The following is a 140,197-nucleotide window of genomic DNA, read 5'->3' as shown; positions in this document are numbered from 1 at the left end:
GGCCGAGGATGTACACTGTGCATGGTGCTCCCCACGGCTGCTGTTGTCAGATGAAGGGGACTGTGCACACCACAGGCTCTCGACGAGCCCAGACTCAGACCAAGGCCGTTGTACCGCAGGCGTGCGGTACCTGCACAGCTGCAAGGGTGCTGCCTTGGTCACTGTGGGCATCAACAGGGCGACCATTTCTGTTAAGTACATGTAGCTTAATCTTCATACCATGGAGATGTCGTCTACCCTTCATTTGCATTGAAATTACTTTTACTTCCTCCTCATACCAGGAACCACGTAATGTTCCTGCAAAATGTGTGTCCCCCGTGTTTCAGGGTGGCCCCTACCGTGGGGTTCCTGGGGCCATGGGGTTTGGTGCAGTGCAGTATGTGCCTGTGTAGACCAGTGCCTGGCACCTAGCAAGCATTTATCGTGTTCTCTTGGGGGTTTCATTGAAAATACCTCTAAATCTGCTGGATGGAACCACCTCTTTGCGGGTTCTTGCACATTCCCATGGACTAATGTTCTTGCACATTCCACACCAACTTGCTCCTGCTCTTGTTGACTTAGATTCTCAGCTCTGAGAGAACTTCTCACAGATGGGACTGGAAGGAGCTTTGTGGGGATGTCAGGGCTGTCTGCTCTTGGAGCTGCCCGCCAGAGGTTACAGGGTTCTGACACCCACGTTATTTTTAGTGATCAGCAGCAACTTGACTGGGTGGTCCTTCTGGTTTGCTGAGTGTGGGGCCGGGGCTGTTGGGCTCGGGAGGACTCAGGCTGTTCTGGGTGGTGGCCACACCTTGGCTGGGCTCCCTGTGGCTGTCATGAAGGCTGTGCGTATGGCAAGGTGAGTAAGGGGAAGAGGTGGATGCCTGGCAGTTCCCAGGCAGACGGCACAGATGGATGTTTCAGATTTAAAAATCAGTTTTGCCCATAGCTGCTCCCACCAGGGCTGCCCCCCCACCGCCCGGGAGGTCTGTGTGTCCGAGGGTTGAGGGCACCGGTTTTGGAGGCCGCAGCGTCAGTTTGGGTCCCTCAGGCCCCTTCCTGCCCTTCCCCACGCGCTCACCTGCCACACTGGAGCCTCTTCTGTGCACATGTCTCACGCGACACTCACTGTTCACCAGGAGCTGCGTCTTTCTTATTTGGACCTAGCATCTGCCTCCCAGGTATACAGTCTTGAATTGAAATAAATTGTGTGAATTGGTGCCTAAGATGTATTTTCAGGTTTGAATACCTGAGTGAAGTATCAGAAATCACTGCGCAGCTGGTTTGTAGCATGTGTAGATGTGGGGTGCGACTTTAATCCCTCTGAAAGCAAATACTGTTGAGCCCAGGTGGTGACACGCATTTGTAGCTGGTGTCTTGCTGGGCACATAGAGACGCTGGGTGAGAGCCCTCGGGGGTTGCCCTATGCATGTCACCCACGTGTCCTTAGAAACTGGATGGCGGCTTGTGTGTGTGACTGGTGACGGCTCCATCCTGACGCTGACGCCAGACCCTCTCTGTCCACCCACAGGTATATGGTGCAGTGGCCCGGAGCGCGGATTCTGCGCCGCCAGGAGCTGGACGCCTTCCTGGCTCAGGCGCTGTCCCCCAAACTCTATGAGCCCGACCAGCTGCAGGAGCTCAAGGTAATGGACAAGCCTCATTCTGTGTTGGGAAGTGCTGCCTTGGAGTTCTGTGATGGGGTGACCTCACCGGGCCAAGCTGCCCAGAGCGTAGACTAGAAACCCAGCCGCAGACTTGGGAGCCTTCAGGGCAAGAGCGGCATCCTTCCCGGTGACTGAAACAATCAAGTCTCCTTGTGTCCGAGACAGGTTTTCCCTCGTTACCAGGGGGTGTTTTCTCTTGTTTTCACATCAAGCAGTAAACTTGCTTTTGTTTCAGGTGGGGACCCCGAGCCCAGGGGAGGGCTTGGTCTTCAGGATTTTCTCACATCTGGCCAGGATTCTTTTCTCGTTTCGTTCTGTTGTTCCTAATGACCGCATTCATTTTCTCTAAAAAATAGTCTTGGCCCTCCTGGATGTGAACCATTTTAAAAAACCACTTGAAGCACGGTGCTGCGCCATCATCCCTGTGCCCCTTTTACTTAACATTTAACATCATATTCCTTTTAATTTTTCCTCCCAGTAAGTCTTTTTGTTCTGTAATTGTTTTGGCGATGTTAATTTTCTCCAAGTGGTCCCCTGATTTTTCGGGGTGCTTATCTTTTCAGTGCACTTGGGTTAGTCGCTGTGTGTGCACGGCGGTACTCGCTTTCTGTAAGGTCTGTACTAAACTTTAGAAAGTTTAAGACTTTCCAGAGTTAGCCAAATCAGTGGAGCTGCCTTTTCTTTTTAATGTACAGGGTTTTGTTTTTTTCTTTGAGGTTGTGTTTTTGTTTAGTTTTGTTTTTGTCTTTTTTTTTTTCAATATTTGATTTGTAATCAAAGACTCTCTTTTGACAAATCGCCTTCACTTTTAGATCTTTTTGCCATTCTTTACGAAGGCGTTCTTTCCCTGCAGGGGCATTCGAGGCTCACTTTATAGATTTTCAGTATTCCCCGGGTGGGGCCCAGTCAGTGTCTGGTTCCCCTGAATGACTGAGTTAAACCCAGTAATTTGGTGTTGAGCGGCTCTCGACTGTGCGGAGCCCAGGTCATGTGTGGTCGCCGTAGGCTTCTGATGCTTCGACGACACAAGCCCAGTAAGACAACAGAACTCAGAACTCACCCCAAATTGTATTCCAGATCAGGCTTTTCCATTTGTTAGACAGAGATTATTTTCATTTGTAATGTTTTTGAACTTAAGTTTTCGTTCTAGAGTATTTGGCTGGGGTTCCCCAAAAGGCCAGCCTTCCGTGCAGGCCCTCCCTCCGGGCCCCCGACTGGTGGCGCCCTCAGCGCGGTCTAGGTCCCATCCTGTGCTCAGGGGTGTTGTGAATACTCTGACTAGCGTGTACTGCCATCCCTCTACCTCTACTTCCTGTTTCTCTTATTTAGATTATTACATCAGTATTGACATCCCAGTTCTGAAAATCAGACCGCCAGGTATCAGGTACGCCCGCCGAGCCCTGCTCACCATCAACTTGCTTTTCCGCAGAGTCCATCTTCTCTCCCATACCCTTTTCATTTCGGATCAACACACAGGGTGTAACCTTGGAAAGTCAGCCGCACTCTCAGCTTGCATTTTGATTCTTTTGAGGCCTTAGTGCTTTCATGGTTTTCTCCTGATCCTTCATCTGAAGCCGGGTGTTTCTAGAGCTGTGTTTAGAAAGACCTAGTTTGTGTGTGGTGACCTGCGGCCCGCCCTGTCCCTCCAGCTCTTGCTGGTCTGGAGGCCCACCTTCCCCTGGAGGATGGCCCGTACTGCGGGTGCTTCCTTCACAGCAGCCCAGGCTCCCAGAACTAGATGGAGGATTCTCTCAGCTGCCAGCTGGAGAACTGATAGGAATAGTCATTGTTTACATGCTACGTAAACCCCTGTGCAGAGCCGAGAGTCCCAACATTCAGGGGTAGAAAAGTACATTTTTAAATTGTTTTTTCATCTAACCATTAGAAATTTTTATACATTGAAAGCAAGGACGATGCTTTTCCATGGAACGCTATTTCACTGTCTTGGATATAGTCAACTCTTGATTTTGGTAGTTGTCTTGGGGGCCGTTATCCAGTTTGTGGATTGCCCAGACCGTATTTTTCTTCTCCCATTTTTGTCCATTACATGCTTTTTAGAATAAAGAGGAGAGGAAAAGAAAAAGAATTCTGACAATTTGACCTCTCCTCTCGCTGGCTTTTCTGATGGGAGGTTTGCTGGGGAAAGATGTTGCAGGTGTTACTGTGGGATGACTCTGTCAGAGTGCCACCTGGCCCGCGTGTGCTATCTGCCCGCCATGGCTGTGGGCAGGCGTGTGTCCGGCATGGTCCATGCAGACCTGTGACGGGGCTCAACGGCTCTTGTGTTTTCCTGCTGTGTTTCCAGCACTTCTCCTAGGCTACCCGCATGAAGGGAGTGGCGAAGGTTGGTCAGCACTGGCCCTGTGTTTGGAGATGGGGTGGGGAAGGGTCAGGACCAGTATGTCTATATAGGCTCAGGGTTGGTCCAGTTTCGTTCTCCCTCACTCTTGACATCCCTGAAATTGCTTTACATTAACAGTTTCACTACTTGGTGCAGAATACAAAAGATGGAGAAGGATCTATAAGACTGTACGGGGCCCCTGTGGCTCTAGAAAGAGTTTGGGTGCGTGCGGGTGAACGTGGCCCATTAGGGGTCTACAGCCCAGGAGTGAGCCACGGGGTGGGGCAGCCACCGCCATTGCTCAGGGACAGAGTTCCGTATTTGTATTTCTTATAGTCAGAGAATCGTGACACTGTGTCTAGTTGAGGAACTTTTTGGACGCTGCTGATAGTTTTGTCTTCTGGTGGTGAGAGAGTAAGGCTGGTGTATGACAATTGCAGCCACTCCTGCAACTAGGGGATCAGACTCCTGTGCCGCTGGTGAGCAGTGTTAGGACCTCGTGCATCCTGTGAGTACGTGTCCCCGTCCTCCTCTGTGAAGTGGAGTGCTGGGAGCCACGGTGGTGGAGACGAGAATGACATGCACGTGAAGATGTACACAGTGGCCCCAAGGCCTGTGTCATGGGTCCTGGAGGGTTATAGTCTTGTTTGTATAATGAGCATGTAGGGAAGAAACATAAAACACCGTATGAAGTAATTTAGAGTATTTTTTGGGTGAGGCAAGATCTACACAGCAGTTGAGATTTTATTTACATGAAACAGCATTTGAGATTTTTTTTCTGTGAGGTTGTAGTAGTTGTCATTACTGAAGCCAAATGACTCGATCATCATTTTGGAAACCCATCCAGACGGCTCCTTCACAGATGGCGAGTCCGTCTCAAATAAGTAGGTGTGTGTGGGTGAGGCCAACCTGCCCCCGCCTCCCGCCAGCTCTCCAGAGAGCAGTGGTCCTGGGCGGGGGGTCTGTGTCCGCAGGTGAGGGTGGCATGGGCACATGGTGGGCTCCCAGCAGCAGCACTGGCTCCCTGAGCTCCGCTAGGTGGCGGGCAGCAGCTACGCCACCCCAGCTTCCCTGGCCCACTTGCTGCAAGGCCGTGCTCCCAGCGTCAGCTTTCCAGGAAGAAGCTCCCTCTTTTTGCTTTAAGACTCTCGGAGGAGAAGGGACTTTTCACTTCGAGTGAATTCTTCCTCCGTTTTGATCCTCTCCCCACTTTCTGCTCGTAAATATAAAAACGCATGTGGTCCCATCCCCCAGTCCCCCCTGCCCTCAGTGGAGCATGGTGTCCCTCCTGGCGGGGCTGAGGGCTCCTGAGGAGCAAGGGCCGGAGCTGGGGCTGGTGGGGCTGGGCCGCGGGCATGGACAGGCTTCTCCAGGTTTAGAAAGTTCTGAAGTATGTTGACCGAAAATCCAAAACGCAGAGGTTGGGAAGCAGTATTAGCTGGTTGTGGAGATGTGGGCACTGAGCACAAACAGCAGGTAATCATAAATTCATCAGCATTTGGTGTGGGAATTTTTTCTTTTTAATGGAGAGCCAGTGCACCTGCTGCACTTAGGCATTGCTTAGGTTGGTGCCCATAAAGACTGCATTCTCGAGACTCTGTCGCCTGAGGAAGGGTGCAGGCAGGCTGGGGAGACTCGGTTCTGGATAATCCACAAACCAGGTCCTTCGCAGATAATCAAGAGTTGACTGTATGTGTCAGTGTTCCTTGCGCGGCGCACCAGGTGCGAGCAGAGAGGCTGTACGTGTGCACGGGCGGGTGGGGAGCCAGGACAGGGAGTCTGCATGGTCCAGACACAGTGTTTTGTTGTGTTCTCCATTTATAAGCTATCCATTTCTCCCGAAACATTTGACAGTCCCATTAATGAGTTGCTATCTAGCACGTGAACATACAGGATAATGTGAACATGAAGTACAGGTTTTAGAATGAGATTATACTGAGGACATTTTTAATGTAGTGACCTGAAAAATGTAAAGTCTTAGTAGCACGTGCCTTGTCGTAATCTTCCTGTTGGTACACGAGCAGCGTATATAATTTGCAGTGACTCGGGGAGCACGGTGAAGGTGCTGCAGGCCATCCGTGACCGTGTTGCTGTACACATGTGTGCGGCTTTACAGATTCCACGTTAAAATAACCAGTATGTTCATGAGACAGTCTCAGATATTTAAATGTATTAAGTAACATGAAAAGCCCTTGCGTTCACACAGCCAGTGTCCAGGGTCACTGTGAGGTAGCAGGAAGTGTGCTTAGGGGGCCTTTGGTGGAGGGGTGTCCATGGTCAGTGTGGACAGCTGTAGTCAGACGTGGCAAGAAGCAGGTGCTATAGCAGCTTACCCCACGGAAATCACTCTTTTCCATTTAAAGATCGAGAACCTCGACCCCCGAGGCATTCAGCTGTCAGCTCTCTTCATGAGTGGTGTGGACATGGCCCTGTTTGCAAACGACGCGTGCGGCCAGCCGGTGCCCTGGGAGCACTGCTGCCCGTGGATGTATTTCGATGGGAAGCTCTTCCAGTCCAAACTCCTCAAAGCAAGCCGGGAGAAGACCCCGCTCATCGACCTCTGTGATGGTCAGGTCAGTTGCAGGGAGGTCAGCAGGGGACAGGGAAGAGTGGCTAGCCACCTGGGAGGGAGGAGCACTGGCAGGCTGAGGACTCGGCCCTGGACAACCACACTGCACTGCACCCACCTGCATGTGGAGTCACCAAACATGGAACCTTGCTCATGGGGCCCTGCAGCCCTCTGGCCACATCTATGTCAGCCACTCAGTGCGCTGCTTTGTGCTGTGTATGTTTCTGTTACAAGACATGTCGATGGATTTATATGGTTAACTCATACTGTCCCCACGGCTGGTGGTGCTGTGATGCACACGCTTTGTCCACGAGGCACGTGTCAGCCTGGCACAGCTCTTAGCACTGTGCTCGGGCCCGTTTCAAACAGCAGAACCCCCCACAGAAACACGAAAATGTGGCACCAAGTCCACAGTGAACAGGACCTGTTTACACTGTAAAATGTGAATCAGGATGGCAGAGCCTCGGTGGCCGCTCAGACCTCAACCTGCTCCACTTGGGTCTGCGCACAGCCACCAGAACGCACGGGTGCTGACACATGGCTGCAGACACATTTTAGCAAGTAGGTGAATCAGCAGACTCAGGAAGGAGCAGGGCCCGGGCCTGTTTGAAATCCTGGTATAAGTGCAAAGTGAACAGCTGTCAGGTGACCTTGTGCCGTTGCACAAAGAGGCTCACATTCCTGCGGGCTCCTGATTACCTGTCTTCCTCGTCCGCCATGGTGGCAGGTCAGGGACAGGCTAGAGATGGATGCCTGGTGTAGGCGGGTTTTCCCACGTTCTGGCTGAAGATTGTCATTGCTACATGTATGTGCATGTTTGTTAGCCAAGGATGGTCCAGGCGGACGTCATAGGTGGTTCTCCATGGTGGGCGAGATGCACGCGAGCTGTGTTGTGCGGGTGCTGCTGCTGCCCATGACGCGGCCCCCAGCGGTGCCTCACCGCCCCTCTCACGCCTCACAGGCTGGGTGCTCACTTCGTGGGCATGTCTGTGCGGCTATGTCACCTGTGGGCTCAGCCGCGGGTTCCAGAACCAAAACCACACTTTCACTTAAGACCTTCCATGGTAAACAGTTCTCCACGGCACCGGGGCCGAGAAAGGCGGGGTTTCCGTTGCTGGTTGTGGGATTGGGGCTGTGGGAGCGGGAGGGGTCTTGCCGGCGTCTGGACAGAGTGTGGCTGCGCAGACCGTGACACGTCCTTGGCCAGCATGTGTCCCTTCTCTTCCGGGCATTCCAGCTCGAGGAAAGCTCTCGAAGTAAGTTTTCACGTGTGGGCCCTTGACTTGCAGGCGGAGCAAGCTGCCAAGGTGGAGAAGATGCGGCAAAGCATCCTGGAAGGGCTGAGCCTCTCCCGGCAGAGCCACCCCTTGCCCTTCCCGCCGCCCGCAGCTCTGCCCTTCTACCCTGCCTCCGTGTACCCCCGGCACTTCGGGCCCGTACCCCCGGCTCAGGGCCGAGGGCGGGGCTTTGCAGGTGAGTTGTGCGGGCACTGTGGGGGGCGCAGCCCGCCATGTCGGGACCGTGTAGTCAGTCGTCGGACAGACGGAGATGATTGCAGCGCCAGCTCTTCGCAGTAGACAAGCGCACACTTGACCCCTGAAGCCCTGACGGGGAAGGGAGAGGCAAATACAGAGGCTGTTGCAGAGATTGGGCTTCACAGCAGGTCGGCTCACGTCATGGGGGGGTTGGGGAGTGCTCTCTGCCAGGGCCGCCCCCTGGGCCTGCCGCTGAGCCCCCGAGGCACACACTTGAGAGTCACCCCTGCACTGGGGAGAGAGCTGGGAGATGCCTCCCCAGCAGCTGAAGGAGATGAGGCCACTGCTCATAGGCCCCCTGGCACCCCGGCCCTGCTCCTCATGGCTTCTCCATCTCTCTCCACCTGGGTCCCACAGGAATGTGTGGCTTTGGAGGCCCCTATGGGGAGACTGTAGCGACAGGCGCGTACCGTGCCTTCCGAGTGGCCACGGCAGCGGGACACTGCGGAGCCTTCTCTGGCGGTGACAGCAGCAGGACTAGCAAGTCGCAGGGCGGTAATTATGCCACGCCTCCTCCTAGAGCTTCGCTGCCCCGCCTGGCCCCCCTCCGCTGTCCCAGCCCAGCACCACATCCTTGCTGCTAGGCCCGCTCCTGGCCCCGTCCCCCCCCACCCCCACCCCAGCTCTCTGCCTTCCAGGGGGCCTCTGGGTGTCCACGCGGCCCCATGTGCCCAGCCCCAGCGTCGCCTCCTGTGGTGGAACAGGCTGCAGACGGTGCTCATGGGCGGCTGCTCCCCGACAAGAGGATGAGCTGGTATAGAAGGTTCTGAGGCCGTGGCAGGATTCCTGGCACAGAAACTGCCCACAGACCACTTCATGGGAAAGATTTTTAAAGAAAGCTCTAATACCATGTAGATAAATGGGTTTATTTTAAACTTCTTTTTGCTTCTCCTCTTGTATGTGTTAGCCTCACGAGGGAGAAAAAAGGCTTAATGTTTACTTCTGAAATAACGTCTTGTGATTTTCTGTAATTAGAGGGTGTGATTTGTAACCTGTCATATGTCCCGTACTTTGGGGCTGCGGAGTGAGACCCGGCCACCCACCCAGGTACAGGGCTCTCCACATACATGTGTGAGCAACGTTAGGACAGGACAGTCTTTCTCTCCTGCCCAGGAATGTATTTGCGGCTCAGCTCCTTGGGGGAGCAGGAAAGACTCGCAGGCCAACGCAGCCCCCGCTGCAGGGCCTCTGGGGCCAGGTCTCCCCTCACCAGCCCCGCATGCCCTTCCCTGCCTCCTACCGGTGCTTTCCTTCCTGCCACGCCACACAGTGTGCAGTTCGCGCTCTGCTTCACCGTCGGCTTCAGCTCCCTGCACCCGTGTGGACGCTCACATCAGCGTGCCCTTGGGATGATGCTCTGGGTGGGCTGGTGGCTGTGGACGCTGTGGGGCAGAAGTAGTTTCTTAGACTGAAATGGCAAAGAGGATCCTGCTCCATAACTTCCCCCATCTTGTGTCTGAAGCTCAGCTGTCCTGGGGACTGACCGGCAGACACCTTAGCTTAGCTCTGGAGCACTTGGCCTGTGCCTGCCTCAGCAGAGCTGAGCCCCAAACACAAAACACACATCCAGTTGTAGACCAAACATGGAAAAAAAGACCACAAAGTATCTAACTAATAGTTTTTATATTAAGCTTATGTTGAAATGATACTATTTTGGGTCTGTTGGGTCAAATAAAACATATTACCAAAACCTGTTTCATCTGTTTTCATAGTTTTCAGCGTGGCGTTTAGGAACGTGAGGCTTATCATAGGTCTCATTGGGCAGTGAACTGTCCTGATGGAGAGTTTATTATAATCCACTCCCATCTGCCAAGAGATAAGAAACTTGAGGTTCTCTTCTGTTTGGTTTTTATCAGAAGTGTTCCTAGCAGTTAATTATTTGAGAATTTTCTTCGTTAAGTCAGAAGACCTTAGAAAACGCAGGCGGTCCATAGCTAGCAGAAGTCAGTGAATACAGTGGGTATGTGTGACCCCAAGAGAGGGGATAATTAAACAGCACACGGAGAAATACCAGCCACGTTGACCGGTTGATTTGTATGATGCGTGGTGGAGGCAGGAGGCCTGGAAGCAGTTCCCCAAGGAGAAAATGTGCTGAGTTTGCCAGCGTCCACTGTGATGTTGGAGACGGCTCACCGCGAGCATCCGGTGGCAACACCTCGTGGAACCTTTTTCAGTCTAAAAGCTGTGCATTTGTAATGTGTCGTTTCAGTCGTTATAGGTCCTTTGAGAAGCCAGCACAACTGTTTCACTCTCAGGTGTACTTTTAACAGCACTTAAAACCATTGAAATCAAATGAGGTGCACATAGATACTTTACGTGATAAATAAAGAGTCTTCACAAAACCAGGGAGAGGGGTTTTATATGAAATACAGGCCACAATTGAGCAGAAATTGGCTTGCTTGTTTCATTTTGCTATTTTTAATTCCGTGATTGTCAAGATTTGTTCTGTTTTTTTTTTGTGCAGGAATCCAACCTATACCTTCTCAGGGAGGGAAGCTTGAAATCGCGGGCACCGTGGTCGGCCACTGGGCTGGGAGCAGACGGGGCCGCGGGGGCCGCGGGCCTTTCCCCCTACAGGTAGTTTCTGTTGGAGGACCAGCAAGAGGGTACGTTCTGAAAATGTACTTGTGTTAATAAGAAAACCACCCCTTGTTCTTTCAATTCTGACTCTCTCAATTCTGACTCATTAGATACATTTCTTTGATGTTCTTTTGGTTACATAGGATTCCATAATATGTGGCATTATGATTTATTTCAACCATTGTTAAATAACTATCCACACTTTATTCAATTAACCATTTTTCAATACTTAAAAAAAAGTAGCAATTTTTTGAAGCATTTTGGCTTAAGAATTGAATGACTGGATGTGGGCCCCAAAATAAGATCAATTTCTCAGAATGTTGGAATAAATCCCATGTGACTGATTTGATAGACCAGTGCTACTGTGTGAGATCGATATGGTTTTAAATGTCTCAGCTGCCTGGGCAGATTCAAGCCTGTGTGTCCTGTCCCCTTCTCTCCACTCAGGCGTCCAAGGGGAGTGATTTCTACCCCAGTGATCAGAACGTTTGGAAGAGGTGGACGGTACTACGGCAGAGGCTATAAAAACCAGGGTGTGATTCAGGTAACGTGCAATGTGGGGCAGTGCCGCGCATCCGAGGGATTGGTCTGTGGGGCTGGTGGCTTGAGGTCCTGGCCAGCTCCTCAGCCCAGGTGGACCGGCGGCGTCAGTGCTAAAGAGTGTGGTCTAGTCACAGCTGCACGGGGTGGCCCCACGACTGCTAGTGGTATTTATATTACAAAATGTTATTTAGAGAAATAGTTAGGATTTAAGAAGAAAAGTGCCGTCTTTTTTTCCTCCTGGACCGTCTTGACCAGCTCTTCCCCGAAGGCTCAGCCTATAGGGACAGCGCCGAGTACCTTCTGCATGGGAGAGCTAGAGTTTCCTCCCCCTTTGGATCTACCATGTTAGGACCTGGGGCCTGATGAACTTCCCCTGAGAAGGATCTTTAAAGAATGCCAGTCGGCCCACTTCTACAGTTAGGACGTTTAATCAGTCTGCATTTCCACCCCCACTGTGCAAACATCAGGCCTCTTTTGTGTCTCACGCACTGATAACCCACACACGGAGATGTAATCGGCCAGGAGAAACTGAGCTGCCTGCCTCTCTAAGCTGAACTCAGCATCTTAGAAACTTGTTTGTAAGATTTATTTTATTTGACTTGAGAGAGAGTTGTGGGGGGGTAGGGTGGGCAGAGGGAGAGGGGATCCCGACATGGGGCTTGACCCCACAGCCCTGAGTTCATGACCTGAGCAGAAACCCAGAGTCGGATGGACACTCCACCACCGGCTATACCCCCAGGTGCCCCGGAAACCTTTGCTTTGATGAAATACACCTAATAAGTGAGGTGAAAGGCAGCCCCCTCCCTAGAAGCGGGGCCTGACAGCCCATCTGCAGTGCAGCACCACTTGGGCTAGGGGCTGTGCTCGGCTCACTGTGGTCCCCCAGCCCACCCTGACCGGCTTCTGCCTTCAGAGACACACTTCTCAGCTGAACAGGTTTAGGAGAGGGAGGGACGCTTGCTGTGCCCCAACCCAGAACCTATGCTGTGCACATGGCTCTCGTGGTGCCGTTACCCCTACAGGTTACGGGCCTTTGATACAAAACACAGGCACCAGATGGAGCCCAGGCAAGCATGGCTTAGCCTCTCCGTGACTCTGTGCTGTGTGTACTCAGGCTCTTGCACTTTGCTGTGTCTTCAGAGTCCCTAGATCTGCCTCCCCACCCCGCCAAGGCGGCATGCCACCCATGGACTTTCTGCGTCGTGCCGAGTCTGTGCCCCTATGACCCGACCTCCTCATCCTCACTCCTGCTGGTGGGTCTGGGTGCTATGCTGGCCTTGGGTCTGTCCCTGTGACAAGGCTGAAATGACCTGCACGCTTTTGTCAGGGGCACAAGAAGCGTCTGTGTGTCTGCTTTTATGTTGTTAGGACCTACTGTCCTCACGTGCTACTGACTAGGTCTGTTCATTCCCTGGACATTGAAGAAGGAAGATCTTCTTGGTCCATCACTTCTGTTTTCGTTGTTGGAGTATTTTTATAAGGAGATCCCTCCCATCACCTCCTGTTTCGTACCGAGTGTCACAGACCTTGCAGGACAGATGCCTTGCCCACCCTGGCTATGGGCTCTTCGTGTGGCCTTGGGTCTGTAGCAGCCTCCTTTGCGGGCATGATCTGGCCCAGCAGAACCACAACATTACTTACTTTCTTGGGCTCTTCAGTGGGAAACAGCATTTCCAGACCACATAGCACCCGTGGGCCCCAATGCCGTGGGGTCAGTCACTGTCCTGCTCTCTGTGTGCACATGAGTGAACACACTCCTGTTTCTTTGTGCAGAAACACACACATGACATGCCTGCTTTTTATTGTATGTTTTTAAGATAAAATCCTCATGGATTCACACTAATGTTTCCAGTTTAAACCGAGGGCTTTTACTTACGGAACATCTGTTGAGTCTCTTTGGTGATAACGTCTGCGTGTGGATCTCTTCCTTCCCTCATGCCAAATCACTGTTTTTGGGCTTTTCCTGTGAACAGAGCCAGAAAAAGTACATGTGCTGGCGTATGTCATGCACATGCTGCCATGCACTCTTATGTCCTGTGTACACACATACACACACACACACACGTGTGCAAGCCGCTGCTGTTTTTTCAGTGAAATACCTCAAGACTTTGTATTGACTCTTCTGACTCAAATTTAAGACTTTGAGAATTGGACCTGAACTTTACTGTGGGTACCTGTGTCCATCCGTTCCACCCTGAGAACCGGGGCTGAGCAGGTAAGAGTGCCCTGGGCTGTCATCGGCTTCGTCCTAGCTGCCCGCACCGTGGCTCAGTCCCTCAGCTCTTGAGTTTGTGACGGAAGTGGCGGCATCCCAGTGTACAGCCTGGGCATGTGACCTGCCAGCGTTTGTCCCGCGGGCTCTTAGCAGACGCCGCAGGGAAGACCTGAGAGGAGTGAGGGCGTGTTTGAAGGCACTTTGCTTTCCTGACAATCGAAAGTGGTGGTTCATCCCCCCTCAGCTGTCTCATCCGTGTTCTGTCATTCTGTTCTGTCGTAACCCTTTGCATCAAAGACTGATAATACGAGAATTGTCTTTCTCTCAGAAGTCATTTGCGGTTTGGCCTAAATGCCCAAACTGTTTGTTTCTCTGCCAAAGTTTAATGATGCATCCAATGCTGGCGGCTCCAGGTTGCTGTGCTCGGCACACAACGTGCTCTTTCTAAACGCAGTTTCAGATCTTGTCTTGCATCGGAAAGTTTTCTTGGAATACTGGTTTTTCCTTTCTGTTGTTTTTCCTTGCCTGGTTCTCATCCCTGGCGCTCCTCTTGAGCTCGTTCTCTGCATTTGGCACGTTCTCCCCTCCTTCCGAGGTTTTCTTTTCTTTCGAGATAAAACTCATCTACTATGCAGTTCACCTGCTTCAGGTACACAGTGCAGTCTGTTCTTGCGGACATGCGGCAACACTGCTCATTCCAGAACGTTCACCACCCCAAGAGAAACCCCTTCCTCAGGAGCAGACACCTCTCAGCCCCGGATCTGCCTTTCACGTCTGTGGACTTGCCCTGCGTGTGTGTCCTATATGTGCATCTGTTGTGGCACGCACCCATTCGTCATTCCCTTCACTTGCTGCGTGATGCTCCATGTGGGAATGGCGTGTTTTCTTTATCCATTAATTGGTTGATGGACATTTGGGCTGTTTCCACCTCTTTGGCTGTTATGAGTGCTGCTGCTGTGAACATGTATGTATAGGCTTGGGTTCACCAGCTTTTTGGAGATGTAATCAGCCTGTGCCCTGGTATTAGCTCCAGGTCTACAGCATAACAATCTGATACTTGGATACATTGCACAGTGGTCCCCACATAAGTTAAGTGAACGGTGAATGTGCAGCGCCTCATATTGTTAGAAAAATGTATCTTCTTGTCATAAGAACTTACAAGATCTCTCTGAGCAACTTTCAGATATGCAATAGAGTTATTGTTAACCACAGTCGTTATGTTCACATGTTCGTGCAGATGCAGGTCTTCACTGCTCTCAGGTCATTATGGGACTAAGTTCCCGGGCCTGTGGTCATGCTGCATTCATGCACCTGAGGAACTGCTGGCCTCTGCACGGCAGCTGCACGGCATCCGGTCCCGCCAGCTGTGTGTGAGGGCCCTTGCCACAGCTCCTTGTCCTGCCTGCCTGCCTGCCTGTGAGGTTAGCCATCTGGCTGGGTCCCTTGGTGGGGTTTGATTTGAGTTTCCCTGTCTTTGTTTCTTCCTGACTTTAAGCTTCTTTTCCTTTTCACCATCTCACATATCACGATGTTCACTTGCTATTATATTTTCCCGGTTGGGCCTTCATTTCCGGAGCAGTCTTTGTTTCTGTTTTGGGTCTTCCCTTGGTTTTCCACCTCACCTGCAGGCTTCCCTTGGTCTGCCATGTGCTGTGCTGAAGTCAGAAGACAAAGTCTCAGTTTTTTGTGGACACGCCGTCTGGCATATTCTGCATCCATTGGGGTGCAGTTGCTTCCCGGGTGTTCTTACATCAGCATCTGTGTGGCTCTTCCTTGGTGCTTCCTGTCGCTCATTTCTGGGTGACGTCAGCGTTCTTGCACCTTGAGCAGCACAGACAGTGCAGGCCTGCAGAGTCTGTGGCCCGTCTCTCATCTGGGTTGCTGCTGCCTGGGAGGTTGAGTATGTGTTCGTGGGGCAGAGGATGCAGTGCTGCCCTGGCCTGGGGGGTGCACTTCATGTGGGGGTGCTCCTAGAGTCCAGGGCTCATGGAAAGAAATGTGTTTCTACACATGCTCCCTCCCCTGGCGTCCTGTATTCCTGTGCCCACAACCTCTGGCGGGGACCGGGGAGCTCCGCTGTAAGCAGGCCCTGCCCCTACTATACGCACCCTGGAGGTGGCCACACTGCTGCGGGGTGGTTTCGTGACAAGTGGACTTTTCTGTCGGGGAACAAGGGCCTGGAGATTTGGAAGGACGCATGTGAAATCTTCAGTGCTGTTTTCTTCTCCTCTTTGCCCTCTGCTAGTTTTGTATTATTTTTCTCAAGGTTCCAACAGGACCTTTGGTAGTATTGCTTTGTGGGAAAGCACATTCATATTACGAACCCAGGGGTGGGACACTGAAGTGAGGAGGCCCTGGGACTGAGCCCCAAGGGGACGCAGGGCAGGGGCCACCCCTGAGGCGTGAGTGAGGGGGCACTTCAGCCCCTGGTTTTCAGGCAGGCTCCAGGCTGTTGGGGTGGGGAAGACGGGCCACTGCCGCCTGGGTTCTCAGGGGAGGACAGCAGAGCTGGAAGGTTGTTCTCAGTTTCTTCACTGAGAAGTACAAAGACCATTAAGGTTTTCTTCAGCAGTGAGTCTGTTCTGACTGGTCCTCAGCCCTAGTGATGTTGCCCTCAAGGGCCCCTGGCTTTGTTTGGGGACACTGTTGATCACCGCAGCTTGGCTGGCAGGTACTCCTGGCTTCTCACGGGCAGAGGCCAGCGATGCCCAGCCCGTGCTGGAATTCTCGGTCCCAGCTGTCACAGTGCAGGTGGGGGAGACGCCCCTGGTTTAGGATCTTGGGCTGTTTTTCTTGTGTCTTACTGAGAGGTCTTTTCCAGGACATGAGCTGAAATCCTCTAAACGTTTCTATTTTTCCAGAAGTACTTTTAAATCTGTTAAAAGGAGCAGAGAGGGATCCCTGGGTGGCGCAGCGGTTTGGCGCCTGCCTTTGGCCTAGGGCGCGATCCTGGAGACCCAGGATCGATTCCCACGTCGGGCTCCCGGTGCATGGAGCCTGCTTCTCTCTGCCTGTGTCTCTGCCTCTCTTTCTCTCTCTGTGACTATCATAAATAAAAATTAAAAAAAAAAAAAAAAAAAAAAGCAGAGAGACCCGAAGAGATAAGTCACAAACACAAGTGGCAATTATCAGCTTAGACTTGTTTCTTAGTGGGATGTTAAGACTTAGGTTTGCTTCATTCCCTAGTAGAGTGGGCTTCCCACAGACTGACGGGTGGACGGTGAGGTGTGAATACGTGGGGGAGTCATCATGTGACATTTCAGAGAGGATTTATTGGGGTGGTGTTAGCATAGAACCGATGCTATCCAGAAGGACTGGTTAGAGCTCTTTGAGTGGGGGACTCCTGCATGGTCAGGATACTGACTAGGAGATACATAGGGAAGGGGCCCCAGGACAGATCTGCCGAGATAAGCTGCTGCCAGCTGCAGGTCAGTCAGGAGCAAGACAGAGTATATTAGAATGTAGACTACAGAGGCCACAGGCTACAGAGAGTGAAGTGTAGACAGGATGGAGACTGTGGGCCCCAGATAGTACAGACTAGACTCTAGAGGCCATAGGCTACAGAGTGTGGAGAGTGTAGATGGTATGGAGACTGTGTGGACCACATAGAGTACAGACTAGACTATAGAAGCCACAGGCTACAGAGAGTGTGGAGTGTAGACGGTATAGACTGTAGCGACAGAATGCACACACTGAGTGTATAGATTACGCAGACTACATGAAGGATAGACCCAGGAGTACGTAGGACGTATGGGGCTTATATAGAGAATACATGCACCTGCTGAAGCACAGAGGACAGAGAGCACACAAACCATAAATACATGCAGTGTACGGACGATGGCATATGCAGACTGTGGAGAGTATAGATGGGGAGGGGAGTATGGAGAGAAGAGTGGGGGAGTGCGCAGTCATGGAGAGTATAGAGATTTGGGACTGTGCCCTCTGCAGGAGGTCCGAGAGCTCAGTACACACCCACGCAGCGTGTTGTGCTATCCAGTATGAAACAGGCGTTATCAGGCCTCGGTAGGCACCCTCGCCCCACCCCCATTCTTGGGTCACAGCTGCTTTATCATGTGTTGTCCTTGATTTTGACCAGGGCAAGCCTCCTTATGCTGCTTCAGCAGAAGAAGTGGCCAAAGAACTGAAGTCAAGATCCGGGGAATCCAAGTCGTCTGCCGTGTCTTCAGATGGGTCCCTGGCCGAAAACGGAGCGGTGGCTGAGGAGAAGCCTGCTCCCCAGATGAACGGGAGCGCGGGCGATGCCAGGGCCCCCAGCCACTCGGAAAGTGCCTTGAACAATGACTCTAAGATGTGCAATACAAATCCTCATTTAAATGCACTAAGTACAGACAGTGCTTGCCGCAGAGCCGATGCTCTGGAGGCTGCTGTCTTAAAGAAAGAAGAGTAAACTTATTTTTTATAGAGGGTGAAGGATGCTGGAAGGGTAGGATTCAGGAATATCTGGAGAGAAAGAGAGCCTACAGTTATGTACATTTTTTCCTTTCCGTAAGAGAAAAATGAGGACTTTGGAAATTCGGATCCCTCTTTGATATCAGAGATTTAAACAACACATTTTTAGTTTTAACCAGTTGTAGTCAAAATGCTACAATAAAACAAAAAGAGAGAAAGAAAATGAAGAGCATTTGACTCCCACACTTAAAATGAAGTACACACAAAGTTTAAACTGGTTATGACAAAAGCCTATAGTTGTGTTTCTTGAACTATAAAGAAAACAAATTTTGGCAGTCTTTATATATAGCTTAAAATATCATTTTTAGCATTTGGCACCATATGTATGCCATTATCTTTGATTTTGCATTACTGTTCACAAGAAAGCTTTGTCTAAGGCTTTGATTTTATGATTATGAAAGAAATAAGGCACACCACAGTTTTTCTTTCTTACTTAAATCTCATCACTGTTGATGTGGTTCTTTTGTGTTAAAAGAAAAAGTGCAACTATCAAAACTAAAAAATTATAGAGTAATATTGCCGTTCTGCTGATTTTAAATATGCAGTACATCATACTTACTTTACAAGCAAGTTAAATGGAGATAAAGTTGAAATCATAGAAGATGCAAATGACCTTTCAAAATCAACACAATGTGTTCTGAAACTTTTTGTGACTTAATACCATGCATCTGTGATCAATGAACTATGTGGTTTTGAATCGGATGTAGACCATTAGTGCTACTACTTGAGCTAACCTTCTGCATGGTTCATAATTTTTAAAGTGTGTAGTTAATATTATGCATGTTATTGTCCTTCCATTCTTACCAGTATGTGCCCATTTGCAAAACAAAATGCTAATAATCAGTAATAGTCCTATAAAAGATGTTAACTCTGTTTAGTCATTGACTGATCTTGCTCTAACCTTAAAATTTTGTGATTATTGACCTCTGTTGCATTTATTCTAAAACCCCCCCAAAAATTATCTAGCTGTTTCAGATATCAACATTACCCTGGTGTACTCACTGCTGTATGCATTATTGTTCTTTGTTGCTGTTTTATGCCTTCATATTAGCAAAATATGAAATTCTGTGAAAAACAAAAAAAATCCCTTTGATCTTAAAAAAAAAAAACAAAAAAAAAACAACCCCCCCTTCTGTAGCAGGAAACAAATTGCTTGTTCTTGAGAACTTTCCCATCAAGAATTTAGTAGAAGCAGGTATACTTATATCATTTTGATGTTTTTGTTACTGTTTCCAAACAATGTACTTTGAAATCAGAATCACTTCTTATTCGTTTTCATATAATTCTCCTGATGCTCTTCATCACACATTAGTGATCAGAAATGAGATGTAATTCCCCAGTCCCTGCCCGCGAGACCTGAGTAGGATCTTACTGTAAGTTGAAGGGAGTTCTGCCCTAACTCATGGATTGTGCAAGAATGAACTGCTGTTGGGTCTGACTGATTGTAGGTGGGTCGTGGCGTGCTGTTCCGGAGGCTATCGAATGCAACTTACAATGCTTAATAAAAATCTTTATTCTTTTAGTATAAGCACGGCGTGGCTTCTGAATGGCGCCGAGTGCGGGGACTGTGGAGTGTGCACGGGGGAGGGCTGGGGAGGGGAGCTCGGGAGGCCCCCCGGGGCAGGGGTTGCGGGGGGCACCTAGAGCTCGGAGCGCGGGAGGACGCCCTGGGCCCCGGGGGCAGGCGGAGCGCGGGAGGACGCCCGGGGCCCCGGGGGCAGGGGGAGCGCGGGAGGACGCCCGGGGCCCCGGGGGCAAGGGGAGCGCGGGAGGACGCCCTGGGCTCCGGGGGCAGGGGGAGCGCGGGAGGACGCCCGGGGCTCCGGGGGCAGGGGGAGCGCGGGAGGACGCCCGGGGCTCCGGGGGCAGGGGGAGCGCGAGAGGACGCCCTGGGCCCCGGGGGCAGGGGGAGCGCGGGAGGACGCCCGGGGCCCCGGGGGCAGGGGGAGCGCGGGAGGACGCCCTGGGCTCCGGTGGCAGGGGGAGCGCGGGAGGACGCCCTGGGCCCCGGTGGCAGGGGGAGCGCGGGAGGACGCCCTGGGCTCCGGGGGCAGGGGGAGCGCGGGAGGACGCCCGGGGCCCCGGGGGCAGGGGGAGCGCGGGAGGACGCCCTGGGCCCCGGGGGCAGGGGGAGCGCGGGAGGACGCCCTGGGCTCCGGGGGCAGGGGGAGCGCGGGAGGACGCCCGGGGCCCCGGGGGCAGGGGGAGCGCGGGAGGACGCCCTGGGCTCCGGTGGCAGGGGGAGCGCGGGAGGACGCCCGGGGCTCCGGGGGCAGGGGCTGCGGGCGGGTGGGGAGAGCCCCGCTGACACACAGGAGACCCAGTAGAGCGCACCGAGTGCCGCGGTCGCCGCTGCCCACGTCAGCCCTCACCCGGGCTCCCTGCCGCCCCGCCCCGCCCCGCCGCCGCTCTGGCGTCTCCAAGGCCGCACAGCCCGCAGTTGCCGACAAACCCAGCGGGCGGCTCGGAGAACGCCGGCCACACCACCCAGACTTCGCGGTCGGAGTACTGGCCCGCTTCCGGCCCGTGCGCGAGGCGGGGCCTGCGCCGCTTCCGGCCTGTGTGCGGGGCGGGGCCTGCGCCGCTTCCGACCTGTGCTGGGGCCGGGCTGTGAGCACTTCCGGCCTGTGCTCTGGACCGCGCGAGGCCTTAAGCGCTTCCGGCCTTTGCGTCGGGCTGGGCGGGGCCGCGGGCGCTTTCGTCTTGCGCGCGGGGCGAGGTGCACTTCCGGCTTGTGCTCGGAGCAGGGCGGGATCGCGGGCGCTTCCGGCCTATGCGCGGGTCAGGGGGGCGAGCACTTCCGGCCTGTGCGTGAGGCTGGGCCGCGAACACTTCCGGTCTGTGCGCGGGGCGGCCCCCTGCCGCCCGCGCGCGCGCCGTCCCCTCCCCTGCCGGCCGCTGCCCCCGAGCGGGTCGTACACCCCGTGGCCGCCGTTTCTCGTTTTCCTCCGTAGAAATGAGCCCTCGTAGATCTTGTTGCAAAAGTAACAGGTTTATTGCAGTAACTTCCCAGAGTGCGCTCAGACCGGGAGCGGTCCCTGGGGAGGCTGCCCACGGACGCCTGGGGACCTCGGCGGCGGACTGCGCCCGGCATCGCACCCGGCCTCGCACCCGGCAGCACCTTGGTGGCTCCCCACCACTCTGCACTCCGCTGTGACCCTAGCCCCTCCCTGTGGCCGTGCGCGTGCCTGCCCAGTGTGGCTGCACATGGCGGTGCCTGCCCGGCTCGAGGGCCCCAGACTCCGAGGGCGGCAGAGGCCGCACTTCCGTGGCACTTACCTTTCGGGGCGCAGTGCAGGTGTGTGTACATGAGGCTGTATCAGCTAAGGACACCAGAAACAACAGGCTGACGGGCTGCTGGGGTGGGGAGGACGGCGGTCTGCAGAGCCAGGTCGGGCTCAGGGCCAGGGCAGCCAGGAGCTCATCCCACAGGTGAGGGGAGAAGCCGCTGCCCGGGGTTGTGGGGCGCCGTCTTGTCTCCTCACTGGAAGGCTGGCCGAGGGGCGGGAGGCGCAGGTTGGCCGGTGGGATGGCACAGCGGGCTTCGGGTTTCCCGGACCCGCTCCCACGACGATGTTTTCTCTTGTATCTTAACGTGCCCTCAGTTGGTCTGGGGGTCCAGTCAACAGATTAATATCCTGGCTTTTTTGACCTTCAAAACCCATGCAGGAGCAGACATTTAAGAACTAATTGACCGCTCCCACCCTCGCCTGTTAGCCCCTGCACGTGCAAGGGGAGCTGCAGACATGTCCTCGCCCTCTGTGCTCCTGGCTCCTGAGGAGGCCTCTCACCACCCTGCGTGGGCGGGCCCAGGACCCTGGCTCTCCTGATGCCTGCCCTCGGAGTGGCTCTCTCCCAGCCATCTTACTCTGCTGTGGATCCTTTGTGCAATACCTAATGTACGCCTTTCAGTCTTTGCTCCTTCCTCCCCACTTGGTGGAGCGAGCCTTGCAGAGGCTGCTCTGCTGTCACCACGAGGGCCCCTGGCTGCTGCCAACTAGGCCTCCGCCCTACCTCTCACCAGCATCTCACTCAGCCAGGACCTGAACACAAGGCAAAGCAGACTCTGCACCAGGCATGTCACCCTGTGCTGTGTACTGGACTGCGCAGTGACATCTTGGGAAGTCCACTGGGGGCTGGCTGGAAATTCCCCAGGCAGAGTGCTAGCTGCTTCAGGACACCGCCTGCGATGGCCCTGGCCCACTGTGCTAAGACCTGGTGGCACCACAGCAGACCTACCCAGGCTTTGTCACTCCAATTTACTCCTGGTGTTTGTAGAGACCCATCTCTCCACCCTGACTGACCCACGTGTGGGTTATGTGTCACCCTGGTGCCGGTTTTCCCAGAGTAACCGGTTTGCCCTGTTCTTTTGTTTTATTAACAGCACCATTTTGGATGGTAAATTACAGAGTCGCTGGGCTGAGGGGCTTTTGTCTACAAACTTCCTGATTCCAAACATCACAGGGCCATCCCAGAGATGGTCAACCAGAAGAGCATACTCATTACCTACCAGAAAAACCCACAAGGCTTCCAAAGTCCCCATGGGTCAATGTTCATTTCATTGGGTTCTGGACCAGATTGGCTTGGGCCACATCTCCCAAGGGCCTGCTCTGACAACTCTCCTGGCATTCACTGGGTGGCTTCCTGTGTTACAAAAGCACACATCCAACCCCAAACTAGTAGCTCCTTTCTGACATCTCCCACCCCCAAAGCATTACTGCCTGGCATCTGCTCTGGCACCTGAGCTTCTTGGAGGTGGGATGTGTCTGCCTGGGTCACCGCTATAAACCCTGCACCTGCTGTGTACTGGTGTAGTAGACAACCTAGATGGATGGGCAAACCCCTCAACACGCACAACCTGCCCAAGCTGAATTGTGAAGAAATAGGACATCTCATAGTCCTGTAATTACTACAGAGACTGAATCAGTGATCAAAAGCCTCCCAGCATGGGGTAGCCTGGGTGGCTCAGAGGTTTAGCACGGCCTTCAGCCCAGAGCATGATCCTGGAGACCCAGGATCGAGTCCGTCAGGTTCCCTGCATGGAGCCTGCTTCTCCTTCTGCCTGTGTCTCTGCCTCTCTCTACCTCTCTGTGTGTGTATCTCATGAATAAATAAAATCTTAAAAAAAAAAACCCACAAAAACAAAAGCCTCCCAGCAAAAGCCCAGGACCACCTGGCTTCACTGGTGAACGCTGCCACGGATTTAATTTAGAAACCAGTGACTACCAATCCTTAAATTCTCCCCAAATGTTGAGGAGGGAACACTTCCCTAACACTTTCCCTGAAGCCAACATGGCCCTGATACCAAAGCCAAAGACTCTACAAGAAAAGAGAGCTATGAAAACAACCCTCATGAACCTTGAGGCAAAATTCTCAGCAAATACCAGGAAACTGCATGCACTCCTGAGTTAGAAAGATGGTACACCCCAGCCAAGTAGAAGTGGTTCCTGGAATGCAAGGATGGCTCAGTCTCCAGCTCACTCCCTGTGACACCACGCTAACGGAACAAAGGGGTAAAGCCCACAGGATTGGCTCAACCAACGCAGGAAAAGCACTTTTCAAAATTCAACACACTGTCATGATAAAAGTGCTCAACAAACAAGGAATACAAAGAAATTTTTTCAGCATTTCAGCATAGTAAGGCCACATATAAAAAGCCCAAAGCAAACATCATACTCAATGGTGAAAAAGCTAAAAAAAAAAAAAAAAAAAAGGTAAAAAAAAAAAGTATTTCCCCTAAGATCAGAAATGAGAAAGAGGCCACTTTTACCACTTCGATTCAACACAATATTGGAAGTTCTAGGCAGAGCAATTGTGTGTGCATAAAAAACAGCATCCAAATTAGACAAAAGAAGTAAAATTATCTTTGTCCACCAAGGACATGATTTTATGTAAAATCATCAAAACTTAGGAACTCAGAAGACTCCACAAAGTACTGTTAGAAGTAATAAATTCAGCAAAGTCACAGAAATTAAATCACATAAAAATCAGTTTTGTTTCCATACACTAAGAATAAACCAAGGCGCACAATCCCATTTATAAATCAACAATAACAAAGAACCCCCTCCCCTCCAGAAACAACCTAGAAATACACTTCAGCAAGGGGACAAAAGATTTGTGTGCTGAAAAGTATAAAACATCACGGAAAGCAGTAAGACACAAATAAACGGAAACACATCACACGTCCATGGATCAGAGTACTAACATTGTTAAGATGGCAATACTACTCAAAATGACCTGCCAATTCAATGCAGTCCCTGTCAAAATTTTAATAGCCCTTTTTTCCAGAAATGGAGAATTCAATCATCAAATTCAGAGGAAGATGTAAGGACCCTAGAAGATGTGAAATGAAAAAGAGCAAAGTTGGAGGTTCATGCTTCCTGATTCTAAACATTTTTTTTAAGATTTTATTTGTTTGGGGATCCCGGTGGCTCAGCGGTTTCGCGCCGGCCTTTGGCCCAGGGCGCGATCCTGGAGTCCCAGGATCGAGTCCCGTGTCAGGGTCCTGGCATGGAGCCTGCTTCTCCCTCTGCCTGTGTCTCTGCCTCTCTCTCTCTCTCTATGTCTATCATAAATAAATAAAAATAAAAATCTTAAAAAAAAAGAAAAAAAAGATTTTACTTATTTATTCATAGAGACACACACACAGAGAGGCAGAGACACAGGCAGAGGGAGAAACAGGCTCCTTGCAGGGAACCCGACATGGGACTCGATCCAGGGTCTCCAGGATCACACCTTGGGCGGAAGGCAGCACTAAACCGCTGCACCACCAGGGCTGCCCATGCTTCCTGATTCTAAAACTTACTACAAAGCTACAGAAATCAACACAGTGTGGCCTAAGTCTGGACATACAGACCAATGAATGACAACAAAAAGCCTGGAAATAAATGGTCAATGGATTTTGACAAGGGTGCCATGATCGTTTAATGGGAAAAGAAGAGCGCTTTCAACACATGGTGCTGTGAAAACTGTGTCTCTGCAAGTGAAAGCAGGATGTTGACTCTTACTAACACCAATACAAAAATTAACGAAGAATGCATCAAAAGCCTAAACCTAAAACACAGGATCGATCTTCAGGACACTGGATTTGGTGATGATTTCTTGGATGTGTAGTCAAAATGTGCAGGCAACAAAGAAGAAAAAATAGTTGAACTGGATTTCCTCAAAATTAAAAAGTTCATGCATCAAAGGATATGATATATCAACAATGTGCAAAGATGACTGACTGAGAAAACATCTATCTGGTAAGAGATTAATATCCAGAATATATAAAGAACACCTACAACTAAACCAAAAAACACAGCCCAAATCAAAAATGAGTAAAGGACTCAAGTGGACATTTCCCCAAAGAAAATATAGAGATGGCTAATAAGCCTACGAGAAGATGCCCAACATCATTACTCATTAGGGAAATGCACATCGAAACCACAAGGATTCAAATTTTTGCCACCCAAAACAAGCATTACATTGAACTGCACATTGAAAAATCAAAATAAAAATTTTTACTTCAAAAAAAAAAAAAAAACCCAACCCCACAGATAGCACTGCAGCCACATTAGGACAGCAGTAGTGAGCACACCACACACACACAACCAGACAACAGGTGTTGGCAAGGATGCAGAGAAAGGGGAGCCCTCGTGCCATTGGTGGACACACAAACCGGTGCAGCCGTTCTGGAGAACCGTGCAGAGGCCCCTCAAAGGGTGTGAGAGAGACACACTGTATGATTGACCAAGCCCACTGCCAGATACACACACGTAAAAGCAGGAACACAAACAGGTATTTGCATGCCCACGTTCACAGCAGCATCATTCCCGACAGCCAAACAGTGGGAACAAGCCGGGAGTCCTTGAACAGTGGTGCACATGTGAGGCATGGGTTGGATACAGGAGGGACCAGCACCCTGTCTTACGAAGGAAGGGAGTCCTGATAGTTGCTGTGGCTTGGGTGAGCCCGGAGGGCTTGGAGCCCGTGGAGTGAGCCCGTCACAGGGCCTGTCTGCACAGGCCCCACCGCCACCAGCCCCCAGAGCAGTCAAGTGCTCGGACACAGGGAGCAGGGTGGTGGGCAGCAGGGCGGGATGGGGGTGGGGTGGGTGGGCAGTGTTTACCTGGACCGGGATTTCGGTGGGAAGACAGAAGTTGCAGGGGTGATGGCTGCATGACAGGGCGCGTTTCCTGCCACAGGGCTATGCCCTGGAGAGGGCCAGCTGGTGAGCCGCAGCCTGTGTCACTGTGCTGAGCGGCCAGCCCACCTTTGCTTACCCTGTGGACAGGGAGGGATCCCCTGGGCCAGGAGGTGAGAGCAGGGCCTGCCCTCGAGGCTGGCTGCAGGTGCCCACCCTCCTGGGGCCCCTCGGGGGTGCTGAGGTCTTGATGCTTACACAGATGCATCCCCCGTGTGCTGGGCGTGGAGGGAAGTGGACTGTGCCCCCAGGAACGTGGTGGCTGTGGTGGCTGCGGAGGCCAAGAGCCGACCATGTGGAAGAGCCGCAGTGGGAGGGGACATCTGCCTCCCTAGGCCACCGCCCCCTGCTTCCTGGGTCCCCCCTCTGTGTGGCCTGTGAGCTTGGGTCAATACAGGCCCTCCCCTCTGTGCTGGTCCCCCCAGGGCAGTGGGACACGTGTCACCATGCCCTTTACAGCAGGAATGTGGGCGCTGCAACATGGCAGGGCATACAGCAGGTGCTCAACGCGCAGCTGAGGAAATGAGGGAGAGACAGGAGAATGGGGAGGGGAGGCGGGCTTTCTGGAGGGTGAGCACGCAGAGCCTTTGGGGCCCATGTGGTGCTTACTTTATGTGCAGTCAGCTCGCAGCCTCCGAGGACCTTCGAGGAGCAGAAGAGCACGTGTGCAGAGCCTTCCAGACGCTGCGACGTGAGCGGATGGGCAGGGCTGGGTGACGGGAATGGTCCCTCCCCTCCGGGGGGCTTTCCTGCTCCCAGCCTCAGTGGCCCTGTGACACCCACCTGTGTGCCTGCTCCCGTGCTTCCCTGGCCGCCGGGTGCTACAAACGACGAAGCACAGCACCCGGAAAGCCTCTGACCAGCGCTGGTGACATTGTCATTTGTAATCGGGCAGGGCTGCCCAGTGGGGGTGGCCTCCCTGGCCCCAAGGGGCCTCCAGGAGTCTCTGGCCTTGCTGGACGGCAGGGGTGGAGGTGGACAGTGCTGCTGTGAGCGAGTCAGCACCATGGGGGGGGACCGTCACCCAGTCGCGCCCAGGCCACCGCACCCAGGCCCTCGAGCCTCCTTGCACATGCAGCTCCCCCACCTGCACTACTTCACCCAGGGCAACGGCAGGTGCTTCCTGGGGCCCTGTGCGCCTGGCCCAGGAGGGATGGAGAGGGCCGAGTGGCCACGGTGGCTCAGGTGGGGGATATGGGTGCTCAGTCCCCAGTGTCTTCTCCACTCTCCCCCCCACCCACCGCCCCAGCCGGGGCACTGCCAGGCTGCAGCCAGGCCCCCCTCACTGGGGATGGTGGGTGACCATGTCAGGCGCGCTAGCCCCAGAGGAGGGAGGGCTTCGCTGAGTCGCCACAGGTGGGGCAGGAGGCCCTGGGTGGGGAGTTGGCACCCTCAGGAGGAGGGCACAGGGCATAGGCAGGCTCCCTAGTGCACCCCCAGAGGGGCACGGGGCACCCTCACAGGAGCCTGACCACCCAGGAGGCCACAGGGCCCGGAGCCAGGCAGCAGCATCTCGGGGGCCTGTAGCACGATCCTGGGTGTCGTGGGGGGGGGCGGCCCACATGGATGGGTGGCTGGGCTCCAGGGCAGGGAGCCTATGTCAGCCGTTCTGCAGGGACTGAGCACTCCTACAGGGGTCCTGTGTGGGCAGCTGAACCCTGGGTCAGGGAACAGGGATGGGGGGGGACATGCGGGAGACACCAATGGGCATGTCCCTCTGCTCGAAGGTCGCGGCCACATTATTCCTTGGCCGCCTGTCGGGAAGGACATGGTGCAAGGGCTCTCCCCACACCAGGGGCTCCCCCCTGTGCCCTGCTTCCCCCTCCCAGGCCGGTCCTGGTTCCTTCATCCCTCCTCCCCCACCGGGTCCCCCATGGGCTCCCCCACCCCACCTCTCTCCCAGGGTCCCCCCTTCCTCTCCCCCCACAAACTCCCCCCATTCCTACCTCTCTCCCATGGGGTCTCCCATGGGTTCCCCCTCCGCACCTCTCCCCCACCGGGTCCCCTCACCCCTCCCTCTCCCCCCCACCCTTCCCTCTCCCCCACGGCCCCCCCGCCCCTCCCTCTCCCCCACAGCCCCCCACTCCACCTCTCCCCCCCCCGGTTCCCCTCACCCCTCCCTCTCCCCCCCGCCCGGCTCCCCCGGCCCACCTTCACCCGGCAGGTCCCCGGCCCGCCTTCTCCCCCGGTCCGCGGCCCGCCTTCCTCGGCAGGAGCGGCGGCCCAGGCCGGCGGGCGGAGGCGGCGCCACCCGGGGCGCTGACGTAGAGGCCGCTCGGCGGCCGGGGGTCCCTTCGGTGGGGCCGCGGCTCCCCGCCCGCCGCCCCCGCGCGTCCATTCCCTTTTGTGTCCCGCGCGCGGCCCGGCCCCGCGCACACTCGCGCCCTGCGCCCCGGGGCCGGCGGGCGGCTCCCGGCGCGGCCCTGCTCCGCGCGCCCCGCTTTGTGTGGACGCGCCGGCCGGGTGCGCGCGGGCTGTCGTGCGCCCCCGGCCCCGTCCCGGCCCCGGCCCCGGCCCCGGCCCCGGCCCCGGCCCGGCCGCCGGCCCCCCGCCCGGCCCGCCCGGCCCGCCCGGCCCGACCCGGAGCGCAGCGCGGGCCGAGGGCGGGCGGGCGGCGCGAACATGGCGACGGTGCCCGTGTACTGCGTGTGCCGGCTGCCCTACGACGTTACCCGCTTCATGATCGAGTGCGACGCCTGCAAAGACTGGTTCCACGGCAGGTGAGCGCGCGGCCCGCCGCCGCCCCGGCCCCGCCGCCCCGGCCCCGCCGCCCCCGCCCCGCCGCCCCCGGCCCCGGCCCCGGCCCCGGCCCCGGCCCCGGCCCCGGCGCGCGCCCGCCGCTGCCCGCCCGCCGCTGCCCGCCGCTGCCCGCCCCTGCCCGCCGGCCGCAGGCCCCCGCCGCCCGCCGGCCGCGCGCCCTTTTGTGCCCGGGGCGGGGGCCGGGGCCGGGGCCGGGGCCGGGGCGGGGGCCGGGGCCGGGCGGGCGGGCGGGCGCCCCTCGCGCGGCGCACAAAGCGGGCCGGGGGCCGCGCCGGGAAGTTGGGGCGCCGCGGGCGGCGGTGACAGCGGGGCCGCGGGGAGGCCGGCTCCAGGCCCAGGCCCGGCCCGCCGCCTCCCCCGCGAAGTTGCAGGAACTTTCCCGGCGCGGGCGCGGGCCCCGGAGAGGCGCGAGCGGCGGCCCGGCGGGGGGGGGGGGGTGGGGGGCGGCCGCGGCGGGAGGGCGGCCCGGGGGGGGGGGGGGTCCGGCGCGCCCACCCCCGCCGCGGAGCCGGAGCCCGGGACGCGGGCCGGTGTGTGTGTGTGTGTGTGTGTGTGCGCGCGCGCGTGTGTGTGCGTGTGCACGCGGGGGGGCGGCGGGTTCCCCCCGCACCCCACTTCCTTGGCCCGCGGGTGGGTGACCCCACGGCTCCGTGGGGTTGCCGGGCTGGGCCCCCCTTCTCCTGCTCCCCCCTCTGCTGGGGGGCGCCCGGTTCGACTTGACCTGTGCTCTCGGGGCCGGGTGGGTGCCGCAGGCCGGCCTGGGCCCCTGGCTGTGACCTGGCCCCGGGCCTAGTTTTCAGAGCGAGGCCCCTTCCCACCCAGAAGTAAGTGGGGAGGAGGAAGAAGAGATGCTCACGGTGCCCAAACTGCTCCAACAGGTTCTCACGTGTTTGGGCCTGGACAGGACAGGGGCCAGGGCCGGCCAGGGGTGGCCAGGGATGGCCAGGGCCCGTGCCCTCCGGGGCTCCACCAGCCGGGCTGGGGCGACCAGGAGTGTGTGCTGGTGGGTGGTCCGCAAGTCCTTGGCTCTCCCGCTCCCCTGAAGGGTGGATGGGCCGGTAGCTCCGCTGGTTCCCAGGTTGGGGAGCCAGGCAGCCAGATGTGACAGGACCACATCTGGTTGGTCAGTACCAGGCGGTGGAGAGAGGCAGCGCAATGCCTGTGGCAGGGACCCCGGGACGAGGGGGGGGCACTGGTGTGGGCAGGGACACCTCCTGAATTCCCAGGGGGCCTCGGGGGCTGCCTTTCTGCCTGTGGATTCCCAGGGCTGCAGAGACCCGGGGCAGACAGAGGTGTGTGGGGGCTGCCTCTGGACTCTCCAGGACGGTCCTGCATGCACACCCACCAGCTGGCATCCCTTCCAAGTTCATGGCCGGACCAAGGGTGAGAGCTGCCACCTGATCCTTCAGGGCTACTCAGTTCCAGAGATGCTGAGAAGCTGACCCTGAGCTGCCAGCCTATGGGGGCCCTCCCCTCCTCCCCCTCCTGCACCTTCTCCCCCTCCTTCTTTCCTCCCCCTCCTCCCCCTCCTCTCCCAGGGCCGACTGAGCTGCCTGGGTGCCCAGGCCCCATGGAAGGCCTGGAAAGACCTTGTGCTGCGAGGAGCCCTCTCTGCCAGGTTGGGAAGGCAGGCCAGGTCTGAACTAGACTTTGAGACGGGGGTGTGGGGTTGGGGGGGAACCCAGCAGTGGTGGGGGGGCAGACCGGGCAGAGGGGCTGAGAGCTGGTGGATCTGCTGGACTGGCCAGGGTACGTTTAGCCTTATCTCCTTACTCCTCATTTCTCAGGGGAGGGCTTTGATTTGATCCAGTGTAGGCACAGGTTAGTTCATCAGCCTGGAGTCACTGCTCCGCACATGGGGTGGCCCTGGGGTCTACGGGGCCGTGCTCCTCTCCTGCCCTGGGCACATTGTCAAGGGCCTTTCAGAAATGAGTCGTGACATAGCTTTCCCTGGGGACTTGGGGCAGGTGCCGAGATGGGGCTCACAGGATCCAGGGGTGGGTCTGGGCACCCTTCCTCCTTGCCCCTGCACAGACCCCCTCTTCTGTGATGAGAGGGTGCCATATGCTGCTTGTGCTGCCCCAGACTCTCCAGATCCATGTCTCCCCATCCTCTTGTTTACTTAGGGTTCGACAGCTCGCCTCATTTTCTTTTCTTTTCTTTTTTTTTTTTTTTTTTTTTTTTTTTTTAGAGAGGAGAGGGTGCAGGGATACCTAAACTAAGCAGGCTCCATAGTGAGTGCGGAGCCCGACTCAGGGCTTAAACTCACGACCTGAGCCCAAATCCAGAGTTGGACGCTTTCCTGACTGAGCCATCCAGGCGTGCCTCAACTCATTTTTGAAAACTTTATAACTTTTTATTTTTGAGAATTTTGGACTTAAAAGAGTTACCAAAGTGGTTCCGTGTCCATAGACCCGTCAACCTGCTTCCTCTGAAGGTAGCATCATGGCAGACTATGCAACAAGCACAGAAACTGAGGCAGAAGCATGGGGCAGGCCCCAGCGGGCTGTTAGCCAGGTTTGACTTTCCCTGACTGCTCCTGCTCTGTTCCAGGACCAAGGGTGCATTTCAGTCTCCTGAATATTTCTTTTAGAAGGAAATTTTGTATCATTCCCTGAAATAGCACATTAGTGTAACTTGCAGGAGAGGTACTGTAAAAATAAACATAACCGTTAAACGGCGGCAGGCTCCAACTTGTCCCACCTGTGATCTGTCACGTCCCTCCAGGGCACCGTGTTTGGGGAAGGCTGGGAAGGGTCTCTGTGGTCACCCACACTCACAGGGGCCCAGGCTTTGCCGGGAGGGTCCCAGTGGTGTCACCAGGCAGGGACGTTGTTGGGGCAGCTCGGTCCTCGCAGTGCCGCCTGTTCCCAGGGCACGTTGGCCTCTGCAGGAAGCCTTTCTGCTGGGCTGGGCTGGAAGGGAGGAGCGGGTGGCACCCCATCTCCTGGGTCCGGGGCACCCTGCCGTCCTGCCGGCCTACCCCCGCACCGCCTGCACGGCCCGCACCGTGGCTCAGGACGCTGTCCTCGACCTGGGGCAGGGAATTGTGGCCAGCTGCCTCCCGAACTGTCGTGTGTGTCTGGCAGGAAGTGTGGTGCCCTGTGGGCTCGGGGACTTGCCTCCCAGGTTTGGGACTGCGGAGCCCCCTAGGGCCTGTGTCCCCACCGCTGCTGCAGCCGCAGCCGCATCGAGGCTGCTGCAGGGAGTGACCAGCATCTTGCCTTGTCACCACCCTGGTGGAAAACGGGAATGAATGTGTTAGAGTGCCACACATCCCGAGGCTTCCCGGTCCCTGTCAGCCGTCAGTTCCAGGGGCTCTGGAGGCATCAACAGTAAAATTGATTTTAAGGAGCTCAGAAGCCGGAGGTGTGGTGCATGCCCTTGGGCGACAAGTTTCCTTTTTGTCTCTCGGTAGATGTTTTTGGGCACGTGTTGTGCGTGGGTTGAGGTGCTGGCTGCAGAGGTTCCCAGGGTCACAAGGCACATCCGTCACCTCTTGTGGGGTTTCTTCGACCCGAGACAGACTTGGATATGAGGAGCTTGGTGCCAGCCTGGGAGAGCCCTGTGGGGCATGGAAGCCGCATGGGACCAGGGCTGGGAGCCCCATGGGGCCCCTGACCCAGGAGTGGAGGGGCGACCTGATAGGGTTCCTCTGGCCGTCGTGGAGATGTGGGGGGACACGGGTGCGCCCAGCAGCCAGGCCAGGTGAGAGGTGTGGGCAGGCCGGGTGTGATCTGCGTGCAACTCTGATTTCCACTTGTCCATGTGTGCAGCTGGGCTCCTCCCCACGAGGGGCCCCTGCTCTGGGCTCACCATCCCAGGACTGGTGGGCTTTAGGGGTACTTCCACGTCCTTATCCCACCCACCTATCCCTCTTGGGGTGGAGCCCTGTTGGGAGTCCTCGGCCCCCACTGGCTGGCCCTGTTCACCCCAAGAAGCGAGAAACATGTGCACGGGAGGGAAAGGGCCCACCAGGGTCAAGCTTCCACACCGTGGCCTCCGCACCGGAGGTGGCAGTTACGTCCTCGAGCTGGGGCTTCCTGGGTGTTGGGAGGCCATGCAGTCCAGGTGAGTGTGACGGGTTAGTTGGGGAGACAGTCATCTTGGGACCAGGAGTGCTCAGTGTGTGAGTCAAAGCGGCTCTGAGGAGATGGGGGCAGTGTCCTGCCTGCATCTCGAGGGCACAGTGGAGGCCCCGTTCCTCCGTCCTTGGAGTCAGGCTCGCTGTCATCACCACGGTATTGCTTTTATTGGAAGTAGTGGGCTGCAGGCATGTGTGATATGGCCTCCGTCCTGCAGCTCGGGTTTGTCGGGGTCACTCAGGCTCAGGCCTGGCCTGCAGTTAGGCAAGGCCCCCTGCCCGGGCACCCTCTCCGGTGGGCCATGCCCCCCCCCCCCCACCTCTGTGCTCAGAGCACCTGGCCACATGGTAGGACTTTCTCCCAAGAGAATGAGGAGATTGAGGGTAAGTGTCGGCCAGGAAGTGGGATGTACCGGGAGAACCCTGCACTGAGGTCCTGGGGGGGAAGCAGAGCCCCTGGCGGGCTGCTGACTGGCCAATGTGGCTGCAGCCCTTCGGAGGGGCTCTGGCATCACGCTTAGTCCTGTTTGTCGGGTCCCACAGTGGCCTGCCAGTCGGCTACCTCGTCCCCTCACGCCACAGTGAGAGTCCTCAAGCCTGGCAGGCGCAAGCACCCAGCTTACGTTAGTCTGGCTTGAGGCTGAGCAAATGGTAGGCACTGACCACTGCAGCCGTGTCCGTGGTTTCCCAGACCTGCTCGGAAGGAAGCACCTTTGCGGTGGGGAGTCCCTGGGGGTGCCCCTGCGACCCCACTGTGCCCAGCGCCCTGCGCATGCCTGCTCAGGGCTGTGCCTTGGGCCCTGCTCCTCCTCCTCCGACTTGGTCCTCAGCCCTGTGGCTGGGTGCTGCTGAATGAGCCCAATCTGGGGCGAGGGCCCACCACCCTGTGAGCGCTGTCTCCTGCGAGGAAACCTGGGATTGTAGCAGAGGCTGGCTGTGCCCCCACATGTGTGGCCTGTGTGCAGAAACCAAACTTTTGTCTTGGTTGCTGCTTATTTTTAATTGGGAGTGAGATGTACACGTGGTGCTGAGTGTTTGAAAGTGCGGGGTTTACTGCATCTTGTGCGCTGGGAATTTTGCACTGCCACCTCTGTCTGGTTTCCAAATGCTTTCGTCACCTTAGAAGAAAACTGAACCCTTTAAACAGCTCCCCCATCCCTGGACAGCTGTCCTTGAGTTTCCCATGACTCGGGGGATTTCGGTGTTCTGGATGTTTCCTACGAAGGGAATCCTACCACGTGGAACCTGTGTGTGGCTCTTCCCCCCAGCATGGCTGTCAGTCCATCAGGGTGGCTCCTGTCCACGCTTCTCTGGCGTCGTGCAGTGGGCAGACCAGGGTGGTTTACCCACTCCATGGACATTGGGTCTTCCCACCAAAGCCGTCGTCAATAGAGCCGTCATGAACACTCGTGTGCAAATATTTGTTGGAAGACCTCCCTTCATTCCTTTGGGACATTGCTGTGTCCTGCGGTTATTCTGTGTTTACCTGTCGAGGCGGCCACAGCTCTTGTCCATGAGGCTGCGCCATTCTGGGTTCCCACCACCCGCGTGGGAGCCATTGGATTCCTCTGCGTCTTTGCTGACACCTGGCATTTCCCACTTTATACATCCCAGGCCTCCACGTGGGTATGGAGTAGATTCTCTATCGTGTCGATAGACATTGTCCTCATGGCTGATGATGGTGAGCGTGGCTTCATGTGCTTGTCGTCCCTTTGTTTGCCTCCTTGGGAAAAATGTCTGTTGAAATCCTTCGCCCATATTGAAATTGAATTATTTGATTTTTTATTGTTGAATTGCTTGAGTGTTTTATATGTTCTGGGCACTTAAAAGATACACGATTTTCCCTTTCCAGGAACTGTCTTCTCACGTATGGGGCAACGTCCATAGATGCACAAAAGTTTTAAACTAGGCGATATTTGGTTTATCTTTTTCCTTCTGTTGTCTCTGCTTTTGGTGTCGTATCTAAGAATCAATGTCTAATCCAAGGTGACAGATATTTGCCCTTTTAATTTCCACTAAGAATTTTAGAATTTTAACTCTTACATTTGGTTTTTGATGTAGTTATTTTTATATGATTTGGGGTAGAGATCACCTACATTTACTTGCAAGTGGACATCCAGTCATCCCAGGACCTGTTGTTCACAAGGCTGTTCCTTTGCTGTTGAAAGTCTTGAGAGCCTCGTTGGAAACCATTTGGCCTCGTACACGAGTCCTTGTGTCTGGGCCCCATTCCGTTCGCTGGTCTGGAGCAGTCACACTGCTGCTGACTGTAGCTCCAGCAGGCTTGAACAGGAGGTGTGAGACCTCCGGCTTCGTTCTTTATGAATACTGCTTCAGCTGTTCGGAACTTCCAATTCCATGGGACTTTAGGATTGGCCTCTGTTTCTTCAGAAAGGGCCGATGGGATCTGACGGGGGAGACGCTGCGCCTGTAGATGGCTCACCATGGGGCATTCTGACCTCTGAACCGGGTTTGTGTTCTGATCCTAGAGCTCGGGGTGTCTTTCCATTTATTCAGATTTAGGTCTTTGGTTTCCTTCACGGTGTTCTCTGAATCCACCATGCCTCCATGAAGCAGACCGCCGCATGGTTTACTCCTTTGGCTGCAGTTGTAAGTGGGATCGTTTCTAGAACTTCCTTTTCGGGTCATTCATTGCTGGTACTTTTTTTTATCCCTGTTTAAAGAAACCACCTTTTAGTGATTGAATGTCCAGCATGAGGCGTGTGCATGATGCAGGGGTTCAGGCGTGTGCGGGGGTGTGTACACGTTTGGTGGCACTTGTGTCCACACGCTTGGGGGGGGAGGGGTGCCCGTGTCGGCTGGGCTTTGGCTCTGTCACATTCTGGTGTCTTCCAGACACTTGTGTATGGGGTATTGGGGCACACGGGTCTCTATGTCCTTCAGCCTCCTCCCTTCCAAGGAAGCTATGGTGTGGGGGGTCAGGCCCGCTGCTGGGTCCATGCTGCCCAATGCCTTGCTGACATTCTTGGGGTTCCCACAGTACTGGTGGGCAGGACAGCAAAGGTGGGGGTGCAGCCCAGGACCCCAGAAGGCAGGCTGACCCCTGAACCTGCAGCTTGGGTCAGCTCTGCCCCCTGGGCTGAGTGGGTCATGAGGACAGAGAACCTGCCCCAGGGATGGTAGCCTGGGCTGTTGACTGAACCATGAGTTCCTGCCAGGCGGTCCAGTGTCCCCAGGAAGTTTGGCCTTGTCTCTGGCCGTGTGCACGGGGAGTGGGTCCCGTTTTTTGCCTCACACAGAGATACAGGTGGCTCTCCTTCCTCCCGTGGCTGCCAGAGTATGGACACTGAGCATGGATGGTGCCCTGGGAGGGCCCTGGGGTCGGGTATGTGGCTCCGATCCCCCTACCCGCGTGGGCTAGTGGTCCCAGGCCAGACTGCACCTCGTCCCACGACAGAACACACACGCTCACAGCTCCCCTTGAAGGTTGGCTGCTTTGACTGTCACTTGGCTTCCTCCGGGACACCCCGTCAGGGCAGTGTGGGTGAGCGGGAGGCCTGGGATGGTGCTTCCAGGGAATCCTTGCACATCCCTTGGAGACGCAGGGCTTTCCCAGCTGGCCCCGCTCACCATCCTCCCAGCTGGCCTGCCCTCAGCCACAGAGGGGATACGGATTCGGGGGTTCGGGCCCCATCTCCCTGCCGTGTGACACTTGGCATCCTGGAAAAATCCAGAAACTGTGGCCTGATGTCGTCGTTTGCCTCCTGGGAGCACAGGGCTGGGGAGGCGCAGGGGCTTCCTGAACGCCGCAGACCCCTGGGGATCAAGCAGGCGGGGCCGCATTGGAGCCCTCTGTTGAGTTAGTAGAAGGCCCAGGGTTGTTGCCCTGGGCATGGGGAGTCCCGAACATCTGGCACCCTGTGCTGTCCCCCAGCTGCTTTGGAATGAGGTGGTGACAGCAGGGACACCGGGTGGTGAGGGCGTTTCCTGCCACTTGTGTGCACGGAGCCCCGGGCACCCCTTGGCTGTGGTCCCTGTTCTGCAGCGCCTGGGCCACTCGGGGCCCCTGTCTGCCCTGACCCGAGAGCCACACTGGCTTGTGCTGCAGGCAGCCCCGGGTCCCTGGGGCTCAGGCACCGGTGGCAATAGCCCTTGGGGTGGCTTCCTGCCTGCCACATGAGGCGGCGTCAGGTCATCCGCTGCCCGGCTCCCCTCTACCCTGGTGCTAAGATGGTGGGCGCTGGCCAGGGGCCACCCAGAGCACCATGTGCTGGAGGGGGGACGATGGTGGGGAGGCGCCCTGGGGTGTGGGCCAGGGCCACAAGTTCCCATTTTATCCCCGGCTCAGTAGGATCAGGACAGAGCCTGACGTTCCCTAGCGGAGGTTTGATTAACCGGGTTCTGTGCTGGTGCTGCAGGGGTGGGGGGTGGGGGAACCTGGAGCGGGCAGGGGGGTGGGAAGGAGGGGAAGGGGGAGGGAGGGAGGGTAGAAGGAGCCTTGGTGGGGGCCAGGGGGATGGATGATGGAAGCTGGGTGGAAGGCTGACAGCCTGGCCCTGGCGGGCCTGGTGAGGTCAGAGTGTACCTGCCCCTGCTCCTGCCCCGCCCCTACCCTCGGCTCCATCTGCGCCCTGGAGGTGGAGCCCTAGCCGCCCCTGGGTCTGGTGGTGGGTTCGCACGGTGAGGACTCTTGAGTGGTCCATGTGGACGCTGTGTGTGGGGCCCTGCCTGCTGGGTGCTGCACGCTGGTGGGTAGGTCATGCACGTGTATTTCAGGCCGAGGCAGGGGTGAGCACCTGTGGTCAAGTGTGGGACTAGGGCTTGGGGCCCCTCACCTGGCTCCCCTCAAGGACAGTAGGTGCCCTGGGCCTGACTTCGGGCACCAGGCACCCCCCCCCCCGACTCCGGTCCCCAGACTGTGACATTTCTGTGGGGCCCGGAGGGCAGTGTCACCATATCAGGCAGGGTTCACTTCGGGGGCACCTCTGGGCTGAGGTGAGGGAGGGACCAGGAGCGGGGGCTGGCTTTGCCCACCCGTGTCCCCTGCTGCTCCCAGCGCACGTTCTCCATCCTCCCCATAGCCATGCGCTCCTCCACACTGGTCACCTGGCGCCCCATGGTCTCCCCTCAGGTGTGTGTGAAGGCCTGGAGCTGGGGCCAGGCAGGGAAAGGACTCAGGAATACATGAAACTGTCCCCAGATGGGACACGGGGCGGGGGGCAGCCTGCAGGCCTGGGGGCGTCCCGGGGACAGGTGGGAATCAGAGCAGCTGACGTTTCCTGGGATGAAGAACACCTGCCTCTATTCACCTAGAGATGGTGGCCGGTGGCTGGGCTGGATTTGTAAATGCAACACGAGCAGGTGGCGTTTTAAAACGGAGTGTGTGTCCTGGAAAGCTTGCCTTCTCCCGGGAACCAGCCCCGTTCCAACTTCCTGAGACCCAAACATACTCGTGTTTGCTCAGCTTGCATGCCACCCTCCGCCCCTCAGGCCACAGGAGCCTGGGCATGCTGCGGGGTCAGGACATTGGTTCTGCTGCACCACCTGGCCAGCGTCCCCTCCGTGTCCCCTGCACATTCCCTCCATGTCCCCTCTGTGTCCCCTCCGCATCCTGTCTGCCAGCCTCCTGCGTGACGTTCAGCTTGTGTGTCACCTTGGGCTCCCCCGGTTTTGCCCAGGGACAGTCCTGGCCTTTAGGTGACCTGTCCTCATACCCCTGTGCCTGACAGGTACGTTGGTGACGGGAAGGTGCGGGTCCAAAGGCGTGGGCCGTCAGAGGGGCAGTGGGTTGTGCAGGTCCCCCAACTCCCTGGGCCTTTGTGTCCTGCTCAGGTTGGTGTCCTAGGTGACACATCCATGTGTGTCCCTCCAGGGCGGAGGGTGCGGTTGTCATATCCTCGAGCAGTCGTGTCCCATGTTCTCCTGCTGTCATGTGGGTCTGCAGCGGCCATCCTGGGGCCCATGTCCCTAGGGCCCACGTCCCTGCCCCCGGGGTTTTTCATAGCGGCCCTGTGCTTTCCCAGGAGGCGGGGAGAACAGACCTGAGACGGACTTGACAAGCACCGCCTCCTGGCCCTGCGCTTCCTGCTCTGTGGCCCCCGGAGGCTCTCTCTGTGACTCTGGGCCCCCTCTGCAACCCCAGGCCCCCTCCACGGCTCCCAGAGGCCCCTTTGGAAGCAGGGTCAGGAGTCAGTGTCAGCAGCCTTCCCGGGGGGAGGTCCCGAGGCCTGAGGGGCAGGGGAGGCAGCGCCAGGACCCTGCCTCCTTGCCCGTGCTTCCCTGTTGATGCTCTGGGTTCAGGGGCTTTGGGTTCGAGTCCTGTGGGCCAGAAGATCCGTCCCTGGGGACCACGTAGCACCTCCCATGTGGGTACTACTGGGTCCTGGAGGAGGTGTCTTGCTGGGACCCCCTTGGCCCCTGGGGCTGCCCTGTCAGCATCGTGGGCCAGAGCACCCTGGAGGGCCAGAGCACCCTGTGGGGCCTTCCGGAGCCTTCCCAGTCGCACTGCCCGCGGTGGACGTCCCCCACCAGGCATGTGCACTGCTCGTGTGCCCTGCCCGTGTGTCCTGCTGCTGTCCCTGTTGTGCCGGGGCGGGTCCTTGCACTGTGGGGGCCATGCTCTGCCTGTGTCCTCACCCTCAGGACCACCCGGTGCGCAGCCGGGGTCCCCTAAGTGCAGGTGGGACACTGACACTCAGCATGTCCTCCCCCAAGCTCCCGGCTGCCGTGGTGCGCCACCCCCCACAGTCCTGACCACCAGGTTTCCATGTCCTGTCTTTGCTTTTCTCGTCATGTGTTCATGTGCGGTTAAACACGAGTGCAAAGAGTGGACCCGGTATTGCAACGGGACAGGCCTCCAGCCACACCGTGTCTGCTCCTTCGGGTGCAGCAGCCCTGGGGGCCCAGCTGCCTGTCGCTGGGGGGCTGGCTACTCCCTGTAGGCGGCAGGCTACCCGGGGCCACCTAACTCGGCCTCCTGGGCGCTGCCAGCGGGGGTCTGCGGGGATGGAGGGCTGGGCCTCCCCTCCCTTGCTTTGGAGTTCTGTTTCTGTTAATATGACCTGGACTGGTTTTGCCCGGGCCACTGACCTGTCTGGCAGCCTGGCTGTGGGTCGGTGAGGGCTTCAGGGCTACAGGGTTGAGGTTTCTGAGCTCCTGGCAGGGGCTTCTGAGCTCCTGGCAGGGGCGTCCCTCTGCTGCTCAGGGATGGTTTCCCTGGAAACTGCTGGAGTAGACTCTCCAGACTTGCGTCTAATTCTTAAAGGGACCGCATCCTCCACGTGGACTGCCTGTTGAAATCCGCGGGAGCAGGTCTCAGAGGCAGAGGGTTTGAACTGGGAGGTAATATGTGAAGAGCCCAGACCCGCAGGCTGGCAGGCCACGGGCTGGGGACCCGGGCTCTGGGGCCGGAGCGCATCAGAGCTGGTGTGCATCCCTAACTGAGCACCGAACACCTGGAGGAAGCAAGCCCACGTCCACAGGGTTGAGTGTTTTCTTCTGCGGCTCGTGGACCAGCCTGTGCCCCCGACTCGTGTCCATGACCGCACGTTACTTTATGACCCAGAGGAGGACAGGGGGGGAGTAGGATGGTCCCTGTGCAGAGGCCCTGCCCCTGTGGCCTCACAGCTCACAGGGTTTGTGGAGTTGGGCTGCCTTATGGGCTTGAGGGTACCCCCCACTGGAGGGCACCTGGCCTGGTGCCCTCCTCTTCCAGACGCCCTGAGGGGCCCAGCAGACTGGCTGCTGACCACCACCTGGGGCCCAGAAGTCCTGATAGCTCCCAGGCTATCTCAGGGATAGCCTGACCCACCTGGGGTACCACATGCTGGGGAGCCCGCTCCTCTGACGGTGAGGACCAGGCTGTGGTGGGATAGGCAGGACACCCAGTGCATGTGAGAGCCGTGGTTGCAGGGACTCTGCCGACTTCTTCTCCCAGACGTGGCTCTCAGCCCTCCAGAAAGGCCGTGGAAGGGACACAGGGTGCCCATGGGGCTCCCGGGGGCTGATGGAGTGCTCCCCGCCCCCATAATGACTGCTGCCAAGCCCCCTGCGTTGCGGTGCCCTGCTGGGCTTGGCTCCTCCTGGCCGTCAAAAGGCCCAGGACCCCGGGCCTCCTCGCGCCGTCCAGCACAGGGCCCCGGAGGCCGGCTCGTACTTGGCTGCCTCGTGGTGTGCGTGGTGCTCAGGTGCCAGGCCTGTCTCTCAGGTGCTGGCCCAGGTGATCCTTCTGGATGCTGCCACAGGGGGTGTTGAGGCAGCATGGCCGCCGGGAGCCCAGGAGATGGCCCAGGGCAGTGGTCCCCATGCAAAGGACATGTGGTCACTGGGAGGTGACCCAGGAGGGCATTTCCCTGAGAAGCAGCACCCGGTGCTGTCCTCTTGGCCTCACCCTGTGCCCCCTTACCTTGCTGTGGGTTTGCACCTGTGCCCTTGGAACTGGGTGGTGGTGGGCGAGGAGTGTGGCGCTGGGGTGGAAGCGGTGGCAGTGACAGTAAGGGGAGTGGTGTGTCTGCTGTCAGAGTGCTGGCACCCTAGACCACTGAGGGCAGCTCCTGTCTCCTGGGCTGGTTGGGATCCACCCTCTGCACACACGGCAGATCCCCTGGTTCTTCCACTGTGCTTGCTGGTTTGGTAAAGGAGAAAGGAGCCGAGTACGGAGGCTGAGTTCGGTGTTTGGGTGCCATGTGCTGGCAGGAGGGTCTGCGTGGCCCTGAGAGGACCCGGAGGGACTCTGAGCTGGGAACCCAGCACACGGGGTGGGCGGGTGTGTGGGAGGGACTGGGGTCCCAGTATGCTCTAGGAGGGAGACGGCCCCACCCGTCCCCAGCTAGGACCCGCAGGCGCCCGGGACAGGGGTGGCGGAGGCCCTGTAAGTCTGCCTCCCCCTGAACCACAGCGTCTAGCAAATGTGTCTGATTTGTTGCTTAAAGTGTTCTCAGAGTTTCAGATTTTAGCATCACTGTTCGTTTCCAGAAGTTCAGTGTTCTGCAGATTGTGTGACCATGTCTCGTGCTGTGTGAGTGCCCGTGAGCACCGTCATGCTTTTGAGCTCACCCCCCGCCCCCCTGAAGTCATTTGAAATTTGAAAGGACTTTCTGTTCTCAGGAGCCTCTGCTGGGACAGGACAGGGGAGCTGCTTTCCCTGGTCAGCTCCTGAGTTTGGAAATTTGAGCTGGGGGCATGGGTCAGGGCGCACCTGCCTCTTGGTGTCACTTCCCGGGGACGGGGCACCCTTAGGATGGCTGGTGGCCTCCTGCCTGCGGCCCTCCCCAGCCAGCGCCGCCTTGGCCTGGGCCTGGGTCTGGGCCTGTGCCACCACCCGGCTTCGGTGCCTGCTGGACAAGGCCTTCCGGGGGCAGAGGCTGCGGACCGTGAGGACGCTCCCCCAGGTGGCCGTCACGTCCTGTTCCTGTGGCCTTCATGGCCTGCATGTCCCGGGCAGGCTGCCGGGAGTCCGCCCCTTTTGGACATCATGCTGGGGCCGAGTCGGAGCAGAGGGTCCGGGTCTGAGACTCATGTGTGGTTCTTGGCCTGCGATGTTGCCCCCAGAGGCCGCCGGGGCGCTGGGAGACCCGGGGGTCTTGGGGAGACAGAGCTTCCGGTTGTCCCAGATCCTGGGCTGCATCATCAGGGAGGGACCCCCGTGTGGCCCGGACTGGTTGGGGCAAGGATGGGGAGGGGAGCTGAGGCATGGACACGGAGGCCCCTGGGCTGGAGGCGGCTGGGCTGGCAGTGGCGCTGGTGCTGTGCTGGTGCCCTGGGCCCCAGGACACAGACAGGCACTGCCCTGCTCCACCCACCTGCCCCCCAGGACCTGACAGCACTTGGCTGGCCAGCCGAGGGGAGGGACAGGTGGCCCCTAGCGGGGCTGGGCATTTCCAGCTGCCGAGCACAGGGCGTTCACAGTGGACACAGTCTGTCCTGACCCCCAGCCCCCAGAATGCTGCTGTCCCTGGATTCTTCCTGCCTCCCAGCAGAGGTCATGGGCTGTCACTTGGGCTTTCCCGGGCCAGCCCTCACCTGAGCTTCTGGGGACTGCACTGGTGGCCAGAGCTGCACCTGCAGGGCCCCGGATCCCCCATAATCCACCGCCTGGTTTGGGGCATGCTGGGTGCACCCCGAGTCCCTCTGGCCTGTCCTGCGTCAGACCCTGCACCTTTGTCCACCTGCCCTTACCTGCATGGAGAAGGAAGCCTTTCCCGCCCTCGGCTGGCCTCCGGGAGACTGGCCTGGGCCTCCCCAGGGTCCTGCGTGTGGGCCTGGCTCGGGCCCCCAACTTTGAGCCCAGCATGAGTCACCCGAGCAACACATGGCTGGGTTCAGGGTGGGCCGGTCGGCATGCACAGGATCCCAGGATGCGGCCTGGCTGCCCACGGTCCACCTGGATACCCGCTGGCCAAGGGGACATTTTTACTGATTGGAGGGACTCCGGGCAACAGACGCGGGGGTGCTTGGAGCCCCAGGGGGAGGACTCAAGATGAGCTGACCCCCGAGGTGGGAGAAGGCAGGGGTGGTCTGGGGATCAGACCAAGCGGTATGGTGGGCGGCTGAGGGCCCGGAGCCCCGGCCCCACCCGTGGTGTCAGGAACCCTGGGTGGGCGGCCGTGAGCCTCCCGCAGGCGGTGGGTGTGGCGTGTCCTGCTCCAGAGTACCTGCCTGCGGCGGTGTCTGTGCTGATGCTGTTGCCACAGGCTTTATCGGCGTTCCCGTCGTTCGGGGTTCCTGTCGGGGCAGCACTTGTCCAGCCAGGAGCCCTCACGGCTCTCAGACACGCGTGCAGGTTTCCTGTCTGATGGAGAAAATAGACTTTATTTGTAGAGTGGTTTTGGATTCCAGGAAGATGGAGAGCACAGCGCAGAGGGTCCCCATGGACCCTGGCCTGCCTGCGGCCTGTTGTGGACACCTTGCGGGGGTGCGGCTGTCCGTCCGAGCTGCCCAGCCACATTGTTGGTGACTGATGCCCATGGTCGCCCTGGGGCTTCACGCGGGTGTCGTGACCCCGTGCACCTTGAAAACGTGCAGTGACGTGACACAGAGTAGGCGCATGGCCTAGAAACCCTGTGTGTCCCACCTCTCTGTCCCTCCCTGTCCCCAGCCCCACGGGCTCCATAGTCCTTTGTCCCGGAACGCCGTATGGCTGGGCCCATGCTGCCTTTGCAGACTGGCCACCCCCCTCGGCGAGGCGCCCCTGTGGCTTCTCACAGCTGGCGGCACATCTCCTTCGCTGCCGAGTCACCCTCCCTGGGCTCACGGACCCGGACTGATGTGTCCGGCACCCATGGAAGGATGTTTCCGATGCTTCTGAGTGTCGGCAATTACGAATAAAGCTGCATAAGCACCCAAGTGCGGGATTTTGTGTGCAGTTAAATTTTTAGCCGGTTCGGGTCAACACCTAGGGTTTGCCTGGTGATCAAATGGCAAGAGCGTGTTTAGCTTTTTTTTTTTTTTTTTTTTTAATGATTTTATTTAGTTGAGAGAGCAAGAGCAAGTGAGCATGAGTGGGGGTGGGGCAGAGGGAGAAGCAGACCTCCCCTCCTGAGTAGGGAGCCCGATGTGGGGCTCGATCCCAGGACCCTGGGGTCACGACCTGAGCTGAAGGCAGAGGCCTCACCAATGGAGCCCCCCAGGCACCCCTGGCACGTTTGGTCTTGTGAGAAGCTGCCGAGCTGTCTTCCGCAGCGGGGGTGGCGTCCTAAGTCCCCAGCAGCCTGCCGGGCACACCAGGTGCTGTTGGTGTCCTGGACGTCAGCCGGGCCAGCAGGCAAATAGTGGGATCCTGTTTTAATCTGCATTTCCGGGATCCCTGGGTGGTGCAGCGGTTTAGTGCCTGCCTTTGGCCCAGGGCACTATCCTGGAGACCCGGGATCGAATCCCACGTCGGGCTTCCGGTGCATGGAGCCTGCTTCTCCCTCTGCCTGTGTCTCTGCCTCTCTCTCTCTCTCTCTCTCTCTCTCTCTCTCTCGCTGTGTGCCTATCATAAATAAATAAAATTAAAAAAATAATAATCTGCATTTCCCTGATGACGGCTACGTGGAGCATCTTTTCATGCGCTTGTTTGCTGTCTGCTTGTCTCCTCTGGTGAGGTGTCTGTGGATCCTTTGCCCATTTTTAAATTGAGATGTTAGTTTTCTTATTATTGTGTGTTTAAGAGTTGTATATTTTGGATACTAGTCATTTACCAGATACATGTTTTGCCAAGATTTTCACTTAGTCTGTGGCTTATTTTTTCATTCCCTTAAAAGCGTCTTTCACAGAGCAGTTTAAAAAAATTTCAGTCAAGCTCAGGATATCAGTTTTTTTCTTTCATGGATCGTGTCTTTAGTGATCATACCTCAAAAGACACCAGGACACTCAGATTTTCTCCTGTGTCTTCTAGAGATTTATCATTTTGCATTTTATATTTAGGTCCAGGATCAATCTTGAGTTGATTTTTGTAAAGCTATTAGATCTGTGTTCTCATTCTTTGTGTGTGGTATGTGTGTGTTAGTGTATGTGGATGTCCAGTTGATCCAGTATGCATATGTATATGTATATGTGTATATGTGTGTGCGTGTGTGCATGTGCATGCATGTGTGGGTGTCTGGATGATCCAGTGTACATGTGTATATATGTGTGTATATGTGTGCGCATATGTGCACACATATGTGGGTGTCTGACCCACACCACATATGCCAGCACCATCTTCCTCCATTGCATGGCCTTTGCTCCTCTGTCACAGGCCAGCTGACTGTATCTCCAGGAATCCATTTCTGGGCTCTCCGTTCTTTTCTGTGGATCTGTTTATCTACTCTCTCCTCCAAACCCCACAGTCTTGATGACTGTAGCAGTCTAGAAAGTCTTGAAGTTGGGTAGGGTCAGTCTTCCGGCTTTGATCTTTTACTCTTGTGTTGTGTTGGCTGTTCTGGGTCTTTATCTCTCCATATAAACTCAGAATCAGTTTGTTGATACCCATGAAATAAGTTGATTGGAATTTTAATTGGGATCCCTTTGGATCTATAGATGAAGTTGGGAAAAGCTGATGTCTTGACAATATTGAGTCCTCCTGTCCATGAACATAGAACACTGCTCTATTTATTTAGTTCCTTGATTTCTCTCATCAGAGTCTTGTAGTTTTCTTCATGTAGATCTTACACATATTTTGTTAGGTTTATATCTAAGTATTTCATATTTTTAAGTGTTAATGTAAATGAATTAGAGAAGGAGACAAACCATGAGAGACTCCTGATTCTGGGAAACAAAAGGTAGTGGAAGGGGAGGTGGGGATGGGGTAACTGGGTGACGGGCACTGAGGAGGGCACTTGATGGGATGAGCATGGTGTGTTACACTGTATGTTGGCAAATTGAATTTAAATTAAAAAATGTTAATGTAAGTGGTATATGTTTTTTAATTTCACATTCCAACGTTCATTGCTGATGAATGAGAAAAGCAATTTACTTTTGTGTATTAACCTTGTATCCTACAAACTTGCTCTGATCACTTAAAGCTCCAGGAGCTTTTGTTGTTTTCTTGGGATTTTCTTTTCATTCATTTTTTTAAAGATTTTATTTATTTATTCATGAGAGACACAGAAAGAGAGGCAGAGACACAGGCAGAGGGAGAAGCAGGCTCCCTGCGGGAAGCCTGATACAGGACTCTATTGCAGGACCATGAGGTCACAACCTGAGCCAAAGGCAGATGCTCAATCGCTGAGCCACCCAGGTGTCCCAGCTTGGGATTTTCTGCATAGACACTCATGTCATCTGCAAACAAAGGCAGTTGTATTTCTTCCTTTGCAATCTGCATATCTTTTATTCCCTTTTCCTATCTTATTTCATTAGCTACGGCTCCCAGTACAGAGTTAAATAGGAGGGGTGAGAGTGGACATCCTTGTCTTGTTCCTGATTTTACTGGAAAAACATCTAGTTTCTCATTTTAAGGATGGTGTTAGCTGTAAGTTTTGTAGAGCTTTGTTCTTTGGAACAGAGGGAGGGAGTAGAGGGCGTTCCCCTCTGTTTCTAGTTTGCTGTGAATTTTTATCATGAAGGAAAGCTGGATTTTGTCAGACACTTTTTCTGCACTATGGATATGGTCATATTTTTTTTCTCTACCCTGTTTATGTGGTGGTGGATTACATTAATTGGTTTTTGAGTACTGAACCAGCCTTGCATACCTGGGATCAATCCCTAGTGGTCATGGTGTATAACTTTTTTTATACACTGTTGAATTTGATTTGCTAACGTTTTGTAGAAGAGTTTTTGCTTCTTTTTTTTTTTTTTAGTTTTTTTTATTTATTTACTCATGAGAGATACAGAGCGAGAGAGAGAGGCAGAGACACAGGCAGAGGGAGAAGCAGGCTCCATGCAGGAAGCCCGACATGGGACTCGATTCCAGGGCTCCAGGATCACGCCCTGGGCTGCAGGGGGCGCTAAACCGCTGCGCCACCGGGGTGCCCTGTTTTTGCTTCTATATTTACGAGAGATGTTGGTCTGCAATATCTTATAAATACCTTCATCTGGCTTTGCATTAAGGTAATGCTGGCTTTATAGAATGAGTTAGGAAGTATTTCTTCTACTTTTAGTTCCTGGAAGAGATTATAGAAAATTGGTATAATATCTTTCCTAAATGTTGGTAAAATTCATCATTGAACCCATTGGGCCTAGTATTTTCCATTTTGGAAAGTTGTTGATTATTGATTCAATTTCCTTTACAGATGTAGACTAATTAGATTATTTATTTCTCCTTCTGTAAGTTTTAGTAGATTGAATCCTTTCAAGGAATAGGTTTTTTTCTTGTAAGTTATTAAATGTGTGGGCATAGGGGCACCTGGGTGGCACAGTGGTTGAGTGTCTGGCTTTGGCTCAGGGCATGATCCTGGGGTCCTGGGATCGAGTCCCACATGAGGCTCCCTGCAGGGAGCCTGCTTCTCCCTCTGCCTATGTCTCTGCCTCTCTCTGTGTGTCTCTAATGACTAAATAAGTAAAATCTTTAAAAAAAAATAAACGTGTGGGCATAGTTGTTCATAATAATTCTTTTAGTATCCTTTCTGTGGTATCTGTAGTGATGGCCCCTCTCTCATTTCTGATATTAGTAATTTAGGTCTTCTCTCTTTTTCTCTTAACTTGGATACAAAGAATCATCTTTTGCTTTCCTTGACTTTTCTCTATTTATTTGTGGTATTTTCAATTTCATTGATTTCTGCTCTAATTTTCATTATGTGTTTTGCTTACTTTGGATTTTCTTTTCTTTTTCTAGTTTCTTCAGGTGAAAGTGGAGCTGACTGGTTTTAGATGTTCCTTTTAGATGTTGCTTTTAGATGTTCCATACACATCCAATGCCATAAATCACCCTCTAACCACTGCTTTCACTGCATCCCACAAATCTTGATAAGTATTTCATTTCCATTCAGTTAGAAATATTTTAAAATTTCTCCTCAAACTTTTTTTGCTTCTGTGTTATTCAAAAGTGTGTTATTTAATCTTCAGATGTTTTAGGGTTTTCCATATATCTCTCTGATACTTATTTCTAGTGTAATTCTGTTGGGTTGTGACTATATATTTTGTATGATTTCTTTTAAGTTTGTTAAGATGTGTTTTATGGCTCAGAATGTGATCTTTCTTGGGTGAATGTTCTATGTGAGTTTGAAAGGAATGTTTATTTTGCTTTTGTTGGATGAAGTATTCTATGAATATCAATTAGATCTAATTGATTGATAGTGTTGTTCAGTTCAGCTACGTCCTTACTGATTTTTGTCTGCTGATCTGTTGTTGGAAAGGATGTGGAAATTGCCAGTATGGTAGTGTCGTCTGTTTCTCCTTGCAGTTCTGTTAATTTTTGCCTCATGTAGTTTGATGCTCTGTTATTAGGCGCATACACATTAAGTAAAATTAACCCCTTTATCATTATCTATTTCCCCTCTTTATCCCAGTTATTTTTCTTGCTCCAAAGTTTACTTAATCTGAAATTAATATGGTTACTTGATCTTCTTTTGATTAGTTATAAGCATGGTATAACTTTTTCATCCCTTTTTTCCTCAGTTAAAATTTATTTATTTATTTATTTTAAAGATTTATTTATTTATTCATGAAAGACACAGGCTGAGAGAGAGAGAGGCAGAGACATAGGCAGAGGGAGAAGCAGGCTCCTCGCAAGGAGTCCAATGTGGGACTTGATCCTGGATCCTGAGATCACGACCTGAGCCAAAGGCAGGTGCCTAACCACTGACCCACCCTGGCATCCCTAGATTTTTAAATTTTTATTTATTTTTTAACAGACCTTTATTATAAAAAAAAATTGGTTTTAGGTTCACAGCAAATTGAGTAGAAAGCGTAGAGAATTTTTCTTCCTCTTCCCCCACATTGTATCTTTACTTTTAGTCTATATTTTTTATGTTTAAAGCATGCTTTGTTTTATGTATATTTATATTTAAAACAGGGTTTTGCTAGACAGTGTATGGTAGAGTCTTGCTTTTTTTCTCAACCTTAGAGACTGTCTTTTAATTTGTATTATAGACTGCTGGAGTTTAAAGTGACCACTGATAATGCTGGATTAATACCTATATGTTTATTTCTGTTTTCTATTTGTTGCTCTTATTCTTTGTTTTGGTTTTTGTCTTCTGCTCTTTTTCTGCCTTCTCTGGTTTTAAATGAGCATTGTGCAGGATTTAATTTCTTTCTCTTCTTCTAGTGTATCAGTGATACTTCTTTTTTAACTTTTTTAGCAGTTGCCATTACATTTGCAATATATATACTTAAGGCTAAGGCAGGCCCACTTGCAAATATCCTGTTAAGGGCAGTGCAAGCTCCTCACTGCATTCCCAGATTCTTCCTCTGTTCTCATACAAGTGCTGTTTTCCTATCATTTATTTCTAAGCTATAATTCAATACATTGTTGCTAGTTTGTTTTACACAAACTATTATCTGTTACATCAGTAAAAATAAGAAAAACAAAATATTTTATGTTTTCTTAACTTATGCCTTCTCAAACACTCTTCCTTTCTTTATGAAGATCGAAATTTGTGACCTATATTCTTTCCTTCTCTCTGAAGATATTTCTTTAACATTTCTTACAAGGCTGGCCTGCTTGTGACAAATTCCCTCAGTTGTTTGTCTGAGAAAGTCTGTTTCTTTTTCACTTTTAAAAGATAATTTTTCAGGATACAAAATTCTAGGCTGGTATTTTTTTTTTCTTTCAACACTATCAGTGTTTCACTCCACTCTTCCTGTTTGCATAGTTTCTAAGGAGAAGTTTGCTATAATTCTTACCTTTGCTTTTTCTGTAGATAAGGTATTTTCTTTGCTCTGGCTTTTTGTATTTTCAAGATTTTATCTTTGTGTTTGATTTTCTGCAGTTTGAATGTGAAATGCCGAGGCATTTGTTTGGCCTTTATCCTGCTCGGTGTTCTTTGAGCCTCCTGGATTTGTGTTTCGAGCCCGTCACCCAATTTTGGAAAATGCTCAGCCATTATGATTTCAGATCTGTCCTCATTTCCTCTCTCTTTCGTCTCTTCTGGCCTGGCCAGCACACATGTGTTATTCCTGTATAGTTGTCCCATAGTCCCTGCACATTCTGTTCATGTTTTTCTTCCTTTTCCCTCTTGGCTCTTCAGTTTTGGAAGTTTCTGTTGACCTATCTTCAAACTCATAGGTTCTTTTTTTTAGAGATTTATTTACTTGAGAGAGAGAGCATGAGCAGGGGAAGGAGCAGAGGGAGAGAGACTCTAGCAGACTCTGCTGATTGTGGACCCTGGCATGGGGTTCGATCTCAGGACCCTGAGATCATGACGTGAGCTGAAACCAAGAGTTGGATTCTTCACCGACTGCTCCCCAGGCGCCCCCCCCAGCTCACAGATTCTTAGGTTGGCCTTGACAGTCTAGTGATGAGCCCTTGAGGCATTTTTCTGTTGCTCTGTTTTTGATTGCTGGGATTTCCTTGTTTCATTCTTTCTGTTTACACACCCATCTGCTCTCACATGCTGTCCACCTTTTCTGTTAAAGCCCTCAGCATGTTTACCCTGGTTATTTAAATATCTGATCATTCTGAGATCTCTGTGATACCTGGGTTCTTATGCTTTCTCTGCCTCATCAGACCTGTATTTTTATCTTGTATGCCTTGTAATGTTTTGTTTTGTAAGTTTTTTTTTTGTTGCAAAAAATCACTTCAAAGACAAGAAAACGGTCCCCTTATATGCCACCACCTAGAGTGGCACGTTTGCTCCCCTTCTGGGTGAGTTGGTTGCCTTTTCCTCCTATTGCAGTATAAATGTGTTCCTGTCAGTAAACATTTGGGTGCATAGTGATCCATTAGGTGGTTTCTGACCTAACAGCTCCCCTGACGTTGGATACTTTGGTTTGTGAGGGTTTTTTTTTGTCTCTGCTGTTCCCAGGGGGCTGTTGGGCAGCTTTTCTCCCTATAGTTCACGGACAAGGCTGCTGAGGGAGGCCCAGAACGGCAGTGCCCAGGGCAGCCTCCTCCCCTGCCCCAGTTATCCTGATGTTTCTGAGGCCCTGGGCTGTGCCGGTGGTTCTGCAGGCTGTCCCAGTGAGGCCCCAGGCCCAGAGTCTCCAAGGACAGATATGGTGCTCCTTGGGCTGCCGGAAGGCAGGGTGTGTTGGCTGGGAGGAGGGCTGCCTCCAGATGTCACCACTGAGGCCCGGCCCTGGAGGGGATGCTTGAAGGCCTCTGAGACTGGTGGGATCTCAGCACCCTGAGGCCAGGCAGTGGAGGGAGCCTCAGGTGGGTGAGGTGGGGACTCGCTGCTCAGGTGATTCGCTGGGGAAGGAGGGCCAGAAGTGGCAAATTGCCAGCAGCATGGCTGTTGGGCTCCTGATGTTGGTCCATCTGGTTTTTTTTTTGTTTTTGTTTTTTTAATAGATACCTCATAGTTTTTTTTTTTTGTTTTTTTTTTTAAGATTTTATTTATTTATTCATGAGAGACACGGCGGGGGGGGGGGGGCGCAGAGACAGAAGCAGGCTCCATGCAGGGAGCCTGACGTGGGACTCGATCCTGGGTCTCCAGGATCATGCCCTGGGCTGAAGGCGACGCTAAACTGCTGAGCCACCGGGGCTGCCCTGTCCAGGGTTTTTGAAAACAGTTCTGTTAGCTGTGACATGTGAGAATCAGGAAATTTCACCTAAAGATGTGCACTTCCAGATTGTCGTGAAACCTCAGGGGATCTGACGGTGCTCAGCGCTTATGTATGAGGTGCCAGGGGGCCTGTGCTGCCCTGGGGCTGCCACACTCTTGTCTCTGCTCCTGGCAGGGCTGAGTAGGGGCTGCCCCTCAGTCCCCACGCCCGTCGACTGCCTCCCTGGGGTGCTGTGCTGTGTCCCTGCGCACATCAGGGCCTGTTTGGCGTGTCGTACTAGATGACCTCCAGTCCCCGCCTGCTGTGGGGAGGTGTGATTGGTCTCTGGGGGCCTACTTGTGGAGTGCCAGTGCTTCGGATGCCTCCCTCCTCCCTCGGGGCCCCGGAATGGCACCAACTGTGATTTGTAGAAGGTGCGGCCGTGGGCCGGGTAGACCTGGTATCCATGCTTGGCCTCAGCATCTTTATCGCACACATGAGGGGGCTGGACAGGACGGTGTTTGCCAGGAGTCCGTTTCACCTCTGACAACACAGAAGTGTTGACTCCTTGACCACTTAAAGCCGCGCTCAGAAAGTGTGGGCCGTGCACCACGAGCAAGGATCAGCACTTGTTTGACCTGCATTCTTTACAGGTTTATTTTTTAGAGTCAGAAGAGTATTTTTTAATAGGCTGTACATATAAAAAATTCCAAAAGCTTTGCTTTAAATCAAATCAGTTTATTGTGTTTATAGTTCTTTTTTTTGTGTGTGTGTGTTTATAGTTCTTTAAAATTTTTGAAGAGGGTAATAATATGCACACATAGGAAAACATTTAACAGTCAAAATTGTGTCTCCAGTGATGATAAGTCTGACCCTCCCTGCAGACCACCAGTCCTCGAGATGGTCACTGGGGCCAGGTTTCTTTTCTTTTCTTCTTTGTAAAGATTTTATTTATTTATATATTCACGAGAGACACAGAAAGAGGCAGACACAGGCAGAGGGAGAAGCAGGCTCCCTGTGGGGAACCTGATGCGGGACTCGATCCCAGGACCCCGGGATCACACCTTAGCCGAAGACAGAGCTCAACCTCTGAGATACTCAGGTGTCCCTGGGGCCAGGTTTCTAAGTCTTCTCAGAACATTCTGGTCACAGAGGAGCATGTTTGCGCATTTCCAACAATACCCAACAAAACATAGGTGTGCACCATATACCCTCATTGCAACTCATGTGCTTTGCTGAGTGGTGTGTTCTAGAGATCACTGCATGTCAGTGGAAGATTCAGTGAATCCCAGAGATTGTCCTGAGTCAGCAAGGGTAGAATCTACACTCCTTGGCACTAAAGGTACTTCCCTGAGCTGTCCATGGGTGGACATCTGGTTGCTGCTGCTGTTAGTGCCCAGTTCACACCTGCGCCTGTGTCCCTGGGCTGTTTTGGAGGAGGGCCACAGACAAGGGTATGCAAGCTTTCTGTGCCGGCGTGTTTCTGCTGAGGACACATGGGGATGCTTGTCCGTGTGTCATGCCACCAAGCGCCCTGCAGCCCCCCGGGCCATGCAGCCGATGTACCTTCTCGCACGTGGATGTCACGTCTTTCTGCAAGTGCTGTTGCGTCTCTTTCCATGTTTAAAAGCCATGAATATTTTTCCTGTGAAGTGTCTACTCAAAGGCATGACTTAAATCACTGCTCAGGCGGTGTTTTTTCCACAGCCAAACCCCATCTTCCTCCTGTTGAGCATACCCTTGACATGCAGTCCACATCTGGGGTGAGGTTCACCCGAGCCACACAGGGAGCAGCCACTGGGCTGGGTACTTGGTCTTTTCCACTCCTGGTGGAGGTCTTCATCGTTTGGAATTATTTGGATCTTTGCCTTCATAAGGCTGGTGGCAGGGCCCCTGGGAGGGTCATTGGGAGGTGTCCCAGTTTGCTGTGTCTCTTTGGAGTGTGAGAAAGGCCAGGTTTCCCTTGGGGCCCAGAGGCAGCCCTGAGGTGTCCTTGTGTGTTCTCCTCACTTCTCTGCACCACTTAGCTGAACTAAACTTGCAGGTGTGGCTTGGTGCTTTTAAATGTTTTAGGAGTAAGATTTTAAGAAAGCAGCCTTAGGAGTGCGTTGTTCCAGTTAAGTCTGTGTGAGTGACTTGGGCTCTTGGGTGACAATGACGATAGTTATGATGGTGAAGATGGTGGTGATGGTGGTGATGATGATGTGGTGATGATGCTGATGAGGGTGGTGATGGTAATGATGTGGTGGTGATGAGGATGGTGGTGATGATGGCATCTGCCTGCCCCACCTGCCCCTCTTTCATCCTGCCAGCCTGGCTTCCCCCCTCTAAGCAGGCTTCCCGGAGGACACCCAGGGGCCCTCAGCTGGCCGGAGCCGGGTGTCCAGCCTCCCTGCAGGGTGCACAGCTCAGGAGGCCTTCTGCACGGGTTACCAGGACCTGGGAGAGATGGGAGGGGGTGAGCGAGGGAGAGGCATGAGGTAGCCGTTTGAGCCTGCCATAAAAGTAGGGCTCTGGCTTTTACAGAAGGAAACACATTCCATTCTGGGGGCTTAGGAAGCTACAGGGGAGAGAGAAGGGAGACACACATGCCATCTGGGAACTGGAGTGGGCCCTAGGGGTGGCCATGTGTGCAGGTCTTCACTGGTGAGACTCAAACACGGGGACAATCCGCGTTTTAGTGGCTGCCTGACTTTCTGCTCAGAGAGAGGAGCAGGCAGGGGTCTGAGGTCCTGGTGGGGGGTTCGCTGTGCTCTCTTAAGTAATCGCAGGTAAGCCACCTTGCACATCAAGCCCGTGTGTGTTCCTGCTCTTTGCCTTAGAACAGGTGTGTAAGTATGCTGTTCCAGGAGAAGAGCTCAGGACATGCGGCTGTGCCTCAGGAGGTGGTGGGCCCTGCGCGGGCAGGTGTGCCCGGTCCCTGCCACTCCCCAGCCCTGACCCTTAGGACAGATCAGCCACCGCCACCGAGCTCGAGCCTGAGCCTCTGAGGGCAGGCTGTGCCCCCCTACCCCCCGCAAATGAAAGGGGTCGCTTCCTTTTTTATTTTTTTTCTGAGGTTCCTCCTGGAACTTAAAAAATAAAAAAATGTCAGAACAGGATTACAGAAGTGGTTTATGTTAAATCAACACTGTCTGACGGCAGTAATAGGAAAACCACCATGCAGTTTAACTGTGGATTCAGGGCACATGAGCAGTAAGGTGTAGGGTGTCTGGCCAGGGGAGCCTGGGACCCCAGGGAGAGGACACGGTCCCCCCACGGGGAGTTCCGACCCCTGCGAGGCTACACCAGGAAGGGACTCCCATGAGACCACCTGGGAGCAGATGCTTCTGCTCAGCCCCAGCCCTTGCTGCTCCCAGGGTGGATGTGGTTCTGCCCCCGGAGCCTGTGGCTGGGAACCAGGCCTGTGACCCACACGTGCTGCCTCTGCAGGTGTCTGTGTACCTCACTCTTTGGGCCCCTGGTCCTGCGCCCCCACCCCCTTTCAGGCCCCTGGTCCTGCCCCTCACCCCCTTCTGGGCCCCTGGTCCTGCCCCCCACCCTTCCCCTTTGGGTCCCTGGTCCTTGGCTAGTTTATCAGTGCTGTGCCCCCCCCCCCCCCACTTGCTGTCTTTCTTCTTACTGAGCTCCTGGCACCTCCGTTGTCTTTAATCATTTTGGGGTTGGCTGTGGATGTGGGTCCCTGGGCTTAGGTCACAGGCGCCCCCAGAACTCATGCTCACATGCCCCTGAAACTGTGATCCTCCCTCTGCACTGCCTTCCGGGCCAGTGGTCAAAGGACCTTAGGCCCTAGGACAGGCACACCCACGAGTACACACTCCTGCACATGCATACCCACATGTATGCACACATGTATGCTCGCGTACACACACGTACACACCACACACACAGGCACATGTGCACACTCACGCACAGCTGCAGCTCGGTTGTGGTTCCCCACCAGGAGGATGGTGCACGCCAGGGCTTCCAGAGAGGGTTTTCCATGTCGGGGTCCATGTGGGTGTGTGAAGAGGTATTTGGTTCTTCTTTAGAAGCGGGTCTGCAGCCCCATGCCGCCCCAAGCCACAGCTGTACACATGCTGACGCGTTCACCCCCCCACTGTGCTTTCATGGCTGCGCACCCCAGGTGGCCTCTGGCGCTTGGGGCCCCGGTTGTGACCAGGACTCCCCCGAGGGTTGCACCCTGCTGGGGGCCACGTGGGCTCCCCCGCTCCTTGGGCATGAGATGCCCTGCATCTCCCCCCTGCCATCTCCCTCAGCTGTCACTACCACCCCCACCTGGGCCCCAGGGGCCTGCAGGATGTGGAAAGTCCGGTGCAAACAGACCCTGTCTTTGGGGCCCTGGTGGGCTCTGAGGTGGCCTCCGTGGACCACACTCCTGCCTGCGGCCCACCCTGTGTGGCACTGCCCTCAGCAGATACAGCCCATGACACTGCCACTGTGCCCGCCAGTCCCTGCTGCCAGGGCCGCACAGGTTCTGTGGTAGCTCTGGCCTCCCAGGGCTTTCGTGCCCTCCTGTGGCCCTGCCCTGCCCTCCAGCGCCCCCCACCACTCCCCCAGCAGCTCCCTGCCTCGCTCACCCTCCTCCCGCTACCCCCTTCCCCCCCTTCACTCTCCCCTCCTTCCTCCCTCTCCTCTCCCTTTCCCCTCCCTCTCTCCTCCCCCATCCCTGCTCTCTCCCCCTCCCTTCCTTCCCCCTGCTCCCCCAGGCACTACAGCTGCTCTCATTTTGTTCCCAGCCCTTGGCCACCCCCCTCCCCACTGCCATATACAGAAGTGGTGATACAGGGACAGGGTGGCAGGGCCTGTAGGTGGGATCTGTCCCTGTTCCTTTGAACCCCTGCTTGGGCCTGGAGTGTGGACAGCCCTGGGGCCTGCTCCCATGCCTGATGCCCGCCCTTCATGGAGAGGCTGAGTCAGGTGTTTCCTCGCTCTCCGTGGCCCACTGGGCCCTGCCTCTCTCCAGGGGGGACAGGGTAGGCCTCCGGGGCCCTGCTGCGGATGTGGAGAAGACCTCGTAGTGGTATCCACAGGCGCTGACCTCCCTCCCTGGGTGCTGGGGCTCCTCCAGGCCGTGGGGCCCACCCTCCGCCTGTCCTGGGCCATGGGATTCTCTCCCCCGACCTGCCCCCTGAATCTCCTGAGGTGCACCCGGTCATGATCACGAGATGCAGTTGCCTTGTGTTTGGCTTTAATGTGACAATTCCTGATGCTGGGACGGCGGCCGTGGGGACAGCTGGGCACCTCTGTGCTCCGGGGTGCGGGCCATGCAGGCCGTCGCCCTGGATCCCGACTCCAGGTCTTGGCTCCCGGCTTCAGGGCAGAGCATGTTCACGACTTTTCCATGGCTGTTGTTCTCTTAGGTTTTTGGGTGCTTTCCCATGTAATTTCTTGGGATGCGCTGGGAAAGCCTTAACTTTGGGATGGTCAAACCAATGAGTGGTTCCAGGAACAGGCCGTCCCCAGGAGCTGGAGGGGATGCCGTGGTGGAGGGCTCACCACCCAGAACTCCTGTGAGCCGTGGGTTCCACATCCCAAACGTGGGGAATTAGGTGTGTCCTGGCTGGGGTGCTCCCAGGACAGGGTCGGGTGGGGGTGCGTGCGCCCGGGGCAGGGTCAGGGCAGGGTCGGGTTGCAGACACAGGCAGTCAGGGCCCGGAGGTGACACACGCCACAGGTTGTGGGGGAGCTGTTGGCATCCCCAGGGGAGGGAGGTTAGCTATGGCGCCAGCACCCAGGTGAGGGGCAGCCCCAAGGTGTCCTGCGCAGAACAAGGGACCCATACCCCGGCCCTTCCCTGTCCCTCATCTGGACACCCTGAACCCAGCAGCTATAGCGGGTCGTGGCTCAGCTGAGGCCTGCGCACCCAGGGGCTGCTGTTGTAAAGAAGAGGCCTGGGGCGGGAGCAGTGTTGGCTGCAGGAACGGCAACCCCTGGGCCTCAGCTTCCCCCATCACATGGGTTTGTGCTGTGGGCCTTCCAGAGCATGAGGGTCTCCGGACATGTGGGATCAGAGGGTGGTGATTGAGTGGGGTGGAGAAGGCCTGTGGATTCCCATCCCCACAGCCCCCATTCCTTCTGCGCTCCGCTGTACCCCTAACCCCTGACCTATTGAAAGGGCCCTGGGGCCTGTGACATCCTGTGTGCTGGGTCGGCACCTTGTGTGTCCCAGGGGTCCCCGTGGCCAGGCCAGGCAGGAGTCTGTGATGGCCAAAGGTCCCCAGGATTCCCACAGGAGCAGAGGCAGACCCATGAGGGCAGGTGGGCCGTCTGTTCAGGGCTGCCAGTGACCAGGTAGCCTGGAGTGGGGTGGACCTGGGGTGAGGACTCCAGGTGGAGATGGGGGTTTGGTCCTGAGGTGTGGACTCTGGGTGTGGACGTATGGTGTGGACACAGGGTGGATGTGGGGTGTAGACTTGGGGTGTGGACATGGGCTGTGGACCCTGGGTGTGGATTCTGGGTCCTGAACGTCTATAGGACTCTGGCTCTCACAGCATGTGGCTCCTGGTGGGTGTGGGTGATGGGGGCTTACCATGCATCTCTGCCCACCTCACGCCAGTGTGGTCTCTGATTGATCAATGAGCAAACTGAGGCCAGTTGGCCCAGGGCCTGGGGTGCAGAGCGAGCCGGGGGGTACAGAGTAGGCTGGGGGGTGCAGGGCCCTTTCTGGGGCAGGCAGGGGGCTGGGGGCTGGGAGGGAGGAACAGAGGGGCCAGGGGGCTGCAGGGGGCCAGGCAAGGGGCTGGGTTGGTGGGTGGGTGACTCCTCCTTGTGGGTGGGGCAGTGTCCGGGGCTTGGAGGACCCGAAGACACAGGAGGGAGCTGGCCGCTGGTGGGGATGGGGACAGCGGGAAGAGGGGACTCCCTGGGGCCCTGTGGGAGGGCAGGCCTGGAGATCTGGGCTTTTTGCTGCCTCCTGAGCATCTACCTGAGCCTCCACCTGTGGCAGGAGCAGCTCAGCATGTCTGCGTGGCTGGATTTATGGGGTAATCGCTGCCTCATGTGCCTCCAGCTCCCATTTCCTGGGTGGCTAGTGGGGCGGGCTCCACCCGGTTCTTCCATGGAGAGATTACCCTTCACGCCGGGGCCTGGAGGGGCCTGTGTTCCTAGGTGGGCACTTCGGAGTTTGCCACTGGCTGGGAACCCGTCTCAGCTCCTTTGCTCTGGCTTCCTTTGCAATTCCTTGCTTGTGTGGAAGTCACTTCGCATCACGGAGTAGGTAAGTGTGGCCTGGCGGTGGGCTCATGACGGCTTAATCTTCCACGTTTGACTCTTCACGCTGTCCGCGTGCTGCTGTTGATGTTCTAAGATGAAGAGTGCAGTTGGTATTTTCAGGAACCTTTGCTCTGGGCTCTGGGCTCAGGCTCCGCTCCTGTCACCATGGACCATAGACCATGGCCCCGTCTGGGGACCCTGGGGCTGTGAGGGCTCACCTGGCAGGAGATAGGGAACCCAGCGAGGGGGCGCTTGGGGTCTGGGTACATGTTCCCCCTTGGCCACCTGGGCTTCTCCTACCACAGGCGAGTGACGATCCTCCTGTGGCTGCGGGGAGGTTGCAGGCTCACCGGCATGGGGCCCCTGGAGCTGCCTGAGGCAGGGCGAGCACTCGGCTGGCCTTAGGACAATGGTCAGTGGTGGCGGTGATCGGGTGCCACTGTCACAAGGCAGGTCCTCTGTGTCGGTGACTGAGATCAAATTCATGTGACGTGAAACCACCCCTCTTAAAGTGAGCACCTCAGTGGTGTTCAGTTCACACTGTTGTGCAAAAACGGGCTGTGCCCAATCCGCACACATTTTAGCCCAGGAGGAGACCTTGTGCCCAGTCAGCGGCCGCTCCTCAGCCTCTGGCGCCCCAGCTGGTCCTACAATCTGTGACCTTGTGTGTCTGGCTCCTGTCACAGGCCACATCCGTGTCATAGCAGGGCCAGCGCCCGATCCCTGTCAAGGGCGAGGACGACCCCGTGGCGTGGACGGCCCACGTCGGTTTGTCCATCCGTCCTCTGGTGGACGTTGGGTGGCCTCCCATCTTTTCGTTACTGTGCCGGATGTTGCTGTGGATGCTTGTATGCACGGGTTTGTCGAGGCCCTGCTCTATGGGGTGCAGGGCTCCTGGTCACAGGGCGAGTCTGTAAGTGTGTGAGGAGCCGTCAGACAATCCCGTGGAAATGGTTGGCTTTTATGTTCTCACTGGCAGAGGTTTCCCACAGTGCGGCTGCACTGGCAGTTTTCCTGGAGTTTCTTTCTTGTAAAAGTCAGAGCTGCCCTAGCAGGTGTGGGGCGGCCTCTCATGGTTTGGATGTGCGTTCTAGTGACATCACACGACTGAGAACATTGAGCGTCTTTCGTGAGCTTGTTGGCCGTTTGTAGCTCATCCTGGGAAGTGTGTCTGTTCACTTCCTTGGCCCACGTCAAAGCTGAGTTGTGCGTCTCGCAGCCGTCGCGAGGTGAAGCTCTGTGTGCGCTCCGGACACGGGACCCTTGTCAGACACGTGATTTCAAATACTGTCTCCCGTTCTCCGTCTTGTCTTTTCATTTTCTTCCTAGTGTCCTTTAGTGCAAAAAGCTTTTACATTTCGATGATATCCAGCTTGATTTTTCTTAGTTGCTTATGTTTCTGGTGTCCTATCTGGGAGTCTGTGACCAAAGCCAGGGTCATGAAGTTGTACTCCTGTGTTCTCTTCTTAGCGTTGGCGGTGCCAGGCCTTATATTTAGGTTGTTAATCTGTTTTTAGTTAATTTTTATATATGGTGTGAGGTAGAGATTCAACTTCTGGTATTCAGTTGTCCTGGCACCATGGTACCACCCCCTGAGATGGCAGGAGGGGCCCAATCCATAGCCCCAAGCTGCCCTGGTGATGTGGTGGGGGCAGCCCGCCAGACCCCCTGGGACTCCCCAGCTCTGTGCTGATGGGATGCGGTGGCCCTCGTGCAGGCAGGCCTGGGGGACGGCCCATCCCTCCATGTAGCCGGGTCTTGTGCAGCAAGGCCTTCCCTGTCTCTCCGCCCTCCCTCCTCCTCGAGCCCCCTTCTATCCCATGGGCCACTGTTCTGGCGCGGGTACTGCGCAGCCCTCCTGAGAGATGAGTGGGAGCCGCCCTGGGTTCTGTCGGGAAGACCCCGAGCGGTTGCTGACCAACGGCAACATCTGTGCTTCCTTCATTTCAGCTGTGTGGGAGTGGAAGAGGAGGAGGCCCCAGACATCGACATATACCACTGCCCGAACTGCGAGAAAACCCACGGGAAGTCCACCTGTAAGTACTGGGCCATACTGCTACCCCTGAGCTCCCACCGGCCCTGGCCTGGTGTGCTGGGCGACATACCCGAGGTGGCTGCATCCTGGTGCCTGGGGACCACTGCCGGCCTTGCTTGCTGCCCCCATGGACTTGTCACCGTGCCTCTCCTGGTCGCTCCTGCCCAGGGGTGCAGCTGAGGCTGCTTGGCCTGTGCAGAGAGAGATTCCACCAACTTTCAGAGGCCTGGGTAGGGGCCTCAAGCACCAGCATTTGCAGGCCAGGCCCATCCGAGATGGGGACAGCCTGCCAGGGGTGTCCAGAGGCTGCTCTGCCCACTGCCCACAGCCTGCTGCCACAGAGGGCCTGTGTTGGGGGTCTGCTGTCCCTTCTCTGGTAACACCTATTGGGAGATTCCCTTTCTCAAACTGCCAGCTGGTCCCGTGGGGCTGTGGTGCATCCCGTGGAGCTCCTTGGGGACAGGCTCAGCCAATGTGCCTCCACCGGAGCTTGTGTCCCCACTAGGAGGTGAATTCTGAGGCTGAGCCATGCAGGGGGTGTGCCCTGGTCTACAGGTACCTTGGGGACACCTGGCCCAGGGACAAGACAGATGGCATGGGGGTGTTAATGTGGCCTCCGGTTTCTGGCCTGGGTTGAGGGACATAGGTGCTCATAAAAGGTGCAGTGTGGACGCTGGCCCTGGCTGGGTGCTGATCACAGCCCTGCCATCCTGAGCCCTGGATGACTGGAGGCGTGTGTGTATGTGTGTATGTGTGTGTGTGTGTGTGTGTAGCCACAGCTGGCTCCAGGCCACCAGGAGTCCTGTCACTTCATCCCACCTGGTGTCCACCCACAGGGCAGAGGCTGGACCCCCATAGGTCCTGTGGGGCGAGTCCTGGATCCAGCAGAGGTCAAGGCGGGTGCCGGCACCCCCATTTTGTGGGTTAAGGCAGTCTTGGGGCTGTGCCCCAGCCAGATGCCCCAGCCATCTCGCCCAGCAGACCCCAGCCACCCAGGAAGCTGGGCGAGATGGGGGGATGTCACCTCTCCTTCTTGGCTTCCCTTTGTGCCTGGCCTGTGCGCCAGGGTCACTAGGGGACCGCAGCCTGCATTGACTCTGGCTTGGGACATGGTCACACGCAATAAAGCAGTGCCAGATGCACACAACCAGCAGGTTTCTAGGCTGCTAACCTCCCCTCGTACCCCCAGTAGCTGGCAGTGCTGGTGCTCAGGGTGTATCTGCTGCAATTCCCCAGACATGACTGTGCTCCCTGCCTTATAGCAGGTCCACGCAATGACTGTCACCTTGTGGGTTAGGGGCCTCCTAACAGCTCGTGAGCCCCAGGGAAAGCTCAGGGCTGGGGGGGGGGGGCTGGGCAGGGGGCTGGGGTTGCCCCGCACAGCCCTGTGGTGAGGCCAGGGATGGAGCAGGACAGGGCTAGGAGACCCCGCCTGACCCCACAACAGAGCTGAGCGTCCTGGGGACTCTTGCATGAAGTGCAAGAGGGGGGTGTTGGAGCTCACACATGGCGTGACCTCTCCGACATCTCCACATCCTGGAAGCACCTCCCTGACCACGAGCTTGCCCGTGATTGGGGGGCCCCCTGTGCCTGCTGAGACCCTGCCCCTGTGCTGGGGGGTTCCCGCTGCCCTGTATTCCTGCTAAAACCCAAGTGCGGGTGACCCTTCCTGGAACGTATAGCCAGCCACCCCCAGGGCACGTCTGCTGGGATCCAGCAGCCCTTCCTGGCTGTGTGTGCATGAGTGTGTGTGCATGGATGTATGTGTACAAGTGCGTGCACATGTGTGTGCACACGAGATTTATGTGTGTACAGGCGTGTGCATGCGTGCGTGCACACGTGATGTGTGTGCACGTGTGTAGATGTGTGCATGAGCATGAACACGCGTGCACGATTGTGTGTATGCACATTTATGCTCATGTGTGGGCTCACATGTGTGTGCAGGTGTGTGCGCGTGCTTTGTGAATCCTGTGAGCTGGGCTTCACTGCTGTGGGTGGAGGCTGCTTGCCATGTCGTGGCCGAGCTGGAGGAACTAAGACTCCCACCCATGTGCGTACGCATGACTGTCACTCCACCCTTGAACAGGTCTGTGTCACTGACTGTGACACAGTGATCTGTTGGCCGCATCTGCTCCAGTCGGATGCTCCACAGTGCGGACCCTCGCCCCCCCATGTCCCCGGGGACCCCTGAGCCCGTGGTCTGCCCTGGGGGCCCTATGTGGGTTTGTGGGGGGCACACTGCATCAAGGATGGGCTCACGGGTTCACCCGATTCACACAGATTTGGGGTCTGAGGGTCCCCGGGAACCTGGAAAGGAGTCCCCGCGGCTGGCTCGGAGGCAGGGGAGGGGCAGCTCAAGGGTAGATGTGGCTTCATGCTCCTGTGGTGGCAGCTGTACCCTCACGGCTCAGCCCTCCTCCCTGAGGGCACCTGTCATCCCCAGCCTTCTCCTGGGCGGATGTGTCCAGGGTGCCTTATCGGGGGTGCATAAGTGGGGGGACACTCGGGCTCCTGGGCCCCAGAGGTGGGGGGAAGGAGCCCCGTGGCACCCACCCTGCCTCTGTCGCAGCTCCGTGTCTGGCTATTGTCCCAGCCATAGGCTCCAGTGCAGTGTCCGGCGGGTAGGTCTGTCCTCGTGGTGCCTGGTCCCGGGTGAGGCCCAGGATGGCCACAGCCCTCAGGGCACCTGCTTCTCAGGCACAGCTCTCAGCAGGCGTGTGGGGTTGCAGTGTTCCCACTGCCCTTTACACCCATAACCCCGGCCACCCTTCGCCTCAGTTTCCCCACATGGCTTCCTGGCCAGGGCCCTCCTGCGGGGCCTCTGCATCCTGGGGCATATGCAGGTGCTGGTCCTGGAGGACCCTGGGGACCCACGGGGGTCCCTCCACAGCAGCTCCCCCCTCACAGCTGCATGAGGGTATCTGTCACCCACCGGCCTCTCCTCTCTGTGGTGTCATTTGTGGCTGCCAGCATGTTCCCCTTCCACGTCCTTCTCAAATCCCCAGACGCGCTGGACCCCTTGTAAGCAAGGTCAGGTTCAACTCCCACGGGGGCAGCAGGGAGGCCCCGCTTGCCACGGGCCCCTGATTGCCAAGCACCATGTGGCTGGGGCATGTCCTGATGCAGCCATGGGCTCAGCAAAGGGATGGTGATGTGGACACTGGTCTCAGAGTCAGGGTGCCCTGAGCCATTGTTGGGGTGGTGTCCCGGGCCCTGCCTCAGCCTTGGGTGCCCTTGCTGTCACCCTCCTGGGCTCTTTGGGAAGAAGGGGTGACTCTCAGGCCACCTGCAGCATTGTCGTCCCCCATGCGGAGCTGGGCTGCTCAGTGGGCATTGAGGGGCCAGTGCAGTGCCCGGGAGGGTGGCCATTCCCACCTGTGCCCCTGGGCCCGCTGGTGTTGGGCCGTGCCAAGCGTGGTGAGTGCAGGGAGCTCAGTGAACAGGAGCCTGCCGCCCAAGCAACCTTGCCTGGGGGACGGGCCATGCCTGCTCAGAGGGTACCCCAAGAGCTCCTGGGGCACCCGAGGAGTAGGTGAGACTAGGACTCGTCCCTCTCTATTAAAGATATGGCACAGAGATGCCCAGTCCCTTCTTCAGGGTTGCACAGTGACAGGATGGTGAGGCAAGAAGGATCTGGGCGGCCAACTGGGCTCTCCTCAACTCCCACATGTGCCTGGTGCTCCCGGAAGCCCCAGCCTGGAGTCCTCCACCCTCACCATCTTGCCAGGTTTCCATAACATGCGTGCAGACCAAGCATGGCAGAAATATCACGCCATTGTTGGCGACGGTCTCGGGGCTGTGACTGTGCAGGGCACGGGGGGGGGGGGGAAGTGGCATCCCACTCCCCATGCTCGTCTCTGAAGGACAGGTGCCCAGAGGGTCCACTCGCAACCCTCATGTCCAGCTTCATCCAGCCTATTCCAGACCCTGTCCAGCAGCCTCAGTCCCCAGGAGCTGCCCTGAGTGGGGGCAGGGGCCACAAGGAAATCACTGGCTTGCAGTCCAGTGGGGGTGTGAGTGTGCGTGTGTGCACTGTGTGGGTATGCCTGTGCGGGGAATGTGTCTAGTAGGGGTGTGTGCACTCGCTGTGTGTAAAAAGTCCAAGGTGGGGGCCCCCGTCCTGGGAGCACACACCAGGACGGGAGAGTCAATGGGAGCAGGCAGGTTGGGGGTATGTGAGGGTGGACACACTGGGGACGTGGGTGCGTACAGCTAGGGGGTGAGGAGGCCAGAAGCTGCGGTGCCCCAGCTGTGGCTGTCGGGGCAGCGAAGGTCCCTGCAGGGAGGTGACAGGCTTTGGGATATTTGAGGACAAGTCAGAGGGATGGTGCCCCGAAGGCTGGCCTTGGGGGGACTTCCAGCAGGTGCCTCTGACGCGACAGGCTTTCAGCAGACTGGGTGCCAGTGGAGAGCGTCCCGGGGCCACCCCAGGTGCTGGGTGTGGTCGCTGAGCCAGAGGACTGGTAGGGGTGGGGCGGGTGAGGAGGTCACAGGGTGGAGGGAGGTGGGTGCGCCGGGCCCCAAGGACCTCGAGGGCTTTGCTTCTGGGGGGCTGAGGTGTGCAGCGTTGGCAGCTCCCTGGCTGTCCTCCCAGCCCTCCCTGGCTGTCCTCCCTGAGCTGCCCCTGTCTCCCCACAGTGAAGAAGAAGCGGGCCTGGCACAAACACGGCCCAGGGCAGACACCCGACGTGAAGCCCGTGCAGAATGGCAGCCAGCTCTTCATCAAGGAGCTGCGGAGTCGGACCTTCCCCAGGTGGGCGGCAGCAGCCTTGTCCTCCCAGGGCTCGGGAGCACGGCCTTCCCTCCAGGGGCTCAGTGCAACCCCCAAAGCTCCAGGCACCCTGGCTCTCCCTTCTCAGCACTTCCAGGTACAGGTGTTGGGGACCCTCTAGGCACATCAGCCCCCCTGCCTGGTGTGGGCCTTGGAGCCATCCTGAGGAGAGGCTGTGGTCCTCAGGTTTGTCCGGTCCCGCAACGGGGCTGGGTCCCGCCCAAGACCACCCTCCAGGTGTGGCCGATCCCAGCCCACACGGGATGGCCTTTCCTGTGTCCCTGGGCCTGGCAGGCTCTCCCTGGGTCCCCCTCTCGGGGGCCCTGTGTCCGGGGTGAGGGCAGGGGAAGCACTGCTGAAAAGCGGCACCTGCCACTGGACCTGCTCTGAGCCCTCACCCTGGCCCCTCACGCCTGAAGACTTTGTTGGTCTGACAATGTCTTTGCTTCTCCTCGACTTTTGAAGAGTAATTCACTGGGCACAGAATGCTACGTGGGGAGTGTTTTCCTTAAACAGTTCAAATATTTCCCTCCGCTGCCTTCTTGCACGCACAATTTCTGGTGAGAAATCCAGTGTGACTCTTACCCGTGATCCTCTGTGGAGAAGGTGCTTTCCTCCTCTGTCTTCTTTCTCTTCCCCCACTTTCACTGGGATGTAACTCATGCCACTCAGTTCACCCGTTTGAAGTACGATTCAGTCTCTCTAGTGTAGTCACAGATGTGTGCACCACTACCAGCTAGTTCTAGAACGTTCCCGTCACCCCCAAAGTTTTTATTTAATATTCTGCTGTTTGGGTGGACCATATTTTGTTTATCCATTCATCAGCTGACACATTTGGATTATTTCTGATTTTTGGCTCCTGTGACTGTTTCTGCTGGAAACATTCTTGTACAAGATTTTGTTGGACATATGTTTTTGTGTTTGTAGGAGTAGCTCTGTATTCAGTTGTCTGGGGAACTGCCAGCCTGTTTTCCAAAGTGGTCACACCATTTTCTGATCCCAGCAGCAGAGCGTGAGGGTTCCAATTTCTTATCGCCCTTCCCAGCACATCATCACCTGGCATTTTGATTCTAACCATCATTCTAGGTGTGAAGTATTCTCTCACTTGGGTTTGGTTGCCATTTCCCGCTGATGAGTCACGTTGGGCATCTTTTCATGCGCTTGGTGGTCATTTATATGTCTTCCTTGGAGAATCGTCAATTCAGACCCTTTACCTATTTTTAATTTTTTGTGTCTTTCTATTATTGAGTCATAAGAATTCTTCCTTTATTTCAGATACAAGTTTCTTAACAGATACATGATTTATGAATACATTCCCCCTTTTTGTAGACTTTTCACCTTCTCGCTTGTATCCGTTGAAGCACAAACATTTGTCATTTTGAGGGAGTCCAGGTTATCCATTTTTCATTTTATTTGTGCTTTTGTTGTCATAGCTGTGGATCATTTGCCAAGTCCAAACCCAGAGTCATGAGGATTTATCCCGATGTTCTCTTTTTGAAGAATTTTATAGTGTTTAGGTCTTACGGTTTGGTCTTTGATACATTTTGAGTTAATTTCTTCATATAGTGTGAGGTAAGGATCTAAATTGTTTTGTTTTATTTTTGTTTTATTATTATTAATTTTTTTTTGCATGTGGCTCTCCATTTGTCCCTGCACCATTTGTAAAAAGACAATCCTTTTTCTACTAAGTGGTCTTGGCCCTTAGCTAGAAGTGTCTGCATTTATTTCTGGACACTCTATTCTATTCTACTAATCTCTGTTTACCCTCAGGCCAGTCTCAGGCTGTCTGGATTACTGTGCTTTGCAGTATGTTTTGAAATGACTAGTGTGAGTCTTCCAACTTTGTTTTTCTTTTTAAAGATAATTTTGGCCATTGTGGGTCTGTTGCAATTCCATATGAATTGTAGAATCATCTTGTCGAGCCTACAGAGAAGTCAGCTGATACAGATTATGTTGAGTCTGTACATCAGTAGGATCAGAGTACTGCCACCTGAAAAATGCTCAGTCTTCTGGCCCCCAGACATGGATATTTTCTCATTTATTGAGATCTTTTAAATTTCCTTCAAATATATTTTTCAATTTTCAGAGTATAAGTTTTGTAGTTCCTTTGTTAAATTTATTCCCAAGTAATTTATTTTTCTTGATGTCTTTTAAATGGGACTGTTTTCTTAATTTTATTTTATGGCTACTGTACTGAAATAGTTTTTTGTATATTGATTTTGTATCCTGCAACCTTGATGAGCTAGTTTTTTAGTCCTAATAGATTTTTAATAGGTTTCTTACAACTTGCTATATACAAGATCATGTCATCTGTGAATAGATCATTTTCTTTATTCTTTTCCAGTCTGTGTTACTTTTTTTTTTCTTGCCTAATTGCTCTGGCTAGGACTTCTAGTAGAACATTGAGGAGAAGAGGCTGGGCCAAGGTGACCAGGGCCACAGTCTTCTCAGTACAGTCTCAGTTCCATGAGTGTGGGCTGGGTGGAAGAGAGCCCTTGTGTCTTGGCTGCCCTCACACAACACTTAGAACCAGCAACAGACAGCTAGGGGGAGAAGGGCTGCCGTCCTTCCAGGAGGAAATCCCTCTGCCTGGAAGGTGGGAAGCACTCCCATTCAGCATTCCTGTGTCCCTGGCTGCCACTTGACAGAGGGGAGTCTCCTCACCAAGCCAGGGAAGTGAAGGGAGACATGGTCACATGCCTTTCCTACCAAGTTTTCATAGATTTTCTGTACTAGATGTTTCTTCATTTGCTGTCTGCTCTTAGAACCATTTCCAGAGATTTTGAATCGTTGTTTTTCAAAATAATTTTCACCAGTTTCCCTGGGTGGGGTTAGCAGAGCTCTTCACACCATCGTGGTAGAACAGGATCTTTCTCATCTGCCTTTGTCAGGATACCATCTTTCATGTTTTGCAGTTTGGTTATGACATGCCTAGGAATCGTGTGGGTGTTTATCCTGCTCAGTGTTGTCTGAGTTTTCTGGATCTGTGGTTTCATGTCTGTCATTATTTTTAGACAATTCTCAGCCACTATTACTTCAAACGTTTCTTCTGCTCCTCTCTCTCTCTCTCTCTTTTCTTTCTGTCTTCCCATGATGCATGTTACTCTTTCTGCAGTTGTTCTCCACTGCTTGGATATTCTGTTTCTTGCCTTTTTCATTCTTTTTGCTCTTTGCATTTCAGGTTGGGCAGATTTTATTGACTTAACTTCTAGCTCACTGATTCTTTTCTTAGTCATGTCCAGTCTACTGATGAGCCCATCAAAGACATTCTTCATTTCTGCCACACTTTTTAATTGTTTCTATCATTTACTTTTGATTTTTAGAGTGTCCACTTCTCTACTTGTATTTCCCTTCCATTCTTGCATGTTGTCCACTTTTTCCACTAACACTCCTAACATTTTATTCATAATTTTAAAAAATTTCCTATCTGATAATTCCAAATTCTTGCTATATCTGAGCTGTTTTCTGATAAATTAAAAAAATATTTTTTAAATTGAAGTATAATTAACATACAGTATATACTAGTTCAGATGTACAAGGTAGTGATTCAGCAATTTTTAAAAATATTTTATTTATTTATTTGACAGAGTGAATGAGCACATGAGCAGGGGGAGAGGCAGGGAGGGAGAAAGAGGGAGAGAGAGAGAATCTTAAGCAGACTCTGTGCTGAGCGTGGAGCTGACACGGGGCTTGATCTCAAGACCTGAGCTGAAACCAAGAGTTGGATGCTTAATGGACTGAGCCACCCAGGTGCTCTGTACATCACTTCAGTACTCACCAGGATAAGTGTCCTCTTAATACCCATCACTTATTTCCCCCACTGCCTCCCACCTCCCCTCTGGTGACCATCAGTGTGTTCTCTATAGCGAAGAGTCTGATTCTTGGTTTGCCTCTCTTTTTGGTCCTCCTTATGCTCATTTATTTTGTTTCTCAAATTCCACATATGAGTGAAATCCTATGGTAGTTTTCTTTCTCTGATTTATTTTGCTTAGCATAATACTCTAGTTCCATCTATGTCATTGCAAATGGCAAGATTCATTCTTTTTTATGATTAATATTCCATTGTGTATATACCACATCTTCTATATCCATTCGTCTATGGATAGACATGTGGGCTACTTCCATCTCTTGACAATTGTAAATAATCCTGTTATAAACATAAGGGTGCATCTTTTTGTGTTGTGTTGTTTTGTTTTGTTTTTAAAGATTTTTTTATTTATTTACTCATGAGAGACACCAAGAGAAAGGCAGAGGTACTGGCAGCGGGAGAAGTAGGCTCCCTGCGGGGAGCCCGATGCAGGACTTGATACTAAGACCCCGGCATCATGACCTGAGCCAAAGGCAGATGCTCAACCACTGAGCCACCCAGGCTTCCTGGGGATACATCTTTTTGAATTAGTAATTTCATTGTCTTTTGGTAAATACTCAGTACTCAGTAGTGGAATTATTAGACCATACAGTATCTTTATTTATTATTTTTTGAGGAGCCTCCATACTGACTCCCACAGTCACCAGTCTGCATTCCCAGCAACAGTGCACGAGGGCTCCCCTTTCTCCACATCCTCACCAACACCTTGCCAACACCAACACCTTGCCAACACCAACATTTCTTGCCTTTTTGATTTTAGGCATTCTGACAGGTGTGAGGTGATTTGCTTTGTCTCCTCATACTATGGGTTTCTTGCCTTTTGATTGGCATGCCTTGTGATTTTTTTTTTTTTGTTGAAGGCTGGACATGATGTATTGAGTCAAATGAGCTGAGGTACTTACACATTTAGAGTGAGGGACTGGGCTGTGTCCATGGTGGCTGTAGGTGCCAGACACATCGCTTCTCATAGTTTCCTTCCCTGTTTTCCTTGGGCTTCCCTAACAACTCCTTCTTAAATGGAATCTGTCTTGCAGTTCTCTCCATTATGCTCCACTGTTGTTATGCTGTTATATGGTGATCAGGGTTAGGGCAAGGGGAAGTGTTCTATAATTGAATAGTAAACTTCAGTGCTTCAGTGGGCCTGGGGCTCTGGGCTCTTACCTTTGGAAGCATTTCTTGGCCTTTGCTTTTTCTCTCCCTTCCTGAGACAGGAAGCTAGTGGGGGCTGGAGGAGGCCAGCTGCCCTTCCCCCTGTCAGATGAGGACCTGGTTAAGTGCGCTCTCCTGGAAGGTAGACTTTTGTTATGGAGGACAAACACAGGCGCTTCCCCCCAACCCTGCCTGAAGTAGGAGCAGATCTTCACCAGGAGAACCTGCAGGTAAAACCCATGACCATGTGAGTCTCCTCTGAGACTGAGCCCCCATGAGTTCTTATCCCTGCAGCTAGTTCACACTCCACCTCTGCTCTTTGTCAAAAATTACTGTTTAGACATTCCTCCCACTTACCACCTTTAGCAGCTTCTGCTTCAGGTAAGATTGCCTCAATTAGGGTTTTCTGTATTTGCCTCTCGCCCCAGGTTTCCAGGGTGGCTGCTTGCCCTGTAACCCTAATTCTCTGTGAATCTAAGAAAATCTGTTGATTTTCAGTTTGTTCAGACTTTTTCTTGCAAGGACAGGAGTGACTATTTCCAAGCTCTTTACATGTTGGAATTGAAACCAGAAATCAGCCCCATATTACTGTAGCCCTGTCTAGTTAATTGGTTGCCTTTTTATTGTTGAGTTTTAATAGTTCTATACATGTTCTGGATACTTGTCACTTATCAGATACTTTCTCCCATTCTGTGGATTGCCTACCCACTTTCTTGATGGTATCCTTTGAAGCAAAAATGTTTATAATTTTGATGGAATCTAATTTATTTATTTTGTTGTTGTTGCTCATGGTTTTGGCTTCTGAGAAACCATTGCCAAATCAGGATCAAGAAGATTTATGCTTGTGTTTTCTTTTGAACATTTTATAGTTCTAGCTTTTGTATTTAGGTCTTCAGCTCATTTTGAATTAATTTTTGCATATGATGTGAGGTAGGGATCCTGCTTCATTCTTTTGTGTTCATTCTTTTTTGTTCTCCCGTTTGTCATTCATGGAAATGGCTGTTTTTTCTCCATTGAGTTATCTCGGTGCTCTTGGTACAAAGCAGTCGACCATAGATGTTTGGGTTTATTTCTGGACACTGGATTCTGCTCCACTGATCTGTATGTCTCTTCTCTCTTCTCATGCCAGCACCACACAGTCTTGATTACTGTAGCTTTGGAGTGAATTTTGAGATTGGTAAGTGTCTTCAACTTTGTTCTTCTTTTTAAAGACTGCTTAGGTCATCTGGGTGCCCTGCATTTCCATTCAGCATCCCAAGTTCAGCTTGTTAGTTTCTGCAGAGAAGTCTGCAGGTGGTGTGATAGGGACTGTGTGAAACCCGTAGCACAGTTTTCCATTATGCTTTGAGTCCCGTTTCTTTCTTCTAAATTTGATTGCTGTCTTGTTGAATTATCCTTTAGTGGTTTAGGAAATACTTATAGATGTAGTCTCTGTTTTTGAAAATGTTTTCATTTTATCCTTATTCTTGAATGATTCTGATTTTTCTAAAATGGATCTAAAATTTGAGAGTAGGGCAGCCCAGGTAGCTCAGCAGCTTAGCACCGCCTTCAGCCCAGGGTGTGATCCTGGAGACCTGAGATTGAGTCCCAAGTCAGGCTCCCTGCATGGAGCCTGTTTCTCCCTCCGCCTGTGTCTCTGCCTCTCTCTGTGTGTGTCTCTCATGAATAAATAAACAATCTTATAAATAAATAAATAAATAAATAAATAAATAAATAAATAAATAAAATTCAAGAGTAAAAGTTATTTTCCTTGAACTCTGAAGATGCAGTTCTATCATCCTTTGGCATCTCTGGTTGCTCATGAGGTGTCTATTGTCAGCCTAGGGGCTGTTGTTTTGCTTGGTTGGTTTGGGTTGGTAAAAAATCTTTTTTTCTCTGAAAACTTAAGATTGTCCCCTTGTCCTTGATGTACCACAGACATGCTACACAGCTCCCAGATATGTGTTTGTTTTTATTAATTCTACTCAGGACTCAGTAAGTTCTTTAAATTTGAGGAATTATCTTATCTCAGTTCTGAAAAATGTTCTGTTTTCTTTTTAAATAAGCACTCTCCATTCTCTGTATTATTTTTCAAATTTCATCAAATTCACCATTTTTTTCAGGCAGCTACCATTAAACGCATCTGTTGAATTTAAAATTTTTTCAAACATGATGTTTTTCACGTCTAGAATTTCCACTCACGCATAGTCAAAGCTTCCTGCTCTGTTTTCCTCCCTCCCTGCCTCATCCTCCCGGGGCCTTTGCCTGTCCCTGCTGCCCTCTGGGCCTGGACGGCTGCCCTGGCGCTGTCTCCTGTCATCCCCCGCCCCCCAGCTCTGCTCTCTGCCTGGGCTTGTGGCCCTGTCTGCCCCTCCCAATGTCTGCCTCAATTCTGGTCCAGCTCCTGGTCCCCATGGCATGCCACTGGGCATGAATGGCCAGGGACCTGGGCTGCCTCAAGGTCCTGTGCCCGGCTTGCCTCAGGGGTCGGTTCTCCCTGAAAGGTTTGTGTCCATCTGCCATGTCCTCAGGCCTGGCCCCACTCCACATGAGATGTGAGGTCTGAGCACTGGAGGGGAATCCTGTGCAGGGGAGGCTGGGCAGGTGGAGGGAGGGAGAAGGGCGGAGACCTCGCTCACATGTCTGCCCCTCCCTGCCTGTCCCCATCCTGGGCCTCCTGGACCCCGACGACCCAGTCTGTGCCCCATGGCTGCCCCAGGGCGTGAGGGCACGTGGCAGGAGATCGGGCCGTGGGTGTCCATATCCAGGCCCATCCGGGTGCTGCGGGGCAGGAGGCCCCAGGCTGGCATGACCCCCTACCTCCACTTTTCCCACAGCGCGGAAGACGTGGTGGTCCGCGTGCCGGGCAGCCAGCTCACACTGGGCTACATGGAGGAGCATGGCTTTGCTGAGCCCATCCTCGTCCCCAAGAAAGATGGGTTGGGCCTGGCAGTCCCGGCCCCCACCTTCTACGTCAGCGATGTGGAGAACTACGTGGGTGAGTGGCCTACTGGTCATGGGCCCCAGCTGGTCCCTGTGCCCATGAGCTGGGCTTCCTTCATGCCCTTCTGGAATGAGACCCCTGTCCCACTAAATGGCTCCTCGTCAGTTACTGTGGCTGCAAAGTGGGGACTGTCTTGGGACTGGTTCATCCTGCCAGCGGTGGGGGGGTCCCTTCCTGGGGTTTGTGCTGCATCCCCTTGGCCCCTCCTGGGCCAGCCTGGTTCCCGGCCTCACTGAGTCCTCCACTTTCAGTTCATGCCGCCCTGTCCAGCATGGCATACATCCCCTGGCAGCTCCCAGCGCTGTAGGCATTGTGCCCATGTGCTTGGGCATCATCTCTGAGGCCATCTCCCCAGCAGGGATACCCGTGGAGCTGGGGTCCTCGCAGTGGCTGGGGCTCAGGGATGGCTGAGTGGCCAGTGCAGGAGGAGGGAAGACCCTGGAAAGCAGATGTCCAGGCCCCCCAAGGGAGAGGCACCACCCAGCACCTGCAGTGACAGCTAAAGTCAGGGCTTGCCCTCTGCCTTCCCTGAGCTGTCTCCACCTGGAGCTGTGTCATTTTGTTCCATGGCTGTGTCCCTGGGCCCGGCTAAGCCAGCTACATAGGCCGTGGCTCCCTCATGCGTTGCCCCACGCGCTGCCCCACACGCTGCCCCTCCTGCCACGGGCACCTGCAGGAGCGGCAGCAGCTTCCCTGAGGGCAGGGGGCCCTCAGGCTGTTGCCACAAATGTCTTCCCTTCTCCTTGTTTCATTACGGACCTTGTCACACCCACATGACATGGGAAGTGGGGTCTCCGTGTCCAGTATTGGCCACAGGACCACGAGATTTCTATGGTTTTGCTGTGTCCTCACACCTGACATTTCAAGCCAATGTCTGCTTTGTACGTCATTTTGGCAGATGTGAGAAGCCGGTAGGGGCCCTAGGCCAGCTCTCCGCAGCAGGGACAGAGCTGCCTTGGTTACCGCAGGGCCCTCTGGGTGGCCGTGAGGGCAGCACCACTTCCCTTGATTATTCCCCTCAGCCTCTCCCCATGTCCAGACGGTTGGAGGATCAGGCCTGTTGGGGTTTTGGGCCAACAGCAAGCCTGCGATGTCCATAAACCTGTCCCAGGGCCTGCTGTTCCGCCTGGGCCCCCGCCCGGGCCTGGATGGAGAGGCACAGCTGGCTACGCAGCCCCGGGGACTGAGACGACAGCGAGGCTGTCCCCGCTGAGCATCTTTCTGCCACTGCTAATTTTGAGTCAGACGTGATGCGCTTGCCCTTGCCCGTTCCTTGATTGCCTAGATCCTCCTGTCACCAGCGACTTGACGCTGACTTTTTCCTCATCAGCTACAGAAAACTATTTTCCCTTTTACTTACCAGTTTTTGGGAAAAAAAGTTAGTGCCCTAGAAGTGTAGGAGTTTTTAATTTTTTTACCTTTTGAAAGTGGAGTGTGCCCCAGGCTTGATTTGGGGCGCACCTGGACTAACTACCCACTTGTGGTATGTTCGTCAGAAGTCCCTGTGTGGAAGGGAGAAGAAATGTGTGGGAAATATCAGAAAGGGAGACAGAACATAAAGACTCCTAACTCTGGGAAACGAACTAGGGATGGTGGAAGGGGAGGAGGGCGGGGGGTGGGGGTGAGTGGGTGACGGGCACTGAGGGGGATACTTGACGGGATGAGCACTGGGTGTTATTCTGTATGTTGGTAAATTGAACACCAATAAAAATTATTTTATTAAAAAAAAAAAAGAAGTCCCTGTGTGCCTGCGTCCCATGTGTCCACTCGCTGTCTGGCCCCCCTCGCCGTGGCAGTCAGGGGCGGGCGGGGGTGGACGGCCCACCTGGGTCCCCGCGCGCACCCTGCCCCACTCACCACCTCCTCCCACCCGCAGGCCCAGAGCGGAGCGTGGATGTGACAGACGTGGCCAAGCAGAAAGACTGCAAAATGAAGCTGAAGGAGTTTGTGGACTACTACTACAGCACCAACCGCAAGCGGGTGCTCAACCTCACCAGCCTCGAGTTCTCTGACACCAGGTGCGCGCCGCCCATGGAGTAGCCCACACGCACTCAGGTGGCAGGGCCGCTGCACTTGCTTGCCCTTTCTCCTCTCGTGCATCGTGCATTGTGACAAATCCAAACAAAAGGATCTGTTTCATCGTCTGGCCAGCCCCTATCCTGCCCCCCAGCCAGAGCCGGAGGTGGTACAGATTCTTCCAGAACGCACATCCTTGCACCACACATGGGCTTACGTGCTTCCACATGCCCCTACCACAGGCTCATGTGCCTGCACACCCAGAGGTGCACTCGTAGTGTTGCTCTGTGCCCTGCCCTTCCCGTTGATTCAGCCCGAGCTCTGTGTGCTGGGCCTGCTCTGCCAACTGCTGTTCTCGGGGCGGAGGCCCCATGGGTTGCGCTCTGAATGTCTGGGGCCCACCGAGGTCCCGGCCTCTGGTGTCAGAGGCTGGCCGTCCGTCGGTCCTGCCCTCCCAGGACCAGGGCTCCGTGTAGCGGGGCCGCGTCTTCCTGCTCCTTGGTTGCACTCCTGCCTCTCCAGCTGGCCTCTCGTGCACCACAAGGCCTGAGTTGTTGATGGTTTAGTTTAAGCCTGACTTCACTCTTGGATCCTGTCCACCTTGCCGACTTCTGAGAAGCCCACGAGTCAGCCAAGTAGCTCGTACAGAAGGGCGGGTAGGACAGTGTAGTCCAGAAAGCCCAGGGAGACGTAGAACCCCGGCAGGGTATCGTAGCTGCTGTTGGTTGTGTTTGAGCTTCCTGTCGGCAAAGGCATAAAGGGAAATAGAATGGATTCCGTGGCACTAGGAGAAATGGGCGAAAGCTGCCTGCTATGCATTGTCAAGGAGGCTGAGCTGTGACCATGGCCATGGATCACACCCGGACTGGTGCCACCGCCTGATCTGCTGGCCAGCCTGTGGTCCTCATAGGCAGCTGCAGGTGTGGAGCTGGGGTGGTTAGAGCTTTGGCTTGGGGTTCCCCTTGGGCCTCTTGGGGCCACTCCTTTGCTGGCAGAAGGTGTGTGGTTCCCACAGGCCCAGTCTAAGTACACGAGGGGCCCTCACACTTCATGCTGGGCTGTGGCCTTGGTGCTAGGGCCGCCCAGCAGCTGAGAGGGGGAGGGTGCCTCTGCAGATAGTGTGGTCTGTCCCTGTGGAGGTCAGCTGGGGTGGCAGGGGCTGGGCCCGACCCCATAGACCGTTGGTAGTGGTCTCAGGGCTGTGGCCTCAGGGACCCTGCAGTGACTCCTGCGTCCCCTGACCCTGGAGGCACCTGTGATGGGTAGAGAGATGGCCCTGCTGTGTATTATGTGCACATATGTGGTTAACCGTGCTCTGTCCCCCACGGGGGCCTCAGTGCCTGGGGCCTTGGGTCACCGCCCCCCACACCAGGAGCTGTAGGGAGCTGCTGGCCTTGGCGACAGGACCCCCGAGGAGCGGTCAAGCAAGGAAAGAAGGGCATGTGTGGCCGTGTTGGGAAGCCTGGGTGGGTGTGCAGATGGCCGCGGGGCCCCAGGTGGCGGGCTGGGTCCCTCTCCTGTGTGGTGTGTGGTCTAGGCCACTGTGGGCACGAGTGCGTGGAGGAGGGCTCTGGGAACAGAGATGGGCATCTCTGGGGACCTGCTATGAGGTCTGCCGGTGAGGTCGCTGAGGTTGGGCGGCAGGGCCTGGTGTGTGGTCCGTGTCCGTGTCGTCTTGGCGGCATGGCCTCTGATGCATTGCTGTGCGGTCTGTCCCCCCGAGCAGCGAGCATGCCAGGCCGTTGCCGGGCACTCTCACCAAGACAGCGACATTCCCCAAGAGGCCACCTTTGTATTTCCATATCCTCCTTGGAAAGAGCGTACTGGCCTACCAGAGCCCCGCAGGGTCTGTGGAGTGATGCCCGGGGCACCGGGTGCATGCGAGGCAGGCCGCTGCCACCTGCCCCCTCGTCGGCCGGCCTGTGCTCCACGGAGCGCTGTCTCTGGCCTCCGTGGAACACAGCGCGGTTTGGTGTTGCCGCGGCCCCTTCCAACCCCACGAACCTTAGTTTGCTGGTCTGTCAAGTGGGGGCAATGCTTCGTAGCCCATAGGGGAGGGACGCACACCCCAGGGCCCGTTCCCCCCAGGGCCCTGGGGACTTGGGGGTGCTTTTGCTGCTGTGACCCTCTTCCGGTCTCTGCCCAGGATGTCCAGCTTCGTGGAGCCACCCGACATCGTCAAGAAGCTGTCATGGGTGGAGAACTGCTGGCCCGATGACGCGCTGCTGGCCAAGCCCAAGGTGACCAAGTACTGCCTCATCTGCGTGAAGGACAGCTACACCGACTTCCACATCGACTCGGGTGGTGCCTCCGCCTGGTACCACGTGCTCAAGGTGGGTACCTGCCTGCGCCAGCAAGACCCCTGCTGTCCCCACGTGCTTGGCGGGCCAGCACCGCCACTTGTGCAGAATGGACACTTGTCCAACCCTCGGGGGCACAGCGGGTAGGGTGTGCAGTGTCATTCTGAGGAGGCTGCCGTTGGAGGCAGCCCGCTGGTGGAGGCCAGGGCTGAGCAGTGTGCATGCCCCAGGAAGGGAGCGCTGCTTGGAGGACTTCCTAGAAGAAGGGGTGGGGGAGCATGCAGCATTGAGCCCACACAGAGCCCCGGGGGGTTGGGGGAGCCAGGACAGAGGCACATGTGAAGACAGACGAACAAGGGGATCCAAAGGCTTGGGCTCGGCCAGCGCCCTGGGTCGTGGCTCCCCTGTACCCCAGCACCCTGGGTTGTGGCTCCCCTGCCCCCAGCGCCCCAAGTCGTGGCGGGCTCTGCCAATGGCCTCTCGTTGGCAGGGGGAGAAGATCTTCTATCTCATCAAGCCGGCCTCGGCCAACATCTCCCTGTATGAGCGCTGGCAGTCAGCCGCGAACCACAGTGAGATGTTCTTTGCCGACCAGGTGGACAGGTGTTACAAGTGCACTGTCAAGCAGGGCCAGACGCTCTTCATCCCCTCAGGTGGGCGCCCTTTCCCGTGCCCTGTCTACCCCGCAGGGCTCTGCCCTCACCCTGGGGCCTCCAGGGGATGGGTTCCTGGCCGAGGCTCACATCCAAGGACTGTCTGGGACGTGCCCACTTCCCTGGGCTGCGGCAGCGCTGCCTTGGCCCTTCCGCCATGTGTGGAGGCCAGAGGGAGGGCACCCCAATGTGGGCGGGCCTGGGTGGGTGCCCTTGGCTCCTGGGTCTGTGTGAGGCAGGCGTGTGCTTAGCGTCCAGGCCAGCTGGGACACAGACTCTCCTCCTGGGAGGCTGGGCCTCATTGCACGGAGCGTAGGGCACGTGGGGCAGCCCGCCAGGGCAGATGGGCTGAGGCCGGGTGGTGTGAATGTGCCACGGAGGGCTCCCACATCCCCACCTCCGCAGGCTGGATTTACGCCACGCTCACGCCCGTGGATTGCCTGGCCTTCGCGGGACATTTCCTCCACAGCCTGAGCGTGGAGATGCAGATGAGGTAGGGCCGCACCTGCCTGGTTCCACCTGCCAGAGTCCCTGCTGCAGTGGCACCTCCCCTGAGTTCTGGGCACGCTGTTAGCCTCTTGTGCCGTCCTGCCAGGGCCCCTGGGTGGCCCGGTCCCTGATAGCCCCTGTGGCCCCTGGGGGGTGTGGGGTGAGTTGAAATCCTCTCCCTGGGCACTGGCCTGTGGGGCTCGCCCTGACGCAGGGGAGGCCAGAGTGGCACAGCCTTGGTGTGGCCTTGTGGCTGTGATGTGGGCTCACCCTAGTGTCACCTGCTCAGAACTCATACACTGGATGGTTCTTTGCTGTGGTTTCCAGAGCATACGAAGTAGAAAGGAGGTTGAAACTGGGTAGCCTGACTCAGTTTCCCAACTTTGAAACTGCCTGCTGGTACATGGGGAAGCACCTGCTGGAGGCGTTCAGAGGTATGATGACATCCAGGTTGGCATCTCTGCTGTGGCTCTGGGGGCTGGTCCCTCACGGGGCTGCTGATGGGGCTCAGCTGGAATGTCAGAGGCCGGGGGTCTGCCTGGCTCTGGGCTGCAGCTGAAAGACCCTGGTGGCGTTCCTGCCACCCTGGGGAGGGTGTGCATGTTGGGATCCCCGGGGAGGCTCGTGGGAAGGGGTGGGCTCCTTGGGTCCCTGCCCTCCACAGACATCCATCTGCCCTCTACCTCAGGCCTTGAGGGTCCATCCTGGCTTCCCACTGCGGGCTGAAGCCCCATCATGCGGAGCCCTCTGTGCTCTGGCTCCAGTCTGAGGTGGGGAAGCGAAGGACATGGACCTTAACCTTAGCTGGCCAGAGTTCAGTGAAATTTGCCCATCTCGCCCCGAATTCAGATCCCTAAGCTTCCCCCCAGCAGAGGGGTTGCCTAGGAGGGAGCCTGTGGGAGTGGGACATGCAGAGCCTACCCTGGGGTGGCCTGATAGGGTGAGCGCTGACTGCTGGGTGCCCCCTGCCAGGGCCCCAGAGTACCAGGCCGCCAGTCTCTGCCCCTGCAGTGCGCTCCCTGACCACGAGGGGGCACTCTGTCCCCAAGGGCGTCTGGGAGGCTGTGCTGCCACAGCTGTGCAGAGGCCGTGGGAGCCCTGCCAGCACCTGGGCCCTCACTGGAGTGGCAGGGGCGGGCAGTGCAGGGAGCTAAGCCACCTGCCAGCAGGACCTGGCGGGTGGGCGAGGGAGGGCTGGTCCCGCCCCTCCCGGGGCATCTGGGGCAGGCCCCCCGAGGTTCCATGAGGGACCGTTGGCAGTTGGGCAGGTGGCAGTGGGTGGGGGTCCTGCCGACTCCACCCCGCACCCCCCATATGACATCGCCCACAGGAGTGGTGGGTGAGGGTGGGCAGGCACACACTCACCTGACCCGATCCCTCTATGACCCCCAGGTTCCCACAAGTCTGGGAAGCAGCTGCCCCCTCATTTAGTCCAAGGAGCTAAAATTCTCAATGGTGCTTTTAGATCATGGACGAAAAAGCAGGTAGGGAGGTGTGCCAGGTGTGTCCCCGAGCAGAGGGAGGGTGGCTGATGGGGGTCCCCCAGCATGGGTCCTTCCTTGGGTGGGAGCTAGCCTGCGGAGCCCACCTGTAGTGGGGAATGCCAGAGGTGGCGCGGAGGGCACCCCAGGGCAGGAGACGGCAGGGGCCTCAGCCTCGCTGGCCAGCAAGGCACTGGCTCCAAAGTGGGCTTCACTCTGAGGTGGACCTTCCTTCCACAGTGTCCCCTGTCATGCCCCCTGTTGTGGCCTGGTGTCCTACCCCCAGGGTACCCACAACAGTATGCCCAGTGCCCCCCAGGCTCCGGGGGCAATGCCCCTTTCCCCGCATCCCCCCCAGCAGCACTGCCCTGTCCCTCCTGCCCCTGCCCCTAGCACACTGTCTGGTGACCTCCCATATCTCTGTCCTAGAGCCACATCTCTGGCCTCTGGGCCTAGAACCATATCTGGTGTCCCTCCCTGTCACCTCAGCCATGTAGTGGCCTTGTGCCCAGGAAGAGGGGATGGCTCATATAATGCCCAGCTGCTGGTGGCCTTGGGCAGCTTGCCCTCTCTGGGACATGTTACAACCCCCTGGGGAGGGGTCATGGCAGAGCCATCTCAGCCCGGGCTGACATCTGGCTGGAGTGGGCTGACTCGTTCAGGACCCCGTGTAGCCGGTACCCCTAGCCTGTGTGGGCGGCAGTGGGTCCTTGGTTGGTAGGCAGGAGACTACTGGGAGGGACCATGTGGGTGAGTCAGGGTCCGGGAGGCTGAGCCTGCTTCAGCCCCTATGGGTGGGCAGGGGTGGGGTGGCATGGCCAGTGCAGGTGGACGTCAGCACCTAGACTGGGCGGCTGACCCCTGGCCCGCGTCTGCTGCCCTCCAGGCTTTGGCGGAGCATGAGGACGAGCTCCCAGAGCACTTCAAACCTTCCCAGCTCATCAAAGACCTCGCCAAAGAGATCCGGCTCAGCGAGGTAGGGCCTGACCCCGGGGGCCGCCAACCCTGTACAGCGGCCCCGCTGCCCACCTGCCAGGGACCACCATGTCTGAGACAGCTGCCACCCCGGCCCTCCAGGGCAGGGCTGCTGCACGGTGGGGACTCCCAGGCACTGTGGCTGCCCATGGCCTCCTGGCCCCAGCCCAGGGACAGCAAGGTGGGGCTCCTCTGCAGCTCCCCAAGTAGGTGGGGAGGGATCCAGAGGGAGGGCCATGCCAGCTGCTGGAGACCCTGGGCTGTCCCAGCCTCTGTGCTGCAGGGTAGGATGGCAGTCCCCACCAAGGATGTAGAGGGGTCAGGTGGCTGATGGGTAGACGAGTGGCACCTTGGCACAGATGTGTTGTATTGATGAATATGTCACATAGTGGTGTAGGCAGGTGTGAGCATGTCGCATGGATACTGTAGGAGAGATGTCAGCCTGCCCCGTGCATGGTGTAGACAGATGCTCCTTCCTGCTGGAGTGTCTCCCAGAGCCCAAGCAGAGACCCTCCTGACCGGGGCGGCTGGCCACATCTCCTCCTCCTCTCCCTAGAATGCCTCCAAGGCCTCCCGACCTGAAGTGACCCCAGCTGTCCCCACGGATGAGGTCTGCTTTGGGGACCGGGAGAAAGAGGAGCCCCCATCCCCCATTGAAGCCAGTCCTCCTCGATCCTTCCTGGAGAAAGTGTCCAAAAAAAAGATTCCCAAAACCGTGAAGATGCCCAAGCCGTCCAAAGTTCCCAAGTCCCCCAAACCCCCCAAGCCCCCGAAGCCCCCCAAACCGCTGAAGCTCAAGGATGGAGGCAAGAAAAAAGGGAAGAAGTGCAGGGGGGCGGCCTCGCCCACCATCCCCAACCTGGACCTGCTGGAGGCACACACCAAGGAGGCACTGACCAAAATTGAGCCTCCGAAGAAAGGCAAGGTGGGTAGTCTCACCCCGTCTGTGGTTGGAGGGCCGCAGACCCCTCAGGAGCTGGCCTGGGGTGGAGCTAGGGCTGCTGTGTCCCTGAGCTAGAGGGTCAGGGTTGGTGGCTGTGTCCTGGTGAGCATGGCACAGCGAGGAGAGACCTCCCAGTAAAGGCAGTGGTGTTTGCTAGGACAGGGGTACCACACAGGGTCACCTGGGGGAATGAGCTGGCTGAGTTTCCTCTGGGGCCCAGGTGTCGGCTGAGTTCTGAAGGTGGGCCAGGCACCCAGTGGAGACCAGCAGGGAGGCAGAAGGGCGACTGGTGATGGGAGTGGTTACTGGAGTGGCCTGAGCCCCTATAGGCAGTGAGAAAGGCAGGCTTGGCCCCGAGGACCTAGCAGTGTGACCAGAGGTGTGGGCTTCAGGGACCAGGAGCCCAAGACCAAGCGCCATTGAGGGATTTCCTGCTAACGGGAGGCTGTTACCCACTTCTCGCTGGGGCTGGGGGTGGGGTCAGTGACCACCAGGGCCAGCATCACAGGGCTGCAGTGGGGCACATTGGTTCTCCCTTCATCAAGGCAAAGAGGGTGGATGAATGAATAGATGAACAGATGGATCGATGGGTGGGTGGCAGGAAGAGGGGAGAGAAAGAGGAAGCAGGGAGGGTGCATGAATAGGTGGATGGATGGGCAGGTGGATGGTTGGATAGAAGGGATGGGTGAGTGGGTGGGATGGATGAGTGGGTGGGGGTGGATGGGAGGTAGATGGGTGGGTAGGTGAGTGAATGGAATGGTGGATAGCTGGATGGATGGATGGATGGATGGATGGATGGATGGATGGATAGTGGATGGATGGGTGAATGGGATGATGGATGGTAGGTGGATGGGTAGATGGAATGATAGGTAGATGAGATGCATGGATGGATGGGATGGTGGGTGGGTGGGATGGTGGATGAATGGGATGGATGGATGTCTGTATGGGTGGATGAGTGATGGACAGATGGTGGATGGATAGGTGGGATGGATGGTGGGTGAGCAGATGGGGTGGATGGGCCATTGCATGTGAGCCAGTAGGAGGCAGGGGCCCTATGCTGTGTGGCTGTCACTTTGCCGGGTAGCCTCGGGGTTCCTAGACATCGTCCCATGTCCACTGCTGGGTCATGACTCCTGTGTCCTAGGCCACAAAGAGCGTCCTGAGCGTGCCCAACAAGGAGGCGATCAGCTCACAGAATGATGTGGAGAGGCTAGAAATCCGAGAGCAAACTAAAAGCAAGTCAGAAGCCAAATGGAAGTACAAGGTGAGGTGTGTGTGTGCACGTGTGTGTGCACCTGCCTGGGGTGGGGGCATCTTCCACAAGATGCAGGTGTGTGAACACCTGTCCCCCGGGGGCAGTGCCAAGCCGGCCTATGGAGGCAAGGGTTGTGAGTGTGGCCTCTGTGGGGCTGCCTTCCATGGCGGGGGCACCTCCTGGCCTGGGGAACCAAGTGCATCACCCTACAAGCTGACAGCTGGCCCAGCTTCGAGCACATGTGACCCGGGGCGGGACTGGGTCCTTTAGGCCCTGAGTGACAGAGAGCAGGGGTTCCTGGGCAACGGGTCGGAGGGAGAGCTAGCTGGGGGCTCAAGGACCGTCTCGGGCTTCCTTTACAGAACAGCAAACCTGATTCCCTGCTGAAGATGGAGGAGGAGCAGAAGCTGGAGAAGTGTCCTTTGTCGGGGAACAGGGACCCCAAGTTCTCATTTTCCTTTAACAGGAGGCTGCTGAGGTAGGTGCACGCTCACACACATGTGCCCTGTCCACGGGCTCACACATGCCATACGTGCTCACACGTGCTCACATCACACACCCCCGTTATACACACACACATATGCTCCATCACAAGTGCTCACACATATCATACATGCTCATATCACACACCCCCATTACACACTTAAACACACTCATGCCCCATCACACATGTTCACACACATACATGCTCACACGTGCTCACATCACACACCCCATTACATACACACACACACATGCCCCATCACATGTGCTCACACACATCATACGTGCTCACACGTGCTCACACCACACACCCCTGTTATACACACACATGCTCACGCACATGCACCCCGTCCATGGGCTCACACACGTCATAACGTGCTCACATGTGCTCACACCCCCGTCACACATGCTCATGCACATGCGCCCCCTCCTGCAGGCTCCCCAGCCGAGGCCCCCCCCCCCGAGTGAGCAGACCCCATCCCTGCCTCCCAGGCCGTAGCCCTGGTGGGTGGAGAGGGGGGCAGCTGGCAGAGGAGCAGAGCGTGACTCGGTTGCTGTCCTGGGCTGGTGCAGAGGGGGTAGGGTGGGTCAGGGTCCTGGCCTCAGAGCACAGAGACTGGTGGGGAGGGGCCAGCGTGAACCTCATATTATCAAATGTGCCTAAAATTATGGCTGAGATGAGGGCTATGGAAGAATGATTTGTGGGGCCTCCAGGGCCCGAGAAATCAGGAGGGCCTCCTGGAGGAGGTGGCACTGAGCTGAGGTGGAGGCCATAGCCTGAGAGGGTGTGTGTGTGTGAATGGGTACATCCATGTTCTAGACCATGAACGGGCACATCTTCTGAGCAGCTTGGCTGGCCAGCCACCCCTCACCCGCCGAGAAGCCCCACCTGCTGTGGTCTGTCTGAAGTCAGGGTGGGCGCCCCTTGGCGGGGGAGCAGGTGGCTGGGGCCAGTGTCCTGCCCTGGCCTTCAAGGCCCTCACTACAGGTAGTGGGGAGACAGGGCCACTCAGGGCCTGGCGGGATGAGCCGGGGGCCTTGGTCACGGAGGAGGCAGCAGCAGTGCGCACGTGAGCCATGTCACCCCATGTGTGCCCCATGTGCAGCAGGGCTGCCTGGTGCTCGGAGCCACCCTGCTGGGAGCTGACGCGGGCCTGCCCTGCCCACTGTCCCCGATGTCCCCACTGCCCCCGCTCTCCCCACCGCTGGGCACGCCCAGAGCCTTCCTTGCCCTGAGGGAAGGCCCTGCTGAAGGATGGTCTTTAAGAATATCGTCTGAATTTATGCTCCCGAGAGCTGTGCAGGGGATGCAGGACATTGGCATGAGCCAGGCTGGTGCGGGACTCTGCGTGGGGGCTTGGGGAGCACATTATCGAGGCCTAGCAGGGGCCGTGGGGACGCTGACACTGCTCGTGCTGCCGCAGCCCCAAGGCCCTGAAGCCGCAGCCCAGCCCGGGCGTGTTTGGGGCCATGCAGAGCTTCAAGGAGGACAAGCCACAGCCGGTGCGGGACGAGTACGAGTACGTGTCGGACGACGGGGAGCTCAAGATTGACGAGTTTCCCATCCGGAGGAAGAGGACCGCCCCCAAGAGAGACTTGTCTTGTGAGTGAGGGCGTGAGGGTGGGGAGTGGGCCGTCCTCCGTGGCCTCTGCCAGACGCCCGTCTGCTGTGTTTCAGTCTTACTGGATGGGAAGGAGCCACTGCCCACGCCCGTCACGAAGCCAAAGCTGGAGTCCGCACTCTACAAGGTGAGGCCGAGCCGTGTGTCCATGCCTGCCTTGGGCTGGTCTGCGCACGCAGGACCCTGCTGATGGCCTGGTGTGGGGGCTGCAAAAGGGTTGTCCTCTTCTGCCTCTCCTCGGGTGTTTTCATGGGGAGGGTGGCCAGGGTTCAGGCCGTGGCCCCGTGGAGGAGGGCTGAAAGCGGGGGTCTGTGGGTCTCTGCGGGTGGCTGCCCTGCCATGACCATGACAGATGGTGCCAGGCCCAGCAGCTCCCAGGAGGCCAGGTCCCTGCAGAGCCACCTGCCAGGGGCTGTGGGTCTGAGCTTCCGCTTGTTCCCTGCCCAGCCCCCCAGCTCCTTGTATCTCTGGTCAGGATTGGGGTTCATGTGGGAGGCCCTGTGAGGAAACAGGGTCCTCTGGGGAAACAGGGCATCAGGACAGCCCCGTCCCACGGGCAGGCCTGCAGTCCCAGTGGAAAGCTCCGGCAATCTCCTGTACGGTGTGTCTGGCCAGCTGGCCCTGTGGTGCCCATTACAAGGGCTGGCTCTTTAAAAACTTGGAGAAACATCTTTCCATGCAGGGGGAAATAGCAGGTCCCCTAAAGCCTCTGACCTGTGGCCCTGTCCCCACAATAGAGCGACGACTCCTCTGACGAGGGCTCACTGCACATTGACACAGACACCAAGCCTGCCCGCAACGCCAAAGTGAAGAAGGAGGGTGCGGGCTCGGCGGCGGGCATCCTGGACCTCCTGCAGGCCAGCGAGGAGGTGGGAGCCCTTGAGTACAACCCCAACAGGTAGGTCCAGGGTGCCTGCAGAGAGGCCGTGGGGTGCGGGTACCCCTGGGGAGGAGCCCAGGCCACGCCAACGTGGGGCCATTTGTGCCCTCACCGCAGAGGCAGGGCAGCCGGAGCAGGACCCGTGCCCCACAGAGGGGCTGCCTAGTGGCCAGGGAGGTGAGTAGGGGGCCGCACCCCACCCACCACAGTCCTGGACACTCAGCTCCAGCCGTGACGTCTGGCTGGCTCCATCTGGACGCTACCCAGATGCTCTGAAGGTCATGTAGGAAATTTTCCATGGCGCAAACCCAGCCTCCTGGTCAAGGGCATGTGGTATCTTTGAGCCCTGGGGCTGCAGAGACCTCACCCCGCAGGGATGGAGACCATGACCTCAGAGCTTGGGGATGGAAGAGCTGTGGCCCGAGGAGGGTTCCCAGGGCCACACCCCGTGGGGCACGGGGGCCACACCAGACTGTCCTGAAGCCCCGTGTGCACCCCGACATGCCTTCGTGTGGCTGCGGCCGTGAAGGCCCGGGGTGGCCTGGCCTCTGATGGGAGATGAACCAGCTAACCCCTCTAGGCTTCGTTGGATGAAGGGCCCGGGCTCACTTTTCTGGACATGGTCCCAGTTGAATTCTCTCTCCATCTGCTTAAACTGGGTTACGTGTTGTGTTCATTTTTTCCCCACATGGGATTTCCACAAGTAGCACAAACAGCTCACCAAGGGGTCGGGGCTCCCCGCCGCCTTGGGGGACCAGAGCCCCACCTGCCTGTTGATGGACCCGGGTGTGGGGTCCCAGGGGTCTGCATGTGCTGGGCATCGATGTCCAGGCAGGGGGACCTGCCGGGGAAGGGCAGCCTGTGCGGCCTGCAAGGGGCCTGCACGGGGCTCCCCTACATCTGCCTCTGAGGTGAGGCCATGTTTCCAGAACCCAGGTCCCAGGGCCGCGTGAACCCGCAGGGAGGCTGCTCCCGGTGGGTGTAGACACCCAAAGCCAAGGAGGTGGAGTCGAATGGCTGAGTCTCCTCTCAGGACTCTGTTCTGGGTGCCATGTTCCCTTCAGATGGCCAGAGGCCTGCATCTCCTGCCCGCCAGGAGGGACTTCTGTAGAGGTGCCCCAAGGGCCCCTCACCCACAGATGCCCTGTGGCCTCTGCCGTGGTGGGACGGGGCCTGAGGCCCCTTTGCTGGGACAAGCCTGGCTGTGACCCCGGTTCACTGAGGGCAGGGCACTGCTGCTGGTGCTGGCCCCTGGGGGCACCATTACCCTGGTGCTGCCTGAAGGTCAAGATGCTGGAGAGCAGGGTCTCTGCACGGGGGACACCGGGGCCCCGGCCCGGGAGGAGGGCGGCCCGTGTGCAGTGCTACGCTCACTACCTGCAGACACTCACATGTGCCCTCACACCACCCGCACGTGCACATGCATGCCTGCCAGGCCCACCCCCTCTCCCCGCTGCAGGCGGTTCCTCTCCCCAATCTCCCGATTGGAGAGCAGGTCAGTTTTTGATGGTCCATTTGCTCTGTTTTAAGTTTTCGCTGCTGGGAAAAAAAAAGCTGAAAAAAATGGAGGGAAATATGTTAATTTGTTGTGGATGGTTGGCAGTGCGCACCGCAGGGGTAGGGGAATGTTGGAATGATAATTGGAGGATTAAGAGATTATTTTCCATGTGAGCTAGGTAGACTGTGCTCCTTGATTCACTGGCCGTGTGTGGACAGACGTGTGGCCCCTGCTGCCTGCGGCCCTGGGCTCTCAGGCCTGCCCCTTGGAGCAACCAAACTGGGCAGGGACCCCATGGTGGTGGTGGGGTCCTGTGCAGTGTGTGCCCTGGCCCCAGCCCTCCCTGCCCTGGCTGAGGGGCCGTGTGGACACCCCAGAGCCTGGAGTCACAGGGGGTGGGGAGCCCACTGCTGTTCCCCTGTGGGCAGAGGTCTGTCCTGTTCAGAGACCCCCAGTGACCGTGCTGCACAGCGCCCTTGTGCTCCAGGGCAGATCCTCGCAGTGGGGCTGGGGAGGCTGCATCCGTGGCAGGGAGTTCCTGCCTCTGCCGGGGGTGGGGGTTGCTGCCTGGACTGGACCTTTTCATTGTTTTGGCCTTGGGTCTGCAGTCCTGTTTGGCCCCAGCAGAAACCAGAGCGCTGTGGTCCTGTGTCAGGGCGGGAGCTGGGGCGGTGCCCGGGCCTGGAGCCAGCAGTGACCAGCAGGACGGTTCTGTCCACGCTGGCCTCCCTGGGCCCTGGGTGCTCCCTGGGGGCCAGCTCCACCCCCAACCTCCAGCCCGAGGCCTGGGAAGCTCTCATTTCCGCGTGGGGACTCATGGTCCCTTTTCAGGTTAAGGGTTCTACTACATGTGCTCCAAAACACTTTGGGGGGAGGGGAGGGGGGAAGGGTGTAGGGGAGGGTGTGAAAGCCGCTGATGCAGGATGATGCTGAACCTCTGACAGGGCTTGCTTGGACTGACACTTTGGCTGCTGCTTTAGGGTTGCAAGACCCCGTAGTGGGCCCTGCCCCTGGGGCACCTGGGCAGGCAGGAGGGGGCTGGACGTCCGATATCAGGAGAGGACCCTGCTCCCTGGGCCTTCTGGTCTGTGAGGAGAGGAGGGCTGTGGGGCCCCAGCAGCCAGGCACGGGGTGGGAGCCTGTGCCTGGCTGCTGGGGCCCAGGGGCTGGAGGGAGGGTCAGTTCAGTAGGGCCCTGCAGCCCAGGGTGGGCTGTCCTGCCCCCCATGACAGGGTCCACAGGGATGAGGAGGATGAAGCTTCTAGAGGAGCCCAGACCTGTGCTTTGTGAGCTCTCCCCATCCAGCCATGTCCAGGACCCTGGTGATGCAGGGAGAGGCCCTGTGCCCCGCCCAGAGCCCAGCAGAAAGCACAGTGCCAGGCACAGCCTCATGGGGTGTCTCAGGAGCCAGAGAGCAGGTCCTGGAGGGAGGGGAGCTGGAGCTTTAGGGACTGCGGGTGCAGGGTCAGGGCAGTGGGAGGCAGCCTTGGGAAAGCACAGCACCCATGGGGGTGGCTGAGGACCTGGGGCTGAGCTGACATGTGGCCCTCCGGTAGAAAACAAGATGGAAGGGGCAGCTGCAATCAGACGCATGGGCACTCCCTGTCTGCCCCTCCCTGTGTCCCTGCTCCACGCCTTCTCTGTCCCTGCAGGGTGTGAGGGCAGACACCTGGCTGTTCCTTTTTTTTTTTTTTTTTTTTAAAAAAAAGATTTTATTTATTTATACATGAGAGACCCAGAGAGAGGCAGACACAGGCAGAGGGAGAAGCAGGCTCCCTGCGGGGAGCCCGCTGTGGGACTCGATCCTGGGTCTCCAGGATCACATCCTGGGCTGAAGGCAGACACTCAACTGCTGAGCCACCCAGGCACCCTGAGGGCCCCTCTCCTAAGCAGGAGTCATGAGCAACCACTGTGCTCCAGCCGTGTGTCCTCGCCGCTGAGTGGGAGGGAGCAGGGGCGGTGGGCGCTGGGCACTGAGCTGAGTGCCTGTCTCTCTGTGCCCCCAGCCAGCCCCCGGCCTCCCCCAGCACACAGGAAGCCATTCAGGGAATGCTGTCCATGGCCAACCTGCAGGCCTCTGACTCCTGCCTGCAGACCACATGGGGTGCCGGCCAGACCAAGGGCAGCTCATTGGCGGCCCACGGGGCCCGGAAGAACGGGGGTGGCAGCAAGAGCGCGGGCAAGCGGCTGCTGAAGAGGGCGGCCAAGAACAGCATGGACCTGGACGACTACGAGGAGGAGCAGGACCACCTGGACGCCTGCTTCAAGGACTCGGATTACGGTGAGCCCCAGGGGCGGGCGGGGCCTGTCCGCGGTGCTGGCCATGTGGGGCCGGGCCTCCTCCAGGACACGGGAGGCAGCCTTCGGAAGGTGTCCCCAGGGGAGGGGTGCCACTATCGCCACCCAGGAGGAATGCCCCTGGCCCCACCACAGAGCCCCCGTGCGTGTGCGCCATGTGTGGTACACGCTGTCCTCATGGGCTCTCCAGGGCGCGTGCCCACAGCCCCGAGCCTGTGCTGGGCTCACCCCCACCTCCCCCGGCTGCTCCCGTCCCAGTCGCCTGGCGGCCTCCACCTATCACCTCTGTGGATGCTGCGCTGTGGACGCAGGTGCGGGGGCTTTGTGAGGCCAGGTGTGGGGTGTCCCGGGCTTGGACCTGGGAGGTGGTGTTCTGGGTGGAGGGCAGATGCCCTGCCCTGGCCCAGCCACCCCACGGCCATACGCTTGCACACTGCTTGAGACCCCATCCACTTGGTCGGTCTCGGTGTGGAAAATGACACTGAGGCCCAGAGCGGCTGCCTTGGAGGTGGGCAGAGTGGGGGGGGGTCCCCAGGGCTGACCCCTCACCACTGACCACAGCCTTTCAGACCCTGCCCTTGGGGCTCCCAGCAGTTCGGTGGGGGCTGCTGCCGGTCTTGGGGAGGGTCTCAGGAACGAGGACCTGCCTGCACACCATGGCCTGCCCCCAGGGGTGGTTAGGGCCCAGGGGTGCTGGCTCTGGTGGTGCAGGGGCTGCCTTGGAGCTCACGCTCCTGCCCCCAGAAGAGCCCTCTCCGAGTGGAGGTTGGCCCTGGACCTTCTGCTCCACTCCCGGGGTCCTGGCTGGGAGTTGGCTGGGGGTGCCACTGGGGGGGTGGCTGGGGGCCAGTAGGGGCCTAGCTGGGCGGGTAGCTGGGGACCCACCCCAGTCTGATAGGCTGTTGGCAGTGAGCTCCCTTGGGGGGCAGGGCAGGCCCTGGAGGTGGCAAGACACCCCTATAGTGGGGGCACCTGGGGTCACCAGGGCTATCAGGTGGGGCTTGCTTCCCAGGGACCCGCTGGGTGGGCTCCAGGGATGCTGGGTGTTTCCCTCTCTGCAGCCACAGAGCAGGGGACCTGCTAGGAGGCCCTGTGGCCAGGCCCGATGGTTTGGGGGCCGCCTATGCCGTGCATGGGGCAGCCGTTCTGGGGGGGACAGCAGCTCACCAGACCTGCCCACAGAAGCTTTGTCCCCCGCGGCGTCGCTGGCTCAGGTCCTCCCCCCACCCCGTAGTTTATCCCTCTCTGGAGTCGGATGAGGACAGTCCCGTCTTCAAGTCCCGGTCCAAGAGGAGGAAAGGCTCTGACGACGCTCCCTACAGCCCCACAGGTAGTGTGTGGAACTGGGCGCCCCCTGCCCGTCCCTCTGGCTTCAAGGCTGTGGCCGGGGGTGGGGGTGGGGGCCTGCAGGGGCCTCAGTGGGGCTGCACTCCTCCTGTGAGTGGGCTAGGTGGGTGGGGGTCCCCATGGGGTCTGAGAGAGCACCCCTGGGAAGGCCATGACTGCACCTGGCAGGGTCATGGCAGCCATGGGGGTGGGGGGCTTGTCACCATCTGCATGACCCCACCTGCTTGTTCCTGTCTTGCTGGCATGGACCCTTCACATCGGGGCTCATGTTGTGATCTTGGACAGACGGGGGCCGGGTCATGGGGCCTGGGAGGGCATGCAGATGATGGGGGGGACACCGCTCGAGCAGGTGTCCTTCTCTCCCACAGCAAGGGTTGGGCCATCGGTGCCGAGGCAGGACAGGCCTGTGCGCGAGGGCACCAGGGTGGCCTCCATCGAGACTGGGCTGGCAGCTGCTGCAGCCAAGCTGTCCCAGCAGGTGAGGAGGGAGCCTACCTCTGCTCCCAGGGGAGGCCAGGGGCTGTCACGGGCTTGGGGTCACTGGAGCAGTGCTGACCCCTGGGGGGTGTTGGGGAGGCGGGAACTGGCCACTCAGGGTTGGGTAATGGGGGGTGATGGGGCAGGGGACTCATCCCCTCGCTCAGGAGGCCTGAGGGGCCACTCAGCGTCTGAGGCCGCCCATGTGCTGTGTCCAAAGGAGGAGCAGAAGAGCAGAAAGAAAAAGAACACCAAGAGGAAGCTGGCTCCCAACACGCCCTCCCCCTCCGCCTCCACCACCTCTGCCAGCACCACGTCTGCCAGCACCACGTCTGCCAGCACCACGTCCGCCTCCACCACCTCGGCCTCCACCACCTCGGCCTCTACCACCTCGGCCTCCACCACCCCGGCCTCCACCACCCCGGCCTCTACCAGCACAGCCAGTAGCCAGGCCTCCCAGGAGGGCAGCTCACCTGAGCCCCCGCCTGAGGCACATAGCAGCAGCCTGGCGGACCACGAATACACGGCGGCTGGAGCCTTTGCAGGGGCGCAGGCTGGCCGAGCCTCCCAGCCCATGGCCCCCGGGGTCTTCCTCACGCAGAGGCGGCCCTCCGCATCATCCCCCAACAACACCGCTGCCAAAGGTACCGTGCCTGCATCCCCCAGGCCGCCCACGGCTATACCGTGGGGACGGCAGGTTCCTTGTGCAGCTTGGCCATGTGTCCACAGCCACCCCTCGGCCCTTTGGACACGAAGCTGTGGTCACACATGGGCCGGGCGGGTCTGGTGGCCTGGGCTTCAGGGCCTGGCCAGGAGGAGGTGTGGTCAGTGCCAGGCTGAAGGCTCCTGGGAGGGCCCGAGGGGATCCGTTGGGGGCAGGACTGCTGTGAGGTCCTTGGTCCCCACCGTCCCCTGGGCCCCACCTGTCTCCACCCTGTGCCTCACCCCTGTAGCAGTGCTCCCCGCCCTTGTCACCGTGCCCCAAGGGTGGGACCCCGGCCTCCCCTGACCTCTGCTCACCTGGCACATTTCCATCTCCTCTGCCTGCAGGAAAACGTACAAAGAAGGGCATGGCCACCGCCAAGCAGAGGCTTGGGAAAATTTTGAAAATTCATCGGAATGGAAAACTGCTCCTTTAAAGTTTGGAAAGCCAGGATCCTTCTGCTCCGCTCAGGACCCCCGGAGCCCCGCTAGGACATCAGCCCCCAGGAGGGCGGCCGCGCTGCCTCACCCTGGGGAGGGCCTGGCCCTCCCGGCCACCACTCCCCCCATATGAGCATCTGTTGCTTCAGCCGGCAGAGCGCACCGACGCGGACGGACGTCCTTTCTCAAGTTGCTTAGAGTGACCAGTTCCTGAAACTCGGCCCTGCCTGTTTGAGGACCATTCCAGTTCCAGGAGAGCCTCTGGGCCCCCCTGAGTGTGGGTGTGATCACAGGGCTTCTGCAGCTCTGTTGGGAACATGAGTCCTTCGAGGAAGGAGGAGTGAGCCAGTGCTCACCAGGCCCAGAGTCCGAGCTGGCCACAGGCCGGTAGGCTCCAGAGGCTTAAAAAAGGAAAGAACACTAGAGAGGAAGAGGAGGAGAGAGTGGGGTCTTCTGTGCCCCCCTGCTCTTCCTGAGTGATTCTCAGACAGTCCAGAGAGTGTGCGGCCCGGCCGGGAGAGGGGCCTCTGTGCTCCCCGGTGGCGGGTGGCGGGCCGGATGTTGGGTGTCGTGCCCTGAATGGCTGGGGCCTTTCTTGGGACACCGGGGCCGTGAGCAGGGTCAGTGTGTTGGTGGGGAGGGGGCGCCGTCACGGGGTTCCCCCTCTCCCCCCAGGCAGGGTCGGGCCCAGCTGTGATGTGGGGCCTGGGGGCCTGGGCCAAGCCGTGGGGGGGGGCCCCGTGCTGCCCCCCCGGCTACACTCCTAGAAGCACTTCTCAGCCGAGGCACCCCGCCTGGCGGGGCGGATGGCGGCGGGCAGCCCGAGGACGCGGGGCCCAGCACGTCTGTCTTGTCACCTGTGTGTTTGGTGTCGAGTCCCCAGGTGGACCCCGGACTGAACGTCCGCCCGTCGACATGGAGGGGGCTGGAGTTGTTTCTCAGGCAATCCTGTATTTTAATTTTAGATGTATCTCCTGAAGCATATTTTTCATAGAATGTAGCGTGTAAATAGCTTTTTAAATAACTTCTTTTTTATAAGAGTAAAAGTATCTTTAGGAATTTCTTTCTAGAGAGTCCGTCATTAACATTTATACGAGTTTTTTGCCGAGTATGACGAACACTTGGGTTTGCCTTCCTTCTTTCTGTTTATTGTTCCTGTTGGTGTTACTTTTTTCTTTTAGGAACTAAGGTATTGCCTGAAAAACAAGTGGTGTCTGCGGAGCCTTCTCTGTGTGTTTGCAGCAGCAAACCGCGCCCCAGACCCGTTCCACGCGGCGGGCGCGGGGTCTCCGACCCGGACACCAGCTCTTTCTTTCCGTCTCGTTGGCGAAGGGGGTGGGGATGCAGTTATTTTACTTAGCACCTTGTGAAGTGTTTCTGTGTTTTGTGATGCTGTAATTTATTAATGTTTGTAGCTTTTTATATTTGTACATTTCTTATGAGCTTTGTTTATACGCCTGTCCCCGGGCGCCGTGTCCGTGAGGCCGGCCCCGAGGCTGGCGGACGAGCTCGCAGGGCGCCCACGGCGCCCACCGTGCCGTCCCGGCGTCTGCGAGGCTCCTTTCCCGTCCTCGTTGAACATTTATATAATCTAACCCGGCCATCAAGCTGTTCTCTCTCTCTCTCTCTTTTATTTTTTAAAGTTTATTATTATTATTTGGCAACATGTACATTTCTAACAAAGTTTACCGTGGCTATTAAAGTGTTTTATTTCCCAATTCATATTACTCTTGTATCGAGTCCATGAGGTCTAAGGCAGCTTAGATCAAAGTTTTAAAAGAGTAAAAATATTTCAGGTTTTGTACAGAACCATGTCTGTGTCGTTCCTGCTCACTCGCCAGCGTCTGCTCCCGCGGTGGGGGTGGTGGGAGGGGGCACCGAGGGCCCGGCCCACGTGCTGCCCTGCACCCCAGAGCCGCCGTGCCCCACGCCGCCTGCAGGAACGGCCCGAAGAGCCCGTGGGGGCCGGCGGCCTGTGGGACCCCGGCTCCGTGACCGCAGCCCTGGGCAGCCTCGGGAGCCTCCAGAAGCACCTACTGCCCACGGTGCGTACCTAGCGGAGGCCGGTGAGTGCAGGCCAGGCACCCAGAGATGCTCCGCGGCTGTGCAGGATCTGTCTACGCCCCTGCAGTCGGGACGTGGGGCCGGAGAGGACGGAGGGTTCGGGCACCCGGGAGGGACCCGCTGGGCATCCCTGCTGCCGGCCGGGCCTGTCATACTGAGGCTGGTCCACAGGGGCCGATGGGCTTGGTCTGGGCATGGGGCTCCAGTTAGCAGAGCTGCCTGTCCATGCACCAAGCCTCCAGACGCAGGCCGCCCCGCTGAGAGCGTCTGTGGGTGGGCAGTGTATTCAGACGGTGTGTGGGTGGCAGTTCATCATGTGCCATTTGTGACAAAGCACAGCAAGGTCCCTCCATCCTGCTGGGCAGCCAGCGTGGCCGTCTGTGCCCCACGCGGCTGAGCGCCTCCAGGACCTCCCTGAGCTGGAGGGTTGGGGTGGGGCTCCAGGTACCCACTCTCCTGAATGGAAAGTGCTGCCCCCCAGTGGTGCCCTGTGTCCACGTGGGGCGGCCCCTCTGTTGGGCATCTCAGGCGTTGCTGCCCTTGGAGGTAGCACCGTCCCAGAGCCCCCAACAGCCCACGTCCCCCCGACTGGGCACTCTCCCTGCTTGCTGCTGTCTTATCCCTGCCCAGCTCCAGACAGATTCTGCTCCATGGCTCCGGGGGGGGGGGGGGGGGGGGGCGGGTGACCACGCTGCCACCTCACAGCCATCAGGTGCCCTGTTCTGCAGGCCCCTCTCCGGATGCCCACCAAACCCAGACTGGCCTGCCCTGAGCCCGCACCCTGGAGGCTGGGCCGTCTGGGTGCTCCTGGTGCCCCTGCCTTCGTGTGGCTGTCAGGACTGGACCTTTAGAGCTTGTCTGGGGGCAGGGGGCTGAGGCCAGGGCTGGGGAGAGGCTCCCAGAGGCTACCCAGCATCCCCTGAGCCCTAAGCCCCAACGCAGGATCCCTGGGCCGTGCCCTGTGCCCCCATGGGGCCCCGCAGCCTGTGCAAGGTGTCCCAACAGGGTCCCTGGCTGGGCGTGTCTGAGCTGTGGCCCTGGGTGCACCCCGCAGGGGTGGAGGGGCCAGGTGCTGTGGATTTTCTGGGGTCTCCCCCTCCGGGCAGGGCAGGCTGTGCGGTCCGTTCATACCCAGGGCCCGGGTCCAGGTCACCACGCTTCCTTCCCACCGCCTCCACCGCCGGCCTCTGGGCTTTCAGACGTCCCCACGGGCACGAGTCCCGCAAGCATGAGCTCCAGGCCCAAGGCCCCTGCCCCCGCGCCGGGCTCCCAAGGCAGTTGCAGCAGGTGCGGGTCAGCTGCTGAGGCTGACCGCCTCCAGATGGGGAGGCCCAGCACCCACTCCCAGGCTCCTGACCCCAGGCCCTAACTCCCCACCTCCCCATCCTGTGGGCCTGCAGAGCCCGAGGAGGGTGGCCCTAGGGGCGGCTGGAGCCATCGTCACCACCACAGGGCCCACGCCGCGCTCCAGCCCGGCCTTCCCAAGTCCAGCGGGATTCCATGGTCACCCACAGCTGCTACGTGCCGGGCCAGGCAGTGCTCAGAACCTTCTGGAGCCATCATCCAGCGCACTTCCCCAAAGAGGTCGCGGAGCTCAGGAGAGACCGCTGCCTGGCCTGGAGGAGGACGAGGTCTGGCCAGCGTCTGCGTGCACACCCAGGTAAGGGGGCTTCCCACGGGGAGACCGAAACGTCTTTAGCAACGTGAGCAAAGGCCCCGAGGCAGGCGGCGTCCCTCCAGGGCTCCCGTACCCCCTGGGGCTCGCCTCCCTCGGGAGCCCCTCGCTGCACCCCCTCCCTGGGAGCCTCCACCCCGCCCTGTGCCCAGCACTGTGGGCCCCTGGGCCCCCTCCAGGCTGGGGACCAGCCGGCAAGGGTCCCACTGGGCGCCTTGGGGAAATGTCAAGAGTGACCACCAGGGGGCAGGGCAGGGCCGGGAACCAACCGTCGAGGCATCGGAGTGGGAGCCAGTGGTGTGGGGGCGGTGGAGGTGGGGGTGTGGCGCCGGGGCTCAACTCTGGAAGGAGCGAGGGGTCGGTCGTCCTGACCTAGGTGAGCGCCTGGGGGGGGAGGGGGGGTCTGTTCCTACACCAACCAGGTCCTGGCAGCTTCACGCTCGCCACTGTCCTCGAAGGTCCTAGGACTGTCTGTATCTTAACCAGGGAGAAACTGAGGCATGCAGCCTCACAGCTGGTGGAGCTGGGGTTCAAGTGCAGGTAGGACAGTTCTCTGTCCCCAGGAGGCAAGAGCAGATGGAAGGTGGCTGCCGTGCAAAGGCCCTGAGGTGGGGATGGCTGGAGCAGGGGGCTGAATTCCAGGCAGCAGGGCCAGGTCACACTGTGGCACCGGCAGCTGTGTGAAGGGCGCAGGTGCCGTCCCCTCACCTGGTTTCGCCGCCCCCCCCCCCCCATGAGGGTCTCTAGCTCTGCAGGCTACACAGAGACCTGCCCTCCACCCAGCCCTGCCCACCCCACCTCTGCACAGCCGAGCAAGAGGCTCTCTTTGCAGAGAGGGACACTGAGGCAGATCGTTTGGGGGGGTCTCTGCCCTCTTTGGGTAGAGAAGAAGGACTGTCAAGGGGGCTCCCCATCCAGGGTTTTAGAAAGGCTGCTACCCGCTAGGTCCCACCTGGAAAGCAAGTCCCCTGCACAGTAATTCCCATGGTCGCAGTGGCACAACGTTCTGTCAAACACTAGGTGGCCAGTGTGACTGCATTTCCAGAGTGCCTACTGTGTGCGAGGCCGAGTGCTCGAGCTTTCCTGCGGCTGGTCCCTTACCGCTGCGCCTCCGCCTTGGCCTGTGCGGGAGGGGTGGCTTGGGCCCTGGGCTGGAGGCCTCTCGGAGGAGACAGCCTTTGAGCAGAGGGCCTGATGTAAGTGTTGGGGTTGCAAAAAGGCCTGTGCAAAGGCCCTGGGGCAGGAGTGAGCTTCCCAAGGAATAGTGGGGCACAGGGAGGGTGGAGAGCTCAGCAGGGCCAAGGTTCTGGCAAGGTCATGTCCCCTACCGGCCCTACGAGTCAGGAGGGGTGGGCACCCCTCGCCTGGCCGCCTGGCGGTGGGACCTCAGGAAGGCCTCCACCCCCTCTCTCACCCAGGGGCCGCCGGCTGTGTGATCTCCAGCAGTCACTTCCTGTCTCTGGGCCTCTTGTTCGGTCCGCTGACCGCGAGTGGAGGGACAGAGGAGAGGCGCCAGCTGGGATGCGTGGGAGTGTGTCCCCCTGGCCCACCCGCTGTCCTCTCGGCCACGCCCGCAGGGGGTCGGGTCACCGCAGGAGGTGGCCGAGGGGCCTGGGCCCGCTGGGAGCACTTTGCAGTCTCCTCCCTCCTGGAGAGCATGGGCGTGGGGTGCCTCCCCGCCGGTGGACAGGGGGCCTGGGCGGGGCAGCGGCTGTCGGGCAGCCTGACAGATGACCTCCCTCCTCAGCCGCCGCCCGCCTTTCCCAGGCCGAGTCCCGCCGGCCGCCTCATCCAAACATCCCCGGGGATGCCACCTCGGCAGAAAAATGACGCTGTTCCATTAACATCTGACACGGATTTGCAGGCCCCAAACAGACGAGCACGCATGTAAACAGCCGGCCTGGCTGGGCCCCCGCCCGGCCCGCTCACGGCGGGATCCTCATAATTGATTGTCCACCCGCTGGCCCCCAGCCTCCCCCCAGCTCCAGCCAGTGTTATTTCAAGATCGCAATCCCCCCTCCCCCCGCAAACCGCATTTCCCAAACAGCGGATGTGCCTGCTTGGAGGAAAGAGGGGAAGGAGGCTCCTGGTTCTGTGGGCCTCAACTTCCTCCCTATGGAATGGACCCTCCTCCAGGGTGTCCCATGGCCACATCCACACAGCTGCTGGAGCCTCTGCTCCTCTGCCCTTTGGGTCCTAGGGAGGCTTCTCACCTGTCCTCCTGCACCCCTACACTGGGTTGGCTCAGATCAGAGCACCTGCTGGCTCCCTGAGCCCTCCCTGGGACCCCCACACACACTCCTGGGCCCCACCCCTCAGCATCCCCGGGACCCCCTGCCCCTGGGACCCCCCACCAGCTCCCCTCAGCACCCCGGGCCCCCTACACTGGCCCTGCCCTGTCATTTCCCTCTTCTAGATCCCCACATTTAGCCTTGTTCACTGTGTCCTCTGGTGGGCTGTCCAGCTCTCTCACCCTCTGTGGCTCCCTGCTAACTGCCTCCATCCTCTCAGGGCGTCGGTCCCAGCCCATGTCCCTCAGAAGACAGTCCCCAGCCTCACCCTTTGCTGGGTGCTAGGGCTCAGGGCAGGCAGTTTGGGAGAGCCAGGTGGGCTGAGAGACCAGGGACCCAGGGGGAGGCGGAGGTAGGAAGGGGGGAGGTTGCAAGAAAGGGAGGAGGTTGTGAGGAAGGGGGCTCCAGGCCAAGGAGCTCATGGTGTGGGGGGCGGGGCAGGGGTGTGCAGGCAGACAGGGGCGGGAGTGGAGGGGGCTGTGGAGCCCTGCCCTGCAGGGTGGATTAAGACAGAGATGGGGGGGGCCCTTCTGGGGCCGGGGGTTATCGCTGCTTCCTCCTGTGAGGCCTAGGTGATTCATGGCTGGAGGGCTGGAGGGCAGGCTGTCAGGGAGAGATGCCAGCCACTCCTGTAAAGGGTTGGGCTGGCCTGTCCCGGTGGCCCAGGGGCCCTGGATGGAAAAGCACAAGGCCCCAGGCCCTACCCTTTGTCCCTGCACCCATTCCAGACTAGTGCTCTCAGTTCTTTGCACTGCTGCTGGGGAGCTCATGCCCTCCTGGATGCTTGGCTCACACCCCAAACCCAGCTGGTCTCAAAGAGCAGGAACCTGTTTTCCTCGGTAGCTCTGAGGGCCCTGAGCTCTGGGGCTTAGGACATGGGCCTGGCCCAAGAGAAGTGAGCAAGTACCTCTGTTCCCCTTCTCTGTCCCCCTGCGGACCAGTATGTGATGGAGAAATGACACAAGTGACTCAGTGACCTATCTAAATCATGGCGCAGGCTATTGGGAGGCAGATCATGCCTCACTGGAAAGTCTTGTGGGATTCCAGGCAATGGGGCTATTGCATTTGAGCAGGGGCAGATGTCTGTGTTGGAAGGTGTTTCTGGAAGCAGAAATGGGGAACAGGCAGTCAGGGCCGAGAGGAGGCAGAGGTACCTGGATGAAGGTAGGTGGCCATACGGCCTGAGCTGGAGACAAAGTTATGTTTATCAGGAGACTATGGTGGATTAGAGGGCCGCATGGCTCATCCAAGAAGCTTTCAGAAATGGCTTGCTAAAATAAATGGGAACAACTGAGAAATAGACCTCCCACCCCCAGACCAGAGCCATCCAGTGGAATTATTTGCAAAGATAGAAATGTTGGTATAATTCACGTGAGCATTTGAAATGTGGCTACTGTGACTAACTTCTGAATTCTTTTTTTTTTTTAAATTAAGATTTATGTATTTGAAGGAGGGAAGGGGCAGAGGGCGAGAATCTCAAGCGGGATCCCTGCTAAGCACGGAGCCTGATGTGGGACTCCATCCCACAACACCGAGATCATGACCTGAGCCAAAATCACTAGTTGGACACTTAATTGACTGAGCCACCCAGGTGCCCCAAGTTTGAAATTCTTAACTTTACTTCTTCTGACTGCTTTAATCTTCAACTTAAATATTCACATGAAAAAAAGCAATGAAGTAGAAAGTAGACAAATAATAGAGAACATTAATTAAACCAGCAATTGGGTCTTTGAAAATATCAATAACATTAATAAATCTCCAGCTAGACAGACCAAGAAAAAACGTGGAGAAGATACCAACTCCTAAGATCACGAATGGAAAAGTGGTCATTACTACAGACCCTATAGACATTAAAGAATAAAAGATTATTATGATCAACTTTATAAAATAAGTTCTATAGTAACAAATTTCTTGAAGGATACAAAACATCAGAGCTGCAAGAGATAGGATATCTGATTAGCCCCCTGAGTATAAAACAATCTGAATTCATAATTAAAAAGCCTTTCTCCACAAAAAAAAATCCCAGGCCCCAGTGACTTTATTGGTGAATTCTAGAGACATTTTATGAAGATTTATAAACTCTTTCAAAAAATACAGGATGAGGCAACACTTCTTATCTCATTTTATGTGGCTAGCATTACCCTTAGGTCAAAACTACAGACATCACAAAGAAATTGCAAAGAAAATTATAAATTCTATACCTTTTGTGAATATAAATATGAGATTCTCCATAGAGTATCAACAAATTGAACACCAATAAAAAATAAATTTATTATTAAAATAAATAAATAAATAAAGTATTAATAAATTAAAAAAAATAAAGTATCAACAATCAAATCCAGCAGCATGTATAAAAAAAGTTGTGTTTAAGTGGGGTTTATCTCAGGAAGGTAAAGTTGACTTAGCATTCTCAAATCAATCAATGTAATTCACTATATTAAAAGAATAAAGAAGACAACTGTATGCTATATGATCATTTCAGTAGACTAAAAGAGAAAGAAAAAAAAACCAACCCCCTTGATAAAATTGAGTACCCATTGAGGATGAAAAATTTTCAGGAAACTGGAAATAGAAGGTAATGTCTTCAGTGGATGTCCTGGTAAAGGACATATATTTTGGGGAGAACACAGGGTATTCCCCCCAAAACAGAATGGAATATTCTTATCACTTCCATTCAGGAGTGTATTAAGCCAGTGCGATAAGGTGAGAGAGAGGAATAAAAGGCCTGCAGAGTAAAGAACATTAACAGGTCATGTACATAATAATCCCTCAGGAATCTACAGAAGAGCTACTGGAACTGATTTGAGTGAAGACCCAGAGCATAAATCAGTTTTATGTGTAATGACCAACGAACGAGAGAAAGAGGAAAAAGTGATGAGTGGACAGATTGACAAATGTCACAAGATACAAGATCAGTATTTATTTATTTTTAAAGATTTTATTTATTCATGAGAGACACAGAGAGAGAGGCAGAGACACAGGCAGAGGGAGAAGCAGGCTCCCTGCAGAAAGCCTGATGTGGGACTCGACCCCAGGACCCCAGATCACGCCCTGAGCCAAAGGCAGACACTCAACCACTGAGCCACCCCGGCATCCCACAAAATCAGTATTTAGAAATCAACTGTATTTTCTATGTGCTAGCAATTAACTACCAGAGAGTGAAATTATACAGCAGTACATAAAAACACAAAATTCTCGGGAATATTGAACAAGAATATTTGCAAGACCTATATGCTGGAAACTACAGAAACTGTTGAGAGAAGCAAAAAAACTTGAATGAACAAACAAAATTAGACTTAACACTGGTTGATTTCAAAATTTCATATAAAGTTATTAAGACTTATTTTTAAGCTAAGTAAACAAAACAATATAGCCGATATACAAAAATGGAACTGGATGGAGTGTCTAGAAGCGAATCCACATGTATGTGGTCAACTGGTTTTCCACAAAGTTACCATGGCAATTCAACATAACATAGAAGGGAGAGTCTTTTCAAGAAATGTTACTGGAAAACTAGATGTCTGAACCCTGGTCCTTATTTCACTCATACACAAAAATTAAGGCCAAAAAGGACAGAGACTTAACTTCAAAGCTAAAACTACACATCTTCTAGAAGAAAGCGTAGGAGAAGATCTTCACATATTTGTGTGGGCAAAGAGTTTTTAGATGGGATTCAAAAGGAACAAAACATAATAGTAAAAACTGACAAGTTGAACATCATCACAATAAAAATATTTTGTTACGTGTGAGTTTCTGATAAGAACACACAAACATAAACCACACGAAAGACATAAACCTGCAGATTCAAGAGACTGAGCAAATGCCAGGCAAGATAAACTCAAAGAAATGCACACCCACACAGATTGGTAGAATGGATAAAAACTGTTCCAGTTACCAGCTGACATCCTGGAACTAAGCTTGTGAAAAGTAAGGATAAAGAAAAGGTCTTTTTCAGAAGTCAGAGAAAAATGGTGTGTTGCTTGTAGAGACGCACCACCTCCGGTGACAGCAGAGCCCCCGACTGGCACTGCTGAGCTCAGGAGGAGGCAGCAGGATTTTCAAGACTGTCCACCTCGCGTCCTAGTCTCAGTGCAGCTTTCCTTCAGGGAAAGAAAGGCTCTCTCTCCAAGGGCTGGAGACTGAGCCGGTTTGTTGTTGGAGCACCTGCAGAACGCTGTCCGATAGAAGGAGGCCGGAACAGGTCAAAATAGAAGTAAACAAGAAGTAATCACTTCACCTCAAGGGTTTCATTCATCATGCGCCCTTGGATGTGGTGCTCCGTGCACCGAGAGGAAATAATTAGGAAAATTGCATTTTAAGATTTGGGAGAGCAGAGGGAATCTGAATGGAAAAAAGGTTTCTGCACATCACTCAAACTGGTGAAATACCTCCACCAGGAGGCTGTGATGACTCATGTCAGTATGTGGTAGAACCCAGAGCAACCATTAACAAAGCTACACAGACTCAAAATTACCATAAAACATCACAACGGAGCCCTCAAAAATGTTCAAGTAACCCACAGAAAGGCAAGGGGAAAAAAAAATCAGAGGAACAGACACCAAAGGGACAAATGGAAAATAATCATGTAATGGCAAACGTAAGCCCTAATACAGCAATAATTACTTTACGTAAAAATGATCTCAATATGTCAATTAAAAAACACAGATTGGCAGAATGGATAAAAACTCTTCCAGTTACCGGCTGTCATTCAGAAACTCACTTTAAACGTGATGACACAGATAGGTTGAAAAGTGAAAGGATGGGAAAAGATACATGCATTCCAAGCATTAATTCACAAAAAAGATAACTACCTACCTTAATGCCACAAAAAGTAAGGTGCAGAGCAGAAAAAATGACCAGGGAAAAAGAGAGGCATTACGTAATGATAAAGGCAGCAATGAGCCAAGGAGACACGGCAATCCTAAATGTTTATGCGCTAAACAACACATCTGCCAAGTACATGGAGCGAAACCCTGAAGAGGTGAAGGAGAGACGGGCAAAGCCAGTTATCACTGGGAGGCCGACTCCTCCCTCTCAGCCAGAGAAGATACAGAGCTGTCATCCCATACCATTATGGAATACACATCCTTTTCACATGGCCGTGGGCATTTACCAACACAGACCATGATGCTAACCTCAATACTTTTGAAAGAATGGAAATCCCATACAGTGTGTCCTCTGGCCATAATTGATTCACCTTTGAAATCAATAAGGTGAAAACAAAAGGAATCTGTCCAAACACTCGGGAAGTAATCAACATGTTTCTATGTGATTACGTGACAAAAAGGAAGTTGCAAAGAAATTACAAAAATGAGTAGAACTAGGTGAAAAACAAAAACGTGGCATGCCAAAATTTGTAGGATGCAGTGAAGGCCATGCAGACAGGGAAATGCTTATGGTAGGAATGATAAAAGTCCTGGGAGGTCATCTACATTTGAACCTCCAGAGATGAGAAAAAGAAGAACTAAATCTATCCAAGGCAATCTGGAGAAAGGAAATCATGATAAGAGTAGGAATCTAGGAGATGGTAAAGAGGAAAAGAAATCAGAAAATTAATGAAAAAAAATCCTTAAAGTTGATCTTCTAGCAAGACTGGCTAAGCCACAGAGAGGAGACCCAAATCTCCAACAGAACGAAGCAGGGCATCACTGGAGGTCCTGCCAGCATTGAAACCTAACAGGGAAATACCATACGAAACTTAAGATCATGAATTTGACAACTTAGAAGAAATGGATGAATTCCTCCAACATCACAAATGACCGAAGTCCAACCAAGATGAATGAAACGAGCTGACTAGTCCTATAGCCACTGAGTAAATTGAATGGGTAATTAAAAGCTCCTGAAAAAGAAATCTCCAGGGCAAAATGATTTCCCTAGAATATTCTAGCCAACATTTTTTAAAAAAGATTTTATTTATTTATTCATGAGAGACAGAGAGAGAGAGAGAGAGAGAGGCAGAGACACAAGCAGAGGAAGAAGCAGGCTCACTTCAGGGAACCCAACATGGGGCTTGATCCCAGCACTCCAGGATCATGCTCTGGGACAAGGGCAGGTGCCAAACCACTGAGCCACCCAGGCGTCCCATTCTAGCCAACACGTAAAGAAAAATTAGCACCATTTGTGTACAATCTCCTTCAGACAAGAGGAAGGAACACTTCCCAGTACGTTTCACAAGGCCAAGAGCTCCCTGGCACCAAAACAGAAAGTGTACCAAAAGACAACTAAAAACTAGTATTTCTCATGATTTTAGAAGCAAAACCTTCCACAAAATGTGGCTGAGTCAAATCCATCACTGTGAAGCATTCCTGGATTATTCCAGGGATGCATGACTGGTTCAGGATTTTAAAATCAGTCGATACAATCCACATCAACTGGTTAAAGAAGAAAAACCATATGATGATATCAATTCAGGCAAGAAAAACATTTGGCAACATTTAACACACATTCATGATTAAAAAAAAAAAAAACACCTCAGCAAACTAGGAACAGAGAGGGGATCTCCCTCAACTGGCTCTACAACCAGAGTGAAAGAAATTAAACTGTACCTATTTGCCGATGACATGATTGTCTACACAGAAAATCGAAAGGAGTCAACAAACAGCAAACAAACACTTTGAAGTAATAAGTGAGTTCAGCAAGGTCAGAGGATAAAGGATAAAAATGGCAAAAGTCAATTGTATGTCTTTAGAGTAATGAGGACATTTGGAAATTGATATTAAAAACACAGTACCGTTTATACTCACTCCAAAGAGAATAAAATACGTCGGTGTGAGTGTGATGAATGTGCACGGGATCTGAAATGCTGACAATTATAAAATGTGGATGAAAGAAACCAAAGACGACCTCCATGAGTGGAGAGGGCCACACCATGCTCAGGAACCTGACCCCCAGCGCCCTACAGAACTCAGCGCTTCCAGACCTGTCTGTAGATTTGGTGCAATTCCTGCTGGAGCCTCGAGATACCTCCTGGGAGACACAGACAGGCCCATTGTAAAATTCACGTGGAAAGTCACACACCTGAAAGAAGTGCAAGGGGCCAGATGGTGCACCCGCAGACCCGTGTTGACACCCTCGCCCCTGTACCTCAGAATGATACCTTATTCAGTGATAAGGTCTTTATAGAGGAGGCTGAGTTAAATGGAGGAGATTAGGGTGACCCTAATCCTATACAGCTGGCATATCAGGAAATGTGGAGTCACAGACACAGGACGAGGATGCCACCTACAAGCCAAGGAGAGAGCAGAGCCTCCCCCTCAGCTGCAGAAGGAACTACCCCTGTGACACCCTGATCTGGGGCTTCTAGCCTCCAGAACTAGGGCAGAACGAACTCGTGTTGAAACCTCCAGTCTGGGAACCCTCGGTGGCGCAGCGGTTTAGCGCCTGCCTTTGGCCCAGGAAGCGATCCTGGAGACCCGGGGTCGAATCCCACGTCGGGCTCCCTGTGCATGGAGCCTGCTTATCCCTCTGCCTATGTCTCTCTGCCTCTCTCTCTCTCTCTCTCTCTGTGTGACTATCATAAATAAATAAAAATTAAAAAAAAAAAGAAAGAAAGAAACCTCCAGTCTGTGGCCCTGTGACAGCTGCCCCTGCTAAAAAATGCAGGCAGCTGGGCAGCCATGACCAGGAGGGACCCTCCCCCGACAGTAAGGCTCCCTCTGTCCCCACAGCAAAGGGGATAGGGTGGTGCCAGGGGACAGACACAGGGCACAGGGATCTACAGGACACACAGAGTGACCCCACAGGAGCCTTCCCTCGAATGCCGCTGGAGTGACAGGATGTCCTCGATAAACCAGGAGCCCCGACCCAAACTGCACATGTGCTATGACCACCAGCTCGAGATGGATCATAGATCTAAACTAAAATGGAAACTACAAAACTTCAAGAAAACCCAGGGGAAAATCTTTAGCACCTAGACCAGAGCATTCTTAGGCTTCATATCAAGAGAATGATCCATAAAAGGAGAATTGATCAAAAATAGAGCCTTTATGGGATCCCTGGGTGGCTCGGGGGTTTGGCGCCTGCCTTTGGCCCAGGGCGCGATCCTGGAGTCCCAGGATCGAGTCCCACGTCGGGCTCCCGGCATGGAGCCTGCTTCTCCCTCTGCCGGTGTTTCTGCCTCTCTCTCTCTCTCTCTCTCTCTCTCTCTCTGTCTATCATAAATGAATAAATAAATCTTTAAAAAAAAAATAGAACCTTTTGGTTCCTTCGTGAAAGATGCTCTACCACCAGGGCGAACATGTGTCTCCAGACCGGGAGAAACTGCTTGCAAGCTGCAGGTGTGACAAAAGGCCAGTCTTCATGGCACATAGACATCTTGGCACCACACATAAACACGAGCCTTCCCATTAGGATGGGCACATGCTTGAGCAGAAATCCAGAAGAGATGATACATGGATGAGCCCTGTGAGCAGAGGCTCGACGGCAGGAGCCATTGGGGAGCGTGATCATCATCATCTCTTTTTCCTTCTTCTTCCTTCTTTCTCCTCCTCCTCCTTCTTCTATTTTTTAAAAAAGATTTTATTTATTCATGAGAAACACACATAGAGAGAGAGTCAGAGACACAGGCAGAGGGAGAAGCAGGCTCCATGCAGGGAGCCAGACATGGGACCTGATCCCAGGTCTCCAGGATCAGGCCCTGGGCTGAAGGTGGCGCTAACCCACTGAGCCACCTGGGCTGCCCTTCTATTTTTTAAAATTTAAATTCAATTTGCCCACATATAGTATAACCCATGCTCATCCCATCTAGTGCCCTCCTCCGTGCCTGTCACCCAGTTATCCCATCCCCCCGCCCACCTCCCCTTCCGCAACCCTTTGTTTCCCAGAGTCAAGAGTCTCTGATGGTTTGTCTCCCTCTCTAATTTTTCCCACTCAGTTCCCCTCCTTTTCCTTATAATCCCTTTCACTATTTCTTATATTCACTCCATGTATGAGGCCATATGATGATTGTCCTTCTCCTATTGACTTACTTCACTCAGCATAATACCCTCCAGTTCCATCCACGTCAGTGTAAATGGTAGGTAGTCATCCTTTCTGCTGGCTGAGTAATATTCCATTGTATACATAGACCACATCTCCTTTATCCGTTCATCTGTCAAAGGACACCAAGGCTCCTTCCACAGTTTGGCTATTGTGGACATTGCTGCTGTGAACACTGGGGTGCAGGTGTCTCGCTTTTTCACTGTGTCTGTATCTTTGGGGTAAATCCCCAGCAGTGCAATTGCTGGGTCGTAGGGCAGCTCTATTTTTAACTCTTTGAGGAACCTCCACGCAAGTTTTCCAGAGTGGCTGCACAGTTCACTTTCCCACCAACAGTGTAAGAGGGTTCCCTCTTTTCCACATCCTCTCCAACATTTGTTATTTCCTCTCATTATTTTTTGCCATTCTCACTAGTGTGAGGTGAGATCCCATTGTGGTTTTGATTTGTATTTCCCTGATGCTGAGTGATGTGGAGCATTTTCTCCTGTGCTTCTTGGCCATGTGGAGGTCTTCTTTGGAGAAATGTCTGTTCATGTCTCCTGCCCATTTCATGACTGGATTGTTTCTTGGATGTGGAGCTTGATAAATTCTTTATGGATCTTGGATACCAAGCCCTTTATCTGATGTGTCATGTGCAAATATCTTCTTTGGTCCTGTAGGTTTTCTTTTAGTTTTGTTGACTGTTCCCTTTGTTGTGCAGAAGCTCTTTATCCTGATGAAGTCCCAATAGTTCATTTTTGCTTCTATTTCCCTTGCCTTCATAGGTGTGTCTTGCAAGAAGCTGCTGTGGCCGAGGTCAAGAACACGATCTTCTTACCCACCCACCGGGACTGCTGAGGCCACGGCTGGAGGAGGCCCGGACAGGGGCTCGCTCCCACGGTCGGCGGGACTGCAGAATGCTTGGGCAGTTCCCGTTAAACCTATTAGTGGAATTACTAGAGGACCTGGCAATTATACTTCTAGGCATTTATCCCAGAAAATGGAAATTTATTTTCACACAGAAATTTGGACAGGAATGTTCACATCAACTTTATTTGTAATAGCCAAGATCTTGAAACACCCCAGTGACCTTCCACACACATGTAGAGACCCTGGAAAGCTGACACACACGGGGATGCCGGAGGACCCCTTGGAGCAATGTGAGGGGAAAAGCCTATTTCAAAACAGACACACACTGCAGGAGCCCTTGCATAGAGCATTTATGGAGCAACGTGAGTTTGGAGTTAGAGCCAAGATTAGTGGTCAGGGGAGAGGCAGCTGTAAACGGGCCTCACACGGAGTCGTCTGGGGATGACCCGGCGGAGTGTCTGCAGCCACGGAGGTGGCAAGAGGAGGGCATAGCGTGGGGTGCGCTCGCCTGCCCGCTGGAATGGCCACGGGGGGCTGACAGGCTCCGTGGGTTGCCCCCTCCCCACCTCAGGAAGGCGCTGGGGGAAGCTGCATGGAGGGTATAGAGCTGCTCCTCATACTTTTTTTTTTTTTTTTGCAACCTGCTTTGAATCTTCAATTATTTCAAAGTAAAATATTAAAAAGGAAAGGCAAGCCAAAGTTCAGACGGAAAAAATCTAAGTAGGACTTCTTTACCCGAAACATAGAAAGTCGTCTCAAACCCAGTCAGACACAGCCTAGGGGCAAAGGGTCTGGAGAGCCTCCCTCAGGAGAAGGTACTCGGGTAGCCGGGGAGCAGGTGGACGGGCACACGCAGCCGAGAGTGCGAGTGACAAGTGTAACAAGACCCTTGCAACTGGGATCACATGTGGGCAGTGCCCTGGGTGGAAGGGAACGGGCAGCGGCTGGGACTCACGCCCACAGGTGCTGTGTGGTGGGCCCCACAGGCGGCACGTTCTGGAAGCTTCTGTGAGGGCGAACACATAGTGACCATGGGACCCACAGGGCCTCCTCATCCTCAGACACCCACCAGGAGGAATGGCCGCAGCAGGTGTGGGTATGGCTCCGGGAACAGCACAGACAACTAGCAACAGGGGAGTGGATGCGTAAACGCTGCCAGACCATGGGGCCCTCCTGGGGGCCAACCCCAGCGCTCGGGAGGTATGGCCGCCTCTGCATTCGGGTCTCCTGCAGGCGCCTGGGGCCAGGCTGGGGCACCATTCGGGATGGCAGGTGGCCTGGATCCTCACCTGCCCCGCTAAGGCCCGCCACCCGCCTGGCTCTCCAGAATGAAAGCCTCCACACCAAGCACTTTCCCTCTGGTCTCCTGTGGGCGCTTGCGCCTCACCTTGGGGCCCTCCCCACCAAGGCCTTCCTTCTAGGCTGTGGCTCTGGCGCTTCCTCCTGCAGGAAGCTCTCCCTGATGGCTCAGGCCGAGGGGGCCTCCAGCCAGGTTTCCTTGCCCCCTCCCCCCGCCAGCCAGTGCAGTATCTGTGGCTGCCAGGCCCAGGGCTGTCCTGGAGGGCCCCGGGGACTTGCGCTCCCCACACGGTTGGAAACCTGCATCCAATCTCCCGGGCAGCCATACCTATGTTTGGAAACGCAAGCCTGACAGGTGGGGTGGGCCTGGCGTGCGGGTTCAGGGCTGATTCGTTAAAAGGTTTTATGAAAGCATGCTAAATAGACCGTGCAATTGCAAGAGTGAGTCCTTTTCTGGTGGAAATTACTCAGCCATTTGGTTTTTATTTTTGCAAACGTGGTTCGGCCCTTTTGAACACTCACTTGATACGCCTTTGCTGCCAAAGCAACAGGAAGATATGCTTTGAGTTCTCTGTAAAACCCCCGTGTAAACACCAGGCTTACGGGTAATTGCAGCACTGCGCCAGTTCCAGGGGCCTTCCCATGGCCTTCCCTCCGACGACAGCCCTGGCTGCCCCGCAGCACCCACCCCAAAGCACGAGGGGTCAGCATGCCAGTCAGGCCCCCACCCAAGGGGAGAGGTGAGGCTTCTGGAAGGGGAAGGGGAGCATGCAGCTTCCGTGGGCCTCTGGCCTTTGGACACCCCATCCTTCCCATTCTGGGTCCTGGGGCTGCAGGGGAAGGCATCCCATCAGGGTTTGTCTGGGCAGCTCCTGTCCACCTGCAGGCCCCCCAGTTGGGCCTACTCCACCTGCCTCCTTCCTGCCGGCCCTGCGCTCTGTACCTGGGACTCGCCATCTGCATTCCCGCCTCTGCAAAGCAGCCTTTCAAGAGCTCCCAGAGGGACAGCTTCCTCTCACTTCACAACCTTTGGGAATGTTCTGAGGCTGGTGCTGATGTGTGTGCCTTTGCTCTCACCGGATGAGGGGAGCCTTGGCCTGGGCACAGGGCATTCGGATGGACATTTTAACCAAGCCCCAGACATTGCAGATGGGCTGTTTCCAAAGGCAGGATTGGAATTCACACAACCTGACCCAGCAAGGACCTGGGGAAGGGGGGGTGGGTCGGGGCTCTGGTGGGACAGGAGGGGCTAACTTCTGCCCCTGGAAGCCCCCAGCGTGCAGGAACAGAGAGGGTCACCAGGGACTACAAATGGAGCCTCCTTTTTTTTTTCATGATTTTTTTTAATAAATTAATTTTTTTATTGGTGTTCAATTTACCAACATACAGAATAACACCCAGTGCTCATCCCGTCAAGTGTTCCCCTCAGTGCCCGTCACCCACTCACCCCCACCCCCCACCCTCCTCCCCTTCCACCACCCCTACTTCGTTTCCCAGAGTTAGGAGTCTTTATGTTCTGTCTTAAATGGAACCTCCTTGCCTGGCCAGGAATGGCGACTGGCATGGGGACCCCGCTTGGCTTCCCAGGGCCCATGCTCTGCTCTGGGGACTCTGGGGGCTGCCCACTGACACAGCATCCGGTTCCCAAGTAGAAATGAGAGGGAATGCAGGATGGCTTGCCCCCTTGGGGGCCTGGGGAAGCGTGAACCGGCTGGTGTCCATCCTCTGAGCACATGAAACCGGACAGAGGGGGTCATGTGCTGTGTGAGGTGGCCTCCCAGCCCTCGAGGAGAGAGTCAGCCACATTGTGCACTCCTGCACTGCACCCCTCTCTTGCTCCCTCACCCCTCCCTCACTGGTTTCCCCCTCCCTGCAGCTGCTGGCTCCCCACCTCCCTGGGGACTCCCAGGCCAGCATTGCCTCAACCCAGCCAGGCTGCTGAGCACCCCCCACCAGAAATACGCATGACCGAAGGTGCTGCTGTGAGCGGAGCCCCCACCCCAGCCTGGGGAAGGGGCCAGTCAGCTGGGGGGGGGTATGGCCGTGATGGTGGGCCTCTGAGCTGTCCTGTCTCCAGGGGTCAGAGAGCTTGAAGGTCCCCGGGTCCAGCTTCTACCTAGGGCCGGGGCCTTCTGTCTTGCTCAGGCACTGCCTCCCCTGCTTGCTGTGGTGAGTGCTAAGGAGAATGATGTCTGGTACCCTCTTAGTAAAGGTTGCTGTACTGCCTCTCTGCCTCCCTTGAAAAGCCACAGGCATGGCTGGCCAAGCATCGTCCTGGGTGGCACCCACTCTGGATGCAGACTTGACCTGTGGGTGGCCCTGGGGGAAAGCCTTGCCCCTCCATGGGAGCCCCAGTCCCCGGTGCTTGCCAATGCTGCCAGGAGACACACACAAACTTGCCGGATGCTAGGCTGTGCATGGTGGCCGATCTCCAGCCACCCGGAAGAGATGTGGCCATGCCAGTCCCTGTGCCCCAACTTTGGCTGACAAAGGTCCCATTATCTGTCACTTGGGTGTCCTGAGGGCCCTAGAGGCAGCAGGACTGTAGTACTTGTCCCTTGATCCAAGGACACTACATCCTGGAATGTTCCACTTGCCCGGCAGAGGTAGGGGTTCTGCAAAGGGGCGGGGGCGGGCAGTAGCCTCTCAGGGGGTGAGACATGTGGCTGGGCGGTGGTGTCTGTCCTGGGACACAGGGTGAGCCCACCCCTCCCGAGCACAGAGCATGGTTCCCCATCATGGCTCCACGTGCAGCACTTGGCCCAGAGAGAGTGTCCGAGTGGGGTCTGACTTCTAGAACCATGTGGAGGCTTCTTTGTCACAGACCCACCACATCCAAGGGGAGACCCTGCTTTTTGAGGGAACATCAGAGGACTGGCAGCCACGTTGAGAATCACCATCTGCTGAGCTTTGCCCGCCCCTGCTCGCTGGCCGGCGAGGAGAGCAGACCCGGGTTTTCCTCCGTGGCCCCAGGGCTCCAGCCTTTCTGTAACCTCTGGACCCCACTGTTGCATGAAAACCTTCCTCCTGCCGGCAAATGTTTGCGGAAGGTTGCCAGTGGCCCCTGGAGCTTGTGGACTGGTATTTAGAGGCAAGAACCCAGCCAGTATTACCTGTGTGGCTGGGGAGCATCCTGTGCTGGGGGAGTCCAGGAGGGCCACCTCAAGAGGGGCATGGACAGCAGGTGGGCAGCAAGCACAGACCTGGGCCAGGAGCTGCCAGCCTTCTGTGGGGAGCAGCGCTGTGGTGTCTGTTCAGGGAGTGTGTGAGGCCAAGGAGGGACCAGAGGACAGGTCATCCGGGCTTGACCTGGCCGTCTGTCGTGGGGAAGAATAAACGGGTGTTCCACAGGCCACTTCCAGCACAGCTGTTCCCCTCCCCCACCCTCAGGCCCCATGTGAGGTCTCCGGGGACCTGGGCGCCCATGCCCAGGCGCTCCCACCCTCTGTTCCCAAGCCCCACGGGAGGGAGCCGTGGCGGGCCGATTGGATCAAAAGGCCCCAGCCCGGCCTTGCCCATCAGGGAAACATCACGCTGCTCTGGAATGAGGTGGTTTCGAGCAGCCAATGCGAGGAAATGGGTATTTATGTAACGGTGGGCATGGTTTTTATTTTCCCTAATTTTCAGATTACTTTCGATTAGGCGTCTTCGGAGTAGAAAAGGCTCGCAGTGAAATAGATCCTGCCTAAATCATTACTGCCCCCGCCCCGGGCCGCCTCTGCAGACAATTACCCCGACCCAGGGGTTAGGGGCAGACTCCAGGCCGGGCCCTTCCTCAGCGCACACAGGGCTCCGGCCGCACCCGCCTTTGTGCTCCTGTGGACACACAGTGGCCATTGATTCTGAAGCCCCCGTGGCCAGAGGGGCTGGGGGAGGGGGCGGAGGGAGACATTCCCACCAACATCTGGACTCTATCTCTTCTCCCCGCCCCCGGCTGGGGACAAGGCGGGGGAGGGGGAGATGGGGGGGGGGGGGAGGAGAAAGAAATGCCCAGGCCAAATTCAAATGCTTTCATAAATTTTGCACCAGAAATGTTTTGACGTGAATATTTTTGTCAGTCTCCAACGTGTGCCAAAAGAAACTCAACTCCACACGACAGCTCGAATATATTCTCTAGATGACTCTGGAGTGGCTGGGCCCCAGCACCTGCACGCGGGGCCTGGGGCCCGGGCTCGGCGGGCAGAGGGGAGGCGCCGGGGACCGGGGCGCTCCTTGTCTGGCCAAGGCCTGGCACGGCCTCCGCGGCCGGGGCGCTCTCCCCACGCCCACCATCAGGGCAGGGCCACATCGCGTCTGCCAAGCCAGGGCAGCAGCCACGCGTGGAGAGGGCAGACTCAAGGGGAGCAGTCGCGTGGGGTGGAGGTGTGTTCACACCTCCAGAGGGGACCCCACATATGGGGATATAGCAGTTTTCTTCTGCAAAGCTGAAAAAACAGTCATTTTGGGTTTTTTTTTTTTTTACTATGTTTTTCCCACTTTCCTGTAATCAATATAAATTAGTAAAAATGTCATGTAAGAATATGTCTCTCTTCCTAAAAAAAAGTTGAGAATGGGATTGCTGTCTGATGCACCGACCACACGTCTGGGTGTAGCCCGAGAGAACGAGGGCAGGGGTCAGCCCACACTTGCCCCTGGTGCCTGCTGACCGCCGCCCAAGCCTGTGCCCACGTCACAGCGTATGTCACTCGGCCTTAGGGAGATCCTTTCGCCCGCTGCAGCATGGGTGGACCCTGAGCACGCGGCGGTCGTGAAGGGAGCCAGTCACAGAAGCACCAATACTGTAGGACCACCTCAAGTATTCAGATAACGGAGCTAGGAGGTGGGTGGCGCCCGGGGGCGAGTGCTGGAGGGGTGCGCAGGATGAAACGTCCTGGAAGCGAATGTGCTGATGGCTGCACAAATGGTTAAAACGGTACATTTTGCTCTGTGTACTTTACCCCACACGATCCAACAGGGAGGTGTCCCCCCCAATCAGCTACCCTTGGGTGCAGCTCCCTGACTGCGTCCCTAGGGCCGTGGGCTGGCTAGAGTGTGGGGCCCCTGTCTGGGCAACCTGTGGCCTTGATCACTGGTCTGTGCGGTAGTTGCCACCTCTCCTGGGCCAGAGGCTTGGAGGATGGTGAGGGCAGCCGCAAGCCGTGTGTCTGGGTGGGCCCTGAGTGCCCAGGTGGGAGGCATGGCCCGGTGGGTACAGCCAGAGGCAGCCGCATCCTCTCCTTCCAGGGACAGCAGTGACCATGGGGGGGGATGGTGGAGGTGGTGGCTGAGGTTAAGCACCTCAGTCTTCCATGATTCGGTTTCCCCATCCGTAGACTGGGGTGGCGATGGGGATCCCATGCATTCATACATTGTTTCTTTCAAAATCCTCTACGGAGCCCCCGCCTGTGGATGGAAGGAATGGGGCAGGAGGCCAAGTGAGGCATCCCACTGCAGGTGTGGAGCCCACGGGCTGGGGGCTTTGGGAAAGGCCCAGCTCTGGGAGGGCACAGGAGAGCGTGGGTGGGCGCGGGTGGGCGTGGGTGGGCGTGGATGGCGGCAGCTGGGCCCTGTGGGTGCCGATGTGGACAAGGCTTTGCGTCTGGTTGGCTGTCAGAGCTGTGGCCGCGAGCACCTCCCACTGGCGGCTCGCAGCCCGGGGACACAGCCCACCTGCAGGCTGTGTGGCCTGCGCACTGAGCAAAACACTTTAACGTCAGGAGGTGGGGTGGCTAGCTGTGCGCTTGGCAGGGACTTCCTCCCTCTGAGCACCATGGTTAGCTTTACTGCTGGCCAGAGGTGAGCAGAGGCGACCGTCCCTCCACGACTTGGCCTGTTGCTGTGGGGTCGGGGCGGGGAGGTGGCCGTCGGTCCTTGGTGTGGACATGGCTGGGCCGGGGAGGCTCCTCTGGCGGCGTCCACCCCTCCAGCCCCCCTATATCCCCCTGTGAATCACACGGGACACGAGTCACAGTAACAGTGCCAGTGACCTGGGCTGACTCTGCAGCACAGTCCCTTTGTTTCAGCTGTGTGGGCCGCTTGTTACTGCAGCAGGGCCAAGATGGTCTTGACTGTTACACACGCTTCACTGAACTATCTGGATCTCTGGAGCTTCTAGGAAAAACCAGGAGGTCTGTCCATGCGAGTCCAGGCTCCCACATGGCAACCGTGGGTGGACGGAGGGGCAGCTCCATCTGCGGACAAGGTTGCGCCACTTTGCCTCAGTGTCCCCTGGTGCATTCTCTCTGGCGACTGCTCTGCCTTGGTGTTTGCTTCTCCACAGGCCTCCCGGGGCGCCCATCCTCACCGGGAGCCCTCGCCTGGAGGAGTCATGGGCGGGTGGGAAGCCCCGCCCCCCACGGGGATGTCAGACCACACCCCCCACGTCCTCCCTGTCTGTGGGAAGATTCTGTTCCAAGAGCTCACAAGGAGGTGGTGGGCCCCTGGGGCAAGAGGCCCAAAGGGGAGGTGCCCAGGTCAAAAGCACCCAGCTAGTGAAGCCGAAGCCAGCGCTCACCTGTATTCGTGGTGTTTCCCTCTGTGCGGTGCCCCAGGGGGACCCCGTGCTCTCCTGCTTCTCCCCCTGCTTTCCTCAAGGCTCATCACGCTTCCTAAGATACTTGAAGAATACTTAGTCTTACTCCTTTACAGAAGAGAAATCACCCCTGCATGCTGCCACCAAGCAGCTGTTGGTCCAGCTACGAGTCCTTCACCTTCCCACCTGGGTGTTCACTATCGTTGGGGGCCCAATGTCATTACACTTACATCTTCACATCTTTGGGACAAAAATGTATCAGGCCAAGAGAATGAGACTCTCCCAGTGTGGTTGCCTCGGATACATGGAAGTAACCAGGCCGGGCCCCAGAATGTCCCCTGCATGAGCATTATGGTCACAGTGACTCAAGCGCAAAGCCCCATAAGGGGGATGTTTGGGTCCTCCTTTACTGATGAAGGAAACAAGACTGGACTGAAGACGTACAGTGAGCCAGAGCCAAAGCCTCGAGCCGAACTTTCCGCTTCCAAATCCAGCACTTCTTTGCCTCTCGCCTGATGAGGCCTCCCTTCTGTCACTAGAAATTGAGAGAAAGGATTCGGGTAGATGTAGGGCATGGACCCTGACTGCTTGTGTGTGTCCACCGGTGGGACCTGGGCTGGTCCCCATGCCTCATGGCACTGGGGGTCTCTGTCTGCAGTGCAGTTACGATGTGGGAGATGCGTCACTGTGGTGTGAGCCTTAGGCTTGGTTAGTTGTAGCTGCTCTCTCACCTCCTGGATTCTTCTAGAGCTAGAAGAGTTGGCCCCTCCCACGGAAAGGCTAGGATTCCCACGCAGGGACAGAACGAGAGAGCGTCTCCCCTTCTGCTGGAGAACTCAGGCTGAGAGAGGGGAACATCTTTCTCTGTGGACGACAGCACCCTTTTGCTGACCATTCTTATGGGGCGTGGGCTGCATGGGGAGGAGGGGTCCAGTGGGGAGCAGTCGGGCTGGCCTGCATGCTGAGCCTCCTTTTCTCCCTTCCTTCCTTCCTTCCTTCCTTCCTTCCTTCCTTCCTTCCTTCCTTCCTTCCTTCCTTCTTTCCTTCCTTTCTTTCTTTCTTTCTTTCTTTCTTTCTTTCTTTCTTTCTTTCTTTCTTTCTTTCTTTCTTTTTCTCGGAATCTTTATCGTGGCCAAATATATATACTACAAAATTTACCATTTTAACCACTTTTAAGTGACGTCTCAGTGAGGGCATCAAGTACCCTCACTGTTGTATATCCACGGCCATCACACACCCCCAGTACCTGCTCATTGTCCCAAACACAATGTGTAAAGCAGCACCTTGCCGACCCCTCTGCCAGCACTTGTGGACCACATTCCACTCTCTGCCTCAACTTCCCCATTGTAGGAGCTTCACAGAAGTAGAATGGGAAGGTGTGTCCCTCTGTGGCTAGTTTCTGCCCCTTGGTGTAACATCACTGAGGCTCATGCAGGCCGCAGCATGGGTCGGAGCACCCCTCCCTGCCTGTCATTCCCCATGGCTCTCCCCTCATCCGCACGCGTCACGTTTGTCTCCCCTGTTTGTGTGCAGGCGGCCACCTGGCGTGTTTGTGCCTCCTGGCTTTCATGAGAACAGCTGACCGGCACCTGTTTGATGTGGCTATCTGGCACCTGTTTGAGTCCTCAAGTTCTTCTGAGTCTGCTTATGCGTGGGATGGTGGGGCCCTATGGTAAGTGTGTGTTTCTCTGTCTGCAGGACCGCCACTCCACTTCCCGTCCCAGCCAGGGCATTTGACATTCTAGGCAGGACTGGGGTGGGGGGGTGTTCCAATTTCTCCACACTGCCACCATACTTGTTATGTTTCTTTGATTTTTTACAATAGCTGTCCTGGGAGCTACGAGGTGGTATCTAATAGTGGTTTTCACTGGCCTTTAGCTAATGACTAATGAGGTTGAGTATTTGTGCATGTGTTTGTTGCCCCATGTGTATGTCTTTGAGAAATATACCTTTCCGACCCTTTGCCCGTTTTTGAAGTGGATTGTTTGATTTTTGTAGTTGAGTGGTTGGAGTTCCTTTTTTTTTAAAATTTTTATTTATTTATGATAGTCACACACACACACACAGAGAGAGAGAGAGAGAGAGAGAGAGAGAGAGAGGCAGAGACATAGGCAGAGGGAGAAGCAGGCTCCGTGCACCGGGAGCCCAATGTGGGATTCGATCCCGGGTCTCCAGGATCGCGCCCTGGGCCAAAGGCAGGCGCCAAACCGCTGCACCACCCAGGGATCCCCTGGTTGGAGTTCTTTATATATTTTTGAGATGAGGTCCTGATCACAGATGCGACTTGCAAATATCTTCTCCCATTCTGTGGGTTGTTTTTTCACTCTCTGGATTTTGCCTTTGGATGCACAAACATTTTTAATTTTGCCAGATCCAACTTATTTTTTCGTGTTGCCTCTGCTTTTGGTGACATACCTAAGGTCATGAAGATTTCCCTTTATGATTCCTATTAAGACTTATAGTTTTCAACTCTTATGTTTATGTCTTGATATGTTTTGATGTATATTTGAATAGGGGATGGAAAAGGGTCCAGCTTTATTCTTTTGTATGTGGATATGCAGTTTTTCCAGCACTTTTTGTTGAAAAAAAATCTGTGTTTTCTGCATTGAATGGTCTCGGCTCCCTTTTTGGAAATCATTTGAACCCCCTTCACTTTGTGACCCTCCATTCTATCCCAATGCTCTGTAAGTCCATCCTTATGCCAGATCACACTGTTTTGATTGCTTTAGTTTTCCAGTAAGACTCGAAATAAGGAAGTGTAAGTCCTCCAAATTTGTTCTTCTATTTCAAGATTCTTTGGCGATTTGGGCTTCCTTGAGACTCCATTTTAGGGTGTGTTTTTCTATTTCTAAAAAAAAAATTAAAAGTGCTGTAAAGATTTTGATGGAGATTGCATTGAATCTATAGATCCTTTGGGTAGTGTTGTTACCTTGACAGTATTAAGTTTTCTGATCCATGAACATGGGATGTCATAACATTGACGTCTGCTTTAATTTCATTCAGCCATGTTTTGTAGTTCTCTGTGTACAAGGCTTTGTATATTTTGTTAAATTTATTCCTAAGTATTTCATTCATTTTGATGCTATTGTAAATAGAATTATTTTTGTAATTTCCTTCTTATTGTTAGTGCGTAGAAATGCAACTCATTTTAGCCTGTTGGTTTGGTATTCTGCAACTTTGCTGGATTCACTTATTAGCTCTGAGAGCTTTGTTGTGTATCGATTCATTATTGTTTGTACATAGAACATCATGTTATGTTAGAACAGAAATGATTTCACTTCTTCCTTTCCAATTTGGATAACTTGCATTTATTTCTTTTTCTTGCTTTTTAAATGTTGAACAAAGTGGTGACAGTGGGTAACTTTGTCTTATTCCTAATCTTTGAGGAAATACTTTTAGTTTTTTGCCATTGAGTATTATGTAAGTTGTGGGTTTTTCATATATGATATTTCATGTTGAGGAACTTCCCCTTACTCCTCCTAATTTATCGAGTGTTTTTTTTTTTTTTTATCACAAAGGAGTATTGGATTTTTCTGCATTGATTGAGATGATCGGGTGTTTTCCCCATACATTCTATTAATTATTGCATTGATTGGTTTTCATATGTTGAACTTCCCTTGCCTTCCTGGGATAAATCCTACTTGGTTATAGTAATAATTATTTTCATATGCTGCTGAATTTGGTATGCTAGTATTTTGTAGAAGATTTTTGCATCTATATTCATAGGGGATATTGGTCTGAGCTTTTCTTTTTCTTTTTTCTTTTTTCTTTTCTTTCTTTTTTTTTTTTTTGTAGTGTATTTGTCTACAGCAATCAGGGTCATGCTGGCCTCATCAAATAAGTTAGGAAGTATTTCCTCCTCTTAAATTTTTGAAAGAGTTTGAAGAAGATTGGCATAATTTCTCTTTAAATGTTTGTTAGTATTCACCAGGGAAGCCATTTGACCCTGATATTTCTTTTTTGGGAAATTTTAAATTACTGATTCAATCTCTTTACTGGTTATTCAAACTTTCTATTTCTTCATGAGTCAGTTTTGGTACATTGTGTGTTTCTAGGAATTTGTCCATTCTTCTAGATTTCCTCCAATGTATTGTTCACAATATTCTTTTGAATCCTAATTCTTATAATCCTTTTTATTTCTGTAAAATCAGTAGTATCCTCACTTTCAGTTCTGAATTTGAAAGTTGCATCTTCATTATTTGTCAGTTTAGCTAAAAGTATGTCAATTTTGTTGATTTTTTTTTTCAAAGAACCAACTTTTGGTTTCATTGATTTTTTCCCCTCTGTTGTGTTTCTATCCTATAGTTTATCTCTCCCTTAATCTTTTTTTAAAAGATTTTATTTATTTATTCATGGAGACACACGGGGGGGGGGGGAGTGGCAGAGACACAGGCAAAGGGAGAAGAAGGCCCCATGCAGGGAGCCCCATGTGGGACTCGATCCTGGGACTCCAGGATCACACCCTGGGCTGAAGGCAGGTGCTAAACCACTGAGCCGCCCAGGGATCCCTCTCTCCCTTAATCCTTATTATTTCCTTCCTTCTTCTCCCTTTGGGTTTAATTTGTGTTTCTTTTTCTAGGTTTTTAAAGAGTACAGTTGAATTATTGATTTGACATCCTTTAAAAATGTATATATTTGGGGTACCTGGGTGACTCAGTGGTTGAGCATCTGCCTTGGCTCAGGGTGTGATCCTGGGTCCTGGGATCAAGTCCTACATTGGGCTCCCTACAGAGAACCTGCTTCTCCCTCCGCGTATATCTCTGCCTCTCTCTCTGTGTCTCTCATGAATAAATAAAACCTTTTAAAAAAATATGTGTATTTGCTGCTATAAATTTTCCTTTTAGTCCTGCTTTCTCTGTGACCCATAAATTTTGGTATGCTGTGTTTTTTGTTTTATTCATTTCAAGACATTTTCCCATTTTCCTTTTCTTTTGATCATTGGTTATTTAGGAGTATATTAATTTTCACATATTTGTGAAATATGTTTTTGTATTTCAAATTTTTCCTTTTGTTATTGATTCCTAGTTTCATTCTTTGTGATCATCGAAGATACTTGGTATGATTTCAATTTTTTAAAATGTATTGAGATTTATTTTGTAGCCTAACATGTGTTTTATCATGGAAAATGTTCCATGTTTACTTGAGAAGGACTGCATTCTGCTGTTGTTGGGTGGAGTGTTCTGTACGGGTCTTTTACAGCTAATTGGTTTATGGTTGTTCAAATTCTGTATTTCCTATTGATCTTCTGTCTGATTGTTCTGTTTGCTATTGAAAGTTGGTTATTAAAGTCTCCAACTGTACTGTTGAGTTATCTTTTTCCCCTTTTAATTCTGTCACTGTTTGCTTCATATATTTGGAGGCTCTGTTATTTGGTGCATATATATTTATAATTATTTTACATTCCTGACTCTTCCATCAATATATAAAGTAATTCACTTGTCTCTTGTAACAGTATTTAACCTAAAATCTATTTGTGATCTTAGTATAGCTATCCCAGCTTTCTTTTGTTTAACATTTGCATGGAAAATCTCTTCATTCTATGACTTTTGATCTATTTATATCTTTAGATCTAAAGTGAGTTTCTTATAGGCAATATATAGTTAGATCACTTTTGTGTATTTGTTCTATTAATTTTCCCTTTGACTGAAAATTTTAATCATTTACATTTAAAATAATAGCTGATAAGGAAGGAATTACTTTTGTCATTTTGATGTTTGTTTTCTATGTGTCATATAGCTCTTTCTGTCTCATACCCTCATTACTGGCTTCTTTGGATTTAGTTTATTTTTTTTTAAGTGAAACATTTTTATTTTTTTCTCATTGCTCTTCACGCGTATTTTCTATACATATTATTTTTTGCAGTTACCATGGGGCTTACATTTAACATTCCCAAGTAACAACAATATAATTCAGATTGATACAAACTTAACAAACTTAATTTCCATTGTATACAAATCCATGCTTCTGTACAGTTTTGTTCCCCTTGATATCACAAATTACATCTTTAACACTGTGCATCCAATGGCATAGATTTATAATTTTATGCATTTGTCTTTTAAATCCTTTGGAAAATAAACAGTGGAGTTGCAAACTAAAATTGAAATAATACTGGCATTTTTATATTTTCATGTATTTTCCTTTATCAGAAATCTGCATTTCTTTGCATAGCTTCAAGTTAATGTTTTGTTTTTCAACCTGAAGAACTCCCTTTAGCACTTCTTGCAGGGTGGGTCTAGTGGAGGCAAATTCCCTTAGTTTTTGTTTCCTAGGAATGTCTTAATTTCTTGCTCATTTGGAAAGACAGTTTTGCTGAACATAAAAATCTTGTTTGATAATTTTTTCATTCAGCACTTTGAATATATCATCCCACTTTCTTCTGGCCTCTAAGATTTCTGGTGAGAAATCAATTGGATAATTTTATTGTGGACCCCTTATATGTGACAAGTTGCTTCTCTTTTGGTGCTTTCAGTATTTTCTTTTGGTCTTTAGCTTTTGACTATTTAATTATAATGTGTCTGCGTATGGTTGTATTTAAGTTTAGCTATGAAACACTGAAATTCACACAACACATATGATGATCTATTTGATGGTGTCCTCTGGGCTCTGTTCATTTTTTGCCATTGATTTTTTTTATTGCCATTGATTTTTCTTTCTATTTTTCAGTCACAATAATTTCAATGCTCCTATCTTTGAATCCATTTATTCTTTGTTCTGCTTTCTCAAATCCACTGTTGAATCCCTCCAGTAAATGTTTTAAATTTCAGTTATTGTATGCACCAGCCTAGGATTCTCTCAAACTATCTATCAATTGATGAGAGAGAGATTTGGTATGAGGAATTGGCTCATGTGATTATGGGGGCTGAGAAGTCCCATGATCTGCTGTCTGTAAGCTGGAGACTCAGGACAGCAGGAGGTGTAATTCATCCCACATCTGAAGGCCTGAGAACCATGGGAGCCAATAGTGTAATCCCAGTCTGGGGACTGCATACAATGAGATGAGATGTCCCAGCTCTACAGTGAGACAGAAAGGGGCTGTCTGAGCAGCACCCTCTCCAGGCTCAGGCACTGTAGTCAGTGCACTTGGTCATCATGGACACTCTAGGGGTAGGTGTCATGATGCCACTGACAGTGAGTCCACATCAGGAGGGCTACTTGAGGAGACTGCAGGTAAGTGTGGGAGCCGTGCTGTGCTCGGTAACAATGTCTGCCCTTAAAGGAGATGGGGGAGGTGTGCAAGGTCTTATGTTTGTCATCATATTCTATGACCAACTTAGATCCTTTTGCATCTGGAGAAATGGAACTCAGATTTCCACATCTGGCCCATGGCAGATTAGGGCTTTGGACGCAGAACCCGGTGCTCTGTGATCCTATATTCTAATGACCTCTTGCTACATAACAAACCAGCCCAAACTTTGGGGTTTAAAACAATAATTTTATTGTGCCCAGAGATTCTGTGGGTCAGAAATTCAATCAGAACACAGTGGAGACAGCTTGTCTCTGTGATACAATGTCCGGTGTTTCAGCCAGAAAGATTCAAAGGGCTTTACAGAGGCTGAGATAGTGGGGTTGAGAGGACCACTTGGTGACAACATGCTGGTGCCAACAGTGCCAGGGCGGCTGGGGTACAGGCTCCATGGGTACTGTCAACTGCACTGGTTCTCTGGCCTCAGGGTGATGAGACTCTTTCCACAGCAGTCTAGGGCTCCAAGGTGGGAGTTCCAGCAGGGAAGGGGGAAGTTGCATGGCTTCTTGTGACTCAGCCCCCAAAGCTATCACATCACTTCCCCTTTTTCCTTGTTCAAAGCAGCTACAGCCCACCTGGTTCCAAGGAGGGGACATAGACTGCCACTCTATGCAGGAGTGTCAGAAGGTTTGCAGCCAGATTTTAGAATGGAAATTGCATTCTCTGAACTGGTACCAGCTTCCAGATGGGGCTATCCAGCAGCCAAAGAGGAGAACATGCTTCAGGCACACCTGGAGGCAGGGTAATGATAGGCACTGTTCTGCCCTGTGCTGGCAACACCATCCTAAGAGACAGTCACAGAAGTAATGACCCTGAGCTAGGGCTGTGAAGTTCTGAGAAACTGTCAGGGGAAGAAGGAGATGGAATCTTGGTTATCAAGCACCTACTATGTGTCAAAAACCTTACCAACAATGCTGTAGGATATCAGAGGACAGTGTAATGGGGGCAGGATAGTGTTTGGGATACATGAGTGCTCATTACCAGTGGTGTTATCATTATTGCTTCATGTTTCCTAGGGAAGGCTTTATGGATCACTGTCCCTCTACGTGTGGTCTGAGGACAGAACACAAAGGGTGTGGTCCATGAACTTCAGGGAACTACACATTCCTGACACCCCACTGCATGTGACCATGTCTGCACCACATCTAAGGGCTAGTTGCTGTGATGACTAGCTCTGGTTTTCTCATCTCTCTGGGCCTCAGTTTCCCTGGCTGCTAGCCCTCAGGTGGCCTTGTAAGCTCTGACTGCCTATGACCCAGCTGCTCCAGAGCTCTTAACAGTCTGTAAAGAGCAAACAATTTTAATTTGATAGGGTCCAATTTATAAATTTGGTAGCGTCCAGACTAAGGACACTGGTCCTAGATCCTAAGACTTTCCCCTGAGTTTTTTTCTTGAAATTTCATAGTTTCCATTTTACCTTTAATCTATGATCCATCTTGAGCTTCTGTTCATATTAGGTATGTGGTTTAGATCGGGGCTTCCGGTTTGCCTGTGGATGTCCTATCGCTCCAATGGCATTTGTGGAAAGGCTGTTAGTCCTTCCTTTGTGCATTTGGCAATCACCCCTGCCCTTGGTGAGGCTCCTGCCAGGTCCCTGTTGTGTCCTGTGGATCCCTGTGTCCTGTGTCTCTCCCCCTGGCATCACCCCATCCTCTTTGCTGTGATGACAGAGGGAGGCTTACTGTCAGGAAAGGGGCTTCTCCTGCGTGGTCCCTCGTCATGGCTGCCTAGATTCCCTGGGCCTGTGCTGTCCACATACATTCTGGAATGAGCTTGTTTGCATGGATCAAAAACCCATTTGGGTTTCTGATAGGAATTGCATCAATATTATAGGTCAGTTGAGACTGACTTCTTCACCATGCTGAGTCTTCCAATCCATGAGCATGGTATGGCTCTACATTTTATTTAGATCTTGTTTGTTTGTTTTTTTTTAAACCAGTATTTTTAAATTGTCAGATTCTGTACATATTTGTTATACTTTACACCTTTGGGGGCATGTAAATGATGTATTTTTATTTCTATGTTTACATATTTATTGTTAGTATATAGCAACACAGTTGATTTTTGTGTGTTGGTCTTGTGTCCTCTTGGCCTGCTGAGCTCAGTTAGTTGTAGGGAATTTTTTTCTGTATATTCTTTTGGGTTTTCCACATAGACAGTCATGTCATCTGCGAATAGGAATGGTTTAAATTCATCCTTTCCAATCTGTGTGCCCTTTCCCCTTGCCTTCATGCAGTGACTGGAACCTCCAGGACTATGTGAAATGACAGTGATGACTGACCCCAAATTTAGAGGGAAAGGACCACAGTCCTTTGCCATACCATTAAGTATGATGTTAGCTGTAGGGTTTTTGTAGTAGGCCTTCTTGGGCAAGCTGAGTGGTTCCCCCTCTATTCCTAGTTCCTTAAGTTTTTATCATGAGTGGGTCTTGGATTGTATCAAGTGGTTTTCTGCATTGATTGCTGTGATCATTTGACTTTTCTCCCTAATCTTTGGATGAGGTTTATTATTCTGATTGTAGAATATTGAACCAGCTTTGCATTCTTGGAATAAATCTCACTTGTTCATGGCGTATAATGCCTTGTGTTACACTGCTGGGTTCATTGGCCTCATTTGTGGAGAATCTTTGCATCTGAGTTTGGTAGAGAAATTGGGTTATCATTTCCCTTCTCTCCTTTCTCAAACAGTCCTTATCTGGGTTGGGTGTCAGGCAGTGACAGGACTCCTAACAGAAGTTGGGAGGTACTCCAGCCTCTGTTTTTGGAGCGTCCCTGCATAGAAATGGTTTCCATTCTTCTTTAAGTGTTCATTAGAATTCTCTAGCAAAACATCTGGGCCTGGTAACTTTTTTCTGGGAAGCTTACAAATTACCAACTCAATTTATTAAAGGTTATAGGATTATATAGTTTGTCTCACTTGTCTCAGTGAGTTTTCATAGTTTGTGGTGTTTGAGAAATTACTCTCTTGTTCTTTCTCTCCGTTTTTTCTCAGTTGTTGAATTTATGAGGCTAGAATTGTTTGTAGAATCCCCATCATCATGTACATGGTTTCAGTATGTGGAGTGGTAGTGCCTTTTCCATTCCTGATGTGGGTTATTTGTGTCTACTCTCTGGGTATTTTTAGTATTGCCAGAGGATGATCTCTTTTATTGGTTTACTCAAAGAGACAGCTTTTTTCCCCATTAAATTTCTATACTGTTTTCTTGTTTCAATTTCATCCATTTCTACTCATTATTTTAAAATTAAAAACATTTTAAATTCAAGTATAGCTGAGGTATGATATTAAATTAGTTTCAAGTATACAGTGTAGTGATCAGCAATTATGTACATTATGAAATGTTCTCCATGATAAGTGCATTACAATATTATTGGCTGTATTCTCTATGCCACACTTTTCATCTCATGACTTATTTTTTTTTTATAAGGGGACACCTATACATCCTAGTCCCCTTCACCTATTTCACTGACCTCCCTTGGGCAATTGCCAGTTTGTTCTCTATGAGTCTATTTCTTTCTCTCTTTTTAGTTGTTATTTATTTGCTCATTCATTTGTTTTATTTTTTAGATTACACATACAAATGAAATCATATCTATTTGTCTTTCTCTGTCTGGCTTATTTCAATTAGTGTAATATCTTCTAGGTTCATCCATGTTGTCACAAATGGCAACATTCTATCTGATAAGGGGTTAATATCCAAAATATGTTAAGAACTCCTATGACTCAACACCAAAACACCCAGGTAATCCTATTAAAAATGGGCTGAAGTCATGAACATTTTGTTTGTTTGTTTGTTTTGTTTTATTTTTATAAATTTATTTTTTATTGGTGTTCAATTTGCCAACATATAGACTAACACCCAGTGCTCATCCCGTCAAGTGCCCCCCTAGTGCCTGTCACTCAGTCACCCCCACCCCCCGCCCACCTCCCCTTCCACCACCCCTAGTTCGTTTCCCAGAGTTAGGAGTCTTTCATATGAACAGACATTTATCCAAAGAAGATATATAGATGGCCAACAGACATGTGAAAAGATGCTCCACATCACTTGGCATCAAGGAAATACAAATACAGGTTTTGATGTGGCATCAAAACCACAATGAGATACTACCTGACACCAGTCAGAATGGCTAAAATCAAGAACACAAGAAAAACAGGTGTTGGTGAGGGTGTGGAGAAGGAGGAACGCTCTTACACTGTGGGTGGGATGCAAACTGGTACAGCCACTCTGGAAAACAGTGAGGAGGTTCCTCAAGAAGTTAAAAATAGAAACACCATATGATCTCTTAATATCTCTCTGTAGATTATTTCAACATCTTTTAGTATGCTCTTTTGATTTATGTACAATGTTTTTGAACAAACTATAAAGTGTAGAAAACCTAATTCCCTGTATGTTCATTACCTTTCCCATTTAAAGAACAGATCTCAAGTATTTCTTCTTCATACACTGAGCACCACATCAGATTACAATTTTTGCTTCAATCGTCAAATATGACCTAAAAACTAATGAGAAGGTAGTTTATTACATTTGCTTCTATTTTTAGCCACATCAATGTTGTTCTTTCCTTTTTGACATTCTGAACTTCTGTTGTTCTCAACTGCTTAGTGTGAGATCCTTTGTTTCGCAGTGATAGCTAACTAGTACAGATGAGCAGGAGGACTGCTCTGGGCACAGGAAAGAGCCTAAACTAGGGCCTTGTGATGGGATCAGGCCCGAGATGCCCATGGGGGTGTGTCATGGGATGAGGCCAGGGGAGCTGGTGTGGCCTCCTGACCGGGCTGGCCCTCTGAGGCTCTCCATAGACCGAGCTGTTGGTGGGGACGTTTCTTGGAGGAAGTGCAGATAGTGCATCCCCCCGGCTTCCTGCACGTGATGGGAAGTGTCCGCCCTGAGCACAGAATGGGGGCGTCCAGCTGGCCCTCCCCAAGCTGCTTCTTGTTTATGTTGTGTTTTGTTTTTTCTGGGTTCCTCATTTACAGTCACCAGATGTTGGCTGCTTTCAGACACGCTGGCTGGCGCTCCTGGGGTTCTGCAGGAGAGACGCTGCCCAGTGATCCAGAGAGTTATAAATGAGTCCATTAAGGGAGGTGGATTTGCTAAAAGGTTGTCTTCATTCCACCTGGTCTGAAGCAGCCTTCACGTGATGGATGGTTTCAGAGCCTCCGACACATCTTAAACCTCGGTGCAGTATTAATGCCTCAAAAGTTTCCAATTAAAGTCAAATGGCTCTTGGCAAAGTCCAAGGCATTTTCACTAACTAAAATAAATACCTGGGCAAGCTCCACGGTTTATGCCTTCTTCACGCGGTTGAGGATAAACAGCTAGGAGGCCGGGGTTAGAGGCATGTCAGGGGCTGGAGGCCCAGCCAGCCCGTGGAAGTCACCGAGAGCTCCACGCGCCTGTGGGCCGGGAAGGGAGTCGTCTCTCCACAGGCTCTGGGCTCAGGGGTCCTATCACCCCGTCCCTGTGAGACAACCAAGGTCAGAGGCAGGCACGAGGGTGAGGGCCAGCGGAGCAAGGCGGGGACCCTGAGGAGGGCACCCATAGTCAGCCCTCGCTCCGCTCCCTCCTGCTGCCCCACGAGCCCCCAGGACCAGCGGATAAGGAGGTGTGTGCAGCCGCTGGAAGGTGTGCACGGGGAACCTGTGGGTGTGTCAGAGCTTTGCTGCCTCCTGGTGCGGGTAGGACCTCCATGTGCAGGGGGGCCTGGCCGCTAGGACCCCTCCTCCCCTCTGCCTCCTTCTCATCCCTCTCTCTGGGGACTCCCAGCCACCCTACTGCTCCTGGGCACATGCAGGGTCACTTCCACAGCAGCTGGACTCCTGGTGTTGCTGTGAGACTGGGTGAAATGCAGGCTTTCTGCTCAAGGAGAAGCCACTCGGGAGAGCCAGCGTCTGTTTTGGGGACAGCAGTGACCCCGCCGTGGGGGGTTGATAGGAACACCTAGGAGGGCTGGCGTGGACACCTCCACCAGGAGGGCTGCCCCCTGCCCTCTCTCCTGGCCCCAGGGGTTTCCCTCTTCTTCCTCCAGGAGGCTCCACATGTCCACTGACCAGAAGAAGGCTATCCCTCAAGGGACTATGCCCAACCCAAGCAGCTTCAGCCTCTGGTGCAAGAAGGGTTAACACAGTCCCAGGTGCATCCAGAAGGGTCCCACCAGGGGGCTGGCCGGGGAGAAGAGGGGCACTCAGGCCTGGAAGACCCACACAGCATTGCAGGCTGGGGCTCAGGCAGCCACGCATCTGTGGTCCTGACAACATCTGTGGTCTATGTCATGGGAGCTCACAGGGGTGGTGCCAGGAGCCCGTGGAGGGGTGTGGGCAGCTGCCTGCCTCCCGCTAGGTGCCCCCATGTCCTTCTTGGTCTCTCCCTGCCCAGGGTGCCCCAAGCATTGGGTGACACCTTGCCAGGTCAGCAGGGTGCTCTGAGGGCCCCTCTGCTCCTTCCCTCTTTCCTTCCACAAGTGCAGTCCCAACATGAGCCCGTTGCCCCTGCTGACCCCCAGAGGGCCCAGCAGATGCCCCCCGATGGCCCTGTTCTCCCTCTCAAGCCTCCAGATCCCATTCTGGTCCCAGCCACACATCTGCAGTGGACTTCCCTCTGTGTCCTCTGCGGGGGCCTCTCCATTGGCTCCGCACAGAGGAGATTTCTTGTTTTAGGGCTGTTTATAGAACAGGCACTGTGTGCCCGGGAGGGGCCTAGGTCCCACTGAGGTCTGAGCCCTTCCCAGTGGATGTGGAAGCTGAGACCAGCCAGATAGCCAGGTCTAGCTGAGTTGGGGGGTCAAGCCCCGCCCTGGGTACCTTCATCCTCGCTGACCTGAGCCCTACACCTGCCCACATCCCCCCAGCCCCACACAAAGCCTCTGGACTTGCTGCCACTTCCAGCCCTGTCCCCAGGATCTTAGCCTGCACATCACAGCCAGGGCTCCAGAGCACAGCCTCCCAGAGCCGGCAGTGGTGGAAGCCGGGGAGGTGGGGGGGGGGGTGGTGGGAACGGACCCTGGGGAGCCTCCCAGAGAAAGGCTGTGGCCTTGGGGTTTAAGGAAAGAGCAAATACGGAAAATACGGTCGTGTCTCTTACCCTGGAGCCCGAGACTGGAGCAGCCAACAAGCCATTCCTGCTGCTTTCCTGGTCATTTTGTGACATTTGTGAGCAGTATTGTGACCATCTTGAAAAGTATGGGACGTAGAGGCGAGGGGGGGGGGTCGCTGGGGGAGGGGCTTGGTGGGAGAGGGCTGGGGGGAGGGCTGGGGGGAGGGCTGGAGCCAAGCAGATCCCTCCCCTCTCCGCAGCGGTGAACCTGCCCGCGGGGCCCCATGGCCGGTCTGGGGTCAGGCGGCACAGCTGACACCTGCCCACGGCCCCGCGCAGCCCCGCTCCCAGGCGGGGACCACCCTGGGGCACCGGGGTCCGCGCACGAGCATCCCCAGGACCTTTCTCGTGGCGGCGACCGTGTGGGGCAGCCACGTGTCCCCGACCGGAGGGGGGACAAATCGCTCAAACTCCCCCAGTGAAAAGCGCACGGCGCTGCGGGGCGGCCTGGGCCACCCAAGAGGCCGTGGGATGTCCACCCGCGGAGTCTGCGGTGGCGCTCGGCGGTTAGGGGCGCGCACGCGAGGGTCCGGGGCGCGTCTGCAGGAAGCGAGGACGGTGACCCTGCGCCCCGGCAGCGGCCGCCCAGGTGGGACCGGGAGGCCCAGGGGGACAGGCAGGCCCGCTCCTGGGTGTTGTCTACACCGCAAGCATGTCGTAAGGGATCGCTGCTGTGAAGTAGTGATCTGAAGGAGTTTCTGAAGGTGTCTGCGCAGTCACGGCCCCCGCTCCGCCTGAGACGCCGGCCCCGCAGGTCTGTCCACTGTCTGTCCACACACCCACTAGGCTGGCTCTGCGGCCTCCACTGCCCAGGGGTTCCTGCCCCAGCCCTGGTCACCGGGCTCTGTTCCCCGTCCTCCTCAGAGTCAGCGAGGGGTCATAATAAGCTATTCTGCTTCAGCTTCAGTGTTCCTCCGTCTTGTGGCAGTCAGCTGTCCCCGGGCCTCACCCCTCCCACTCCCCTTCACGGGAGCTTGCCCAGCACCCCAGCTGCCAGGGCGCAGAAGTCCTGGTGGCTCACGGGGACCAGTGTGGACACACGGCAGTAGCTGTCAGGTCCCCACCTGGCGCCCTCACCCTTCTTGCCAGGGATGTGGCCTCCACCTGGCAGGGCCAGCTTCTCCCCCTGCACCCAGGCCCCTTCTTCCCTGCAAAGCGGCTCTGCAGTTGGGACACTGCCTGGGGGCACCCCACAGCACGGGGCACAGCTGTGACTCCAGGAACAGAGGATCGTCCTCAGTTCCATCTCCCTATTCCCGACCTGCCCACAGTCTACAGCTGGCCGATGCTCACCAGGGCATCCCCACACTGAAGGTTGTGTAGAAGTCCTGACCCCAGGGCCTCAGGAGGTGCCCTTGCTGAGAGATGAGGTGTTTACAGATGCCAACTAGTTAAGACAAGGTCACACTGGTGGGTGGGGGGACACCTAACCCAACATGACTGTTGTCCATCTAAGAAGAGGAGACATGAACTCAGGGCCACAGACACAGAGGAAAAAAGGCCGTGTGATGAAGAAGGCAGAGATCATTGAGGCGTCAGCGGCAAGCAGGAGGGAACCAAGCCTGCAGAGCCGAGGGAATAAACACCTGTCCCAGAAGCCACCTGTCTGCTCACAGCAGCCACAAGAGACCCACACACCTGAGGGCACATCTCAGAGTGCAGGTAAAGGCACCTGCAGCCCCCCTGCCCCCACAGAGGAAAGGCGGCTATGCTTCTGACCACCACGGCCCTCAGAGTTCCTGTGTACAGAGTCCAGTGGCTCAGGGACCAGCTTGCCACCTGAGGATGGGGTGTGGACCCACCCGGGATCTGCAGCACCGCCTCAGATGGCCACAGCATCCTGGGCATGCACAGAGCATCTTTCCACAAAGCCCCGGCGGTGGGTACTAAGATTGCCTTCTCCTCCCTCCTCCCTCCCTCCCTCCCTCCCTCCTTCCCTCCCTCCCTCCCTCTCAAATCTCCCTGACACTGTAAGGAAATGAGAAAACACAGACCTTTCTGATCACAAATGTTTTAAAATGCCTGCGTATTAATGACTGTGAGTATGTGTGTTGGCGAGTAGAGGGCAATCTTTCTTGTCTTAAATGAGAAAAAGTCATAGGAAAAATGGGCTTTGTGTTGTCAAACATTAGCCTGAGCAGACACTCTCTGAGAGCCGGACCCCGAGGCCTTCCTGAGACCAACTGCATTTTTCCTGAAGGAGTGTGTTTAACGTCAGCACCCTGAGGAGCTTGGCCGAGAAGAGTCCTGAAGGCCAAATATTTACACAGCCAACCCCAAAGCCCATGGATATGACCTCATGGACATTGTTTTTAATTCGCAGGACATGGTGATAAACGGGACGCCCACTGTGTCTGACACTTGCTGCTGGACAGTGGAAGTGGGGGACTGGGCTCCTGGGGGCAGCAGCGCTGGGCTGGGGAGAGGCCCAAGCAGGTGGATACGTGTCAGGGCCAGCTGCAGCTTCCCTGTGAGCAGCGAGCCGCATGGCCTCGTATAGGCGAGGGCAGCTCTCAGTCCCTTCTGTGGAATGTGGTCAGCCAGTGGGCATCAGGGCTGGGTGGGAGCCTCACAAAGCCGGGCTCCCTTGTCTGCAGCTGGAGTCTCTGTGAAGAGCTGCTGTGCCCTGACCAGGAGTAAATGAGGTGATGGGAGCACCCAGGCCAACGGCCGAGCCAATGGGAGGTATCTATCAGGGGTGGGAACTTTCACTCCTAAATTTGGGAGCCCCTGGCTCATGCAGGGCTAACCGAGGACTGTCCTTGCTCCACCACCCAGCTCCTCCCTTACCCCTTTGGACCTCAACAGCCCACATCCAGCTGCCAGCACCCACGTCTCCACCCAAGGTCATTTGCCCCCAGAGCCTTGCTCTGCCTGGGTGAGGCAGGCCAGCAGTGTCTGAGCGTCAGTGCCCAGGACCAGCCCTCATGCCCTGGATGGCTCCCTCTCCCTGTCCCCTGCATTGGCCACCTCTGAGGAGTGTGTTCCAGAGGGGTTTCTGGAATTCTCGGGTGGGAGGAGGCACCCACTGCCTGCAGTGCTAACTTGGACAATACACCTGCATCCACCTGCCTTCCTCCTCTGCCCATGTCCCTTTCCTATCTGGTGCTGCCTAGGATCGTCTCTCAAACTACTTGCCCTGTAATTTCTGTCCAAGGCTCTGCTTTCTGAGGCAGCCTGAGGAACATGCCACCTTCTTCTCTGAATCGACCAAGCTGTGATTTCTCACAGCCCATACCAGCTGCATTCTCGGCAACCTGCACTCCATCTTCCCAGCTGCTCAAGCTCAGACTTTTGGCAGCATCTTTGATGCCTTTACTCCTTGACTCCTCCATCTGATCCATCATCAGTAATCTGCTGGCTCTGACTTCAAAACACATTCAGAGGCTTTCTATATCATAATCCTATTTCTTAAAAATGATTATAAAGGATAAAAGAGAAAAGTAACATCATACAAGAAAAGAGAGGACTTCTTGTCAGAACCTGTGCAAACCAAAAGATAATGGAGACAATCTTAGAGCACAGAGAGGAAAACATTGTCAACCTAGGTTTCTACACCCAGCAAAACTATATTTGAAAATGAAGGCAAAGACAACACCAAATTCTGGAAAGGATGTGGAGCAACAAGAATTCTCATTCACTGCTGGTAGGAACGCAAAATGGTGAAGCCCCTTGGGAAATGTTTGGTGATTTCTCACAAACTGAGTGTACTCTTACTATACTGTCCAGCAATCACTCCCCTAGCTGCTTAATGAGTTGAAAACTTATATTCACACCAAATCCTGCACATCAGCATTTATGCCAGCTTTATTTATAACTGCCCCAAACTGGAAACAATCAACATATTCTCCAATAGGTGAATCGATAGACAAACTGTGGTGCATCCAGGCAAGGGAATATGACCCAAAAAAGAAATGGGCCACCAAGCCATGAAAAGACATGGAGGAAACTTGAGTGCATATTACTAGGTGAAAAAAGCCTATCTGAAATGGAAGTGTACTACATGACTCCAACTATATGACATTCTAGTAAAGGCAAAACCATGGAGGCAGTAATCAGAGGTCATAGGGCAAATGGCCACCTGGAGCCTGGAGCATTGGGTAGACACGCAGCATCGCAGCTTCTGCTGAGCTGAAGCCACTGCCAGAGCCAGCAACTGGGGAAGCATCAGGGCCAAGTGACAAACTTCCAGGGACTGAGCATGGGCTAGCTTGAGACATGAAACGTTCACTTTTATGAGTTCCACCTCCTGGAGCAGCACGGGATCCTCAGGATGAAGATCAGAGAAGAAAGCTCGCATGCTTCCAGCAGGGAAGGGGAAGGGCAACCCAGAGCATTCTGTCCTCCCTGACCATGAAAAAATTATTAAACTTCTAGAAGATGACATAAGGAAAATCTAGATGACTTGAGTTTGATGAACAGTCTTTAGATAAAATGCCCCAGTGCATGGTCCATGAAAGGAAAACTTAATAAGTTGGATTTCATTGAAGTTAAAAATTTCTGATCAACAGAAGCCACTATACAGCTAATGAAAAGAGAAGCCTCAGACTCAGAGTAAACATTTGATTAAAAAAAAATACAATCCCTATTTCTAAAATACACAAAGGGCTCTTAAAACTCAACAATAAGGATAGCCCCGGTGGCCCAGCAGTTTAGTGACGCCTTCAGCCCGGGATGTGATCCTGGAGACCCGGGATCAAGTCCCATGTCAGGCTTCCTGCAAGGAGCCTGCTTCTCCCTCTGCCTGTGTCTCTGCCTCTCTCTCTCTCTCTCTGTGTCTGTCATGAATAAGTGAATAAAATCTTAAAAAAAAAAACCCTCAACAATAAGAAAACAACCTAATTAAGAAAAAGGAGCAAAGTATCTGAATAGACTACTCACAAAAGAAGATACGCAAATGGAAAATAAACATAAGAGAAGATGCTCACTATCATATATAATTCAGAGGTGCTAATTTAAACAAGGAGCCTCTACTGCAGAGGTACTGGAATGGCCAAAATCCAGAGCATGACAACACCATGTGCTGGAGGGAATGTGGAGCACCAGGAGTGCTCAGTTCCTGTCGGTGGTAATGCAGAATGGCACAGCCACTTTGGAAGATAGCTTTGGTGGTATTTTAGAGTCCCAGACATTTTCTTATTTTACAATCCAGCCCCTTTGCTCCTTGATATTTTCCCCCAGCTCTATGGTGATATCACTGACATGCAACATATGTAAGTTTAAAATGTGTAGTGGTATTTTATTACATGGACAAACTGCAAAATGACTACCCTTCCATAGTTGCCTTATTTACTTATTTTTTTAATGGTGGTGATAACATTTAAGATCTACTCTTTTAATTTCCTCATTTGTTCTTTCATTTGACAAATGTTTGTTGAGGGCTTACTAAGTGCCAGTCAAGGTTCTAGACACCTGGGATCCTGCAACTATCAGAGCTGTCTTGGTACCTTCTCTCTTGGAGCTTATATTCTAATGGGGATAGACAACTATTAAATAAGTGAATAAGATAACTTTCAAATTATCCTGAAAACCTACAAATTCGAGCTGAGATTTAAAGAGAGAACAGCTGGAACGCTACAGAGAGAAGGGTTTTTGCTTCTAACAAGAATCATCTAGGGTGAAATTTACTTAGGTTGTGGTTGATATTCTTGATGCAGCCTATTCATACAGCCACTCTGCACTGAGCAAAATGACTAGAAAGAAGAACTCACTACAAAAGAAAGAACCAGAAACAGTACTCTCTGCCACAGAGTTACAGAATTTGGATTACAATTCGTTGTCAGAAAGCCAATTCAGAAGCACAATTATAAAGCTACTGGTGGCTCTGGAAAAAAGCATAAAGGAATCAAGAGACTTCATGAATACAGAATTTAGAACTAATCAGGCAGAAATTAAAAATCAATTAAATGAGATGCAATCCAAACTGAAGGTCCTAACAACGAGGGTTAATGAGGTAGAAGAAAGAGTGAGTGACATAGAAGACAAGTTGATGGCAAGGAAGGAAGCTGAGGAAAAAAGAGAAAAACAAAAGACCATGAGGAAAGGTTAAGGGAAATAAATGACAGCCTCAAAAGGAAAAATCTATGTATAATTGGGGTTCCAGAGGTCACCAAGAGGGCCAGAGAACCAGAAAGCATATTTGAACAAATCATAGCTGAGAACTTCCCTAATTTGGGGAAAGAAACAGGCATTCAGATCCAGGAGACAGAGAGGTGCCCCCCCTAAAATCAATAAAAAACCATTCAACACCTTGACATTTAATAGTGAAACTTGCAAATTCCAAAGATAAAGAGAAAATCCTTAAAGCAGCAAGAGACAAGAGATCCCTAATTTATATGGGTAGAGATATTAGATTAACGGCAGACTTCTCCACAGAGACCTGGCAGGCCAGAAAGGGCTGGCAGGATATATTCAGGGTCCTAAATGAGAAGAACATGCAGCCAAGAATACTTTATCCAGCAAGGCCCTCATTCAGAATAGAAGGAGAGATAAAGAGCTTCCAAGATAGTCAGAAACTGAAAGAATATGTGACCACCAAACCAGCTCTGCAATAAATATTAAGGGGACCCTGTAAAAGAAATAGGAAGCCCATGGGGATCCCTGGGTGGTGCAGCGGTTTAGCGCCTGCCTTTGGCCCAGGGCGCGATCCTGGAGACCCGGGATCGAATCCCGCGTCAGGCTCCCGGTACATGGAGCCTGCTTCTCCCTCTGTCTGTGTCTCTGCCCCTCTCTCTCTCTCTCTCTCTCTCTCTCTGTGACTATCATAAATAAATAAAAAATTAAAAAAAAAAAGAAATGACTTGGGTTTATGTTTGTGTGTGTGTGTGTGTGTGTGTAAAAAAAAAAAAAAAGGGATCCCTGGGTGGCGCAGTGGTTTGGCGCCTGCCTTTGGCCCAGGGCGCGATCCTGGAGACCCGGGATCGAATCCCACATCGGGCTCTCGGTGCATGGAGCCTGCTTCTCCCTCTGCCTATGTCTCTGCCTCTCTCTCTCTGTGACTATCATAAATAAATAAAAAAATTAAAAAAAAAGAAATAGGAAGCCCAAAGAAAAAATCCACAAAAACAAGGATTTAATAGGTATTATGATGACACTGAATTAATATCTTTCAATAGTAACTCTGAATGTGAATGGACTAAATGATCCCATTAAAAGATGCAGGGTTTCAGACTGGACCCATCTATTTGCTGTCTACAAGAGACTCATTTTAGACCTAAGGACACCTCCAGCCTGAAAATGAAACATTGGAGAACCATTTACCATTCAAATGGTCCTCAAAAGAAATCTGGGGTAGCAATCTTCATATCAGATAAATTAAAGTTTTTTTTTTTCAGATAAATTTAAGTTTATCCCAAAGACTGTAGTAAGAGATGAAGAGGGACACTATATCATATTTAAAGGATCTATCCAACAAGAGGACCTAACAATCATAAATATTTATGCCCCTAATGTGGGAGCTGCCAAGTATATCAATCAATTAATAACCAAAGTAAAGACATACTTAGGTAATAATACACTAATACTGGGAGACTTCAAAATGGCACTTTCTGCAAATGACAGATCTTCTAAGCACAACATCTCCAAAGAAACAAGAGCTTTAAATGATACACTGGACCAGATGGATTTCACAGATATTTACAGAACTTTACATCCTAATGCAACTGAATACACATTCTTCTCAAGTGCACATGGAAATTTCTCCAGAATAGACCACATACTGGGTCAAAAATCAGGTCTCAACCGATACCAAAAGATTGGGATTGTCCCCTGCATATTTTCAGACCATAATGCTTTGAAACTTGAACTCAATCACAAGAAGAAATTTGGAAGAAACTCAAACACGTGGAGGATAAGGACCATCCTCTAAAAGATGAAAGGGTCAACCAGGAAATTAGAGAAGAATTAAAAAACATTCATGGAAACTAATGAGAATGAAGATACAACCATTCAAAGTCTTTGGGATACAGCAAAAGCAGTCCTGAGAGGGAAATACATCGCAATACAAGCCTCCCTCAAACAATTGGAAAAAACTCAAATACACAAACTAACCTTGCACCTGAAGGAACTGGAGAAAGAACAGCAAATAAAACCTACACCCAGCAGAAGAAGAGAGTAAATAAAGATTTGAGCAGAACTCAATGAAATAGAGACCAGAAGAATTGTCGAACAGATCAACAAAACCAGGAGTTGGTTCTTTGAAAGAATTAATAAGATATATAAACCATTAGCCAGTCTTATTAAAAAGAAGAGAGAAAAGACTCAATAAAATCATGAATGAAAAATGAGAGATCACAAGCAATGTCAAGGAAATACAAACAATTTTAAAAACATATTATGAGCAGCTGTATGCCAATAAATTAGGCAATCTAGAAAAAATGGACGCAT

The 140,197-nt window shown here is 54.2% G+C and overlaps 2 protein-coding genes and 1 long non-coding RNA gene across 8 annotated transcripts in view; 2 read left to right on the top strand and 1 right to left on the bottom strand.

Annotated features, from left to right (window-relative positions):
- FAM120A (family with sequence similarity 120 member A) overlaps positions 1-19,427 on the top strand; it is an 87,467-nt gene extending 68,040 nt beyond the window's left edge. For 2 of the 4 annotated variants that reach the window (XM_077910915.1, XM_077910914.1), the window contains 7 exons: positions 1,511-1,625; positions 6,351-6,560; positions 7,846-8,029; positions 8,449-8,586; positions 10,556-10,697; positions 11,119-11,215; positions 17,526-19,427. In XM_077910915.1, the coding sequence (XP_077767041.1) occupies positions 1,511-1,625; positions 6,351-6,560; positions 7,846-8,029; positions 8,449-8,586; positions 10,556-10,697; positions 11,119-11,215; positions 17,526-17,837 (1,198 nt within the window). In that variant the 3' untranslated portion in view covers positions 17,838-19,427. The remainder of the gene's footprint in view (positions 1-1,510; positions 1,626-6,350; positions 6,561-7,845; positions 8,030-8,448; positions 8,587-10,555; positions 10,698-11,118; positions 11,216-17,525) is intronic. The other 2 variants (XM_077910919.1, XM_077910921.1) reach the window with 1 other exon arrangement.
- Positions 19,428-28,647: 9,220 nt separating this feature from the next.
- On the top strand, positions 28,648-95,623 carry PHF2 (PHD finger protein 2). Of its 3 annotated transcripts, none has more exons than XM_077910911.1 (22): positions 28,648-28,804; positions 61,099-61,184; positions 65,822-65,936; positions 73,788-73,948; positions 75,831-75,972; positions 78,117-78,303; positions 78,761-78,923; positions 79,329-79,416; positions 79,740-79,846; positions 80,805-80,896; positions 81,780-81,869; positions 82,425-82,793; positions 83,956-84,075; positions 84,429-84,544; positions 85,974-86,152; positions 86,228-86,298; positions 86,909-87,069; positions 90,556-90,830; positions 92,082-92,177; positions 92,563-92,672; positions 92,892-93,315; positions 93,722-95,623. In XM_077910911.1, exons 1-22 carry the CDS (start codon positions 28,707-28,709, stop codon positions 93,808-93,810), a joined length of 3,339 nt encoding a protein of 1,112 aa, XP_077767037.1. In that variant the 5' UTR covers positions 28,648-28,706; the 3' UTR covers positions 93,811-95,623. The 3 variants fall into 3 exon arrangements, with proteins under 3 accessions (XP_077767037.1, XP_077767038.1, XP_077767039.1); XM_077910912.1 differs by lacking the exon at positions 28,648-28,804 and adding an exon at positions 30,082-30,227; XM_077910913.1 differs by lacking the exons at positions 28,648-28,804; positions 61,099-61,184; positions 65,822-65,936 and adding an exon at positions 72,128-72,148.
- A 29,255-nt stretch (positions 95,624-124,878) lies between these two features.
- On the bottom strand, positions 124,879-132,313 carry LOC144321464 (uncharacterized). The gene is made up of 3 exons (XR_013387125.1): positions 131,801-132,313; positions 129,119-130,181; positions 124,879-125,563 (listed from the first exon to the last, which is right to left on the bottom strand). It is a non-coding gene; the product is annotated as an uncharacterized LOC144321464 (long non-coding RNA).
- Positions 132,314-140,197: the final 7,884 nt, after the last annotated feature.

The sequence above is a fragment of the Canis aureus genome, chromosome 1 (assembly GCF_053574225.1).
Source record: "Canis aureus isolate CA01 chromosome 1, VMU_Caureus_v.1.0, whole genome shotgun sequence".
In the NCBI taxonomy this organism is placed as follows: Eukaryota; Metazoa; Chordata; class Mammalia; order Carnivora; family Canidae; genus Canis; species Canis aureus.
This window is presented reverse-complemented; position numbering and strand designations above follow the sequence as displayed.

Bases quoted from the DNA above. Each gene is read 5' to 3' on its own strand.
- PHF2 (XM_077910911.1), top strand. From the start codon at position 28,707: ATGGCGACGGTGCCCGTGTACTGCGTGTGCCGGCTGCCCTACGACGTT. The intron at 79,417-79,739 runs GTAGGGCCGCAC...TGTGGTTTCCAG, and splicing joins AGCGTGGAGATGCAGATGAG to AGCATACGAAGTAGAAAGGA. The intron at 79,847-80,804 runs GTATGATGACAT...TATGACCCCCAG, and splicing joins CCTGCTGGAGGCGTTCAGAG to GTTCCCACAAGTCTGGGAAG.